This window comes from Crinia signifera, chromosome 2 (assembly GCF_055691185.1).
Source record: "Crinia signifera chromosome 2, ASM5569118v1, whole genome shotgun sequence".
Taxonomy (NCBI): domain Eukaryota; kingdom Metazoa; phylum Chordata; class Amphibia; order Anura; family Myobatrachidae; genus Crinia; species Crinia signifera.
Genome location: NC_139218.1, coordinates 84,203,181 through 84,347,359, shown reverse-complemented (window position 1 = coordinate 84,347,359; position 144,179 = coordinate 84,203,181). Strand labels below are relative to the sequence as shown.

The 144,179-nt window shown below is 44.6% G+C and overlaps 1 protein-coding gene across 4 annotated transcripts; it reads left to right on the top strand.

The window, feature by feature from the left end:
* The first annotated feature begins 35,383 nt into the window (after nt 1-35,383).
* PCYT1B (phosphate cytidylyltransferase 1B, choline) lies at nt 35,384-140,704 on the top strand. Of its 4 annotated transcripts, none has more exons than XM_083172523.1 (8): nt 35,384-35,722; nt 101,998-102,097; nt 112,932-113,048; nt 116,384-116,535; nt 122,147-122,225; nt 131,668-131,810; nt 133,292-133,381; nt 140,353-140,704. In XM_083172523.1, the coding sequence occupies exons 1-8, from the start codon at nt 35,606-35,608 to the stop codon at nt 140,602-140,604; spliced, it is 1,050 nt and encodes a 349-aa protein (XP_083028649.1). In that variant the 5' UTR covers nt 35,384-35,605; the 3' UTR covers nt 140,605-140,704. The 4 variants fall into 4 exon arrangements, with proteins under 4 accessions (XP_083028649.1, XP_083028648.1, XP_083028647.1 ...); XM_083172522.1 differs by having other exon boundaries at nt 140,350-140,704; XM_083172521.1 differs by having other exon boundaries at nt 133,292-133,480.
* Nucleotides 140,705-144,179: the final 3,475 nt, after the last annotated feature.

Below are 144,179 nucleotides of genomic sequence, written 5' to 3'. Positions count from 1 at the left end.
ACCATAAAATTTGATTAAAGTAATTGCTGATCAAATAATTGAGACAGTAACTTAATCATATAGGCAGTGGCGGATTCAGGGGGGGGGCACCCGGGCACGTGCCTCCCTGTCATTTTATTTTGTAGCTGAGGACCAGGGCTTTCCAACGAGCCCAGCCCCGTGTCTCTAGCCCCCCGGGAACCGGAGATATCGCCTGGCAAAGCTGTAACTTTTTTTTCCATAGGATAATATGGGACCCGTCAATTCCGACCCCCACCCGGTTCCGACGGCTGCCAGTTCCCGCCCTGGCATCACAGAAGCTTGTGGTTGATCTCATTCAATTTCAAATCGCTGGGCCTTCAATATGATACCAGGCTGGTCCATATCGGTCAATCGGTTCCAGAGATATTGCGTGTAAATCGATTTTTTTATTTTTGAAATGTAATTTCATGGCTGTTCATGTTCTTTGAGGGCAGATTACTCTGGAACCAAACGTTCCAGTTTCACTGGACCAAAATCATTCAAAGCCCACTGAAAAGTTCTTCAATATGATACTTATGAAAATGGGTCAGTTGCTTTCAAAGATATAGCCAGTTAAATGAGATAACTGGTTAAAGGGGGGGGGGGGGGGGGGGGGTTGTTTCTCTCCCCCTCACACCAGAAAATGCAGGGACTAGGCTGGTGTAAAAGGGGCCAAACTGGGAATGCATTTTCTGGTGTGAAAGGGGTATCATTTCAAATAGCCGGTACCTGCAGTGCTCTGAATACAGCCAGGCTCTGCCACTGTCAGTGGCTATCACTTCTGCCTGTCGGCGGCTGTCCCCCATTTACCGCGAGCATGTATTCCCCCTTGGTAATGAACATGTAATCCCACATGGCAACGAGCATGGAACCTCTTGCAATGAGCATGGAACCCTTGGCAATGAGCATGTAGATAAGCAGCATTTATGTAGCATAATTTTTAATAGGCATTATCGTGTTTGGCATAATACATAATGGACATAATGGCGTGTAACTTAACGTGTAATGGACATTATGGTTTAAATGTTTAATGTGTGCCTTTGGTGGACAATGTCCCTGTTTTTGAAGCGTATTGTGAATTTTGGCTTAATCTGTGTGGCATTATGTGAATTCTGGCTCAATCCGTGTGGCATTATGTGAATTTTGGCTCAATATATGTGGCATTATGTGAATTTTGTCTCAATCCGTGTGGCATTATGTGAATTTTGTCTCAATCCGTGTGGCATTATGTGAATTTTGTCTCAATCCATGTGGCATTATGTGAATTTTGTCTCAATCCGTGTGGCATTATGTGAATTTTGGCTCAATCCATGTGGCATTATGTGAATTTTGGCTCAATCCATGTGGCATTATGTGAATTTTGGCTTAATTCGTGTGGCAGTATGTGAATTTTGGCTCAATCCATGTTGCATTATGTGAATTGTGGCTCAATCCATTTGGCATTATGTGAATTGTGGCTCAATCCATTTGGCATTATGTGAATTTTGTCTCAATCCGTGTGTTATTATGTAAATTTTGGCTCAATCCATGTGGCATTATGTGAATTTTGTCTCAATCTGTGTGGCATTATGTGAATTTTGGCTCAATCTGTGTGGCATTATGTGAATTTTGGCTCAATCCATGTGGCATAATGTGAATTTTGGCTCAATCCGTGTGGCATTATGTGAATTTTGGCTCAATCCATGTGGCATTATGTGAATTTTGACACAATCCATGTGGCATTATGTGAATTTTGGCTCAATCCATTTGGCATTAAATGAATTTTGGCTAAATCCGTGTGTTATTATGTAAATTTTGGCTCAATCCGTGTGGCATTATGTGAATTTTGACACAATCCATGTGGCATTATTAGAATTTTGGCTCAATCCATGTGGAATTATGTGAATTTAGTTTCATTCCATTTGGCATTATGTGTAAGGGGGAAGTATAAAGGGGTCTAGTATTTTGTTGCATAATGTGTAGAAGTTGTATATGGTGTTGTAGACTACACTCAAGGACACACCTCTGTTGAGTGGCCACACCCCTTTTCCGGCGCGCGCCTTCGGCGCGCGTACAACTACATCCTTCGCTTTTGTCGCCATGGTGGCAGTGGCGGAAGTCCCGGAGGCAATGGAGTCATTTGCCGCCGGGCGCCACATTTGAAGGGGACACCCGGCCTGACATCCATTGCCTCTGAACTCCAGCCCCTGCGCGCGGCGCCACTCAGAATGTTGTATGAGAGCAGCGCTGCAGTGATTAGCAGCGCTGCTCTAGGAGCTCAGTGAGAGGAAGAGACTTTACTTCCTGTTACACGCAGAGCCCCTGTCTCCTCCTGACAGCCCTGCTGCAGCCCGTCCAGCTCTCCACCCCCCACGATCTGCTGGCTCATGCTAAGGAAGGGATGCCTCATTTACAGGTGAGAGGGGGCAGTTGTAGTGTTTATTAAACTATTTATGTGTACTGTGTGTATATTTATATAGGGTTATGTTTACTGTATGTGCATTTGTTGCTATGTGTACATATATGGGCATGGGCTGTGCACATGTTGCTGTGTGTTTACATAGGTGTGTAGTGGTGTATGTGCATGTGTGGCTGTGTGTATACATGTGTGTGGCTGTGTGTATACATGTGTGTGTGTGACTGTGTGTATACATATGTGTGTGACTGTGTGTATACATATGTGTGTGACTGTGTGTATACATATGTGTGTGGCTGTGTGTATACGTGTGTGTGTGTGTGACTGTGTGTATACATGTGTGTGTGGCTGTGTGTATACATGTGTGTGTGTGGCTGTGTGTATACATATGTGTGTGTGTGTGTGTGTGTGTGTGTGTGTGTATATATATATATTTGTATGTTGCTGTGTGTATACATGTGAGTGTATGTGCATGTGTTGCTGTGTGTATACATGTGTGTGTGTGTGTGTGGCTGTGTGTATACATATGTGTGTGTGGCTGTTTGTATACATATGTGTGTGTGGTTGTGTGTATACATATGTGTGTGTGGTTGTGTGTATACATATGTGTATGTTGCTGTGTGTATACATGTTGGTATATGTTCATATGTAGCTGTGTGTATACATGTGTTTGTGTGTATGTGGAAGTGTATAATTGTGTGTGTGTGTATGTGTGCATATGCACTGTAGCTACTGTGTATACATGTGATGTATGTGGCAGTGTGTATACATGTGGCTCTCTGTATGTGGCTGTGTATACATGTGATGTATGTGGCAGTGTGTATACATGTGGCTCTCTGTATGTGGCTGTGTATACATGTGATGTATGTGGCAGTGTGTATACATGTGGCTCTATGTATGTGGCTGCTGTGTATATGTGTGTTCCTATGTGGCTGTGTGTATATGTGTTTGTGCATGTGCCTCTGTGGGTGTGTCTGCATTATAGGATGGCTAACCAATAGTGTTAAGAAAGCAAGGTTTTTTTTTTTTTTGGGGGGAGGGGGGGGGGGGGGGCGACATCACACTTTTGCCTCCGGGCATCTGTTATAAACTTACGCCACTGCATGGTGGGCATGCGTACTTTAAATGCCAGCGCCTATTTTTAATCCCATTCCCACCCTCTCTCTGCCGCTCTCTTAGCATGTACACTGGCACCACTAACACCGCCCCCTCCCCCACCTAAACCCTCTTTTATGATGGTGCCCCCCCTGTCATTTTATCCTGGATCCGCCCCTGCATATAGGTTATATAAATTTATATTCATAATGAAATGTAAATATTTCTAAAGGTTTCACAAACTTTCTAACACACATGTAGACTTTAATGTTGTGTACACATGGTGCGAGTACCGTGCAATGCGATCGCGATGCAATCTGATGGCATCGGGATCGCATTGCACGGCATGCATGTGATCTGCATACAACTTTGACTGCATAGTGCAGATCTGCACTATATAGTCAAGGCAGCCAAGACTTTCTGCTTGTGATACGCATTGGGATCGCATCAGGATTGCAAGGGTAAAAACCCCATGCAATCTGCATGTGATCCCGATGAGATTTGGACTATATAGTCAAAATCTCATGCCGATTGTACCGATGTGTACACACCATAAGTTATTAAAAATAAAAGCAGCATGACAAGGAATTTATTTATTTATTTACTGTTTCTTATATAGCGCAGCATATTCCATTGTGTTTTGCAATTGGAAATTACTTTTGTTTAAAGGTCTGGTTGGTAATTTTGTGATTTTTAATAAACACGCTAGGTTTATGTTTCTGGTTTTCTTAGCTTTTCCCAAGCTAGCTCAATCAATGCTAAACATCGATTGGCTGTTGTTAATGAATAACCCCTAGTTCCCACAACAGATTTTAAAAAGTATCCACTAAAAACAAAGATTTTTCTTTTTACCTGCAGTTCTTGTATTGCCACACTAGAGGGAGTTTTACACAATACAACTGCATAAAAACAATTGATGTGTCTGAAACTTTCAGTTTTATGCATTTTTTGTAAGCATGTTTAACAATAAGGGAAGCTTGTACGTTTTCATATTATTTGATATACTAGCCTCAGAAAATAATACCTCTTTTTCAGCCCTGTCTCGGAAGATGGGAATTAACTTTAAATATCCTGATCTGCTTGCTACAGTCAATTGTTCAGCTGTCTATCACTACCTCAGAATCATTATCATCAATCAGATTTTCATATTTTGTTGTCATTTTTACTATTCATGTAAAGCCATGCTTTTTTGTAATCTCTCTTGTCAATCGGAAACAATGTAAATTCATGCATCACAAATTATTTTGCCCCACATACTGTATATTTAAAATAATTTCATATTGTGTAATCCCTTTGCTGCTAGAGATAAAGGAGCAAATGTTAATTTCCAGTTTCAAATTTGAACTGTGTTTGTTTTGTAACACAAATCGCAAAATACAGTAAGCTGTGGCCAGAATATTATATTTATATATTGGCGGACATATTGCCATGGGAGTGCTCTCTATTAAATTGCCATTTTTGTATAAACCCTACACACACTTGCCAGTACCCCCCCCCCACACACACACACTCCCACAGAGATAGAGGGTGATGCCTGAGAGTGTCTAAAATTACAGAAATGGGGGAGATGACAGAGAGAGAAAAATTAAACAGACTGAAGTGGGGAACATGAGACTGGAGAAACACAGGAGGATATGAGACTGGAGAGACACAGGAGGATATGAGACTGGAAAGACACAGGAGGATATGAGACTGGAGAAACACAGGAGGATAGGAGACTGGAGAAACACAGGAGGATAGGAGACTAGAGAGATACAGGAGGATACGAGACCGGAGAGACACATTAGGATATGAAGGGAGAGACACAGGAGGAAATTACACTGAAGAGAAATAGGAAAGCATAAGACTGGAAAGACACACGAGGTGCTTATTTATAGAACATTGAGGGATGGGACTGAGAGACACAGAGGCAATGAGACTATTTGGTGGCCAGAATAGCTAGCGATCCAGCGAATAATAAGATAAACATGTATACAGTACAGTTAGTGTGACCAATCCTGGGTTCGGGATCGGCGGGATCCCGGGATTTGGCCCCCAAAACACTGGGATTTCAATCCTGGGATTGGAGTTTCCAATCCCAGGATTTCAGGATTAGACTGTGCATGTGCAGTCTAATGCTGGGCAGCATCTGAGCACTTGCAAAAAAATGATCAGTATGCACTGAGCGATTATCAGTCCATCGATTTTACCCATCTTCGCTGTGCATACATGCTCGGCAAAAATGCCCAGTGTGTACGTACCTTTAGAATCAGTAATAAACTCATTTTAGAAGATTTTGGTCAGGTCGTTTTCAGTCAGTCTTTAGGGAATCAGTCAGTCGTGAAAACTAGATCTCAAAGTGCGAAGCTCATTTCTGATACTAATTTTGACAAATGGTGTGTGGATGTTTTAGCTGTTATAGGGAATATCCCTAGATACTCTGTCATGGGTTAAATTCAGTCTAAGGGCCAGATGCACTCTAAGCTTCAAAAGTAAAAAAAATTGAGAGTGCTAAACAACCAACCAATCAGCTGCTGCCTGACATTTTTCAAACACAGTCTGTGACATTGCAGGTAGGAGCTTATTAGCTGACTTAATTTTATCACTTTTGAAGCTTAGTGCATCTGGCCCTAGATCTGTCTTGTACTGAGGTGCTCAGCTCAGCAACGTTTATATGTTTGTATGACATTCCCCCATCGGAAGCTAAACTGGACTCGATATATGATCTGCTAAGTAGCAATCTATGATTTTAGAACTGTATAGCATCTCATAATGTTCATCGAGTATTCTAAAGATCTACTTAATTGTTTACTGGTGTGAAAATGACTTACAATAAAAACTGTAAATATTCTACATTTTATTTACATAAGTTAGTTATGCATGCCATAAAAATTGTGATTATTTTGATTATTTAATATTATTATATTAATCAATTCAGATCTTTACTGTTGCAACACCTACTGCATATAAAATACATTTACCTATATATGCTTAAGATCTGTTACTTATCATCAATTCTCTATTGTGGCAAATACTTATTATTTGGGAGAATTGTTACATTGGGCCTTATTCTGCTTCACTTTTTCTGACAAAATCCTTCTTAGATGGACAAAACCATGGAGGTTATTCTGGTCAGTGCGTAAATGTCTGAATTCTTTCAGAGCAGTCCGCACGCCACGCTGTGCGGACATGGTATGAAGAAACGCCCACCGGTCCTCCGCATTCGGACAGACTCACACTTTAAGAAGAGGGCGTGTTTACGGACGACATCCAAACCTTGCGTGTGCGGTGAACACACACATATTCTGCACGGTCTTACAGCGTGTGCGCGGTCTTCCCGCATCAGAACGGACGGGAACCGATGCGGTGTATTTCCGCAAAACATACTACTATCATCGGAACTCATACATCACACACATGACACACTTATGCAGTTAGGCTACCTCATTAAAAAGGGATTGTTTTTAATGGTCATCTATTAATTCTCAAATTGATAATTAAACACTTTACTACCACTTTAGATTAACCCTTACATCATGCAAAGTTCAAAACATTATTTCTTGCCCCTTTACGCCCATGTGTTATGTATGCATATTACATCATAAATTATTCCATTATTAGACCACCCCCCCCTTCCTTCAACATCATCTGCTCCACCTGCCCCACCATCCCAACGTGGTCGTGGCCGAGGAGCTGCTGCACGTGGCAAGGGCCCTACCACGGCCAAAAAGTCCTGCAAATGAACTTGGCTCCGCATTAATCTCCACCCTTATGTCTTCCCAAATCTTTCATTTAGCTGTGTGTGTCAGCTTCCTGTGTGCAACCCAATCCCGTGCACAGGGTACCCACATTTGCCCTCGGTTCGAATGTTTTGTTTGTTCCCCTGTTGCCCTCTTTCGGCTACCATTACTGTCTGCTGTACTTGAAGTGTTGGTGCTATACTATTCTTGTGAAGCCACCTGATGTGTTCCTAATGATTCTGCTGTGGCTATGTATGCAAAGAATACATTTGTGAATTTTTTTTTTTTTTTGGTTTAAAATTCCTGTTATGGTAACTTTAATTTTTGGCATGTGCCAAAGAACATGCTTTTAAAATCTTATGTTTTAAATCTTACTGTAATAAATTTTTCTTTTGATCCCCAAATGTGTGCTGTTATTGGTGAATGTAAAAGTGACAGTATATTTATATTAGTGATAGCAAGTTCTGTCCATTGCTTGCAGTGTAAATGTGTGTAAAAAATGCAGCCGTGCTTTCAGCATAGATTTGTGTGTTTTGTAATGGTCCATTTAATCTGCAATGTTTCCAATTGAAGCAATGAAAAGAGTGTAATTAATGAGTAAGGAGTAAAGGAGTGGATTGTATTGTGTTCAGCTGACATTGGTTCAGGTGCGGGCGTACTGATTGTGCGTTCCGGATGCCTAGCGCATGACCGAGTGGTGTCCGCAAAGCAATACTTGCTTCTGGAGACCGCAAATTTTCTGCCTTTTGGTTCGTTTGCAGTCGGTGTTCTGTCCGAATGCATGCCTACCAGAATTAGTGCACTCCCTCGTGTACGCCAATGTTTACGCCCAGTTTAGCCCACTTTGAAACTACGCCCCTGTGTAGTTCCGAATGACGCCCATATTACGCCCATATTTTCCGAGTGAATGCGGTGCACATTTCTGTACGGAATTAGTAAGAACGAGTACGGAGACCGTGCGTGGCACATGCCCATAGCGTTGCCCACGCATGCGCAGACGGCTAAAAAACGCCATCCGAAAGAATTCTGAAAATTACGCATCGACCAGAATAAGGCCCCATGTGCACTGTAGGGAGGCAGATGTAACATGTGCAGAGAGAATTAGATTTGGGTGAGTTATTTTGTTTCTGTGCAGGGTAAATACAGACTGCTCTATTTTTACACTGCAACATAGGTCTCACTTTGAAGTAAAACCCCACCCAAATCTAATTCTTTCTGCACAAGTTACATCTGCCCCACCTGCAGTGCACATGGTTTTGTCCATCTAAGAACGAATTTGTCAGAAAGAGTGAACCAAAATAACCCCCATAGTAGGTAAGACTGAATAAAGACCTGCGTCCATCCAGTTCAACCTAGGTCTACAATAGTTTATCCCTTGTTGTATAGCATGTTCCGACATCTCAAAGACAGACCACGTTTCTCATTGGTACCCATGGATGTTTTTAAACAATAAATGTTTATCCAACCTTATTCCAAAGTTTGACAGCTCTGACCGTAAAAAATAGTTTTCTTCTAGATGAACAAAATCTTTTTTCTTCTAATTTAAACTCGTGCCCTCGCATCCTAGATTCCTTTCTAGCATAGTTTCTTATGTTGGCCCCTGATATATTTGTACATGTTGAGCATGTCCCCCCTTAAACGTCTCTTCTCTAGTGTAAATAGTCCTAAATTGCTTAATCTCTCTTCGTAGCTTAAATTCTCCATTCCCCTAATAAGCTTTGTTGCTCTTCTTTGGATTTTTTCTAATTCTATTATGACCTTTTTATAGTGTGGGGCCCAGAATAGTACTCCATATTCAAGGTGAGGTCTAACCAATGCTTTGTACAGTGGCATAATTACTTTTGATTCCCTAGTTTCCAAACCCCTTTTGATACATGCTAGAATTTTGTTGCCCTTTTTTGTTGCTATATTACATTGAGCACTACACCCCAGTTTGTTGTCTATTTGGACTCCTAGATCTTTTTGAAGTACTGAATTACCAAATTTCTCCCTGCTTAGGTTATAACTAGGACACTGGTTATGTCTCCCAAGGTGCATGACCTTGCATTTGTCCACAATGAACCTCATCTTCCACTTTTTTGCCCACTCATCTAGATTGTCAAGATCATTTTGAAGCGTGGTGACATCTTCTGATGATTTAATAACTCTGCTCAGTTTTGTGTCGTCTGCAAAGATGGATACATTGCTGAATAACCCCATCCCAATATCGTTAATAAAAATGTTAAATAAAATGGGCCCTAGTACCGAACCCTGTGGCACTCCACTTAGTACTGGTATCATATTTGATACAGCACTGTTCAAAATCTCTTTGTTCTCTATTACACAGCCATCTACAGATAGTTTCCTTAAATCCCAGGTCCTCCATTTTATTTATCAACCTCTTGTGTGGTACTCTATCAAAAGCTTTAGCAAAATCTAGGAAAATCACATCTACAGCATTTCCATTATCAAGGTTTTTGCTAACCTCCTCATAGAAACCTAGTAGATTAGTTTGGCATGAACGATTTTTCACAAAACCATGCTGGTTAATACTGAGTAAACTATAAAGGTCTAAATATTCCTGGATACCATCCCTTAAAAATCCTTCAAATAGGTTACCCACTATTGATGTTAACTTCACAGGTCTGCAATTAGCTCGATCCCCCCTTTTTCCTTTTTTTTTAATATTGGCACTTCCTCTGCTATTCTCCAATCTTTTGGTACCTTACCTGATAATAGTGAATTATCAAAGATGTAATGTAGAGGGGTTGCTAGTTCCTCCCTTAATTCCATTAGTACCCTAGGATGAATCCCATCTGGCCCTGGTGATTTATTTGTTTTGAGTTTGCTGAGCTACTAAATTATTTCCTCAGTCGTGAAATCAATATTGAGATCCGGGGTTGGTTTTGCTTTCAGTGTCTATGCGCTGTTCATAATCCCTTTTAGCTACTTTGATTACCCCTTTACAAGGTTTATATGATTCTTTGTTGAACGCCTCCTCATTTAAGTTAAGTTCTATTTTTATAGAATTTAAACGCTCTTGTTTTATTGTTGATTTCTGTCCTTACTTTTTTGTCTAACCATGGGGCTTTTTTTTTTTTTGAATTTACCCTTATTTACTTTAGGAATGTATTTAATAGTTAATGATTCAAGCACATTTTTTAGAGTATCCCACATTTCCTCTGCATTTTTCCCCTCAAAAACCGTTTCCCACACAATTCCTTTTAGGGCTTCCCTGAATAATTTGAAGTTAGCTTTTCTGAAGTTTAGTATTTTTGCCGATCCCTTATGATGTAATTTACTGAAGTTGATTTCCATTGAAACCATGTTGTGGTCACTGTTTCCTAGATGTTCAATTACTTTTGTGTTTGAGACTAAATCTATGTTATTTGTTAATACCAAATCCAATAGTGCCTTATTACGAGTTGGAGCTTCTACCGTTTGTGTGATAAACTGGTCTTTGAGTAAGCTTAGGAACACACTGCTTCTTTCAGTTTTACATGTTTCGTTTTTCCAATTTATGTCCAGTATATTAAAATCCTCCATAATTAGTATCTGCCCCTGATCTGATGATTGTTTGATTTGGGTGAAAAGAAGAGACTCTTCCCTTTCGTTTATGTTCGGTGGTCTATAGCATACCCCTATTAGAATTTTGTTATTAGTTTTTTTTTGTTTTTGTCGGTTCTCTGCCCACAAGGCCTCCATGTTATCTTCCTCTGTACTTATGCCCATTTCTTTCTCATACAATGTTAAGTTATTTTTTACATATAGGCACACCCCCCGCCCCATCTATTTTCCCTGTCTTTTCAGTAGAGTGTATATCCCTCCATGCTTAATGCCCAGTTGTGCGATTCGTTACTCCATGTTTCTGTAATACCAATAATGTCATAATCATTACCTGCTAAGCTTCTTGCATTAGCCAGTAATCATTTTAGTTTATGTTTATTTTTAGTTACATCCCTAACATTGTGTTTAATTTCTCCCCTAGACATATTTGTATTCCTTACTAACATCCTTGTACCCACCTCCCCCTCAAAAGACTCTCTACAGCCCTCCCCATACTCCACGCCTTCCCATACTCTAATATCATCTGTACCTAAGAGCTGTAATGAGGTAACATAACTGTTATTACATAACATTCCTGAGGCACCCTGGGAATTACCCTCGATATTACCCTTATTAGTACCCCGAACATTACCTGTAATACTGCCCCCCCTTCTCCTCCCCCAAATTGATTCTTAACCCCAAACCTACTATCCTCACTACAGGTCCCATAGTATCTAGCTACCCCCCCCATCGCTTAGTTTAAAATCTCCTCCAACCCTCTAACCATCCTTCCCCCCAGCACCGCAGCCCCCTCCTCATTCAGGTGCAATCCAGCACGGCAAAAAAGATGGCGCCTGACCGAGAAGTACGCCCAGTGTTCCAAGAACACAAATCCCTCCTTTCTACACCAGTTCTTAAGCCACACGTTGACCTCCCTGATCTCCCTCTGTCTCCCTGGGCTAGCACGTGGCACTGGTAATAATTCCTAGAATATTACCCTAGATGTCCTCGCCTTTAGTTCTTACCTTATTCCCTATACTCTTTCTTGAGGACATCCCACCTACCACTAACTTTGTCGTTGGTACCAAGACTGCCGGGTTGCGCCCAGCCCCTCCCAACAATCTGTCTAGTTGGTCCACGATGTGCCGTACCCGAGCATCCCAGGAGACAACAGACTGTACGACGATCACGGTCCCAATAGCAGATTGCCCTGTCTGTTCTCAGTCCCCTACCACCACTATCTGTCTTTGCACCTCACTATCTGTCCCATTTGTGCTAGAGGGACCGCTCCTCTGGTTGCTAGAGGGAGCAGTCTCCTCCAGCTCCATCATTTCGCCGCTATCCTCCGCCGAAATTTCGTCCAACCGGGCAAATTTATTCGGGTGTGATAGATCCGAGATGTCGTGCCTGTCCCTCCTGACCCTCTTTTTTCTTCTTCTGACCGTGACCCAACTGGCTACCTGTTTGACCTCATCTACCGGTGACCCCATCTGCAACTTCTCCACCGTTCTAAACTTTGCTCGAGATTGGAAATATCCCTCAGTCGCTGAACGGTCTGCTCTAGATCAGTGACCTGGGCTTTCATAAGATAAGATGAAGTCTTGGTCTTTATTTTGTAGCAGGCAAACAGCTTACCAGGTAATCATCATAAGCAGGGGCGGATTGGCCATTATAGCCACCGGGAACTTTCCCGGCTAGTGAGGCCGAAAGCTGCGCATGTGCACACAACACAAATATACAGCTCACCTCAGGTCACTTCCAGGCCTGCCCCTGCCTCCTCCGACTGTGACTTAATTCCCAGAGAGGCCCCGCCTCCTCCTGCCTGCTGTTCTCTCTGAGAGGCTCTCTCTGTGCAGCGCTGCTGACTGGTGTCCACTGCCCCGCCTCCTTGAGTCCTCTCCAGATGCCAATCCAACGGCCCCCACACCGCACCCAGTGCCCTGCTGCTAGATGTTGCGCCACCTCCTCCCGTCTGCTGTTCTCCAGGACATGGAGAACAGCGGGCGGGAAGAGACGGGGCCCGCTGTTCTCCAAGTCCTTGGGAAGGTGGTGTCAGTGTGACTGTGAATGTGGGGTGGGGGGGATTACTATATTCATATGCACCTGCACTAAGTTTGTAATGGGGGGAGTTTGTGTTTGTAATTGTGTATGGGGCTGCACTGGGGTTTTGTTGGGGGGGGGGGTAATGTATGTATAGAAGTGATGGTTCGAGTGACAGGGTGTATATATGTTTGAGAGCAGCAGGGTGTATGTATGAGAGCGGCAGGGTGTATGTATGTATGAGAGCGGCAGGGTGTATGTATGTATGAGAGCGGCAGGGTGTATGAATGTATGAGAGCGGCAGGGTGTATGAATGTATGAGAGCGGCAGGGTGTATGAATGTATGAGAGTGGCAGGATGTATGTATGTATGAGAGCGGCAGGGTGTATGTATGTATGTATGAGAGCGGCAGGGTGTATGTATGTATGAGAGCGGCAGGGTGTATGTATGTATGAGAGCGGCAGGGTGTATGTATGTATGTATGAGAGCGGCAGGTGTATGTATGTATGAGAGCGGCAGGGTGTATGAATGTATGAAAGCGGCAGGGTGTATGAATGTATGAGAGCGGCAGGATGTATGTATGTATGAGAGCGGCAGGGTGTATGTATGTATGAGAGCGGCAGGGTGTATGTATGTATGAGAGCGGCAGGGTGTATGTATGTATGAGAGCGGCAGGGTGTATGTATGTTCGTATGAGAGCGGCAGGTGTATGTATGTATGAGAGCGGCAGGGTGTAGGTATGTATAAGAGCGGCAGGGTGTATGAATGTATGAGAGTGGCAGAGTGTATGTATGTATGAGAGCGGCAGGGTGTATGTATGTATGAGAGCGGCAGGGTGTATGTATGTATGTATGTATGTATGTATGTATGAGAGCGGTAGGTGTATTTATGTATAAGAGCGGCAGGGTGTATGTATGTATGTATGTATGTATGTATGAGAGCGGTAGGTGTATTTATGTATGAGAGCGGCAGGGTGTATGTATGTATGTATGTATGTATAAGAGCGGCAGGTGTATGTATGTATGAGAGTGGCAGGGTGTATGTATGTATGAGAGCGGCAGGGTGCATGTATGTATGAGAGCCGCAGGGTGCATGTATGTATGAGAGCGGCAGCGTGCATGTATGTATGAGAGCGGCAGGGTTCTTGAATGTATGAGAGTGGCAGGGTGCATGTATGTATGAGAGCGGCAGGGTGCATGTATGTATGAGAGCGGCAGGGTGCATGAATGTATGAGAGCTGCAGGGTGTATGTATGTATGAGAGCGGCAGGGTGTATGTATGTATGAGAGCGGCAGGGTGTATGTATGTATGAGAGCGGCAGGGTGTATGAATGTATGAGAGCGGCAGGGTGTACGAATGTATGAGAGGGGCAGGGTGTACAAATGTATGAGAGCGGCAGGGTGTACGTATGTATGAGAGTGGCAGGGTGTATGTATGTATGAGAGCGGTAGGGTGTATGAATGTATGTATGTATGAGAGCGGCAGGGTGTATGTATGTATGTATGAGAGCGGCAGGGTGCATACCTCCCAACTTCTGCAGTTGGGAGGTCGGGACTCTCACGCGGCGAAGCCACACGGCCCCAGAAAAGGGTGCGCGGCCTCGCGGAAAGGGTGCGTGACCTCGCGGGATGACGCGTCCTCCGGCCGCGCCCCCGTTATCCGCCACTCGTCAGCGCTGAATAGATGCTGTGCGCATGCGCACAGCATCTATTCTTGGCAGGCTGGGAGGACTCCCAACTGTCCCCCCCACCGCGGGACAATGGCGGCCCCGGGGGGTACGAGGAAACGTTCCCGAATATCGGGACGTTCCCGCGGTATGCGGGACAGTGGGGAGGTATGCAGGTGTATGTATGTATGAGAGCGGCAGGTGTATGTATGTATGAGAGCAGCAGGGTGTATGTATGTATGAGAGCGGCAGGGTGCATGTATCTATGAGAGCGGCAGGGTGCATGTATGTATGAGAGTGGCAGGGTGCATGTATGTATGAGAGCAGCAGGGTGCATGAATGTATGAGAGCGGCAGGGTGCATGTATGTATGAGAACGGCAGGGTGCATGAATGTATGAGAGCGGCAGGGTGTATGTATGTATGAGAATGGCAGGGTGTATGTATGTATGAGAGTGGCAGGGTGTATGTATGAGAGCGGCAGGGTGTATGAATGTATGAGAGCGGCAGGGTGTATGTATGTATGAGAGCGGCAGGGTGTATGTATGTATGAGAGCATCAGGGTGTATGTATGTATGAGAGCGTCAGGGTGTAGGTATGTATGAGAGCGGCAGGGTGTACGAATGTATGAGAGCGGCAGGGTGTACGTATGTATGAGAGTGGCAGGGTATATGTATGTATGAGAGCGGCAGGGTGTATGTAGGTATGAGAGTGGCAGGGTGTATGTATGTATGTATGATAGCGGCAGGTGTATGTATGTATGAGAGCGGCAGGGTGTAGGTATGTATGAGAGCGGCAGGGTATACGAATGTATGAGAGCGGCAGGGTGTATGTATGTATGAGAGCGGCAGGGTGCATGTATGTATGAGAGCAGCAGGGTGCATGTATGTATGAGAGCGGCAGGCTGCATGTATGTATGAGAGCGTCAGGGTGTATGTACGTATAAGAGTGGCAGGTCGTATGTATGTATGAGAGGGGCAGGGTGTATGTATGTATGTATGAGAGTGGCAGGGTGTATGTATGTATGTATGTATGAGAGTGGCAGGGTGTATGTATGTATGTATGAGAGCGGCAGGGTGTAGGTATGTATGTATGTATGTATGTATGAGAGCATCAGGGTGTATGTATAAGAGCAGCAGGGTGTATGTATGTATGAGAGCGGCAGGGTGTATGTATGTATGTATGAGAGCGGCAGGGTGTATGTATGTATGTATGTATGAGAGCGGCAGGGTGTATGTATGTATGTATGAGAGCGGCAGGGTGTATGTATGTATGTATGAGAGCGGCAGGGACCTACGGTTACCACCCGTCCGGGATTACTCTGGACAGTCCGGTAATTCAGGCCAGAGTCCAGACGGGTGGCTGTCCCGGACTATACAATGTCCGGGATTTGGGCGCCCCTAGCAGCAGCAGCTGCAGCACTGTCCGGGTGATGGGAGGAGAGTCTGCGGCTAAGAGGCGGCACCGGGGGGTTAGCGTGGGCGGTGGGTGAGACAGGTACGGTCTGGGCTGGCTCGGTCACATCACCCCAGGGTCCGGCAGCCCAGCCAGGCAGAGGGTCCCTCCAGGGTATGGGAAGTCGCCGGCGGGGTCCCTCCAGCGCATGGGAAGTAACTGATGGGATGCCGCCGGTTACTTCCCATTCACTGGAGGGACCCCGCCGGCAACTTCCCATACCCTGGAGGGACCCCCTGTCTGCCTGGGCTGCCAGACCACGGGGTGATGTGACCGAACCAGCCCAGACCATACATGTCTCTCCCACCGCCCGCGCTAACCCCCCCAGTGCCGCCTCTTATCCACAGACTCTCCTCCCATCACCTGGACAGCCCTGCCCCCTGCCTTATTTTTTACCCACTATAACCCATTGACCACTATCTGTGCACTATCACCGGCAGAAATGCGGTAAAATACCCATTTTCAGGGATTTTACCCTATTTTTTAATTTACTAAAGCCCTACCACCAGTAGCCTAATGCAGTGGTAATGCCAGCTATACATGGCATTACCCTGTAGAGGCCCATCGGCTTCTAACCGCAACACTGGGAGCATTCGTAGAGAGACTCCTGGATCACAAACCCGGAAGTCCAGGCACCAGAGTGCATCACAGAGGGCATCTCTTTTTGAGAGCTGTCCTTTGCATTACAAATCGCATATGTTAGTGTATATGCAGAAAGTATTGGCACAATGGATGGTGGGATGTACCGCAAGTGGTTGGTACATCCTGCCCCCTGTCTCCCTCTGCCTTCTGTCACACTTTTACCTGTCCTTAGGTCTGCTCTATTGTATCACCTCACCAGTTTCCTTCTCCAGTGACTCCTGCTGCCTATATGCTGACAAGTGTGTGTCCAGACTGACGCTTGATGGGCGTTATGGGCGTGGAGAAAATTCAGTGAGGCACCTGTAACATTACCACCAGCTGTACAACACTCGGGGGCACTGGTCATCACAGGAGCAGGTGAGCAGAACATAGTGACTGGGGAATATGTCCCCCTCTTTCTCCCATATGTCTCCCTCACTCTGTGCCTCTGGTAAGAAAATGTATGAATGTTTCTGGATTCACCCACCTCATAGCAGTTACCCACTGGCTGCTTTGCCACGCTCTAATTCCTCTTTCCACCAATATCTCCCTGTTACCCACTAGTGACCTGGGAACATGCCCCCCTTTCTCTCCCCATGTCTGCCTCGCTCTCTGCACCTGGTCTCGACTCTCTCTATTTCTCTCTCTGGGCGGTATTCAATGTGAATACCTGCGAGGTGCAGCGAATCCTTTTTAGGATTCGCTGCACATTCGCCACGTTCCGGAGCCAGCGGGCTCCGGTATTCAACGTGTCAGGGGCTCGCTGCCCCTGACAGGCGAATATGAGCTCCTGCGGCGATTGCCGCAGGGAGCCTGAGGAGGGTGCCAGGCAGAGAGATGGAAGTCTCTCTGCCTGCCCCTGAACGTTTGTGGGGGGCAGGTGGGCTCCCCGGGTGCCAGGCAGCACAGGCTGCCCCCCGGGGGTGCCAGCAGGGGAGTGTATATTCACTATACCGGATCGTAACATCGGGTGCAGTGAATATATGAATATGTAATGAGCGGCTTGGCTCCGGCGCCCCCTGCTGGCTGCTGTGTAAAAAAAAAAAAAAAAAATTTTTTTTTTTAAATTAAATATATATTCATGTGCTTACAGCACATGAATAAAAGTAGCATGCCCCTCCTCAGAATAAAATTCCAGATTTTTAGACACCAAATGTAAAAAACAAAACACTTTATTTTAGAAGTTCACATTCCACTTCACCATAAAAAGATAGCGATTGCTACTCGGTGAATCATGGCGAAAAAAACCTTCAAATGTATTCGCCATGTGGTCATTGAATAGGGTGATTCACCATTTTTGTCAAAAATTCGCCAAACAGCACAAATTCGCCATAAAAACATGGCGAATCAGGCTCATTGAATACCGCCCTCTGTGTCCCTGGTCTCTCTCTCTCTCTCTGCCCCTGGTCTCTTTCTCTGCCCCTGGTCTCTGGCTCTCTGCCCCTGGTCTCTTTCTCTGCCCCTGGTTTCTTTCTCTGCCCCTGGTCTCTTTCACTGCCCCCGGTCTCTTTCTCTGCCCCTGGTCTCTCTCTCTGCCCCTGGTCTCTTTCTCTGCCCCTGGTCTCTCTATCTTTCTCCGCCTCTCTATTTCCCTGGTCTCTCTCTTTCTCTGCCTCTCTGCCCCTGGTCTCTCTCTCTCTTTCTCTGCCTCTCTGCCCCTGGTCTCTCTATCTTTCTCCGCCTCTCTATTTCCCTGGTCTCTCTCTCTCTCTTTCTCTGCCTCTCTGGCCCTGATCTCTCTTACCCTGTTAAATGCACATCAGGGTATGGCACTGGACGGGATAGGTGCTCTCCATGTTCTGCTGCTGTCCACTGTTGCGACCGATCAACAGTAAACTGAATTACAGGCAGCCAGGCTGGCAGTATAAAGTACGTTCCCAGCAGCAGGCCCAGAAGTGTCCCAAATTTATAGTTCGCAGGGAGGCTCCGAACACCCTAGCACCGGCCCTGCCCGGGGTGATGCTGCAGGGGGAGGTGATGATGATGTGCAGGGGGGGTGATATATATATATATATATATACTCACACACACACATACCTGCTATATATATATATATATATATATATATATATATATATATATACAGTGCTCGAAGTGGAAATTTAGAAGTGGGGGTATGCAAAAAATAAGGATGTAATTATTCGCGCGCCAAAGGCGTGCGCGCTCGGGGCAAGGGGGCGTGGCTACTTTTAAAAGGGGCGTGGTCATGGGTAAAGTGGGCGTGGTCATGTCCCCAGGCACCCTGACCCCGGCCCAGCACCCGATGCAGCTCATCTCACATGGTGGCTTGGTGGGCTGCTGGCATATAAATAAGTATATTTAATAAATAAATAAATGGTTGTCTCTTTGCTGCAGGGATAGGGAGACAGGGGTTGGCTGGGGTTCACAGATCTACGCCGGTGCTGTGTACCCTCCAGGGAACGCTAGTGTGGGACCCAGCTACACAGGATGGCCGGCAAGTACTGGGTCCCACGGCTGCTGGGCTCTGTAGTGCTGGACTTGGCAGTGCTCCACTCTGTAGCGCTGGACTCTGTAGTGCCCCACTCTGTAACACTGGGCTCTGTGAGGGGCTGTACCTACAGCCCCTCACAGAGCCCAGTGTTACAGAGTGGGGCACTACAGAGCCCAGCCCTACAGAGTCCTACAGCCCCTCACAGAGCCCAGTGTTACAGAGTGGGGCACTACAGAGCCCAGCCCTACAGAATCCAGCGCTACAGAGTGGAGCACTACAGAGCCCAGCACTGCCGAGTCCAGCACTACAGAGAGAGCCAGCCATGTGTGCAGGCGCTCTCTCTCTCTGCTTGACAGGCGCTGCTGCACTGCGCCTCCCCGCTCCCGACGCCCGCTGTGTGTAGAGGTCAGCGGGGGTCACAGCCTCCTGTGCACACGGCAGGTCGGGCGATGCTGCACTGCGCCTCCCGTCTGACTCACCCGGCTGGAGGTCGGCGGGGGTCACGGTGACGCGCGGCCTTCTTCCTCTTCGCTCCCGTGCCGTCACTCACCGCTCTCTCTTCTCCGGCTGGCTGCGGGGTTCCAATCAAGGTGGCTGGACCCATGCTTCTCCTCCTCACCTATCTGCCGCACGCTGCCCTCTTCCCCTCACGTGAGTCCTAAGCTTCCTCCTTCTTTTGCCTCCCCCAATCGTTGGCAGCTCTGGGCTGTCAATTAATGCTCGCCCCTGCCTCCGGCCCCATTAACCCGGTCAGGGCTGGGCCTGCTGTGCTATGCATATAGTAATAGCAGTGTGCAGACGCTAGTCTGCACACTACTATTACTTAAAAAAAAAAAAAAATGACTGACAGTGGAGAAGTGGCGGTATGGTATACCGTTGTATACCGCCCCACTTCGACCACTGTATATATATATATATATACACACACACACATACCTGCTATCTCCCTGTCACCCCAGCTTCCCCTGTCCCCCGCTATCTCCCTGTCACCATAGCCTCTCCAGTCACCCCAGCTTCCCCAGGCAGTCACCCGCTATCTTCGTCACCCCAGCTTCCCCAGTCACCCGCTTTCTAAGTCACCCCAGCTTCCCCACTGACCCACTATCTGCGTCTTCCCCAGTCACTTGCTATATCCTGGTCATTACTTCATTACTGCTCCCGGCATGTGGTATACTATGTAATGGGTGTGTGACGTGTAATCAGCATTACATTGAATTTTTTTTACGCGCGCACTGTCCTTGTTCATCCTGCTTTACAAAAAAATTGAGTCCTGGGCATAATGGTGTGTGGCATAATGTGTAATGGGCATCACGATGGGTGGCATAACGCGTAATGGTCACTGCGGTATATGGTGTAACATGTAATGGGCATCATGGTGTGTGGCTTAAAGTGTAATGGGCATTACAGTGTGTGATGTAACATGTAACTGGCATTACAGTGCAAAATCAAGAATGGAATTGAAGCAAAGGATAAAAAATGATAGGGTGGGTCAAGAGGAGGGGCTGTAGCAGGTCAAGGGAAGGGGCTTGAGAATGCCACTGTCCGGGAATCTCTCAACACAAAGGTGGTAACCCTACAGGGACCAGGTGTATGTATGTATGTATGAGAGCGGCCATTATTGATTTGTTGCTGCCCACATGAGGCCACTTCCAGAAATTTTCCAGGGACACTTTTAGTCCCCAATCCGCCCATGATCATAAGCAAGTATGGTTACAGCATTGCAGCTTACAGCATAGTACAAACTCCTCAGAAAACTCTGGTGGTCCCTATCATAGCCCACACCCCGGCCTATCACTTGGGCAGCTTATTCACCATCTAGAGCAATGACCCTCTGCCCTGGAAACCCTTATGTCAGGAAAGCACAGGTGCTGCTAATGAGCCCCCTCACCAAAGCGACGACTGCACTGACTTCTGCTGCTTCAACAAGCTGCTCTTGTGACTCCCGTCCAGTGACAGTTGCCCCTACCTCCTCTATTACAGTACGGAGGACATGGAATGGGGGCAGAGGAGGAGGTGCCCTCTCTAGCACTGGGAGCCTAGTGGCATATGCCTTCATTGTCTCCCACAGTTCCGCCCCTGGATATGAGAAACGAATGAAGGAATCAAAAGCAACCAGGCAGCAGCCTTGTGGGACTGAATATTTGACAATATGCTTTTAGGTGAGTTCATTGACAACTGTTCAGTACTGTTAATTTCCATGATGGTACACAATGTTGGTGAAATTAAATATGGAATGCGGGGAAGTACAGTTATGGTGGATGGCTAAAATGTAAGTGTATAGGGCATAGCCAGATTGGAAAAAAATAATCCAGGGACTGATGCAGTACATCTTCTGATGTATAACCCAATGCTTCCACACTAAGCTGGTAGATGGTGTAACTACAGGATGGTAATGAAAAGGGGGCTCACCTAGAAATCAGTCCCCCCAGGGATTAGCAGGTGTGTGTTTCACAGCCGCAACTGCACTCAGCTTCTCCTTTTTGTATAATTCAACCCCTCGTCTTCAGTGTAACTAACCAATGAGAGTCAGGGGGTGGACGTATACAGAACAGAGATTTGAAGCTGAGTGCTGCATCCCATGGCTAAAAATAACAGTGATGTCGATTCCAGGGGTCAGGCTACCCCCCCCCCCCCACACACACACACATCCCCATGATATGTGGGTCTGCTCTGCAACCTTGAGTAGCAACCACCACTTAAAATGACTAGCAGCTTCAGTAGGTAGGCAGAGCTGATACTCTAATTATACCGCCTCATTTACAGATCTCATCTGAACGGCTCCTCAACTCTGCACGAATGAGGTGCACGAGACGCTCATATTCCCCATTTGCAACAATGGACGCACAAGCGTGTGAGACACTTGCATTTTGTAGTCCCAACAAATGACGCATCGAGTCGGGTCGCCGCGGTGCGCCGGCTCACCCGTTGTACTTGGCTCTATCTGTATTTCTAATATTCATGGTACAAAAATAATTTGGCTATGATAAAACTTGTACATGTAAGGGTTTACAGAAAACAAATAGGACACCCTCCTTGAGCGTTTCCCAGGGGTCTCCAAGCCACAATGCGGTCATTAGTTCAACAGTGTCTAGATCAGCAGTCAGAAGGTCAACCACTATTGGTTGACAGAAGATAGACTTATTAAAAAGGTCAACCCCTATTAGGGCAACAAGGTCAAAAGGTCAACAAAGATTTTTGTAAACCGACTTGTTCATACTTTACCATCCCAGTGGGTATAGAGGGTGAATATAATAGGGTGCTAAGATTTTATAAAAAATGGGGCATGCACATAGGGCCTTATTCTAGTTCACTCTTTCTGACAAAATCCTTCTTAGATGGACAAAACCATGTGCACTGCAGGGGGGGGCAGATGAAAAATGTGCAGAGAGAATTAGATTTGGGTGAGGGGTTGTTTCTGTGCAGGGTCAATACTGGCTGCTTTATTTTTACACTGCAATATAGATCTCACTTTGAAGGAAAACCCCACCCAAATCTAATTCTCTCTGCACAAGTAACTCATCTGCCCCACCCGCAGTGCACATGGTTTTGTCCATCTAAGAAGGAATTTGTCAGACAGAGTGAACCAAAATAACCCCCACTGAGTCATTGGATTACACTACGAGATTGAAGATCCTTCAGGTATTCTAAACGACATCCTGATATTTATATAGGCAATTTGCCAACTCTACATGATGTGTCCCATATTGTTTGTTTGTCAGTCATACTTTGTCTACATGCTAAATTATTTCTCCCTTCCCATTCCTTTAACCCCCCTCTCAGTGGCAAGCGCAGGATTTTTAGAGGAGGGGGGGTCCAAATGTAATCCAAAATTTCCACTTTTTGCAGTTTTGGTTTTGGTCTTGATCTGTATCTGCCTCCGGTTTTGGATCTGTATTCGGTTTTGCCAAAACCGCCCTTTTTGGTTTTGGTTTTGGATCTGTATTTTTTTTTAAACTCATAAAAACAGCTAAAATCACAGAATTTTTTTGGCTCCTACGCTATTTTTAACCTCAATAACATTAATTTCCACTAATTTCCAGTCTATTCTGAACACCTCACAATATTGTGTTTAGGGCAAAAGGTTGCACCGGGGTAGGTGGATAACTATGCTAAGCCACACAAGTGTGCGGCACAAGCAAGCGGCTCATCTAGGAGTGGCACTGCAGCAGCAGACAGGATGGCAGTTTGAAAAACTAGGCCCCAATAAGACCCCTATCTGGCTTGATCACAGTACCGGATAAACAGATGGGGTACGGACAGCAGTCACAGTACCATATAAACAGATGGGGTACCAGCAGTCACACTACCGTATAAACAGATGGGGTACGGACAGCAGTCACAGTACCTTATGAACAGATGGAGTACCAGCAGTCACAGTATCATATAAAAATATGGGGTCCGGACAGCAGCCACAGTACCGTATAAAAAGATGGAGTATGAACAGCAGTCACAGTACCGTATAAACAGATGGGGTACGGACAGCAGTCACAGTACCATATAAACAGATGGGGTACCAGCAGTCACACTACCGTATAAACAGATGGGGTACGGACAGCAGCCACAGTACCATATAAAAAGATGGAGTATGGACAGCATTCACAGTACCGTATAAACAGATGGGGTAAGGACAGCAGCCACAGTACCGTATAAACAGATGGGGTACGGGCAGCAGTCACAGTACAGTATAAACAGATGGGGTACGGGCAGCAGTCACAGTACCGTATAAACAGATGGGGTACGGGCAGCAGTCACAGTACCATATAAACAGATGGGGTACCAGCAGTCACACTACCGTATAAACAGATGGGGTATGGACAGCAGTCACAGTACCTTATGAACAGATGGAGTACCAGCAGTCACAGTATCATATAAAAATATGGGGTACGGACAGCAGCCACAGTACCGTATAAAAAGATGGAGTACGGACAGCTGTCACAGTACCTTATAAACAGATGGGGTACAGACAGCACTCACAGTACCTTACAAACAGATGGTACGGAGCTACGGAGAGCAGTCACAGCACATGGGACAGAGACATTTTTTTTTCTTTTTTTAAACTTTTAATAATTTTATTCATTTAAAAAAAACTGTGGGGTACGGCCTGCGGTCACAGCAGTACATTATAAACTGGTACGGAGCTGTGGACAGCAGTCACAGTACCGTATAAACAGATGGGGTACGGACAGCTGTCACAGTACCTTATAAACAGATGGGGTACGGAGCTACGGAGAACAGTCACAGTACGTGGGACAGAGATATTTTTTTTCTTTTTTTTTACTTTTAATAATTTTATTAATTAAAAACAAACAGTGGGGTACGGCCTGCGGTCACAGCAGTACCTTATAAACTGATGCAGAGCTGCATACAGCAGTCATAGTACCCTATAAACAGATGGGGTACCAGCAGTCACAGGAACGTATAAACAGATGAGGTACAGAGCTGCGGATAGTAGTCACAGTACCGTATAAACAGATGGGGTACCAGCAGTCACAGTAACGTATAAACAGAGGTACTGAGCTATAGACGGCAGTCACAGTATCGGCATATACTACACACAGTGGATGTACAGTATGCAGTGCACTGCACACACTGGGTTATGTGGAGTTAGACACTTTAAAACAATACTGCTGGTGGTGCTACTAAACTTAAATAAAATTAAAACTTGTGGCCACTGCCTAAAGTGCCTATGAAACAAATCTGGTGCCCACTGTATATGAAGCAACAAAGCTGGTGCCCAGTGGTGTAGCTAGGTGCCATATACAGTATATATGAGAAGTGGTGTGAGAAGAAGTGAGCGATGTCACCGCACTGCACCATGTGTTCCTCGAATCTCCGCCAGCGCTGTTTCTGCCGGGCATCAGAGTCGGTCTTCCTGATGACGGCTCACGTGCTTCAGAAAGGTCCATAGGAGGAGCTGCACACAGGCACACACCGCGCAGCAGCCCTCCCATGGCCAAAACACAGGGAGAGGCTCAGAGGCGTAAGTAGGACTTTATGGGCCCCATAGCAAAAATTTTAAAGGCCCCCCCTATGGGGTGAGAGAAGGAAGGCAAGGGGGGTGCTCTGTTATTCTCTACCCATCAAGTACTAATAGTAGGGACTCCTGTGCCCTGACGCTGGCTCCTGTGGTGGTGGAGATGGTGCTAAAGGTGGGGCAAGAGAGGGGAGAGAGATGACACAGAGAGGGGGAGTGAGAGAGAGGCAGGTGGATAGAGAGCAAGAGAGGGGATGTGGGTGCAGAGGGGGTGAGAGGAGGAGTGAGAATGGGGAGGCAGGGCAAGGGAGAGAGAGCAGGTGTTAGAAATGGGTTGGCATTGAACTTGGTCAGTCTCCCTCCCTAGTACAAGCTGTGCTGTGACAGGTCTCCTGGACTCCAGTTGTTACCTGCATTGTTAATGTCTTCTTTGCGCCGGCTCCCGCTGCAGCTGGTCTCTGCCTCGGCTCCCATAGCAACTGGTGGTCCCTCAGCCCAGGCTCCCCCAGCAGCTGGGAAAAAAAAGGTATTCACTAGGAATAATCAGGCGCCTAGCAAAGAGTTGTATCTCTGGTAAGAGCGGCTGCTTGATTGTGGGGGTAGTCACTCCCCACTAGAAAGAAACCACAAAATAGCTCACACTAGGTGAGTGTAGCAGCGCTCAATTCAATGAAAGAAACCAATATTTGGAATATAACAATTTTTACTGTTGATTAAAATACAATATAAAAAACATATATTAAAAACATAAAAAAACAATAATGACAATAATGGTATAATGGAAAAAGGGGGGGCAATAAACGTAAATTGGAATGAATGTCAAAAATTGAAATTAATATGTGCCCCGCCTCAATGGACACGTTGGGGTGAGCTGTGTCGACACTAGTGTTGAAGAAACAGGTAAGTGCACTTTACCAATATTTGTCGAAGATCCTTTGGATATGAATAAAACTGGGGGTCCTCACGATGATGACGGCTTGTTGGGCAGCCGCTGGAGGGACAATGTACCGCTTGGAATGGAGCAGACCTTGTGTCGGTGCGGAGCCGATCTTGGGGGTTCAGACCACCGGATTGTCTGCAGCGATAGCCCAGATGGAAATGGATGCAATGCAGTGTAGAAGTGGCTTCCGTGCTCAATGACAGTCCACACTGGTATAGATGTTGTAAACCAGTGGATCAGATGCACGGTGTCCGCCAAATGAACGTCCAGTCAGATGAAATGAATGGATGTGGGTCCAAATGGAACTGGGGTGTCACAGCTAGGTCCAGAGGTGGGGGGTAATTACCTAACGCGTTTCACTGCGTCCTGCAGCTTTATCAAAGACACCTTTGATAAAGCTGCAGGACGCAGTGAAACGCGTTAGGTGATTACCCCCCACCTCTGGACCAAGCTGTGACACCCCAGTTCCATTTGGACCCACATCCATTCATTTCATCTGACTGGACGTTCATTTGGCGGACACCGTGCATCTGATCCACTGGTTTACAACATCTATACCAGTGTGGACTGTCATTGAGCACGGAAGCCACTTCTACACTGCATTGCATCCATTTCCATCTGGGCTATCGCTGCAGACAATCCGGTGGTCTGAACCCCCAAGATCGGCTCCGCACCGACACAAGGTCTGCTCCATTCCAAGCGGTACATTGTCCCTCCAGCGGCTGCCCAACAAGCCGTCATCATCGTGAGGACCCCCAGTTTTATTCATATCCAAAGGATCTTCGACAAATATTGGTAAAGTGCACTTACCTGTTTCTTCAACACTAGTGTCGACACAGCTCACCCCAACGTGTCCATTGAGGCGGGGCACATATTAATTTCAATTTTTGACATTCATTCCAATTTACGTTTATTCCCCCCCCTTTTTCCATTATACCATTATTGTCATTATTGTTTTTTTATGTTTTTAATATATGTTTTTTATATTGTATTTTAATCAACAGTAAAAATTGTTATATTCCAAATATTGGTTTCTTTCATTGAATTGAGCGCTGCTACACTCACCTAGTGTGAGCTATTTTGTGGTTTCCCCCAGCAGCTGGTCTCCTCTGTCCCAGCTCCCCAGTATTTTGGCCCTTATTCTGATTCGAGCGGTACGGCCCGCGTGCGGCCGTACCGCCGATGTTTTCCGTCTGCACATGCGCAGAGGTCAATCTGCGCATGTGCAGGCGAATTCGCCGCACATAACGTTACTACGCCGCAAAGGGGGCGTATAGGGGAGTGAGGGGCTTCATGCCCTCATTTCCCTATGTATACGCCCCGCGTTTCATGGGCGTTCCCATGCAAACGCGGGGCGTATGCATGGTAATGAGGGTATGACGCAACTCATGGGGGCGGAAAGCTGACGTCGCCGGATGTCAGCTCTCAGCCCCCATACAAGCTAGCACACGGACGATTGTCCGTGTGGTCTCAGCTTGCGGGAGCTGCTGGGGCGTGCGGACCTGCCTTCGATGGTCGACAACCATCGAATGCAGGGGGCAGCTCCCACCATGGTGGAGGCGTACGCCTCCACCATTTTTATGCGGATCGCCAGCCGTCCGTGTACGGACGGCCGTGGCGATCCGTCTCGTGGGCGGGGATTGGTTTGTGCGGCCAGAGCACCGTGTGCGGCTCTGGCCGCACCAACCAGAATAAGGGCCTTAGTCTCTTCTGCCCAGCGCTGATGGTCCTCAGCAGCTCCATCGCTCAGGGGTCTCCTCTGTGTCAGCTCCCACAGTGGCTAGTCCCCCAGCGGTGGCTACCCCAGCACGCAGCTTCCACAGCAGATGCTTTCTCCTGAGTCCTCAGCCCTGCCCCTGGCTGTAGCTGCGGTCTGCCTGTTCCCAGCTCCCCGCTGTGTCCGGGAGTCGGAGATGTGCTGCTGTTTAAAATTCACATCTCCCGCTGGACCGCAAGCCAATAGGCGCTTGCGGTCCAGCAGCCATCAGTTGATTGGCTGCTGGACCGCAAGCGCCCATTGGCTAGTGGTCCAGCGGGAGGCATGAATTTTACATAGCACATCTCTCCCGGACACAGCGGGGAGTGGGCAGGGGAGCTGGCGGGCGAGCTGGAGGGCGAGACGAGCTGGCAGTGCTGGCACAGCTCCAGCGCCATGCCATCTTCCTGCGCCCGGAGCGTGTGCTCCGCCGGCTCCGCCCTCGCTACGCCTCTGCTGGTGCCTCTGCCCACTGCCCATGAAACAATGCTGCCCACTGACTTTGAAACAAAGCTGGTGCCTCTGCCCACTGCCACTGCCTTTAAAACAAAGCTGGTGCCCACTGCCTATGAAACAACAAAGCTGGTGCCTCTGCCCACTGCCTATGAAACAAAGCTTCCCACTGACTTTGAAACAAAGTTGGTGCCTCTGCCCACTGCCAGTGCCTTTAAAACAAAGCTGGTGCCCACTGCCTATGAAACAACAAAGCTGGTGCCTCTGCCCACTGCCTATGAAAAAAAGCTGGTGCCTCTGCCCACTGCCAGTGCCTTTAAAACAAAACTGCCCACAGCCTATGAAACAACAAAGCTGCCCACTGCCTATGAAACAACAAAGCTGCCCACTGTAATGCTGCACTAAAGCTGCCCACTGCCCCAATGTAGTTTTACTTTTCTTTTTTAAGTAAACTTGTTTGACTTTGCACTGAGCACACCAGCGGAGCGTGCTGTTTCCCCGTCTCTGGATCCCAGATAATGGCGATAAACCGTGGGCTCTGCGCCTTATATGGAATCCTGGTCTGAATCCGACGGCAGGAAGGCGCCGTTCGGCCTCGCTTTGGGATCCGAGTCTGGCGGGAATTGCCGAGCCGCGGCTCGGTAATACTCGGAACCCCAAGTTCGTAGCGGTTCGTATTCTTCAGAATCCGGACCGCACATCTCTATTATATACCAGTGCTATTGTCATAATTTCAGGCACTTGCCAAGAGGAGGGTGGTTTCCAGGCAACCATAAACCCCCCCCTGTGTTTGCCTATGCCCCCTCCCACTTCATTTTATTCACTTTGTACCTATTTTGTTATACGTGAATTACAACCATATTCATATTTCTGCTTTATAACGTACTCATGCCATGCCTATTTCTTTTATATTTACAACTGTTTGTTGTAATTCTATGTGCAAAATGTATAACAATAAACACATTTTCAGAAAAACAAATAGTGTGCTGAGAGCAGCATAGCGAGCACAGCAACATAGACATAAAAAATTTTCTATGACACCCTTTTTCATGTCGACCTTTTACTTGTTTCGACCTTTTGACTTTTGACCTAGTTACTGTTGACCTAAAGATCACACCCCTCCTGGCCTCTGGTTATGCTTCTCCTTAGACTAGTGCATGGAGTAAGTGACAATGGGCCAGATGCACTAAGCTTCAAAAGTGATAACATGGAGAGTGGTAAACAGCCAGCCAATCAGCTCCTATCTGCCATGTCACAGGCTGTGTTTGAAAAATGTCAGGCAGCAGCTGATTGGCTGGCTGTTTATCACTCTCCATTTTATCACTTTTGAAGTTTAGTGCATCTGGTCCAATATCAGTTTAAAACAACCATAATTTCCATAGATCTCAGTTTATGGTAACCAGTGATCTGACAGGCCATCAATACAACAGCACATTGGCGTTTCAACCTTTCTGTCAAAGTGGAGGTTCTCCTCCTAACCTCTTTTGCTTCTCCTATCCTGCCAACCCTACCCCTCCATCCGTTCCTACTTATCCTATTGTTTTTCGTTCGTCCACCCACCTCCTTTTAGTCTGTTAACTCTTATGAGTAGGGCCCTCCTTCCTCACGTACTCTCCCTACCTCTTTACCTCACCAGTGCACCTGCCCGGTTCTTCCCTTCCTCTACTTCATCTTCAGTCTCCTCGACAATTCCCACACCTACTTCAGAACTGATGCTGATTTTAGTTCTACCAGCTATACTCCTATTTATGCTGTATTTTATCAACACACCCTTTACGTTACCTTGTAATTTGTTTTTTTGTTTGCTATGTACGGCGCTGCGGACACTTTTGTCGCCTTATAAATAAACGTACTACTACTACTTCTTTAAATGCAGTTCTTTATTTTCTACAGGTAACTTCTAATTAAACTAATGCTAAATAATTACTAGTTACACAGACATTCTACGTTAACACTTAATATTTGTGCATTTTTGCATGTGTTTATCATTCGGTAATAATGACTCAATAATTTAACAGATGTTGCAAAATGTATCCAAATTCAATTACAATCTTTTCCCTAATTATTCAAGTCACAATGACAAATGTGAGTTATCCCATTTATTACAATTTAATGTTCTTTTTTTCACCTGTCATATACTGTACTGCTAGGTTTTCTTAAATAAACTTGCTCCTGAAGAAGCCGGATGTACAAATCTTCCGGAGAAACGCGTTGAGATATCCATGATCCTGGCCGACTGACCCCATCCTTGACGATTTGGTGACCTGTCCGATCCACCCACAGATTCTACCTCTTATCAATACTGGACTTTTGCATTGGGAAAACAGCACGATCCCTAATTTCATCCAGCAAAATCAGAGGCAATCAGCAATAGTGGGAACCGTGAGTCCTTGAAATTATAAGACATCCAAGGACACAATCGATCACAAGTCTGGACCCATCAAACTACCAGACCACCCAGGATGGTAACATACCCGTCAGTCATTAAGTGCCTATATCTTTAAATATCCCGGTGATATTATTTTTAAAAGAAAAATTGGACACTTTAGTCCTATTGATTCACACCTTTTAACCCACCCTTTTATGCTTTATATTATTGTGTATTATTGTATTATTAAATTGTTATATTTTTTGAGAACCGTCTGCTCCATTCATTTGGTTTAGCCAGCGCTGACACTTTCCATTTTTATTCTCTTAATCTCTTGGGGTTTGACCACCCCGTGTCAGCTGCTGATTGGTTGCGCACCACGCACACACACTACCTTTTTCTTAAATAAACACCCTATCCTTGAACAAGTAGGACTGAACTACAATATATTTATTAGAGCTAAGGGAGGTATCCTATTAACTACGATCGATGAACATGGGTAATAGGCTAGCTCTTGGCTTTCCTAATTGCCCCGATAAACTGGTACGAGATGTGGATTATCGGGGATTTGTGTAGCATAATCCTCAAAAGCACGGGATTTTGGCTTTGTGAAAACACACCAGTTTCACTGAACCTGTGTGTTTTTGGCCAAAGTGGGTCTTTTTATTGGGCATTCAATAGGATAAGTCATCTGTTTACTGTGAAAATTGTAAATGGCACTGTGTTAGCTTGTACATACCTTTCAGCATATTACTGGCCTAATTCCCTGTGCACAGGGTTTGATTTGTTGTATTTTTCCATTAGATTTTGGTTATATAAGCAAAATCGAATCAAAATCGAACAGAAATCAAACGCATTCAATTTCGATTCGATCCCAATGCATGGCCCCGCGGCATTGAAATATATTAGAAAAATAGACTGTCCAAATCGAATGCCTTTGCCTTGTAGTTGCCATGCTATTCGATCCCGATCAAATCGGGAGCGAATAGCAGGGCAATTGCACCATGTGTACACCCCTTTAGATAAGCTACAGGGCAGATCTTGTAAATGTACAGTAAATAGATTCCCAGAGTCCCAGACCCACATTGATTTCATTAGAAGATAAATTTGTTGCTCAAAAGGTGTTTTACATCCTTTGGTCACACTGAATCGATATTGAAGCAATATATTTATTATGTAATATGTATGCATATACAGTATAATAGCATCCGAGTTCATATACAATCATTTGCAGGGCATGGTTTTGCCTTGCAAATGAATGCAACTTTAAAAAGACGTCCAGCTGCATTTCACACCTCCGGTGAACCCAGACATAGATGCCGATTCTGTGGGTGCTCAAGGGCCCGAGCCTTAGTCCTTGCTAATTTGCGGCTGCAGCACCCACATTGCCAGACCCGCTATCTGGGAAACAGTATGCCGGGAAGAGTGTATTCTGTACGTGGAGTACCTGCATTGTGGGCAAAATTTCTGTACCTGCACTGTGGGGGCATTTCTGTACCTGCACTGTGGGGACATTTCTGTACCTGCACTGTGGGCAAAATTTCTGTACCTGCACTGTGGGGGCATTTCTGTACCTGCATTGTGGGGGCATTTATGTATGTGGAACTCTGTTGCCGTAATTAGAATTTTGGAGACAATTGTGCTCCGTAATATAAATTGGTATTATTTTATGGCCACCCCCCTTCCCCATGAAGCCACTCCTCTATATGTTTGGCTTGAGCACCCACCAGCAAAAACATAAATCAGCACCTATGAACCCAGACACTTTAAATGTACCCCAATGATATATATATATATATATATATATATATATATATATATATATATATATATATGTTGCACAGGCTGGCACTCCACACCAATATTGAAGGATACTTGCCCGGGTGCGCTCCTGGGTACTATGGTGGACCACTTTGCATACAGGGTGGGGATGGCGACACTCCCAGGGTTCTGTTGCAGTTCAACGTTTCAGTCTTTCGACTTTTATCAAGAACTTATGCATACACAGGATTAAGTGACAGTGCACCACATATATACCAACATAGTAATAGCATCAGAGACTTACCCTTTACCCTCCTCCACGCTGGACGCCCGCCGGCTCGTTTACGCGCTCCCTGATGACGTTAGTCTGCATTCGTCACTCAGGTGAATGACAGTTGCGGATGTGTGCCGCTCACTAGGGCGCGTATCCTGCCTGTCATACAGGACAAGCTACTCTCCTCTGTTTGTCAACAGTGCGCCGGTCTCTTGCCTGCTGGGCTGTCAGCGGGATTGGGGGATATGTTGCTATGACATGATAAACGAGGTTATGTACAAAAATCTAACATTGGATTGGACTTGGACTTCATCAGTCCGGACCGGACCTGGACTTCACTGAACTTGACTGGGCCAGACTTTGATTTGATTTGACTAGGACTAGTCCTAGTTTCAGAAATATGGGGGACAAAAAATAGTGATCCCCATATTTTTATAACCAGCATTGGGCTACAACAGCCAGCTGTGTCATGCCACAGTAGGTTGAAACTTTGATACAAATTCCGGACAAAACATGACTACCGTGGCTGCGCAGCCCTGTCTAGGTCCCTGTCCAGTCCCTGTTGGAGTGGGGACCACTCAATAAATGTGTCCCTATCCTCCAGGGCACCCCGAGCCGGGCTAAAGCCTGGTGCTCCTGGGCAGTGGGCACCGGGCTGATGGCAGTGGAAGCGTTAAAATAAGGTATTGCGTTTTGTAGTAGAACTACAAGCCCCAGCAAGCCTCATCCGCTTGCTGGGACTTGGAGAACCACAAGTCCCAGCATACATAGCATAAATGGGCCTGCTGGGACTTGCAGTCCCAGTACAGAACCAGTACCCAAAGAACAGACCCACATACATAATAAATTATAATATTATTACACGCTTCATACAAATCCATAGGGTACATATCTAAAAAAAATTATAATCACCATCCGTTCAGCTTAGATCGCATCTTCTACGGTCCATGTAGGCATGCAAGGGTTAAAAACAACCCCCCAAAACCCGAACCAGCGGGCTGAGGAGCCACAAGTGTAGCTCTCCTCCTGTGAATGAGGGAATCCTCAGTGACGTCACTGGATGGGGGGGGGGGGGGGGGGGGGGCTTTATTGGGCGGTCCCCACTCCCCCAGGGACTCGGCCAGGGCAGAACAGCCACTGTAGTCATGTTTTGGCCGGGGGGGGCCCTATAATTTTTGTCGTCCATATTTTTGTGTTCAGGACCAGTCCGAGAGCCCGATGCTGGTTTCAGAAATACAGGGCATCCCAACAATTTTTTTCAGACTGGATCGCAAAGTAAATTTTTTCTCTAATGGAGAAAACCATCTTGCACTGCAGGTGGGGGAAATGTAACATGCAGAGAGATTTAAAGGAGGGATATTTTCTGTAGAGTAAATACAGGCCGCTTTATTTTTATACTGCAATTTAAAATTCAGGGGATTATTCAGACATGTTTGCTGTGTGCGTGTACATGTGGTAGGGAATATAGATTGTAAGCTCCACTGGGGCAGGGACTGATGTGAATGTTCAACTATACTCTGTAGAGCGCTGCCGAATATGTGTGCGCTATATAAGAAACTGTTAATAATAATAATAATAATTAGATATGTAACTATTTTGGTTTTTACCGCATTTCTGTTAGAGAATCGCACCCACAAGCTGCTAACTTTTGGCATTCTATGCCAGTAGCACCGAGGTCGGTACTTGTGTATTATCACGGCGCCCATCTTTTCCATCGTAGCGCATTGTACAACCAAAAAATCGCATGCGATGTCATCGCATGCGATGCGATGCGATTGGACCCGATTTTTAATTGCACAGGCACCCAGATGCCTGATTCCTATGTTAAATGCCCCTCCCCCCGACCCGATTTTTTATTGTATAACCACCCTGATGGGTAATGACTATGTTAAATGCCCCCCATTGTTAACGCCACCCCACTATCAACGCCAACCTGAAGCGTGTGCGAGTGCAGCAAGCCCGCGAGGGGCGGCGGTACACGTCCTCCAACATTTTCATACCCCCACTATCCACGTCGGCGCAGAGATGATTTTATATAGTGTGGCGAGCGCAGTGAGCCACCGAGATCTAAGCGTGGTGAGCGCAGCGTGCCCCGCGAGGGGATGCGGATGACTTCACATATATTCCGCGTCCCCTCACGGGGCTCGCTGTGCTCACCACGCTGCGCTCGCCACACTATATAAAATCAACTCCATGCCGACGTGGATAGTGGGGGTATGAAAAGGTCGGAGGACGCGTACCACCGCGTTGGCATTGATAGTGGGGTGGTGTTAACAATAGGGTGGTATTTAACATAGTCATTACCCATCAGGGTGGGTATACAATAAAAAATCAGGTCTGGGGGGGCATTTAACATTGGAATAAGCCCATGATCATGTCGCATCGCATCGCATGCCATTATAATGGCATGCGATGGGACACGATATTAAAATTGTATGCTCACACCCGGGAAAAGGCTCAAATCGGGTCCCATCGCATGCCATCACATTCCATCGCATACCTTAATTAGTGGCATGCGATGCAATGGGCGCCGTGATAATACACAAGTACCCAGAGGTCTATCTATGTAATATTGGTGGTGAGAGAAACAGCCTAATCGTCACATAATAATAATAATAATCATAATATTAATTATAATCATAATAATAATAATAATAAACAGACCACCTAAGTCCTACAACCAGTTAATCTGTACCTAAAAATGACTTGCTGGGGATTCTTACGCATCTGCTAATTGCTTTAAAGTTTAATATTATTTTAATAACATATGAAAATCCTGCTATCCTACACTATACTAAACAATCTCTATGTACAGGTTCTGTTCTCAAGATGCACAATCATTTAAAATTGTACTGAGATGACACTATCCAACCACAAGGCATCATGCAAATAAGGCCAGTGCATTCTGTGCTGTGTGCTTTCTGTGCTGGCTGGTTGTTATAGTGATAAACCAAGGCCCAGAGCATCACCGCTTCTACTTATAAGATTTAAACAACGACCTTTCATTTCTCAAGGGAAAAGAAAGGGAGGTAGCGAGGAGAAATATCCACTATACAGAATCCCCGAGAGAAGTTCCATATTGTGGGGAGAGCTGCGGGAAGCCTCGCCTGGCCATGCCAGTTCTCAGCCTGGATGCTGAGTCAGAAACAGGTATCCCAATTTCCCTTTGTGGTAATCTTCCCTTAGAAAACATGGAAGAATTGGAGCATACTTGTCCTCAGCCACGCTTGGTAAGTAAAGATAAATGCTACATGTGATGTGGTTGTCATTAATAAGGATTTAGAAGCAAATGCTTTGTGTAAACAACTTAGCTCCATGCTAATCTATCTGTGCTGTGCTGTGTGTGTCAGTACTGTATCTGCAGTATGGGAAGTTGCATTACAAGGCAGCTTCATTGTGGCAGTGCTGATTCTTCATATTGCATTGTGCCTCTCTTCTTCTTCTGTGTGGTACAGTAGTTGGCTACTGCATGCCAGCAGTGACAGCAAACTACTGTAGTTCTTCACAGATGATGTCCAAACTCCATAGGGTTCTTCTACTTTGCTCCATTCTTCAAAATGCATTAATAGAAAGCGTTTTCTATTATCTCAGAGATTGAGGAAATCGGCATGTTTGCGTTAATGTATGGATTGTTACTACAGGGTGCTGACCATCTACTAAGTTTATAGATGGGGGTGATAGTTGTTTGGACTTATTTTAATTGGAGAGAAATCTTTTTTAGAAAGAAACAATGGCAATATTTTAGTACTGCATCGTTTAATCCTATTTACTAATCTGCCATGTCTTTTGGCAAAACAGGAGTTAAATAATTTTGTCATTAATTATATATGTAAATGACTAATTATAGGCCACTTAAAATTTCGGTGACAGTAATTTGCGTTGCCTTAGGCTGTGCTCTAAAATATTCCAAGTGACTTGTGAAAATGTATGAAGGTAATTTGAGTTTTGTTCTTGTCTAGCCATGAAATCGATGCAGAGCTAAGCATTAGCTTTTTAACAATTAGCATTTTTGAAGAAAGAAAACAGTCACCACAGTGTTTTTAGGGAGTGCCGTTCTACTCGGAGGCATGGAAAGTTTGCATTTTGAAACGCCGTGGTCAGACGAGAATGGAGCAAGTCATTTTCATTTCAATATGTGCAAACCAATTCATTTAAAATTGGCAAATTTATCGAATTAATTTCAGAATATTACAATTTTTGGAAAGTACTTTGCTTTATGTTTTTTGTTCTGTTGTCTATTTTTTTGGGCCTCAGGCAACTGAGGAGCTTTGTGTCTTATCTGTGGCCTTGGTCAATTGATAACTTTTGTGGGGAAATTTACTAAAATTGAATGGGTATGAATGCACCCATTCGTACCTATTCAATCTTAAATATGGCCGGGATTAGCCATTCGTCTGATTTACTATCAGCTGAATTCTTCTGATTTACTATCAGCCGAATTTGTTTGATTTTCTATCAGCCGAATTCGTCTGATTTGTTGTTTTTAGGAACAGCAACTTCAATTGAATTCTGGTGTACACAGGGCTATTTTTGTGCAGGCTCCAGCAGCAACTGTGGCCCTTATTCTAGTTCACTCTTTCTGACAAAATATTTCTTAGATGGACAAAACCATTTGCACTGCAGGTGAGGCAGGTGTAAAACCCCACCCAAATCTAATTATCTCTGGACAAGTAACACCTGCCTCACCTGCAGTGCACATGGTTTTGTCCATCTAAGAAATATTTTGTCAGAAAGAGTGAACTAGAATAAGGGCCTCAGTTCCTGCTGGAGCCTGCACAAAAATAGCCCTGGGTGTACAAATGAGTACACCATAGAAAGCGGCCGAATATGGCCATGAGTTCTATGGTGGTCGGCTCATTTACTAATATTCATACTGCTGAATTCGGCTACGAATTCAGTAGAAAATCGAAATGCAAAATGTGACTCATTTTTCATCCGTATTTGGCTAAAACCTTCATAGATCTCTGTGAAAAAAAAAATAGAATAAATAAATAATTTTAAAGGATGACGTGGGCCCCACCACCCCCCACCCCTCATATTCAAGAAACCAGCACCGGGCTCTGGGGACGGTCCTGGTTACAAAACTACGGGGAATAAAGAAATACGGGTTCTGTGTATTTTTATAACCAGCACCATGGTCCAACAGCAAGTGGTGTCATGCCAAAGCCAGGGGAATCTTTTTATACAAGTTCCCCTGGCTAAAACATGACATCCTGGCTGATCAGCTCTGTCTGGGTCCCTGAGGGAGTAATCTCCCCCCCCCCCCCCCCCTCCAGGGCAACCATGGCCCAGGCTGAAGCACGGGGCTGTCCCCGGTGCCCCTGGGTGGTGGGTGTAGGGCTGATTTTTTTTTTGGGGGGGGGGGAGTGTAAAAAATAAGAATAAAAAACTTTGCATTTAACAGTAGAACTACAAGGCCCAGCAAGCCTCCCCCGCATGCTGGGACTTGGAGAACCACAAGTCCCGGCATATGTAGCATTAATGGGCCTGCTAGAAACTAATGTTAAAATAAAGACACACAAACACCCAGAAATGTACAACTTTATAAACATACATTCACTCACTCACACACTTACATACATACATACATACATACATACATACATACATACACACACACATACATACATACATACTGTACCATTTACACTCTCCCCCAATGGATGGCAGTGCTCAGGGGAAACAAATAAAAAACGCATTGCCCAACCCAATGGACCTGAGGAATCACAGGAGCGGTTCCTCATCCGGAAAAGGTGGAAATCCCAGTGACGTTCATCATGGGAATCCCAGTGACTTCCGTAAGGGGAACCCCATTAACATCCATTACGGCTTTCGTCCATATTTGGTTGCAGGAAACTCAGCAGCCAAATACGAATCACTTCAACATCGGAAAATAAGTATCCTAAGAATTTGTCAGCTTAGTTGTTGTGATGGCGTTTGTCTAGAACACTTAGACAGGTCATACCTTCCAACGTCCCTCAATTTAGGACAAACCAGGACTAGGGAGGGCTGAAAAATTATTAAATGATAACTAATTTGGATTCACCTCTGCCAAAATCACCAGGTACAAACAAACATTTTAGAAAGTCCTCAGGCATCCACAAGATTTACTCTGCATGCTCCGTTTCATATGTGTCTCCTCCCACTGCTTCAGCTGAGTTTGTACTCTGAAGCACTTAATGGTGGTCACTATGTCAAACTAAAGCAAGCCTAGGAACTTTGGCCATGCATACTATTCCCCCATGCTGACACTTTTAGGAAAGTGAGACTACATTTGTATACATCATCAGTAGTCAGTTGTCCGGTGAATTTTATTACAACAGGCTTGCCAACATTTCAGAGCTGCTGCTTTTTGACATGTCTGGCTGTGTGTACCGGTGACCCACCAACGGACTATACACTGGCTGCAGTGATTGAAATTACAGACTGTTCACTTGTGATGTCTACAAAGACATAATGAGCAGCTGATTGGTAATGCTTACGTAATTGCCTGATCTTTTGGGGCAATGGTCAGTTGACAGATATGTTTGTATAGTGTGTACCAAGCATAAGACTACTTTAACTTCTGTCAGAGCTGTAACTAGATATTTTGGTGCCCTTTGCCAAAAAAACCATTCTGCCCACCCACTATACAGAATAGGGGAAGTATGCATCCCAAAAGAGGGGCATCATCTAACAGGAAGTGGGACTGGTACCCCCAATTAAAATTGTACTACACACAGTAGTTCAACCTTATTCACATTACACTACACAGCAGTGCCCTTTATTCACATTATGCCACACAGTAGTACATCTAATACCCCATTCTCACTGCAGGCAAATTCTCAGGTCTAGCATGTCGACCTGGGAATTTGCCTTTTAACACAGGTTTTTCTGCAGTGTGAACGGGTCGCATACCCGGATCTCACACACGGGTAAAACCCTTCTTTTTACCCGTGTTTGAGATTCGGGTATGCAGACACGGGTTGACCCATTCATAATGCAGAAAAACCTGTGTTAAAGGGCAAATTACCAGGTAGAACTTCTTCACCCGGGAATTTGCCTTGCAGTGAGAATGGGGGTCCGTCCCGGCAGTGAATTTCTCACTGACAGTGAGAACACGGTATTATACACATTATGTACCACAGCAGTACCACTTATACACAGTTTGCCATAGTAGTAACCCTTGTACTCATTGCACCACACATTAGTACCCCTTATACATGTTACATTACACAGTAATACATTTTATACATGTTACACCACACCCCTTATACACAGTAGGCCAAACAGTAGTGCCTCTTATTGAAATTTAAAAAAGACTAGTCCTGCTATCAGACTTAGGTTGAGAGGGAAAAGTGAAGGGAAGAGTTACATTAGAAATTAACTAATACATTAACAATAAGTTATTATTCTTTAACAGTTGAATTCTAAAATTGCCACATTCACTCTCTGACTAAACCTGATCTAGCAGTACTGGTGTTTTTTTATTGTCAATAAGGACCACTACTGTGTGGCACACTGTATATTAGTGGTATACTGTGTATAAGGTGTACAACTGTGTGGTGTAATATGTAGGAAAGGTATTGCTGTGTGATATAACATACCTAAACCCAGATACAGCAACATAAATCTTGGGGCCCTGTACACTGATATTTCTGGGGCTCTGCCACCTAATCTAATCCCAAACCCACACAACCCTCTTCTGTATGAGCTTCACCTAAACTTTCGCAGCTACAGATCCTGCTTTACGGCTTCTCTCATTCTCCATCCTGCTGGCCTGGCTCCTGGTTGCTGCTTCCTGCTGGCTCCTGGCTGCTGCTACCTGCCTGCCTTGACTTGTCACTTACACAAAAGAACACAGAGCACTTAAAGCAGGCATGGCAGGCCGTTCGCAGAGCATGGAATAGACGACCCATGCATGCGCATTAAAAGTACAGGAGCCGGAGACTGAGGTCACAGCACCAGCGGGGGGTATGGCCTGCGTGCAGTACAGTATCAGGTTGCCGAGCAGACACAGCCCCGGACTCTGGACACACACAGAGTAGACGGCTCAGATTGCCGACCGGCCGCAGGCAGCAGGGCGCACACACAGTAGATAGCCGGGCGCGGGGGTCACTGACAGGCAAGCGAGTACAGGCAACGGCCATGCTGGGCACAGAAGTTTTGGGGCCCTTTACATTGCCGGGGCCCATCAAACTTGTCCCCCTTGACCCCCCTTTTGCCGGCCCTGCCTAAATTGGATTTAGAAGCACTGCAGTAATTTTTTTGTCTGTAATTTAAACTCTCAGTTTATCTCAGTATCTCCCCAACACCTCCCCTTCTTATATAGCGTGAGTCACTCGGCTGCTGCCTTGACTGACACTTTGCCATTACTCCCAATGCTTCTCAGCACTCTGCAGGAGCTGTAAGGCAGCTGACAAGTAGCCAGGCACACCAATGTTAAAACAATTCAGCAGACGCTGGGGAAATGGGCATTACATGCAAAACATTACAGCAGACGCCGGGGAAATGGGCATTACATGCAAAACATCACAGCAGACGCCGGGACATTGCGGTGGTGGGCACTTGTACTCTGTGCAGGGGCACTGGCTGCACCATCCTAGTTATGGCCATGCCTTTTGTTTGTTAACAGGGCAGTAGTCCATTCTGTGTACATTTCTTTTTTGTGAGAGACCCAATTTTGTTAAGATTAGAACTTGATTAAGCAGTCATTATATGTTAAAATATAGATTGTACAGTCATGTAGATGTTTAAAGGAAAGGAATGGATAACAATATGAGTAAAGGAAAGGAGGAAAAGATGGATGTAAATAATTTAATAAGGGATACATTTACTTTTGAAATCCATAGTCATTCTATTCTTGGTTTTGATAGCATAAAAGTCTTTATTATTACCTACACCCCTCACTTGTCTGCCTGTAACTATTGGGTACATGCTGTACCCTGCGTATTTTCCTAATCCTTTTTTTTTTGCTTAGCTGATCTGGCTTCTACTCTTTCTTTTCTTTCTTGTTATACATACAATGGAACCCTAACATACTGCTTTGTTTGAGGAATACATACATCTTCTTAGTTATTCTTAGATGTCATTAGGAGCAATTGCTGCCGCAATGCCAGCCCCCCCTACACTACCGCCACTATTGGTCCCCTCCACCACCGCACAGTAGTCCCCAGTGCTGGTCCCCTCCACGGGACCAGCGCATGCGCAGTAGCTTCTTTGGTGCTGCCCGTGCGCTGGCCTCTGACCTCTATAGGCTGCTTAGGGAGCAGTCCACAGACGCAACCGGAATGAGGGCCATAGTAATAGTTAGATGGGAAGGCCTGCTTTTTCATGGTTTTGTTCTTTTACCTCCTAAACAAGGTATTGGTTAGATACTCACAAAGGGCCTAATTCAACATGGATCGCCAATTAGAGAAAAAGTAGTTGCATGCGATCAAAAAGTTGCCATCAAGAAAGAAAGAATAAATGTTCATTGCAAACAGCGATGCATCCGCAGACCCATTTTTAAATCCAAACCATCAAAGAGTTTTTTTTTCATCTTTAAATCTAAATCTAAGGCTTCCATTAATCTGCAAAAAAAAAACGAGGCTGGATGGAGTAACTAGAAGCAGGATGTGTTTTCCAGTTCTCCCACCTTGAACCTACTTAAATATTATTTTATTTTTAGCAGTGGTATCCATTTCGGGTTGGGCAGAGTGGTGGGCATTCCCTCCTTTAGCCCCTGGTCTACTGTGGCAAAATCTTTCCTGGCGTGAGCTTACTTACAGCCCCGCGATCTTTGTGGCCAAGTCCATTGGTGTATTGTCATTGGCTATCCTGGCTGCCTCTGGGAGCTTTGCCTCGTGAATGCTTCATCCTGTTTCCCATTTAGGGCTCCTTTGGTCCTCTTCCTAGTGTCTGGCAGTGATCTCTGGGGCTGAGGGTCAGTTTCCCCCTGGCTGTTGACTGTAAGTGTGGCTGTATTTTTCATGTGGTCTGGGTTGGGTCATGACCATTTGAGGGCCTCTGGCTCTGCATTTCAGCCCAGTGTGAACAGCAACTCTGTGATTATACTGTAGAAAATTGCAGCCGCTTATGTTGCAGCTGCCAGCCTCCTCTGCACGTTTGGTGGTGTGCTAGCCACTGACATCTTTTCTCAGGGCTCCTATGTGTATATTCTAAATATAAATGTGGAAGCTTCTTTACAACAAATCCTGCAGGCTATATATGCCTTTGCTAACATGCTTGTTTGCTGTTTGCTGTTGTGCAGGGGAGGTCCTCCTTACCTCCTAAGTCCCTGAAAAGTGTAGGAGATGAGGAAAATATGCCTCAGTGCCATGATCCTGCAGCCCCTACAGCTTCTGTGTTTCATCACACCCTTGTTGGTTGGTGGTTTATCAGTACAGCTATGCCCTTAGTATCTCTATAACTCTATACTTTCAGGGCATAATGCCCCTTCTGACTTTAATGTGGTCTGCATTGTGATTCTCCCTAAACCTGGGAAGGACCAGTGCCTGCCAGATGTGTCCCTATATACAAACTCAATGATGCTATACTCTATGTATGAGATATTGAGATTTTTTTTTTGTATTTCTGGCATTATAGTTAAGTAGCAGACAGGAGATCCTGCTGCTTTGGGGTTCAGATCTGTACAGTATGTGTATGTATATAATCTTTTATCGTTTATCAACTTGACAAAGGGGTGTGTGGACCCCAAAACGTTGGCTTCTATGCACTTTGTTTAATTCATGAATTTGATGAGAAAGACTCTGAGTGCCACTAATAACACACCATGGGGGGTGTTTATTTAGATGGGAGTTTTATTTCACATGGGATGTAACAATGGATAACCAATCAGAATCTACTTCTTATTTATTTAGGATTCCCTTCTTTATGATTTTTCTATTGAGATACTTCACTTCTTATAAGCTGTGTTAGATAATTTTCTTTTTTTAATACCCAAGAATTAGTCACTTGGGATGTGATGCCAAGTCTATTAATGTATTTCCAATTATGGGTTTTTGAAATGCATCTGCTGTGAAATCACCTTATGGAACAACCGGTTTTGTATATGTATGTTTCTTCTGCTTTCTCAATAAAAAATTGTTTATAAAAAAAAAAAAAAAATCCTGGGAAGGGCCCTAGAGCTATATCTGTCGCCTCTTATCGCCCCATATCCCTACTTAAACAAAATGAAACAAATAATTTCTTAACCAATATTCGAACGGCTGCAGTTGGTGTTCAATAGATTGATTCAACCCTCTCAGACTTTCATAAAAGGGCGGCATTCTGTTTCAATAATGCAGACTCATTGCAGCCATAACTCATACTCTTCAGACTAAAGCCAAGCAGAATATTGTTGTTAGTTGTGACGCCGATAAGGCGCTTGATAGAGTTAGTTGGTCCCACATTGCTATGTATTTTCCATTATCAGAAATTTGACCCAGACAAATACCCTACTCCATGTCTTACTATTAAATCACTAAACTTCAGGGGCCAGATGCACTACGCTTCAAAAGTTATAAAATGGAGAGTGATAAACAACCAAATAATCAGCTTCTGCCTGCCATGTCACAGACTGGATTTGAAAAATGTCAGGCAGGAGCTGATTGGTTGTTTGTTTGTCACTCTCCATTTTATCACTTTTGAAGCTTAGTGCATCTGGCCCAAAATGTTTTACTCTTTAACGTGGAACTAGACAAGCCTGTCCACTGTCCCCCATTTGCTTTAACCCCGTGATTGATCTCTTGTCATTACTAAATCAGGAAATTAAATAAGTAAAGTATCTGCTTTCACTGATTACCTTATTTTATATTTCACAACCCTAAACAAGCCACTTTTTTATGGGCAAACTGGATGGCTTTGACTATATAGCTGGCTTTCAGGTTAATACTATAAAAACAGGCATAGGCGTTATACACTGAAGCTAAGCTAGACTGGAGATACTCCCTCCCATTCAAATTGTCATCTTCCACTTTAAAATATCTTGAGACAATCATACCCTCTCACCCCTCCCAGTTATATACCGCTAACTACCCTAAGCTCCTTGCTCAAACATTTGCCGAGTTTTGGAAATGGCAAACTCTACCTCTTTGTTATTTAGGCAGATGTCATGTAGTTACAATGATCAGTTTCCCAATTACATTATGTTGCGCATTAAGGTATTAGTTCTCCATTTTTGTAAAAATGATTTGCAAATGGGAATGAAGGAAATATATCACTTTATCTGGGCCAACAAGCATCCTCGGGCATCCCTCCTCAGGTTGTAGAACACTGAATTAGGGGGGTGGAATTTACCTTGTATTCGGAAGTACTCTCTTTCAGCCAATTAGTGACTCACCATGGATTGGATAGGTGAGGCTAATATTTATGCTCATTTCTTCATAGAACAGACTTTTAGTCCTCATGTCCATTTAACCACATTGCTTCATACCGCCTTAATTCGTTCCCTCAGGAGATTACAAACAATATACTGTATATCTGCCTATTATGTACACTGCTTGGACAAAGACCCTCTCAATTGTGAAAAGGTCCCCCTAGTTCTCACTGGTCCCTCCTCTAGTGGACAATCTTGCATTTGCAAATGGCCGACCTTAGCTTCACATTAAGAAATGGTCTCTCAAGGGGTTCAAATATTAAACCAATTTGTGAATTTACTCTGTCAACCCACAATCATAGTTTCTGTTGCAGATATCTAGTTATCATGGCTGCCCAATAGTACTGTTCATTTAAAGACTAGTCATTTGTGGTAATTTAAAGACTAGTCATTTCCTGTGATGTTAGTAATCACATGTTAGTAATCACCCAGGGGAGCTCTACAGGGTGCTGAGTAGTGAGGTATTATGAAATATACAGGTATGACAGTATAAAATATATAGTTTGAGCATACCTCTCAACAATGATATTTGCAACCGAGAGACTCCTGCGCGGCCCCATGTTCTTATGAAGGGGGCACGTGGACTTGAGAAAAGAGTACGTGGCCTTGCATGAATGTCTGTGATAATGAGGTCACGCCTCCATTTTGCTGCTGTGGGGGATGGCCAGCACTGTGAGATTTGCTGGCCTTGCCCCCAGCACCTCTCTTACAGTGAATAGATGCTGTGCGCATACAGGGGGGACTCCCAACTGCTCTTTTGCTGTGCTACACTGCCAGCCCCAAGTGGGACGAGGGAGAGTCCCCCAAAAAACTGGGTTGTCCTGCGGAAATCAGGACAATTGGGACTGGGTATGGTTTGAGTCTTGTGAATAAACACACACATGGGAACAATCACACCAGCAAGAAGGACAGGGAAACCAAAGGCCTAATAAGTACATTTAATTGCTGTGGAGAATGGGACACCACAAATACAGTGTTACTTATACAAGTAAATTACACTTTATTAGGTACTTGTGAATTATCCGGGCGCCCGATGTTGAAATTGTATTACAGTTCATTAAGAATAATATGCGACGCGATGCGATGCGACACGATTTCCCTTGAAATTTCCTTGAAGACAAAATCGCGTCGCATTGTATGCTATTGTATGGTATACAATGCAACGCGACGCGACGCAATTTTAACCCATTTTGCCCAATTGTAATCCCGCCCAGGCCACTATCAACGCGAACCCGAAGCATGGCGAGCGCAGCGAGCCCGCAAGGGGCGGCGGTACGCGTCCTCCGACCTTTTCATACCCCCACTATCCACGTCGGCGTGGAGATGAGAATATAAAGTGTGGCGAGCGCAGCGAGCCACCGAGCCCGAAGCGTGGCGAGGGGACACGGACACCTGTGAAGCCCGCGAGGGGATGCGGATAGCTGTGAAGGTATCGGCGTGCGCTCGCCACGCTTCGGGCTCGGTGGCTCGCCACACTTTATATTCTCAACTCCACGCCGACGTGGATAGTGGGGGTATGAGGACGCGTACCGCCGCCCCTCGAGGGCTCGCCACACTTCGGGTTGGCGTCATTAGTGGGGTGGCGTTAACAATGGGGGTGGTATTTCACTTTTTTGGGGGTTTTGGGCATTTTTACATTGAAATAAATGTAAAATCGGGTCTCAGGGACCATTTTACATTGATTCCAATGTTAAAATCGGTTCCACTGCTAAAACCGGGTCCTTCTCTCGTCGCGTCGCGACGCGATTTTGCAGACCCGATCAAAATATCGGGAGCCCGGATAATTCACAAGCACCCTTTATTATTTTAAGAGAGGTTTAAAATAAGCAAACCTATTTAAATATGAATAAAAATAACAAAATGTAGCTTGTTTTAATAATGATAGGGAAAACAGGATGTGTGTGCTGGACAAAAAATCCTGCTCTGAAAGTGGGGCAGAGAGTGAAGGGCTGAAAAGTTCAATGATGGGATTACTGCCCTTCTCCAGGGCGACTGAAAAAAGATATATTAATAGACGACTGCCATCTGCCATGTACATGCATTGTCATGTACTTGGGTTAACATGAGGACTGTAGAATATTCAGAATGTTATTTATATAGTAAAAAAGGAAGCCATGCCCATTTCTCACTTCATGAACCTGGTTTGAATGAGACTTTCAGGTAAATGTATATTGCTGGTGAACTATAAGTCCCAGCAAGCCTCCCAGCGCCGCGTGATGTCACAACCCTTCCGCCCGCCTCTTCTGCTGCACAAGTCTGTCTCTTGGTGTCTGGGGCAGGAGCTTCGTAATGGCATCCGCCCCGACTGACTTTTATCAACATGGATTGGCAGCCTAGAGCAGTGTCAGACATAGCGTACATCCAAGGTTCCCCACACTGCGCACATATTGCCCCAGCCTGCACACTCTACCACTACCTGGCAAGCAGCAGCAGGGCAAAGCAGTGCTGTGACTCGCGGGTGGGAAGAGGGCGGGGCCTAAAATATGCACCATCACTAGATTTTAGGTAAAATATGCAATAACCAGTGAGAATGGGCAAAATATGCAAATGCATATGCAAATATGCAAATAATCCTGTCTCTAGTAATAATGTTTTATGAGCTGCCAGAGAAAATACTTGTATCCAGTCATAAGTTGTTTACGCAACCCACCATACCCCCTTGCCTTCTATAATGGAAATGACTGAGGAAGAGAGGGTTCTCGGTGTCACTATTTCAGGGGACTTAAAGGCAGGTCAGCAATGTAACAGTGCAATGAAGAAGGCAAGTCAGATACTTGGTTGCATAGGGAGAGGTATCAGCAGTAGAAAGAAAGAAGTAATAATGCCACTGTATAGGTCATTGGTACGGCCTCATGTACTGTGTTCAGTTCTGGAGGCCATATCTCCAGAAGGCTATCAATACATTAGAGACGTACAAAGAAGGGCAACTAAAATGGTGCAAAGCCTACATCACAAAACATACCACGAAAGACTAAAAGACTAAAAGATCTAAGTATGTATAGTTTAGAGCAGAGAGGGGAAAGGGGGGACATGATAGAAACTTTTAAATATTTCAAGGGTTTTAACAAGGTACAGGTGGGAGACATTCTTCACAGGAAGAGGAGCAGCAGAACGCGAGGACATGCACTGAAACTAGAGGGAGGAAGATTCAGGGGAAATGTGAGGAAGAATTACTTCACAGAAAGAGTAGTAGATAAGTGGAATAGCCTCCCATCAGAGGTGGTAGAGGCAAATACAGTAGAACAATTTAAACATGCTTGGGATAGGGATATTGATAAAATATAATCAAATATGGTTTGAGGTAACATGTTTAAAAAAGGGGCAGACTAGATGGGCCAAGTGGTTCTTATTCTATGTTTCTATGGGTACTTGTGTGTTATCACGGCACCCGCGAAATCAGCCACAAATCGGCCGAAAATCGCATGCACACCCCCACTATCCAAGTCAGCCCAAAGCGTGGCGAGCGGACGTGGTACGTGTCCTCCCGACCTGTTCATACCCCCACTATCCACGTCGGCATGAAGTTGATTTATAAAGCGTGGCGAGTGCAGCGAGCCACCGAGCACGAAGCGTGGCGAGCGCACGAGCCCTGCGAGGGTACACGTAAAATGATCCCGAAGCATGGCGAGGGGACACAGATTACTTGACGGTGTATTCTGCGTCCCCTCGCGGTGCTCGTTGCGCTCCCCACGCTTTGGGATCGTTTTCCGTGTCCTCTCGCGGTCTTCTCCGAAGCGTGGCGAGCGCAGCGAGCCCTGCGAGGGTACACGTAAAACGATCCCGAAGTGTGGGGAGCGCAGCGAGCCCCGTGAGGGGACACAGATTACTTGACGTGTATTCTGCGTCCCCTCGCGGTGCTCGTTACGCTCGCCACGCTTCGGGATCGTTTTCCGCATCCTCTCGCGGGGCACGCTGCATTGGCCATGCTTCGGGCTTTACGCTTTATAAAATCAACTCCACGCCGACGTGGATAGTGGGGGTATGAACAGGTCGGGAGGACGCGTACCGCGTCCACTCGCCACGCTTCGGGCTGACTTGGATAGTGGGGGTGTGCAAGGATGGAATAGCATGCAAATCGGCAGGAAATCGCTGCAAGTCGGCCACTAAATCGCATCGCGGATCGAATCAGCCGCAAATCGGCTGCTAAACCGTATATGATATCGTATGCGATATTGTATGCGACTTAGATGAAATCGGGCGCCATGATAATGCACAAGTACCTTTCTATGTCTTGTGTTATCTTACTTTCCCCTCAAACCTTCCCCCCTTTCTTTTCCAAACACCTTATTGTTTAAGGAAATGTTTCTGTAAGTCTTGTGTTTTGTGACCCCGTCCCTTCTTCCGAAGGTTAATATGCTGACTATTCCCTAGCACGTTGTAATTATCACCCTATTAACAGATGTATTTCATGGTTTTCAATTTATAGCTATAAAAAATAAGTTCCCAAAAAGCGATAAAAGAGAGTTGAATAGAAAATATCAGTTGTCTGTAATGAGTGTTAATACGCAGCGCGTATGCTTTACATAACTTCAGAACGACTAGAAAATATATTACTAGGGATGTGCACCTGACACTTTTCGGCCAGTATTCAATGCTCCCGATTTGTTTGGCGAATCGGGCTGTTTTCACTCCTTGCGGTGAATTTTTTTCACTGAAAATGTGATTCACCCTATTCAATGTTCACTGTTCGCCGAAAGCGAACAGTGAATGCCGGCCAGTTCTCTGATTCATTCTCGCTGCAATTCGCTGGTGTATTTCAATGGGGTTTTTACTGGGATTCGCCGAGAATGTATTCAGTGCTAGGATGACGAATTGCTTTCTCCCTGATTTTTGCCATGATTCACCATTTTGCATTCGACATCTTTTTAAGGTGAACTGGAAAGTGATCTTTTAAAATGTTTTTTTTTTTTTTTGGTGTCAGAAAATCTGATTTTTTTTTCTGTGAAGGGGCATGCTATTTTTATTCATGTGCTTGAAGCACATTAATATATATTTAATATATATCCTATAGATTGTAAGCTTGCAGCAGGGCCCTCCTACCTCCAAGTCTGTCTGTTGTTACCCAGGTTGTCTTATCACTGTCTACTATTGTAAAGCGCAACAGAATCTGCTGCGCTATATAAGAAGCTGTAAATAAATAAATAATAAATATATTTTTTTTACATATTTTTTTTTTTACACTTTCACCAGCAGGGGGCCGGAAGCCGCTCATTAGATATTCATATATTCACTTTACTCTGGTCCCGGCTTGTTACGTGTGGGACCTAAACAGGATTAGCTGCACATGGAGAAAAAAATCATTGAATACTCCCCTTCGTGTATTGTGTTTGGATCTCTGGACCTGTTTTGGATCTGGATCTGTTTTGAAACAGCACCCTTTCGTGTTTTGGATCTGGATTTTTTGGGAAAAAAGCCATAAAAAAAAAGCTAAAATCGCAGAACTCTGCAAATTAGCTCCTCCGCCTTAGGTAGGTAGCTGGATGACTATGATAAGCAACAAAAGTTGGAGGCAAAAACAACTGGCCACATCTAGTAGTGGCACTGCAATGGCAGACTGGAGCACATTATAGGTGCAAGATGGAATTGTCCTTGGGTCCTCCCACTTTATGTATTTTGGCCACTGTACTTAATCCCAGGTATTGTAAACCTGTATCTTTGTTTCTTTGAATCTGCAGAGGCGCAAAGAGCAGTTGGTGGAAAGTGACATGGCAACATCTCCTTTCATTTCTCCGGCAACCGCCGGAGAAAACTACATTTTCAGAACACACCCGCTACAATCAAGGACATGTCTACTGTCACTAAATATGACGCTGTCTCCATTAAAAGAATGGTGGAGGATTATTTATTTCATTCAGTGACAGTATCCAAGGCGGCATGTCAGACAGTCCATTTATTATTATTTACAGTTTCTTATATAGCACAGCATATTCCGTTGCTCATTACAATTGGAACAACAGTTATAAAACAAACTGGGTAGTACTGGTAACAGACCGATAGATATAGGAGGGCAGTGCTTGCAAGCTTATAATCATGTAATATATTGGCAGTAAAAAAAATGCAATGCTTCAGTTGGGTCTTGCACAAATGACCTTTGTTTTACTTCTGTGTATCTACACTTCATTGCAATTTTATATCTGATACAGCACCCCAGTACAGCAGCACCCCTCTCCAACAGTTACCGTATACAGCACCCCTCTCTTACTGGACTGGACTTGTGCAGCAGTTTAACTGGACTGGACTTATGCAGCAATATTACTGGACTGGACTTATGCAGCTGTATCACTGGACTGGACTAATGCAACAGTATCACTGGACTGGACTTATACAGCTGTATCACTGGACTGCACATATACAGCAGCACCGATGGACTTATGGCAGCTCTATGCAGCACAGGACACCAGCACTAGGCAGCACAGCACCCCAGGATTGGATTTATGGCAGCACAGGACACCAGCACTAGGCAGTGCATCATCACAGGACTGGACTTATGGCAGCACAGGACACCAGCACTAGTCAGCACAGCATCAGAGGACACCAGCACTACACAGCAAAGGACCACAGGACTGGACTTATGACAGCACAGACAGGACACCAGCACTAGGCAGCACAGAACCACAGGACACCAGCACATAACAGCATCAGGTCACCCCAGATCGCCACCCCACATGCTCAACACCAGACCACTAGTACCAGTGACCCTTACTCCTAGTTCCCTTTCCAATGCTGGAGTGAAGATGGCGGCAAACCGCCCGGACTTATAAACGATGTCCAGATCTTGTGAGATCAGACGTGGGATGATGATGTTTTGCCTCATTCTGAGCTCCGAGTCTGGGCGAGAATACCTGAGCAGTGCTCAAGTCCGGGCTTGGATCGGGGGGTGCTTTGTGGCGTTCGGATTCCCCAAATCCAAACTGGCTCATCCCTATATATTACCAATGCTAACATTTACACTTTTAATTTGCTGAGCACTCCACGAAACTAGATATCATACATTTGTGTAACTGCACATCTGTCACAAAAAAGGACATTATATTATAACAACATTTTTGGAAGATGTAAAAATGAAGAAAACATATTTCCAAATGAAGTTGAATGTTGCTTGTTTTCTATGGGTTTAACATGGTTATTAGTCGAAGCTTTAAACCGCAGCATTCTGAATATGAACAAATTGTATTAAATATTTTATACTGCAAATATAAGACATGTCTATTGTAAGACATGCGGTCAAAGGTAATCGTTTCCGAGTTCAGCAGCTGTGTGGGATGACGGACAAGCTCTGAGATTTTCTTAAGTCATTTACAAGGCAACATCATGCCTTGTAAATGATTGCCTCTTTAAGAAAACCTCAGGCACTATTACATTTGGCCGATGATATTTGTTTTATATTTCATTCAGCCCCTGAAGAGTGGAAATAAGATGTTAGTGTAATTACATTACAGAATCTTATCTGAACATATAAATAAAACACTTTAATATATCACCATCTGGGGACAATGGCTCAATACTTTTTAAGGTGTAATTTCAGTAATGGAACTTCACTTTAGTGATTTATTTGAGGAAAAGGGTACAATTAATGCAGGATTACAGCATTACGAAACCTTCGACATTTCTGAAAGCCTAATATATCTATACGTCATTGTTGGAAGGACTCATGGGGCTTTATTTAGAGTTAAAACCTAAGCAAACAATAATAAGCAAACTCTCTCCAGGACAATGGCCCTTATTCAGACCTGATTGCAGTATAATTTTTTCTCAAAATGGCCAAAATGTGCACTGCAGGTGGGGCAGATGTAACGGGTGTAGAGAGAGTTAGATTTGTGTGAGTTATTTTGTTTCTGTGCAGAGAAAATACTGGCTGCATTATTTTTACACTGCAATTTGGATTTCAGTTTCAACACACCCCACCCAAATCTAACTCTCTCTCTGGACATGTTGATTCTGCCCCACCTGCAGTGCACATGGTTTTGCCCATTTTGAGAAAAATTTGTACTGCTATCAGATGTGAATAAGGGCCCATGTCTGCGAAACCTGTTATTTGTTGTTATGCTTTTAAACTGTCCCACATATTATTTAAAGTATGTATGCTGCTGGATGATTGTTGTGCTTATATAAATAGATCTATATATAAATGGATTCGGTATGAAATCCCGAAGGTTAAAATCCTGACAGGGTCAAAATCCCGAATGGGTCATAATACCGATAAGGACAAAATCCCGACAAGGACAAAATCCCGACATTTAAAATCCCGACAAGGACAAAATCCCGACATTTAAAGTCCCGACAGGGTCAAAATACCGACATATAGAATGTACAGGTGAAACAGTCAACATGACTTTCCGTCGACAGGTCGCAACGTCGACATGGGTTTTTTCACAGTTTTTTTTTTACTCAAATGTCGACACAGTCGACATGGACACAGTTGGAGGTGAACCGCAGCCCCTCGCTTCGCTCGCTTCGCTCGCAATGCTTCGGGCAGGGTGCCTCGCTGTGCTCGGCACACTATTTTATTCTCCCACCACACCCTAGGGGATGGTAGGGCATGAAATACCGCCTGTCGGCACATGTCGGGTCAAAAAACAGTAAAAAAAATGCGACCTGTCGACGGAAAGTCATGTTGACTGTTTTACCTGTACATTCTATATGTCAGTATTTTGACCCTGTCGGGATTTTAAATGTCGGGATTTTGTCCTTGTCGGGATTTTTTATGTCAGGATTTTGTCCTTGTCGGGATTTTGTCCTTGTCAGAATTATGACCCATTCGGGATTTCGACCCTGTCGGGATTTTGACTGCATCCCATATAAATAGATCTGAAAGTAGTCACTGTGACCATTTCTGGGACAGGAAATGAGGTGTGCCAGAAGTGAGTTTATTGCATAGGATCATCAGGGCAGCCGAGAGGCATGCCGGGCCCTGGTAAAATTTCTGGGGTGTGGCTTAATCACGGGAGGCGTGGCCACCTCCCACAATTAGGCCACACCCTCAACTGTTTAGAGGTGGTGAAAAAAAATCATTCCAAAGTTGATGGGGGGGGGGGGGGGGGTTGTGTTATTGTCCCCCCCCCTCAGCAGCAGCACACACCTACAGCATGTGTTGTGCTGACAGTAGGCTCAGCATGAACTCTCACGCTGTCAGTGAGATGTTCATGCTGAGCCTGCTGTCAGCACAGCAGATGCTGTAGAAGTATGTGCTGCTGCTGCCTGGGAGGGATGGAGGGGGAAGGGACGGTCGGACCAGGGCCCCTGCTGGGCCCCTTCAGCAAGCCCGGACCTGGGTAATTAGTACCTGCTCCCCCCCTCTCGGCGGCCCTGATGATCATGTGAGGAGTTAAACTCCTCCTCTGCTAAGGATCAGCAGTGATTAACAACTCCCACTGTTCTCAACCAATGTATAAGCAGCAACCTTCCCAGTCTTCAAGGCACCACAGGGGGTATCTTGGGGAAGAACATTTAAAATTATGGCTGGTATGATGTGAACCCCTGTCAACAACACCAAACAATCATGGCTCAAGGCTGCACTATGGGCCTGCCTTGTCAATATAGGGTATGGTAAATAGGTGTTTTTGGAACTATACTGTAATGAGTGTTCCTTTTGGTAGTAAGAGCTCTGTCAGGTCCCGGGAGTTCAATTGTTGGTTTGCTTGTTTTGAGACTGTCAAACAGACCATACTTTAGGATGGTCTATCATTCTGCTAAATACTCAGTTATGCCAGCATTAAAATGAAGCCATCAAAGCCGACTTTCTTTGGAAGCAATGGAGAGGGTGTCACACGTAGCCGCGACGGAGCGCGGCGGGTACAGTACTCACCCGTCCGCGCCCGCCGCCGGCTAGCGTGTGCAGGCTCCGGTCTGCGGTGTGCGGGTAGCGGCAGCTCTGGGTAGGGATGGCAGCAGTAGTGGTGCCGGGAGGCCGGCGTCGCCATCTTGGTTGAGGGCAGGAGACAGATTGGCCCAGAGTGGAGGTTCCCTCCTCATCCTGTGCTGACAGCCAATGGCAGCCATCCCCTGGGGATATAGGGGATCTGCCTAGGCTGTTCAGTGTCAGTGCAATGAGTCTTTGGAGTCATTCACAACTCCTAGCTGATTCCCGGATCCTGGCTCTTTCTCTCCTGACTCTGGTGCCTTGCTCCCTGCATCTTGCTACAAGGAAGTTTTCTCCTGACACCAATGCTGCAAGTCCTACCTAGTGCTTGTTCCTGCTTGTGTCCCAGAATTACCCTGCACAGCTTCCCGCTGTCCTCCTTCATACAACTCATTCATTCCATCATCTTTCAGTCATCCGGATCCATTTCTTCTGTCATCAAATCAACCTCCTTCCGGATCCTCATCTATGTACTCTGGCTCACCAAGTATACGTTTCCAGATTTCCCTGCCCGTTATTAGTATTGTGCTGGACTCTATTTAATTTATTCCAACTGTCACTTAAAGAAGTATTTGAGTGAAGTTTATCATTTATGAAATCCGTTATTAAACCTGCACGTTTCAATCCTACTCCTCCTGGTCCGTCTCCGGTTCCTGTGCACCACACGACTCCATCCAGCCCTTTAGCCGTGACAGTTTGCACTGACCCGATGGAATCGGGTGAAGCGCAGGCCTCCATGACGGATGTTCTTCAAGGCATCATGGCTCGATTGGAACAAGTAGAGACTACCCAGCGTCAAGTGGCTCAATTTCTCCAGACCTTGTCATCACCTCAGGCGGCTCCCTCAGTTTCAGCAGCACCAACCTCCGGAGCTTCGGCCCCTGCTGCTCCCCCTGGGCCAGCTGCTCCTCACCAGCTACACCTGTCAACCCCCAGTAAATATGACGGGTCCCCGAGGGGGTGTCGAGGATTCCTGAATCAATGTGACGTCCATTTTACCCTCCAGCCTTCCAATTTCCCCTCTCCCAAGACTCGGGTGGCTTACATTGTATCCCTACTGGCGGGTCCAGCCCTGGAGTGGGTGTCCCCCCTTTGGGAGCGTGCGGATCCCATCCTCAATAACTATGAAGAATTTGTGGCCTCCTTCCGTCGCATCTTCGACGAGCCTGGCAGAGTGTCCTCCGCAGCCACGGAGATCCTAAGGATTCGTCAGGGCAGTCGCCCAGTGGGACAATATGTCGTACAATTTCAAACCCTGGCTTCCGAACTCAGATGGAACGAAGAGGCTCTCGTTTCTGCCTTCTGGAACGGCCTAGCCGGGCGCATCAAGGACGAGTTAGCAACTCGCGATTCTCCTTCCACCCTGGCTGAACTCATTTCATTATGTAACAAGGTCGATCTGCGACTCCAAGAACGCCAACTTGAGAGGAATCGCTCTGATCGCCTTCGCCCTCGATTTCCTTCCAATGTCGCCCCAGCCTCCAAACCAACCCCGCCTCCTGCGGTGTCAACAGATGAGCCCATGCAAATCAACCACTCCCGTCTCTCTCTCGAAGAGAAGTCCCGAAGACGGCGAGAGAATCTATGCATGTACTGTGGCTCCTCAGCTCACTTATTGGCTTCCTGCCCGCTGCGGCCGGGAAACGACCGCTCCTAATCTCCCCGAGGGAGGTCCGATTAGGAGTCTTGCTTCCATCTCCCTCTTCTTCTGATTCCACCATTCAGGTTACCCTTGTGTGTCCCCAAGGGAGAAAAAGAGTTCAGGCCCTATTGGACTCTGGAGCAGCGGGAAACTTCCTTTCTTCTTCTTTTGTTACCCAACATGCCCTGCCTGTGCAACCCCTGGATCACTCGCTGGTCCTCACTGCAGTGGATGGGAGTCGAATTCGTAGTGGACAAATCACCCATCAGACCACCCCGGTGACACTGCTCATAGGAGCTCTACATCAAGAGACCCTCGAATTCTTCATTCTTCCACAGTCCTCACACCAAATGGTCCTGGGCCTTCCCTGGCTCTCCAAACATAACCCACACATCGATTGGACCAATATGGAGGTCAAGGCCTGGGGAACAGATTGCCAGTCTACTTGCATTCCTCAGATCCTTCCGGTCTACCAGACCCATCCACAACGTGAGGGTAACTGTCCTTCATCCTCTTCAGCTCCACCCTTGTCGATACCCGCACCATATCGTTCATTTACAGATGTATTCAGTAAAGGTGGTGCCGACACCCTGCCTCCTCACCGTCCTTGGGACTGCCCGATAGAGCTGGTGGCCGGGAAATTCCCTCCTCGTGGCCGCATCTATCCCCTGTCGCTACCTGAGACTGAGGCCATGTCCTCGTACATTCAAGAGAACTTAAACAAAGGTTTCATTCGACCATCTACTTCTCCGGCCGGGGCCGGGTTTTTCTTTGTGAAAAAGAAAGATGGCGGTCTTCGGCCATGTATCGACTATAGGGGCCTGAACGACATCACCATTAAAAACCGCTATCCCTTACCCCTTATCGCAGAACTATTCGACAAGATCAGAGGGGCAGCAATCTTTACTAAATTGGACCTGCGAGGGGCCTACAATTTGATCCGGATCCGTCCAGGTGACGAGTGGAAGACGGCTTTTAACACGCGCGACGGCCACTATGAATACCTGGTGATGCCCTTCGGCCTTTGTAACGCCCCCGCTGTCTTCCAACAGTTTGTAAATGATATCTTTCGGGACTTGCTGTACCACTCCATCGTAGTCTATCTAGACGATATACTCATCTTCTCTCCCAATCTCCAACTTCACAGACAGACAGTGTCCGAAGTCCTACGACGTCTTCGCCAAAATCAACTGTTCTGCAAGTTGGAAAAGTGCGTTTTTGAGGTCACGTCCATTCCATTCTTGGGTCACATTCTCTCCGCCACTGGGATAGAAATGGACCCAGAGAAGGTGAGAGCCATCCAAGACTGGGCAGCCCCCACAACACTCAAAGGAATTCAGAGATTCCTAGGGTTCTCAAACTATTACCGGCGATTTATCCGGAACTTCTCTACTATCGCTGCTCCCCTCACTGCTCTCACTTGCAAGGGAGCTGATCCAAGCCGATGGTCGCCAGAAGCATCCTCTGCCTTCCAGCAGTTAAAGAGAGCATTCATGACGGCACCAATCCTTCTCCAACCAGACCTCGACAGGCCCTTCATTCTCGAGGTGGACGCATCCTCGGAAGGGATCGGGGCCATCTTGTCACAAAAAGGTGAGGATCAAGAATTACACCCTTGTGCCTTCCTCTCCAAAAAATTCCTCCCAGCAGAGAAGAATTACCCCATCGGGGAACAGGAGTTGCTTGCAGTCAAAACTGCGTTAGAGGAGTGGCGATACCTTCTGGAGGGGGCACGACATAAGATCACCGTGTATTCAGACCACAAAAATCTGTCCTTTCTTAAACAGGCTCAGTGCCTTACTGCCCGCCAAGCCCGTTGGGCCATGTTTTTTGAACGCTTTGATTTCCAAATTAAATTCCGACCTGGAACCACGAATACTAAGGCAGACGCTCTATCCCGCTCCTTTGAGATGACCTCTGACCTAGAGACACCTCCTCGTCCAATCCTCGATCCGCTGGTCTTCGCCCAAGTAACCGTACAGCCATCTCCTCCTCCAGGTAAAACGTTCGTTCCCCCCGAACTTCGCAAGAAAATATTGTCATGGGCACATTCTTCCCGCTTCGCAGGGCACGCAGGAGCACAAAAGACCTTGATGTTCCTGTCACGTTCTTATTGGTGGCCAACCATCCGCCACGACGTAACCAACTTCGTTGCCTCTTGTGTAAGATGTGCTCAGCATAAAGTGCCCAGAACAACTCCCGCTGGTCCTCTCTGCCCTCTAACCATTCCCACAGAACCATGGACCCATCTGTCAATGGACTTCATTTGCGAACTACCTCCCTCAAAAGGTCATACCGCAATCTGGGTAGTGGTCGACCGATTCTCGAAAATGGTCCATTTTTTCCCACTAAAAGGTCTCCCCTCTGCTCCAGTACTGGCTCAGCTATTTATCTCAACCATTTTTAAACTTCACGGACTGCCCAAAGAGATTGTATCCGACCGCGGAGTACAGTTCGTTGCAAAGTTCTGGAGAGCTCTCTGTGCCGCGGTACAGGTCAAACTCAAGTTTTCCACTGCCTTTCATCCCCAGACCAACGGCCAGACAGAACGGGTGAATCAAGACTTGGAGGCCTTTATCCGACTGTTTGTCTCGTCTTCCCAAGATGACTGGGTGGATCTTCTCCCGTGGGCAGAATATATGCATAACAACTCCTATCACTCTTCCTCCGGAACCACCCCCTTCTTTACAGTATTCGGCAAACATCCACGATCTCCGGATTTCTCAGAATTATCCTCTTCCGAAGTTCCTGCAGCAACCACTTCACTACAACGCTTTGCTAAAATCTGGTCGGATGTCCACACCGCTCTTCTTAAATCTTCCGCCCGATACAAGAGGATGGCAGACAGGAAAAGAAGGGCAGCGCCCAGATTGAAAGTCGGCGACCGGGTATGGCTGTCTACCCGCCATATACGCCTCCGTCTGCCCTCTATGAAGCTGGCTCCCCGGTTCATTGGGCCATACCCTATCATCCAAGTCATTAATCCTGTCGCTTATAGACTTCAACTTCCTCCTTCCCTAAGGATTTCGAATTCCTTCCATGTGTCCCTCCTCAAGCCTTTAAGGTTGAACTCTTATCAAAAGAAGATTCCCAAACCGCCCAAGATTAACTCCGAAAGTGGGGCTGAATTCGAGGTAAGACGCATTATAGACTCTCGTTGCCGCAATTCTCGTACCCAGTATCTGGTGGAATGGGTTGGGTTTGGTCCCGAAGAGAACTCTTGGGTGGATTCCATTGATTTGCACGCCCCAAAACTGGTAAAGCAATTTCTCCAGAGAAATCCGCACAAGGCCCATAGGCGCCCTGGGGTCACCCTGAAAAGGGGGGGTACTGTCACACGTAGCCGCGACGGAGCGCGGCGGGTACAGTACTCACCCGTCCGCGCCCGCCGCCGGCTAGCGTGTGCAGGCTCCGGTCTGCGGTGTGCGGGTAGCGGCAGCTCTGGGTAGGGATGGCAGCAGTAGTGGTGCCGGGAGGCCGGCGTCGCCATCTTGGTTGAGGGCAGGAGACAGATTGGCCCAGAGTGGAGGTTCCCTCCTCATCCTGTGCTGACAGCCAATGGCAGCCATCCCCTGGGGATATAGGGGATCTGCCTAGGCTGTTCAGTGTCAGTGCAATGAGTCTTTGGAGTCATTCACAACTCCTAGCTGATTCCCGGATCCTGGCTCTTTCTCTCCTGACTCTGGTGCCTTGCTCCCTGCATCTTGCTACAAGGAAGTTTTCTCCTGACACCAATGCTGCAAGTCCTACCTAGTGCTTGTTCCTGCTTGTGTCCCAGAATTACCCTGCACAGCTTCCCGCTGTCCTCCTTCATACAACTCATTCATTCCATCATCTTTCAGTCATCCGGATCCATTTCTTCTGTCATCAAATCAACCTCCTTCCGGATCCTCATCTATGTACTCTGGCTCACCAAGTATACGTTTCCAGATTTCCCTGCCCGTTATTAGTATTGTGCTGGACTCTATTTAATTTATTCCAACTGTCACTTAAAGAAGTATTTGAGTGAAGTTTATCATTTATGAAATCCGTTATTAAACCTGCACGTTTCAATCCTACTCCTCCTGGTCCGTCTCCGGTTCCTGTGCACCACACGACTCCATCCAGCCCTTTAGCCGTGACAGAGGGTGATCGATAACAGGAGGACTGCAGCTGATAACTGCAATAGTTGCAGTAGAACACTCAGTATATAAATGCAAACATTTTGACAGAGTATCATGGGCATATCTAAACCAAATTTTTCAGGTACAAAATTTTGGTACACCTTTCGCTCAAGTATTTTTCACCCTCTATAGCAATCCAACTGCCTTTTTAACTATCAATTTGTATAATACACAGAGTTTCAAACTAGGCAGAGGAACAAGACAGGGCTGTCCCCTTTCCCCTCTATTATTCAACCTTGCCATAGACCCACTCCTTAGACCCTTTATTAGAGAAAATCATTGGAAGGGGATAAGGGTAGGGGAGGTTGAGATTAAGTTTTCGGCATTTGCCGATGATATTCTCCTCTATTTCTCTAACCCTAAAGTAGCGATCCCAAAGGTCCTCAGCATATTGACTAAATTTGAGAGAATTTCTGGTTTCAAAATTAACTATCTTAAAACAGAGGCATTAGCCTTCTTTCCAGAAGGACAACGAGGGTGGAAAAATTCCTTCCTATTTCGATGGGCACAAAATAACTGTGTAAAATACTTAGGAATACAGATACCAAGGCACCCGTCTCTATTGCATGATTGTAACTATCATCCACTTCTCCGGAAAACCATTTCGGATTTTTCAAAATGAGCTAATCTCCCCTTAACATACATTGGATGCTGCCACCTTTATAAGATGATTCGTTTCCCAAAATTCCTCTATATAGTTCAAACCTTGCCGATCTACCCTTCAAAACGTCTGCTAATAACCTTGAACAAGCCCTTTCTAAATTCATCTGGGTAAACAAACACCCTAGAATATCCCTACTTAAACTCCAACAAAAACCTGAATTAGAGAGCCTCAACCTGCCTTGTTTGCGAACATACGCATTAGCTGCCAATTACAGAATAGCCACTGATTGGGTTAGTGGCACTCAAACTTACTCAAACAGTGAATTAGATCAAGCTTTTGCACCTGGATGGAACTTGGTCTCCATGTTACACACCTCACCACAGACTCTTCCACCCTCATTCAAAAACAACTTCTTACTTAACTCCACGTGCATTGCGTGGCGTATTTTGCGCCCTAGACTACATTTATTACAATACAAATCTATATTTCTAACTTTATGGGGAAACCCCAAGTTCCACCCTCATTTCCTTTCTCCGATTTTTAGGGGATGGCATAGACAAGGTCTTTGTTACATATTTCAATTCTTAAAACCAGAATCGTTCACCCTTCTAACACAGTCCCACCTTCAAAGAAAATTCCCAACTTTACAGATACAAATATTTCCTTTCCTACAAGCATGTAGCTAAAGTATATTAATGCGATAGTGTCAATATTGGGCAATAGGGGTATGTCAACTGATCTTGATAGTATCATTTGACGTAGCCCAGGTTCACCTCTAACCATCTCAAGTATCCATAGCCAAGCCAGTGTGACATTAAATTTAGAGGGAGATAGAAAGGGTCTGACTATGTGGCAGCGAGATTTCCCTGTCATTCCTATGAAATCCCTCCTTCAAGCATATCAAATCATGAATAAGCAACTAGTATCTATGTCATATGTAGAGATGAACCAAAAAATTCTGCACAGGGTATATTTTACACCAAAACTTAAATTTGTGATGGGCAAAGCAGACACATCAGCTTGTTTCAAATGTGGAGCCCTGGAAGCAGACATTATACACTGTTTGTGGTTTTGTAATATGGTGGGTTCCTTATGGTCAGCTGTTGAAAAATATATAAATCAAGATTTACATCTGTCTTTTACTATTAATAGTGTGTGGGCCTTCTGGGGTATAATCCCTGCCGAATCAAGACAAGGTCTATCCATGGGAAACTTGAGACTACTTAATAAAATTACTGCAGTGGCCAAAAAGACAATAATATCTCAATGGATAGTATCGATTACCTTATTATTTCCTAGGCTATCTTATTTATGCACTATGGACTGGTGTGAGGTTATTCTGCAAAAAGAAAAGCGTACCAAAAAATTATTTGACACCTGGTTAAATTATATTAAAACCCTAGAAACTAAAGCACTACTGTGACAAAATTTTCAACTAACAACATGGTTTAAAACAACCATATTAGTTACGGTCCAACCCTTTTAAATAAGTTCTGGGTACATCTACATCTATATTTTCAAGTCATAAGTTAGTTTGTTACTGTATATCAAATTGTACTAAAATTTGCTAAAATTTGTTAAAAATATATACATTTTGATCAATTTTAGAATGTATATATGTCAGCAAAATAATGTAGTGTATAAGTTAAATTAATATGTGAAACTACTTTTTTTTCTGTCAATAAAAACTATTTATATATATATATAAAAAAAAATGCAAACATTTCTAAAGTGGTCCTGGAGACATGGTGGAACTCATTGCCCTCTGCCACCTAATACCCCTCTCCCCATTAGGGAGAGCCAGGGCCGTTGGAAGGGTTGGGGGGCAAGTCCAGAGCACCGGCCCATAAGAAGCAGCGTATCGTTAAATGGAGGTTTTTCATATATGTATTAATAAAAAAAAAAACACAATAATAGGTCACCACAGGCTGCTCCCCTGTATAATATCAGGAGCCCCACAGGATGCTCCCCCTGGCTAGTTATGCCAGAACCAGTGGCATTACTAGCCACTTTGGTACCCTGTGCCAGAAAGGAAATTGGTGCTTGCCCCACCACCACACTAAAAATAGGAGAGTGCGCGCCGAAGGCGCACGGCAAAATGTAGGAGCGATACTTCATGGGGAAGAGGCGTGGCCCTATAAAAGTACTAATAACATCGTAAGGCCCATAACACATTATACCACAAACAGTAATGCCCATTATGTATTATGCCACACAGCGTAATGCCCCTTACACAATATGCCACACACCATAATGCCCATATGATATTACGACACACATTATGCTCCACGCAATGCCCCAAGTACACCTGCATATGACTACATAATGGCCTAGGGTTACCGACAGTATTAGCGCTGTATATATATATATATATATATCGCACACAGTTACCGACAGTAGCAGCGCAACTTATATTGTACATAACGTCCACATAAGTTGCTGACAGTAGTAGTATCACAACTTATACATAATGCCCACACCAGTTGCTGACAGTAGTAGCACTGCTTATAGGTAACACCCACACCAGTTGCTGACAATAGTAGCGTTGCCTATACATAATAACCGCACCAGTTTCTGACAGTAGTAGTGCTGCTTATACGTAACACCCACACTGACACCAGATGCAGCAGCAGTAGTGCTGCCTATACATATGCCCCCACCAGTTGCCGACACTAGTAACGCTGCCTGTACATATGTCCACACCAGTTGCCGACATTAGTAACGCTGCCTGTACATATGTCCACACCAGTTGCCGACACTAGTAGCACTGATTATACATATGCCCACACCAGTTGCCGACACTAGTAAAGCTGCCTGTACATATGCCCACACCAGTTGACGACACTAGTAACGCTGATTATACATATGCCCACACCAGTTGCCGACGCTAGTAGCGCTGCCTGTACATATGCCTACACCAGTTGACAACGCTAGTAGCGCTGCTTGTACATATGTCCACACCAGTTGCCGACACTAGTAGCGCTGATTATACCTATGTCCACACCAATTGCCGACACTAGTAGCGCTGCCTGTACATATGCCCACACCAGTTGCCGACACTAGTAGCGCTGATTATACATATGCCCACACCAGTTGTCGACACTAGTAGCGCTGCATGTACACATGCCCACACCAGTTGCCGACACTAGTAGTGCTGATTATACATATGCCCACAGCAGTTGCTGACACTAGTAGCGCTGCTTGTACACATGCCCACACCAGTTGCCGACACTAGTAGCGCTGATTATACATATGTCCACACCAGTTGCCGACACTAGTAGCGCTGATTATACATATGCTCACACCAGTTGCCGACACTAGTAACGCGCCTGTACATATGTCCACACCAGTTGCCGACACTAGTATCGCTGCTTGTACATATGCCCACACCAGTTGCCGACACTAGTAGCACTGCTTGTACACATGCCCACACCAGTTGCCGACACTAGTATCGCTGCTTGTACATATGCCACACCACTTGCCGACACTAGTAGCGCTGCTTGTACACATGCCCACACCAGTTAAAGTACACTCACATTTTACTTAACTGGTTCAGGGCACTTCAGGCTCATCATCTCCTTCACAGTCGTGTAGCTCCGCCCCCTCCGGACGTTAGCCCCGCCCCTTTTTCGATCCTTACAGGGACGCTGACCAGGAGCAGGGAGGGATCCTCTGTGCTGTCCACGCTGCTGCCTGTAATGCAGTGTGATACAGGCGCAGCAGCTGCTGGCAGCCACAGAGGTCTGAGCTCCTCAGAGAGTCCACAGCCACTCTCTGTAGCGGCCTCCTGCACTAGACGTCCTCAGTGCAGGAGGCCGGCGGCCATGTTTCCGAAGACCAGTCGGAAACTGGTTAGCCGTGGCTGCAGCAGCAGCCTCAGTCAGAACCAAACAGGCGGCCCGCACACAATAGATTGAGCGGCCCGGGGGGCACATGGCACCCTGCCCCCCGGCCCAGCCCGCCCCTGGTGCTGTGTGAATTCTGCAATGACATCTTCCAGATGTTTCTGTCATAGGGGTTATACCCAAAATGTAAAGCACCACTAATATTATGTACAAAGGCCCTTATTTAGATCTGATCGCAGTACAAATGTGTTCTCAAAATGGTCAAAATGTGCACTGCAGGTGGGGCAGATTTAACGTGTGCAGAGAGAGTTAGATTTATTTATTATTTTATTTATTATTTATTAGAGTTATTTTTTTCCTTTGCAGGGTAAATACTGGCTGTATTATTTTTACACTGAAGTTAAGATTTCAGTTTCAACACACCTCACCCAAATCTAACTCTCTCTGCACATGTTACATCTGCCCCACCTGCAGTGCACATGGTTTTGCCCATTTTGAAAACAAATTTGTACTGCGATCAGATCTGAATAAGGGCCAAAATCCATTGTGCTTTATGGTTATTATTAGTGTTCCTCATGGCCGGCTCTATCATTAGGCAGCTTTAGGCAGCTGCCTAGGGCGCCGGGATCTGGGGGGGCGCCACCAAGTCTGCACATCAAAAAATCAAGGATGTCTGTGAGGATCCTTTTTGCACTTAATGCAGGTGGCTGCTGCAGAACTTCTAAGACCTCACCTCCATACTTCACCTTGAGGCGTACTTCCCTACATTGCTGCCCCCTCCTTCTTGTACTCTGTTGTAGGTGGCAAAGGAGAGGTTGCAGAGGACCTCCAGGGAAAGCAGGGGGGGGGGGGGGGGGGGGGGGCTTGGAGGACCACATGATTTTGTTTTTTGGGGAGGGGGGGGGAATAAATTGAAGTTTTGCCTAGGGCACGGAGAAGCCTTACACCGGCCCTGGTGTTGCTTCAAATTTAGAGGACAAACCAACCAAGCTACTGGTCAACACCACAGCTTTGTAAATATAAACCTTAAAAGCCTAAAAAAATGCCTATGTTTTTATTCCATAATTAAAGCTCTTCTTTGTGACATTATGATTTATTGACTTATTACCTTACCTATTCTGTCTATGGCACAGCTGAAAAACAAAGGTGCAGTCTCTCAGACTGATCTCCAATGTCTGACCTCACTGCTTGCGTAGGTCAATCGATGCCTTTTTCTCATGTTGCTTGTATGCAGCAGCCATTTCTTTGCAGTTGCCAAATAAAAAGAATACAGTCCTACTCTTCTGGAAGCCGCAGGAGGCTGCTGGTATTCCTATGTCCTGCCTGCTTCCTAGTGGAGAAAATTGTTAATCCGTTTTGAGGGCACGGGGGTAAATTATACAAAACTACATCATTAGCACTGCCTCTCCAAATATCAGCGATTCATGCAATTTGTTGGTGTTGATTGAGGCCTAGTGATGTCATAGCCTGGTCCCTCTTCTCCAAGAGAGAACCCTTATGATAAAAAGCCTGCACATATGTCTATTAACCATTTATAAGGATTGAGACTCGTTCAAATAACCATTGTTAACCAATTGTGTTAGGAATAATTTGTAAGACTCCACCTTTTGCTGCTCTAGAAAACATTGGGAAACTAAATGGAGTTGTACATAGCGTGCTGGCCTGGAGGGACAGCGGCGTAAGTTCGTTCCAGTGGCCCGGAGGCAAGTTAAATGTCGGTGCCCCACACACACATACATGTTATGTATATTATGTTTAACCCCTTCCCGACATTTGACGTACATTTACGTCATGGCCGGGATGTACTTCCCGACACATGGCATAAATGTACGTCATGACTTTAAACTGTCACTGCGTCTAGAGACGCAGTGACAGAGGGACGATGTCTGCTGTCCCTGACGATGCCGCCCCCCCGTCGGCGATCGCTGTGATTGGCTGTTCAGTGTGAACAGCCATTCACAGCGTTTTCCTGTGTTACCAGCGAATCAGACGCTCGGTAACACAGGTGTCAATCACCACCGGGCGTCAGGGGGCATGAGGGGGTCATCGGTGACGATGACACCTCACCCCACCCTCACCCCACCTGCCCCCAAGGCTGTGATTGGTCCGTCGGACCGACAGCCAATCACAGCCAAGGCGCGACATTTAAACTAACGGTGACTGCGCTGCAGACGCCATTCCGGTCTGGAATAGCGTGCAGAGCGGTCACCGTGCCTATCTGCCGTGATACTGACCTGATCCTTGCTAATACTTACCTGATCCTTGCAAATACCTTACCTGATCACCTGATCACTGCTTGTAGCGTGCTGGACGCTTCCTGGATCTGACTTCTTGGGACTTCCTGCTGCTGCTGCAGTGTGATAGAGAGATAGAGAGAGAGATAGAGAGAGATAGTGACAGAGAGAGCTATATTTTGTGTCTGCTACCCCCCCCCCCCCTTTTTGGGGGTGCAGTTTTTTTTATATATAAATAACTGTCAGTGCTGCTGCTGCAGTGTCATAGAGTGATAGATAGTGATAGATAGTGATAGATAGTGATAGATAGTGATAGATAGTGATAGATAGTGAGAGATAGAGAGATAGAGAGATTTGTGTCTGCTACCCCCCCTTTTTGGGGGTGCAGGTTTTTTTTAAATATATATAACTGTCAGTGCTGCTGCTGCAGTGTCATAGAGTGATAGATAGTGATAGATAGTGAGAGATAGAGAGAGAAAGTGACAGAGAGTGATAGAGAGTGTATATTTTGTGTCTGCTACCCCCCCTTTTTGGGGTGCAGGTTTTTTTTTATACATATAACTGTCAGTGCTGCTGCTGCAGTGTCCTAGAGTGATAGATAGTGATAGATAGTGATAGATAGTGATAGATAGTGATAGATAGTGATAGATAGTGAGAGATAGAGAGAGATAGTGACAGAGAGTGATAGAGAGTGTATATTTTGTGTCTGCTACCCCCCCTTTTGTGCTGATCAGTATATCTGTGCTGATCAGCAACTTTTTGGGGGCGCAGGTTTTTTTTTTTTTATATATACCTGTCAGTTGCTGCCAGTTGCACTGTCAGTTGCACCAAAGGTTGTGCACCTGCTGCCCCTCACTGGTAATCAGTGTCGCATCACTGATCACCTTTTTTTTTTTTGAGAGTGCTGTGGGGTCTTTTTTTAATTTTTTTTTTACACACACTGTGATTTTGTGGGTGTCCTGTGGCCACTGTGCGCTGATCAGTGACGTATATCACTGATCAGCTTTTTCGGCACAGGGTTGATCTATTTTTTTTTTTTTTTATCAAATTCCTGTTGCCTTTGAGCGCTGTTCAGTGACGGACGTTACTGACCAACATCTGTGCTCAATTTTTGGCGCAGGACCTTTTTTTTTTTTTTTAACCCCTTCAATTTTTTTTTTTTTTTTATTGGGATCAAATTCCTGTATAAAGTATTTTTTTTTTTCTGCACTACATACACACTACACACTACATACCCCCCGGGTTGAAATAAAGTTTGTACCCCCCCCTACACTATACACGTGTTGAAACATTTCACTACCAGTAACACAAAAATAAAAATGGCATCCCAAATGTCATCCCAAATGTCATCCCAAATGTCATCCCAGTCATCCAGAAGAATGTATTCAGTAGAGGAGGCATATGCCATGCTTGCCTCTGACTCTGACACAGCCAGTGATGCAAGCGGGGAATTTGAAGGATTCGTTTTAAGCTCCTCTTCCTCCTCTGGTGATGAGGGACCCCCTCAAAGACGCCCCCGTAGAGCAGCTGAGACCCCCCCCCCAATAATTGATCTCGTATGGACCCCACCACCAGACAATTTTGAGCCCCAGGTTCCTGAGTTTTTGGTCATGCCAGGAATCCAATTTGATTCCACAGGTCTCAGAGAAATTGACTTTCAAATTATTTTTCTCTGATGATTTTATAAATTTAATGGTGGACCAAACAAATTTGTATGCCCAGCAGTTTATTGCTCAAAACCCCACGTCATCATTTGCTAGGTGGACCCCTGTAGATGCAGTAGAGATGATGACGTTTTGGGGTCTGGTGTTTCATATGGGCATAGTAAAAAAGCCAGAAATTAGGCAATATTGGAGTACAGATGTTCTGTACAGCACCCCATTTTACCGTATGGCCATGCCCCGGGCTCGATTTGAGACGATCCTTAAATTTTTGCATTACAACGATAATGCACAGTGCCCACCCAGAGATGATCCCACCTTTGACCGGCTATTCAAAGTCAGGCCGGTCATTGATCATTTCAGTGCCAAATTTGAAGAGATGTACATCCCTGAAAAATTTATTTGTATTGACGAGTCCCTTATACATTTTAAAGGAAGGGTTAAATTCCGCCAGTACCTTCCCAGTAAGAGGGCAAGGTATGGCATAAAAATGTATAAGCTGTGTGAAAGCACCTCAGGGTACACTCACAGGTTTAGGGTATATGAAGGGAAGGATTCAAGAATTGAACCGCCAGAATGCCCCCCCTCCCTCGTAGGTGTTAGTGGAAAAATTGTCTGGGATTTAGTGCACCCCTTCCTGGATAAAGGTTATCACCTCTATGTGGATAACTTTTACACTAGCATCCCCCTGTTTAAGGCCCTTGGTTCAAGAGGTACAGCAGCTTGCGGTACTGTGCGCAAGAACCAAAGAGGCCTCCCAAAAACGCACATTGCCCAAGTAATGAGAAGGGGTGAAAGCAGGGGAATATGCACCGAAAATATGTTGTTGGTCAAATATAAGGACAAGAGGGATGTCCTTATACTGACAACAATTCACGGAGACAGTACCACCTCCGTCCCTGTACGAGGTACCAGTACCCACACCTCCAAACCTAATTGTATCCTGGATTACAATAAGTACATGGGCGGAGTGGATCTTTCAGATCAGGTACTGAAGCCGTACAGTGCCCTGCGGAAAACAAAAATCTGGTACAAGAAGCTGGCCGTGTATATCATCCAGATGGCACTGTATAACGCTTACGTGCTATTCCGTTCTACCGGCCAGAGGGGGACATTTATGCACTTTCAAGAGGAAGTCATAAAGGGCCTAATATTTGGGAACCAGCAGGCAGAGGGCCCCAGTACTTCTAGTACTGGCCCCCGTATTGTACCAGGGCAGCATTTTCCTGATGAAATCCCCTCCACTGGAAAAAAGGGCAGGACACAAAAAAGGTGCAAAGTTTGCTATAAAAAGGGAATAAGAAAGCAAACTATTTTCCAGTGTGACACTTGCCCCGACAAACCCGGCCTATGTATAAAGGAGTGTTTTAAAATATACCACACATCTATGGATTATTAGGTTCATAATTTCACCGTGCTTCGGGGGTCTTGCTAATGCCACATAGCACCCACCATTCATTCCACCAGAATCTGAGCCGCAAAATCCAAAAATCACTCCTTCCCTTCTGAGTCCTGCCATGCACCCAACTGGTATTTTTCGGTCACATGGGAGGCATTGCCGTACTCGGGAGAAATTGGGGCACAGATTTTGGGGTGCTTTTTCTCCTTCATACCTTCTGAAAATGAAAAATTTTGAGCCAGAACTGCATTTTTGTGTAAAAAAATGTAATTTTTCATTTTCACTGCCCAGTTGTATCAAAATTGGTGAAACCCCTGGGGGTTTGAAATGTACACTATACCCCTAGATGAATTCCCTGAGGGGTGTATTTTGCAAAATGGGGTCACTTGTGGGGGGGTTCCACTGTATTGGTGCTTTGGGGGTCTTGCTAATGCGACATAGCACCCACCAACATTCCACCAGAATTTGTGCTGCAAAATCCAAATATCACTCCTTCCCTTCTGAGTCCTGCCACTTTTTGGTCACACATGAGGCATTGCCGTACTCGGGAGAAATTGGGGCACAGATTTTGGGGTGCTTTTTCTCCTTCATACCTTCTGAAAATGAAAAATTTTTAGCCAGAACTGCATTTTTGTGTAAAAAAATGTAATTTTTCATTTTCACTGCCCAGTTGTATCAAAATTGGTGAAACCCCTGGGGGTTTGAAATGTACACTATACCCCTAGATGAATTCCCTGAGGGGTGTAGTTTGCAAAATGGGGTCACTTGTGGGGGGGTTCCACTGTATTGGTGCTTTGGGGGTCTTGCTAATGCGACATAGCACCCACCAACATTCCACCACCAAAAATCACTCCTTCCCTTCTGAGTCCTGCCATGCACCCAACTGGTATTTTTTGGTCACATATGAGGCATTGCCGTACTCGGGAGAAATTGGGGCACAGATTTTGGGGTGCTTTTTCTCCTTCATACCTTCTGAAAATGAAAAATTTTGAGCCAGAACTGCATTTTTGTGTAAAAAAATGTAATTTTTCATTTTCACTGCCCAGTTGTATCAAAATTGGTGAAACCCCTGGGGGTTTGAAATGTACACTATACCCCTAGATGAATTCCCTGAGGGGTGTATTTTGCAAAATGGGGTCACTTGTGGGGGGGTTCCACTGTATTGGTGCTTTGGGGGTCTTGCTAATGCGACATAGCACCCACCAACATTCCACCAGAATTTGTGCTGCAAAATCCAAATATCACTCCTTCCCTTCTGAGTCCTGCCACTTTTTGGTCACACATGAGGCATTGCCGTACTCGGGAGAAATTGGGGCACAGATTTTGGGGTGCTTTTTCTCCTTCATACCTTCTGAAAATGAAAAATTTTTAGCCAGAACTGCATTTTTGTGTAAAAAAATGTAATTTTTCATTTTCACTGCCCAGTTGTATCAAAATTGGTGAAACCCCTGGGGGTTTGAAATGTACACTATACCCCTAGATGAATTCCCTGAGGGGTGTAGTTTGCAAAATGGGGTCACTTGTGGGGGGGTTCCACTGTATTGGTGCTTTGGGGGTCTTGCTAATGCGACATAGCACCCACCAACATTCCACCACCAAAAATCACTCCTTCCCTTCTGAGTCCTGCCATGCACCCAACTGGTATTTTTTGGTCACATATGAGGCATTGCCATACTCGGGAGAAATTGGGGCACAGATTTTGGGGTGCTTTTTCTCCTTCATACCTTCTGAAAATGAAAAATTTTGAGCCAGAACTGCATTTTTGTGTAAAAAAATGTAATTTTTCATTTTTACTGCCCAGTTGTATCAAAATTGGTGAAACCCCTGGGGGTTTGAAATGTACACTATACCCCTAGATGAATTCCCTGAGGGGTGTAGTTTGCAAAATGGGGTCACTTGTGGGGGGGTTCCACTGTATTGGTGCTTGGGGGGTCTTGCTAATGCGACATAGCACCCACCAAAATTCCACCAGAATCTGAGCTGCAAAATCCAAAAATCACTCCTTCCCTTCTGAGTCCTGCCATGCACCCAAATGGTATTTTTTGGTCACATGTGAGGCATTGTTGTACTCGGGAGAAATTGGGGCACAGATTTTGGGGTGCTTTTTCTCCTTCATACCTTATGAAAATGAAAAATTTTGAGCCAGAACTGCATTTTTTTGTGAAAAATTTAATTTTGCATTTGCACAGCCCAGATGTATCAAAATTGGTGAAACCCCTGGGGGTTTGAAATGTACACTATACCCCTAGATGAATTCCCTGAGGGGTGTAGTTTGCAAAATGGGGTCACTTGTGGGGGGGTTCCACTGTATTGGTGCTTGGAGGGTCTTGCTAATGCGACATAGCACCCACCAAAATTCCACCAGAATCTGAGCTGCAAAATCCAAAAATCACTCCTTCCCTTCTGAGTCCTGCCATGCACCCAAATGGTATTTTTTGGTCACATGTGAGGCATTGCCGTACTCGGGAGAAATTGGGGCACAGATTTTGGGGTGCTTTTTCTCCTTCATACCTTATGAAAATGAAAAATTTTGAGCCAGAACTGCATTTTTGTGTAAAAAAATGTAATTTTTCATTTTCACTGCCCAGTTGTATCAAAATTGGTGAAACCCCTGGGGGTTTGAAATGTACACTATACCCCTAGAAGAATTCCCTGAGGGGTGTAGTTTGCAAAATGGGGTCACTTGTGGGGGGGTTCCACTGTATTGGTGCTTGGGGGGTCTTGCTAATGCAACATAGCACCCACCAACATTCCACCACCAAAAATCACTCCTTCCCTTCTGAGTCCTGCCATGCACCCAACTGGTATTTTTTGGTCACATATGAGGCATTGCCATACTCGGGAGAAATTAGGGCACAGATTTTGGGGTGCTTTTTCGGTACTTGTGAGTTATCCGGGCGTCCGATTTTAAAATCGGGTCGGATCGGGACATCGCATCGCATCGCATGCGACCATCGGATGCGATGCGATGCGATGCGATGACCCGATTTTTCCATAGGAATCAATGTTAAAATGGACTGAGTCCATTTTAACATGGAATTCAATGGGAAAAAGGGGTCCTTTTCATACCCCTACTATCCAAGTGGGCATGGAGTTGGATATAAACCTGTGGCGAGCGTAGCGAGCCACCGAGCCCGAAGCGTGGCGAGCGTAGCGAGCCCCGCGAGGGGACACGGAATACCGTCCCCTCGCGGGGCTCGCTTCGCTCGCCACGCTTCGGGCTCGGTGGCTCGCTACGCTCGCCACAGGTTTATATACAACTCCATGCCCACTTGGATAGTAGGGGTATGAAAAGGACCCCTTTTTCCATAGGAATCATTTTAACATTGATTCCTATGGAAAAATCGGGTCATCGCATCCGATGGTCGGATGCGATGCGATGCGATGCGATATCGCATCGCATCGGATTGTATGCCTTAACTTAAGGCATACAATCAAAAAATCGGGAGCCCGGATAACTCACAAGTACCGCTTTTTCTCCTTCATACCTTCTGAAAATGAAAAATTTTGAGCCAGAACTGCATTTTTTTGTAAAAAAATGTAATTTTTCATTTTCACTGCCCAGTTGTATCAAAATTGGTGAAACCCCTGGGGGTTTGAAATGTACACTATACCCCTAGATGAATTCCCTGAGGGGTGTAGTTTGCAAAATGGGGTCACTTGTGGGGGTTCCACTGTATTGGTGCTTGGGGGGTCTTGCTAATGCAACATAGCACCCACCAACATTCCACCAGAATCTGAGCTGCAAAATCCAAAAATCACTCCTTCCTTTCTGAGTCCTGCCATGCACCCAAATGGTATTTTTTGGTCACATGTGAGGCATTGCCGTACTCGGGAGAAATTGGGGCACAGATTTTGGGGTGCTTTGTCTCCTTCATTCCTTGTGAAAATGAAAAATTTTGAGCCAGAACTGCATTTTTGTGTAAAAAATGTAATTTTGCATTTGCACAGCCCAGTTGTATCAAAATTGGTGAAACCCCTGGGGGTTTGAAATGTACACTATACCCCTAGATGAATTCCCTGAGGGGTGTAGTTTGCAAAATGGGGTCACTTGTGGGGGAGTTCCACTGTATTGGTGCTTGGGGGGTCTTGCTAATGCGACATAGCACCCACCAAAATTCCACCAGAATCTGAGCTGCAAAATCCAAAAATCACTCCTTCCCTTCTGAGTCCTGCCATGCACCCAAATGGTATTTTTTGGTCACATGTGAGGCATTGCCGTACTCGGGAGAAATTGGGGCACAGATTTTGGGGTGCTTTTTCTCCTTCATACCTTCTGAAAATGAAAAATTTTGAGCCAGAACTGCATTTTTGTGTAAAAAAATGTAATTTTTCATTTTCACTGCCCAGTTGTATCAAAATTGGTGAAACCCCTGGGGGTTTGAAATGTACACTATACCCCTAGATGAATTCCCTGAGGGGTGTAGTTTGCAAAATGGGGTCACTTGTGGGGGGTTCCACTGTATTGGTGCTTTGGGGGTCTTGCTAATGCGACATAGCACCCACCAACATTCCACCACCAAAAATCACTCCTTCCCTTCTGAGTCCTGCCATGCACCCAACTGGTATTTTTTGGTCACATATGAGGCATTGCCATACTCGGGAGAAATTGGGGCACAGATTTTGGGGTGCTTTTTCTCCTTCATACCTTATGAAAATGAAAAATTTTGAGCCAGAACTGCATTTTTGTGTAAAAAAATGTAATTTTTCATTTTCACTGCCCAGTTGTATCAAAATTGGTGAAACCCCTGGGGGTTTGAAATGTACACTATACCCCTAGATGAATTCCCTGAGGGGTGTAGTTTGCAAAATGGGGTCACTTGTGGGGGGGTTCCACTGTATTGGTGCTTGGGGGGTCTTGCTAATGCAACATAGCACCCACCAACATTCCACCAGAATCTGAGCTGCAAAATCCAAAAATCACTCCTTCCTTTCTGAGTCCTGCCATGCACCCAAATGGTATTTTTTGGTCACACGTGAGGCATTGCCGTACTCGGGAGAAATTGCGGCACAGATTTTGGGGTGCTTTTTCTCCTTCATACCTTCTGAAAATGAAAAATTTTGAGCCAGAACTGCATTTTTGTGTAAAAAATGTAATTTTTCATTTTCACTGCCCAGTTGTACCACAATTGGTGAAACCCCTGGGGGTTTGAAATGTACACTATACCCCTAGATGAATTCCCTGAGGGGTGTAGTTTGTAAAATGGGGTCACTTGTGGGGGGGTTCCTAAATTTTAGCATCTTATGGTGCCTAGAAACCTACATGGTGCCTAAAAAATAATCTCATAAAAAGGAGGCTCCAAAATCAAGTAGGTGCTCCTTCTATTATGAAGCCTGTGGTTTGGTCAACGTGCACACTAGGGCCACATATAGGATATTTATGAAAACAAAAGAATTGGGGGAATCAATTTTTAGTCACATTTCTCTAGTAAAATGTACTGTGTTCCTTAGAAAAATGTATTAAAATTGCAAATCTGCAAAAAAAATGAAATTTTGAAATTTCACCTACACTTTGTTTTAATTCCTGTGAAACACCTAAAGGGTTAACAAACTTCCAAAATGCTGTTTTGAATACTGTGAGGGGTGCAGTTTTTGAAATGGTATCATTTATGGGGGTGTCTCACATACAAGTCCCTCAAAGTCACATCAGAACTGAACTGGTCCCTAAAAAAATCAGTGTTTGAAATTTTCTTGAAAATTTGAGAATTTGCTATTCATATTGTAAGCCTCCTAGTGTCCAAAAAAATTAAAAGGAAGTTGAAATAATGATGGAAACATAAAGTAGACATATGGTCTATGTTAGTTATTAACTATTTTGAGTGGTATGATTATTTGTCTCACAAGCAGAAAATTTAACATTTTGCAAATTGCTAAATTTTCCATTTTTTTACGACATTTTGGTATTTTTCACAAAAAAACACAGACTGTATCGACCCAAATTTACCACTAATTTGAAGTACAATGTGTCACGAAAAAACAATCTCAAAATCACTGGGATAAGTAAAAGCAAAAAAAAGTTATCCCCACTTAAGTGATACATGTCAGATTTGAAAAAAAGGGCTCTGTCAGGAACGCAAAAACTGGCTCTGTTAGGAAGGGGTTAAAATTAAGAGTGTGACATTTATGGGCCTGCTTGGAGGGGGAGTCAGCCATTTATCCTTTATAGACGACTTTCAATTAACTGATTCAAATGTGCAGGGGAAAAGAGGTGCCCCCTTGGGAGCAGGAGCCCGGCGGCAGATGACTCCATTGCCTCCCAGAGTTCTGCCTCTGTGGAGGGACATGCAGTATAAAGGGGCTGTAATACTCTACAGCAGGGGTGGCCAAACCTGTCCTCAAGATCTACCAACGGTGCATGTTTTCCAGGCAACCTGTGGATCTATAGTAGGAATGAATGCAGCAGGTTTTAAAATGTTTCAGTCAGTAATGACTGCAGCTGTGCACCAGCTAGGTAACCTGGAAAACATGGACCGTTGGTAGATCTCGAGGACCGGTTTGGCCACCCCTGCTCTACAGCATCCTGGTTGCTTACCCGGGACCGTGATGCATTGCAGGTGCCCGTTGCCAAGCAACCACTGGAACCAGAATCTCTTGGAACGGCATGATTCGACATCCTTGTATCAGCTAGCGACAGCGGCTCATAACAATTTACAACATGCATTAAGTTGACCACAGAAGGTCAACAGGCCTTAGGCCAACAGGGTCAAAAGGTCGACACAATCATTCAGTCGACATTGGGATTGTCGACAGTCAAAAGGGCAACGTGGGTTTTTCATGTTTTTTTGTCCCGAATGTTTACACAGTCAGCATGGTCACTGTATCGGTGCACCGCATCCTCTCACATGGCTCACTGCGCTCACCAGGCTTCGGGCATTATTCTATTTTCCCTCCACGTCCTAGTGGATGGTGGGGCATGAAATACCGCCTGTCGGCACATGTCGGCTCATAAAAACTGTGAACCCATGTCAACCTTTTGACTGTCGACCTTTCCAATGTCAACCTAATGTTTTTGTCAGCCTAATGGTTGTGTCAACCAATGCATGTTGACCTTTTCATGTGTCAACCTAAGGCTTGTCGACCTTCAGTGGTTGATCTAATGCTTGTCGACCTTTTAAATGTCGACTAGTTACCGTACCATATCACGTACAGTTCACTGTTATTGCTCAAAAACATGGCAACCAGAGCAGACACTTGCTTTTAGCGCCTACAGTAATTGCTAATTGATTGCTATAGATTTAGGGCCTAATTCCATTTTCTAAGGCATTGTACAGCCTCAGGGAGGTGGCTGTGCAATTCTATATAATTAAAATGCAAATGCTGCAGTAGGCATCTGTATAAACCCATCTGGATACACCCATCCTGCATTCATTTGCAAGAACTGATTGATGAGTCTGAGGATGTAACCATGGATCACCATCGTGCCCATCAGTTGTGATTCGCAATGTTTTTACACACCAGACAACTTACTCATTCTGTCAGATTGCTCTGGACAACCTGGTCCAGTAAGTCTGAGGGATAGATTCTCTAAGCTTCAAAAGTGATAAAATGGAGAGTGATAAACAGCCAGCCAATCAGCTCCTGTCTCACATTTTTCAAACACAGTCTGTGACATGGCAGGTAGGAGCTGATTGGCTGGCTGTTTATCACTCTCCATTTTATCACTTTTGACGCTTAGAGAATCTGGCCCTGAGTCTGACAAAACAGACATTGGACCCGTCACACCTACAAAGCGGGAGCGTCACAGCCCCGTTCAGCAGATGCTGACATGTACCATCCCCACTCTGCACCCCCAAACAATGCGAATATCAGTCATTCTACAGCTGAAAGGGGGCTACAAGTGATATCCCGAGACCCATTCTGCACATGCGCAGCCCCACACCATCGGATTTCTAAGTAAACCATCGGGTTTACAAACAGACCTGAATTACTGTAGGTCCTCAGCCCAGAATTGTATTATTTAACTATGTTAGTAAACATCTTTTCTTACATTTTATTTAAGCGGATACTTTACTAAATATATACTCTGTGTTACATCAAGGAGAACTTTGCATTTACTAGTAATTTGTTTGTTGCAACAAGGTTTTGTTTAGTGTGCTGAACAAATTTGGGTGCATGCTCTGATATCAATGGAAGGATAAAGCATTGATGCTCTAAATGGATCTCCAGCTACTTGTGTTTAGACATGAATGTTTCTGAAGTGTTTGGTCCCACCTAGCAAATAGCACTGGGTGGACTCTCACTTGCCAAATTATTTCTATTTAGCCCTACAGATAAATCTCCTTTTGGAATAGAAAAATGGTCTAAAATAATACTACGGTGATTTGCTCTGTTTGAAAACAAATGCCAGATCCCAGGCCTATTTTCTTTCAATAATCCCCCAGTGTGCATCCTTCTCCTGCCTACAAACTTATTACCAGCTGCAGGTCCCAAAACCATACTTATTATTAGTTTAAGTTTCCAACCTTCCCCTTTATCCCAGCATGAACTGCATAGTGCAACTTGACCTTGCTTGCAGATAAACACACGGTTTGAGGCCCCATTCACAATAAGAATGAAGCAAAGTACAGTCATTATGTAATAAAACAATTGTAACTGCAAAATCAGATGTTTCAGGAAACGGCATAGATAATGGACCACTATAAGAATGTATTTCATATTGTATGTCCTTTTTGTTTTAACTGGTTACTTCTACATCATATACGCCACAAGATTATTTCAATATGTTAAAATACATTTTTGTATTTTATTTTCAAAAGTAACTAGAATCCTTTATGCTGGCCTGTTACAGAATTATGCTTCTGCTACTATAAACATTCCATTTGGGGATCTTATATATATGTCTAGGGTCTGTGCATACCGAAACACTGCCATCTGTTGGCAGCGAGTGAAACTATGGGCGAAATGTAATAGGGTGCGATTTTTTAGACATGTGCGATTTTTGGTCAAAAACGGCCGAAATCGCACATTTTCCGAAAATCGCACATTTAATAGGTTAAAAATCGCGGTAAAAAGCGCACTTTTTACCGCGAAATCGCACATTTTAAAGATGCGATTTTCAGTCACACTGAAAATCGCATCCAGATGTTTTCCCATTGTAAACTATAGAACTCGCATATGTAATAGGATGCGAGTTCTAAAGTCGCATATGGGACCTTACCAAAAAACGCAAAAAAAATAGACCAGCTTCTTGCTGGCGATTTTTACAGAACCATGCACAAATCTGTGTGATCTGTGCATGGTTCTGTCCAAAAAAAGGCTAAAAGTTAAAGTAAAAATCTTACTCACCACATACGTCTTCAGCGCTTCTCCGGGTGCCCAGCAGCATTCTTCCCACGATCACCGTCCTCCGGTGTTCTGTTGACATCTGGGGCTCCGCCCCCCGACCGGGACTTAGGCCCGCCCATCAGCCAATCATGGTCCTGGAAAACCGGCATGCCGGTTTTCCAGGACCACGATTGGCTGATGGGCGGGCCTAAGTCCCGGTCGGGGGGCGGAGCCTCAGATGTCAACAGAACACCGGACCGTGGGAAGAATGCTGCTGGGCACCCGGAGAAGCGCTGAAGACGTCTGTGGTGAGTATGATTTCTCTCCACAGCCTCCCCTCTGGATTCTACTGGACAAGGGGACCGAAGCTTCGTGTCAACATAGGTGAGTATGGATGAATGGGCTTGGTGTGTATTAAACTTGTACTGTCAGTGTGTTTGTGTACTTTTTTAACTATTTGTAGTACTGTGGGACTACTAGTCCCAGCGGGCCCTTTATTGCCCCACATGCTGGGACTTGTGGTTCTCCAAGTCCCTGCATGTGGTGCAGGCTTGCTGGGACTCATAGTTCCACAGCAATACACAATAGGATTTTCTCTATTTTTTTACACAATTAATCAGCTCGATGCCCACAGCCCAGGGGCATCGAGGACAGCCCCGGGCTTCAGCATGGGCTGGTAAGTTCTGGAGGGGGGGGACCCCTTCTTTGGGGGGGTCCCCACTCCCCCAGGACCCCTGCCCATGCTGACCGGTCAGAGGGCTGAATGCTTTGGCCGGGGGGACTTGTATAAAAAGTCTCCCCCCGGCTGTGGCATTACCCTGCTGGCTGGTTGGGCCCGGTGCTGGTTCTTGAAATACGGGGGACCCCTAGTCATTTTGTCCCCCGTATTTTGGGAACCAGGACCGGCCCTTGAGCCTGGTGCTGGTTTTATAAAATGCACGGAACCCCAACTTGTTTGTTCCTGTGATTTTATGAAACCAGGACCGGCTCTTTCAGCCCGGGGCTGGTTATGCTCTGGAGGGGGGACCCCACGCCGTTTTTTTTTTTAATTTTATTTTTTTACCCCAAATCGCATATATGAAAATGCGCACATTTTCATGACTGAAAATGCGCACATTTTCATGACTGAAAATGCGCACATTTTCATGACTGAAAATCGCCCGAAATCGCGGCAAATCGCATTTTTTGCTGCTAATTCGCATCTCATTACATATGCGAATTTGCGGCAAAAAACACGATTTTTAAAGGTGCGATTTCTGGCGAGTTTGGAACTCGTCCAAAAATCGCAACCTATTACATTTCGCCCTATATCTCTTTCTCTTTCACACATACAGAAACACAGAGGCAATCATAAGGTAGCAGACTAGCTTTCTAAGCTTTTGCTTCTAGCAGCAAAATCTTCGAAAGCTAGTCTATGATATCTTAATTATTAATTTATAGAAAATATTCTGCTATTACTGCTTTTTACCAGTAGTTGGCTGCACTATACAATGAGTGCCTCAACCCTAAATAGTAGCATGGTTGGCGTACTGGTTAGCATTACTGTCTAACAGCCATGAGCTATGAAGTCATGAGTTTGTTACTTACTTATACAAGTTGAGTATCCCTTATCCAGATATCCATTATCCAAATTATTCTGAAATGTATTGTACATTTTTTTCCCCCTTTTTGTTCAAAGCACTACTGGGGAAATCTGTAACAGCACTACTGGGGACATGATATGTAACTGGCACTACTGGGGAAATCTGTAACAGCACTACTGAGGACATGATATGTAACTGGCACTACTAGGGACATATGTAACAGCACTATTGGGGACATGATATATAACTGTCACTTCTGGGGACATCTATAACAGCACTACTGGGAACATGATATGTAAGTGGCACTACTGGGACATCTGTAAAAACACTACTTGGGACATGATATGTAACTGGCACTACTGGGGACATGATAAGTAACTCATTACTGGGGAAATGATATGTAACTGGCACTACTGGGGACATGATATGTAACTGGCACTACTGGGGACATGATATGTAAGTGGCGCTACTGGGACATCTGTAAAAACACTACTGGGGACATGATATGTAACTGGCACTACTGGGGACATGATAAGTAACTCATTACTGGGGAAATGATATGTAACTGGCACTACTGGGGATGTGATATGTAACTGGCCCTTAATATGTGATACAGTATGCTTTTTAGAAAATATACCTTTACTCTCACTTTAATAGCTTCTGACAAAAAATGTTCCCTAGTGTGTATGTGCATTTGATGTGAATGTATATAACATATGTAATGTCAGTGTACAGTATGTGTGTGTTAAAACCAAGGGGCATATTTACGGATTCGGTATGAAATCCCGACGGTCAAAATACCGACAGCCATTGACCGACGGTCAAAATCGCGACATGGTCAAAATACCGACATTTAAAATCCGACAAGGTCAAAATACAGACAAGGTCAAAATACCAACATTTAAAATCCCGACAAGGTCAAAATACCGACATATAGAATGTAGACAGGTGAAAAAGTCAACACGACTTTCGGTGGACAAGTCGTGCGTTCGACATGGTTTTTTTTCACCGTTTTTTGACCCGAATGCCGCACAGTCGACATGGACACAGTTGGAAGTCAACCGCAGCCCCTCGCCTCCCCTGCCCTTTGCTTGGCACACTATTTTATTCTCACACCACGCCCTAGTAGCAGGTAGGGCATGAAATACCGGCTGTCGGCACATGTTGGGTCAAAAAATATGTGAAAAAACACATGTCGACCTCGTGACCTGTCGACCGAAAGTCATGTTGACTTTTTCACCTGTACATTCTGTATGTCGGTATTTTGACCTTGACGGGATTTTAAATGTCGGATTTTGAGCTTGTCGGTATTTTGACCATGTCTGGATTTTAAATGTCAGTATTTTGAACTTGTCGGGATTTGACCGTCGGTCAATGGAATGTCGAGATCTTGACCGTTGGGAATTTGTCCGTCGGGATTTTGACTGCATCCCACATTTACTGAAATGGGAGATCTATTGAAGATGGAATGATGCCTATAGAAACCAATCAGATTCTACTTCTTATTTATTTAGTACCTTCTTGAAAATAATAGATAGAGGGGTGCATTCAACCCCAGATGCTATTTCCACCAGTAGAAATAGCGGCCCTCGTTTACTCAATGCTGCTAGTACTGACAGCATTGAAGGCAGTTTTCCGACAAAAGAGATCCGACTTTAAAACAAGTCAGATCTGTTTTGTTGGAAACTTTTGCGGATTGTCCAATTCCCGGCTGTTTTTCGCCAATCCGTGGCCGTTTTTACTGATCCATAGAGTTTCCGACACTCAACGGCCGGAACATTGAATTCTGGCTGTCAAGTTACAGGTGAAATGAACCGATTCCAAATGTCGGGACGTTCTGACATTCTGAATCCCCACAGACCCCCAGAATCTAATCAGTTACTGTGTGCAACATTCCATTTTCAATAGAACTCCTATCTTAGCAAATTTACCCCTAACTGACAATAAGTAAATAGTAGCTCTTCAATAACTAGGGCACTTCCAACAATATGTTCAGATATTGATTAATTACATAGATCAACCTTTAAATAGGAAATTTTTACAACTGCAATACACAGTAGCTCTTTTGCCGGAGTGACATATTATAACAAGTATATGGTTTTAATTTATAAGTCTTTTATCTTTACATATTTTTCCCAATATATAATTAGAATTGAAACCTTGTAAATACTGTAACCATAACACATTTCAATTACTTTAATATCTTTACTTTTTGCTGTGGAACAGAGTAGTAATTTCCTCTTCAATCTTCTTGCAGCAATGTATTTAGCTATTGCTACTGATGCCCCAAACAGGATACCTTATTGCATATTTTTTTCCTTTATGGTATAAATGGTTGACAGTTTCAAGGTTGATTCAAAATGATAGGTTTGAATCAAGCCAATAGGTTGATTCAAAATGATAGACATGGACAAGGTCAGCATAGACAAAATGTTGACAAAAGCAAAATGTTGACATGGAAATGATGAAAAGGTTGACTTGTTTTTTTTTAGGGTGTTAATTAGTGTATTGCGTCCTCTTCCATGGCCCGCTTTGCTCACCAAGGACAAGGTTGTTATTCCCCAAGAATAGAAAATTTAGTTGACTATATATTTGCGCGCACACGTGCTGCTATAAGGATATAGTGAATAAGAGGTCACCCCAAACCTTTTGACACAATACTCAAATATATCACTATTACCAAACAGCGCTCGTGAATTATATCAAGTCCATGTATTTTCTATAGGAAAATTTCTCCCTCCTTCTTTCTTTCTCTCTCCGCGTGATGATCAGAAGTTCATATTAAAAAAAAGGTAAAGAAGGAGAAAAAATATTATAGGGTGTACTGTGTAGTAATGATTGTACTGTACTCACACATAAGTGGAGCAAATTTTACATATAAAGGTATCTTTTAGCAGGTAGGATACTTGAGATGCGTACCGTACTCACATTTCTAAACAGTGGATTCCTCATATAAAGGTATATTTTCTATATATACGATATTCCTTCCTTTCTACTATGATACAGATGTTATTCAGTCTAGATTCGAAGGATAAAAAAGTGGGCATACCCAACGTACACTTCCATAGGCGATTTCACTCCTATAGCGTTTTCTTTGTGGATCTCCTGACGCTGGGTACCCTACCGAACCCTGTCATGTATGGAAATCCAAAAAAATGGGTACCGGTATATAGCACAATAAAGGAATAAAAATAGCTTTTATTATGTAAAAATAATTATAAAAGAATCAATGATGGAAAACCTGGGTGCAGGAACAGATATAAAAAGCAGTACTAATTACAAATGTGGGGGTCCACCTCCGGAATAGTGGTTCCCCACAAGTGTTATCAAGTTCCTAGACACAGGCCTATAATCATTGGGTTCCCAGATCTCTCAACCAACGCGTTTCAACCATATATAGTCATCCTCAGGGACTTCTGATCATCACGCGGAGAAAGAAGTAAGGATAAATTTTCCTATAGAAATTACATGGACTTGATATAATTCACGAGCGTTGTTTGGTAAAAGTGACATATTTGTGGTGGAAGGTTGCCATTCCCAGTTGGCATCCACGAGAATGTTAATGTATGAAAAACAATAAAAAAAATTACTCACAAAACTCATGTTGACCTTTTCTTTTGTTGGGCATTATCATGTTGACCTTTTGACCTTGTCCATGTCGACCATATAGTGTCGACCTATTTCACTGTTTGAATTTTATTATTTGCAGAGCACCCTAGGTCAGCATACAATACTAAGGATTCAGTACATTACACTGAATATTGTATATAATATTTTTTTAATTATGTTAATATAGGTTTTATATTTAATTGTTAAAATGCCAATTGGCATATGTTTATGCTGAGTATGTGTTAGAAGTCCACTGTCTGCAAGTTTATGCAGTGGCATACAAACTCCTTTCCTTGTGTAAATCCACATAGCTGTATGTGCAAGGACTGAGATCAGGGCTTCTGGAGGCATACAGTGGGCTATGTCTGTGTCCCTGCACCAGCACCAGCACACAAGCATCATTCTAGAGTGGAGGGCGAGGTGGGATTGCCAGCTTGTGCTGTTTAGGGGAGAACTGAGGAGCAATGTGCTTAGTTAAGTGTTTGGGACAATTGGTGTACACAAGGCAAGTGCTAGGGTGTTCAGTGCCCTGCAAAATATAAAGACCCATACACACTAATTGTATTTGGGCTGAAAGCAGCTCACTTTTTGCCATTTGAGCTGCTTTCAGTTCAATACCGTCTAGTGTGTATGGCCGGGTGGGGAGCGCTGATGCGTGCTCCTGCATCATCGCCAGATGCCACCGTCCTTCGTCCTGTTTGACAGCACGAGTTAACAGCTTTCCAGTCACCCCCGTGAAAATCATTGGGACATTTGAAAATTTTCCGCCCAGGGATTTTACCATAATCGCTCCTACACTCTGAGGAAAAATGCCCAGTGTGTATGAGGATTACATTTGCACCCTCCCACACTTTACTAAGGGACAGCGCACACTGAAAGAAAGACGTGTGGTCTCACAAGGAAGGGGCATGGGCACACAATGGTAGCCCATTTGGAATGACACCACACAGTAGCACAATCTTATAAACATTACAAAGCACTACTGCCGTAACTCAACATTTTGGTGCCCTATGCCACAAAGGGAATTGGTTCCCCTCCCCCATAGTCAAAGCAGGGACAGGGCCCACCAAAGGAACAGGGCCAAAAAGTAGGGGAGTGGTTGCATTGGCTGTAATGTCCATTACACATTATGCCACACACAGTAATTCTCATTACACATTATGCTACACATCATAATGCTCCTTACACAATATGCCGTACACCATAATGCCCATTACACATTATGCCACACATTGTAATGCCCCTTACATAATATGATACACACCATAATGCCATATGACATTATGCCACACATTATGCTACATGTAATGCCCTGAATTCTCCTGCTTATACACATAATACCACCTGTAGTGCCTCTTACACAATGCCCATCACAGTTTGCCCTCAGTACTGCTCACTGTGTAATTCAGTCTAGACTAGCCCTGTGCAGTGCATCTGGCATCCCACCACCATTGCTTCTGCTACTGAAGACAGGAGGATAGCAGATCCTGCAGAGGTGCTGAGTTGATTTTCAAATCTGGCACCAGCTCGTGAGCCAATCGGACCTCACAATCTGGCAGCCAATCACTAACTGCAGCTGCCAGACCACGAGCTCTGGTAGGTTGGCAACTGGAACCACATTTGGTTTAGGTAAGGCTGCTTGGTGGGGTTTGAATAAAGCTGCAGTAGGAGACAGGGTAAGGATGTGGGGAGGGTTATTGATAGGGTTAGTATTAAAATACTTACTAGGATCTGTCATCATTGTGAGCATCTGGATTCTGAGCATCTGGCTTCTGTCTGCATACTGACATAATCCCTTTTTCATCCTTGAGATTATGTGTAGAGTGCAGTTTGGGAAGCCATAAGAGGCAGAAAAACAGGATCCAGAGGATATGGCCTTTCTTGTTGTACCATTAGTACAGACAGTTCCTCAACAAAATAGAGATATTCTTCTGTATGACCTAATGACTCAATAGTGGATTTGTGAGAGTCCCTGATGTTGTGGAGTGAGACAGTAATGGAGTTGTGGTGGACCTGGAAAGAAAAACATAGGTCTATGTATCACAGTAATTGATAATATCTGTGTTACCTGAAGGTCTATTATTGGGGCTTGTTCCTTTCTGCCTTGGACTGGAAATAACAAGAGCATTATTGAAAAGTTGTTATGTCTTTTCTGGGGTGACTCAACTGCTACTGCATCATTTCTTCCTGAGCATCTGCGGTGATGACAGCGGGTCCTGGATGTATGCATTTGACAATTTTGAGTTCATGAATTGTACAGTAGAGTTGTTTGTTATAAGGTTAAAATATATTTTGTAATGACATAGTAATATACTTACAGTACATGTATCAGGTTGGGATGCAAGAAAGTACTTGTGTCAAGTCTCCCCCATAAGTAGTATGTCCTGTGTGAGAAGATGGCGCACCTCCTATGCCAGCCTCTTGCTTCCTGAGACATTTTCTATCATCTGCCTTCTTATATCAGAATATTTACTCGCATTTCTCCAGGCACGTTTTCCAAAGTATGAATTGCCTTGAGAGCACCCCACTGCCTTCTGTAGTTCCATTCACAGCAGGTCATAATGCTAGATAGCAGAGAAACATTCTCTGCATAGGTGAATCTAAAATTGCAGCCAGATGTTGTCTTGTCAGATGGGGTAGTGACCTGGCTTAATAATTTCTCTCCCCCTCCTCTGCCGTCTTTTGCTCATGGAGCTTATCTACCACCTTCTCACTATGGGCCTGATTCTGGTTCACTTGAAAGTCTCTCTCCAATGGACAAAACCATGTGCACTGCCGGTGGGGCAGAAGTAACATGTGCAGAGAGAGTTACATTTGGGTGAGTTATTTTGTTTCTGTGCAGAGTAAATACTGGCTGCTTTATTTTTACACTGCAATATATTGTACAAACCCCATCTAAATCTAACTCTCTCTGCGCATGTTGCATTTGTCCCACCTGCAATGGTTTTGTCCATTAAAAAGAGAATTTGGGTTTGCAAGTGAACCAGAATCAGGCCTTATATTTGATAACCTCTCCTCCCATTGGCCGGCCTGACAAATAGAAATGAATAAAACAGAAAATAAAAAAACCTAGACAAATTGAGTTCCAAATGCTACATAGTAACTTAGGTGCTTTGTAAGCTATAATTGGTGGCAATGTGCAAGGATTTTAAAACAAGTGAGATGAAAAAAGGGCCTGATTCAGGTTAATTCATAAAGGACATTTGCTTTGCTAACGGACAAAACATAGGGATTATTGTGGTTGATACGCTCGCATGCGAATTCGTATGTGAGCGTGATGTTTTGCGCAAGCGCATGTGCTGGGCGGGGGGCACCGGGCTGGCCAATTACCATATGGGATTTCCTAGCGTTTCATGGGCATTCACATGAGAACCCTAGGCATTTTCATGGTAATGAGCAGATGATGCAGGAGGGGGGCGGAGCAGCTGACATCACTGTATATCAGCTGCCCGCCCCCTTCCTTCTGAAGGTGCACACATATGTAAGGTTGCTCAGAGCATACCACCATTCGCAAGGCGGGGTTTGGTGAATCAACTAGAATAACCCCCATGTGCACTGCAGGTGGGGCAGATGTACCAGAATCACCTCCAAAGTTTGATACACTTGGGGCGGGATGTTATAACATCCGCGGCCCCCCTTCGCCGGACATCGCATTTTTAATAACGGCATATGCTATAACATATGCCGTTATTCATGCAAGGGACAGCTCTTGCGGTAAGAGCTGTCCCTTGCGATGCGGTGCCGGCGCTGGACTTCCGGGTCTGTGACCCGGGAGTCCATCTGCGCATGCGCAGACCCCGGCGCCGGCCGCAGGGCACGCTGGGAGGGATCCGTGACGGATCCCTCAAACAGCGCTGCGGTAAGAAGCCCATAGGCTTCTGCAGGGATTCGCCAGCTTTAGCTGGCGATTCCCTCCGCAGCGCTGACACTGCGGAGGCGCCATATAGCATATAGAAATGCGGTAGAAACCCCGAAAACGGGGTTTTTACCGCATTTCTGCTATATAGCATCCCGCCCTTGGTATGTAGTAATGATAGTAAATTGAAATATTTGTTTATGCATTTGAATGTTGGACCATTGCGAGTGTTTCCGTATAAAGAACAAATTCACATTTTACTTATGATTCGTTCCATTTTTCACTTTGTTCCATTTTTATAGTCCTTCTAAATGAAGGAAATGGAAAAACCTTGCGAGTTATATCTGTAGTAAGTCTCTTTTATCCTTTTTTCTTCTCCTGATTACTAGTATGACCTTCAGGAGACAATAATTCCCTGCTGTGCCCGTCTTCCAGGAACTCCTGTTACTCCCTGGATTTTTTTTTTTGTAGAGTTCTGTTTTCAGTAATCGATTTTTCCATGGCCTCTGATTGAGCTGTAGTGTGTCTGGTTCCAAGTTAAATGCCCTGAGTCACTGTATAAAACACATATGAGCAATTTCTTTAGGTCATCGAAAGAATATAACAAAGCTGCCTATTGCAACAATCAGGAGTGGTATGTAGTAAAAATGTCTAAAAAAGAAATTCAACTGGCTACAGCTGTTTTTTCTATGGTTGCTATGAAAGTTTGTGGTTTATTTGCTAAGTGGCATGTTTTGCTATAAAATGTATTGCCTTTTTAAAGTTTAGGCTTAAACACACTGGGAAGCCTTCACTAGCTGCCCCTTAGTAAATAGGAAATAAATCCATTTGTTTTGGAGATACTAGATACTGTATCCTAGTGAAATTACTGTCTTGGTGTTTATTATTTTCCCTTTGTCAGTTACTTCAGGCAACCATTAATGATTTCTATTTCTGCCCTTTAATTTTACTACTGTGGCAATTATTGTCCCTCATGATGCATTAATCACTCAACTGGCTAATATTTTTTTTCAAAAATGTCTCTAAAGTTGCAGTTTTTTATTATCAGATTATGTAAATAATAGCTATTTAAACCCGATTTAGTATTTACTTTAATAAGAAATACACACACATACATTCACACACAACCACACACACATATACATACATAAATACATACATACATACCATAGGCGAATCTGAGGGGTGGTCCGGGGGTGCACCGTCTGTCTGACCTCTGCAGCTGAAGGTCGGCGATGCGCACTGCGAGGATTGAAAGCCTGGCTTGTGGCACACCAAAACTGTAAGTGTGACATTTGCAGGCAGCCTGTCCCCCCTGCCCTGCCTGTACTCTGAAAAAAAAAAAAAAAAAAAACATACACAGTATAAGTCACTTGCAGGCAGTCTGTGTCCCCCTGACCCTGGGTATATATATATATATATATATATATATATATAGTAACTATATATACATATATACGTGTATATATGTGTGTATATACATGGATACCTGGCCTAGGTGATTCCTTCTAGGAAGAGCTGAAAACTCCACATGTATGTACTGCGAGAAAAAAGTGGAACTCCAGGAATTGTAAAGTAAAAAACTTCTTTATGCGGTCTACTCAGTTTCAGGTCCTTGACCCGTCTTCAAGGACCCGAAACAGTGTAGACCGCATAAAGACATTACCGATCATCTTAGCCATGCTGTATAGATGCATCCAGGGAAAGAAATCTAGGGCTAAAAGTCAATTTTTAACTTTGATTTTTAAACAATTCGAAATTAAGAAATTAATCAGAAACTGAGAATCTTAATCTTTGCATCTGAACCTGATTTATCGATTTTGGTTAAGTATCAAGGAAGAAAAGGGGATTGTCACCAAAAATCACATTCTAGAAATAATATATAAGATTTTAATGAAATGCGATAGTTGCTTAAGCTGTAGTTTAGGTTCGTCTGTGTGGCTGTCCCCTTGTGCTGGGCATACTATATGGTGCATTACTGACAATAATATGCTTTCTAATGTGTCTATCTGGTCTAATGTGTGGTCATGCCACTACCCAGTGAGACCACACCCCTTTTTTTCCAGTACGCACCAATGGCACGCAGTCTCTCTACCTGACGTGTGGAATAGGGCATCAATGCTTTTGGTACTTGTGTATTATAGCGGTGCCCATCGCATCGTATACCATAAGGCATATGATGGTATGCGATGCGATATCGCGCGATGTTGTACAATGGCATACAATTTTAAAATTGTATGACATTGTATATGGCATAGAATGCCATACAATGCGATGGGATGCGATTATAAATTGTATAAGCACCCTAATGGGTGATTACAATGTTAAATGCACCCTAATGGGTGCTTACAATGTTAAATGCACCCCCACGCCACCCCCCACTATAAACGTGAACCCGAAGCGTGCCAAGCGTAGCGAGCCCGCGACTATCCACGTCGGCGTGGAGTTGATTTTATATAGTGCGGCGAGCGCAGCGAGCCACCGAGCCCAAAGCATGGCGAGCCCCGCGAGGGGACGCGCATAACTTCACTATTTAAAATCAACTCCACGCCGACGTGGATAATGGGGTTATGAAAAGGCCGTAGGACGCGTACCGTTGCCCATCGCGGGCTCGCTGCGCTCGCCATGCTTCGGGTTCATGTTTATAGTGGGGGGTGGCGTGGGGGTGCATTTTACATTGTAAGCAGAGTCGGCCTTAGCAAATATGATGCCCTAGGCAAGATTTTGGCTGGTGCCCCCTAGCACTGCCACTAGTTCCACCTCTGACCCTGCACCCCTTTCCCAGCACCATCATCACTCATCACAACAGTCATCATTTTGGTGCTCCTACCCTCTATATTTTTAAATAGAAATGATGCGCACATTTGGCGCGCATCCCAAAAAGGGGTGTGTTCTCACTGGGAAGGGGCATGGCCACAAAATAGCACCCCCAATTCAAATTATGCCACACAGTAGTGCAACTTTATGCACATTATATCATGCGATAGTGTCCCTTATTCACATTACATCACTTAGTAGTACCACTTAACCTTATATACTTTACTTCTCACGGTCGTGCCCATTATTTACATTACATCACAATGAATTGCTCTTTTTTCACATTAGACCACACAGTAGTGCCCATTCTATGTTACACCATACAGTAGAGCACCTTATACACATAATGCCACACATTAGTAATGCCTTTATACACATAATACCACACAGTAATATCCCTTACACATGACATACTGTACATTATTAATGTCCTTATAAATATAATGCGCATTACACATTATGCCAACCTTTATTAATGCCCATATACACATATAGCGACGTAGACATATGCCGTACATTATTAATGCTCTTATAAACATAATGCACCTTACACATTACGCCAACATTTATTAATGCCCTTATACACATAATGACACACGTAATGTCCCTTACACATACGTCGCACATTACTAATGCATTCATACACGGCACACATATGCCCCATACACATATGCCGAACACTATTGCACAACCAAACCACCCGCAGACAGCACTTACACAGCCGCTAACACTGTGACCTCTGCCTCTGCTTGAATACAGATGTTTCCTCATACATCTTGCCTCAATAGGCCATGCAGCTCCTGGCCAGTTCTGTTAACATCGGGCACCTTTTTTGCTGAAAATTCATCTTATTTGCATTGTTATGTGACCAGGACACACAAGCAGCTTCCAATAATTAAAATGATATGCAGCATGCCTATATTCTGTGTGTGACTATGGCTGTACCTGCATACAGAATGCTATGTTACAGTGATTTCCATGAATACATTATTTCATATGCAGATACAGCCTCACTCACACACAGAATATAGACATGCTGCATATCATTTTAATTAGCAGAAGCTGCTGGTGCCCCTAGACATTCCAAATGCCCTAGGCAGTTGCCTAGTTTGCCTATGCCTAGGGCCGGCTCTGATTGTAACCACCCATTTTTTTTTGTGTGTGTGTGTCCTTCACCAAAAAAGTGCCAGAACCAACCAAATGCCAGTCTGACTATGATCCCGTGCGAGATGAGCTTTGTTATTTTTAATTTAATATAGGTAATGATGTACAGTACAGTTGTATGTTGTTCTAATATTATTATATTTGTAAGAGCGTAGACTAGGTAGTAAGAGGAGTTATGAATAGTAAGGGGAGGAGTCTATGCCATTAGACTGATACTGACAGCAAGGTGGGCCTATATTTAGTCCCAGTCCAACCCTGCAGATGCAGATGTGCGCATGCACTGCGTATATCTACTGGCACTCTGCTGCAAGTGAGACACGTTTGCGGTAAATAGACTGTAAGCTGAAGAGGGATAAACCAGTATCTGTAATTTTCTACATATTTAAAATAGTTCATGCAGCCCATTGTACAATTTGCATTTTGGGCCTTATTCTGATTGCTTCACAACCAGAATTCGTTCGCACGGGGACTGATGGTGGCACTGTGAGCATTTCTGTGCATGTGCAAACGCAGAGTGCATGCATACACGGTGAACACATTTTTCTCCGGGTGCACGCACTCAAGACAGCGGACGGGGTGCGGAGAGAGCCAGCTGGGCATTCTCATGCTAATGAGGCCATGTCGCGGGTGCGGGCAGCTGACTTCTTACTTATTTAGCACCTTCTAGAAGATAATAGAATCTGATTGGTTGCCCATATCAACATTCCATCTTCAACAGAACTTCCATCTCAGTTAATATACCCCTATGTGTATATATCTAGCTCCTGCATTTGCTCATGCATTTCTGATTGTCTTTCCACTAATATTCCTCTACAGCTTTTAGTATCTTTTAAAAAATGAAAGTCAATTTTGCACATACTTTTCCCCCAAAAAATATAACCATATTCAGACAAATGAAGTCAAAGAATCAATTAAAACAACAATGGGCCTTCCTGGTGGTTTACTTAGAAAAAAAAAAAACTTTGTTAAGAAATAAAAGGTAGGCAGTGGTGTCAGAAGGAGGGTGTGGGGGTGTGGTCCACACCCAGATGGCATCCTCAAAATGAGTGAATCCAAAATGCTGGCTCCTTGGCATTGACAGCTGCCATGTGCTGCAGCGTGATATTCTCCCTCAGCCTCCGGATCCTGGGCCTTATTTTGGTTCATTCTTTCTGACAAAATCCTTCTTAGATGGACAAAACCATGTGCACTGCAGGGGGGGGGGGGGGGGCAGATGTAACATGTGCAGAGAGAATTAGATTTGGGTGAGTAATTTTGTTTCTGTGCAGGGTAAATACTGACTGCGGTACTCTTTACCTAGAAGGGCGCCCATCGCGGTGATCGCGGGCATCGCGGGTAGTACATTAACGGCACCCGCGATCACCGCGATTTCCCATAGGGTTCAATGTTAAATTTAGTGCTGACCGCGATTTTCCATTCAATGCTTCAATGGCCGCGATTTGGCCATAGGAATCAATGTTAAATGGGCTACAGAGCCCAAATAGGCACAATTAACCCTTAAATGTCCCCCCAAATTTTTCACGCCACCCCACGATCCACGCCAACCCGAAGCGTGGCGAGCGCAGCGAGCCCGCGAGGGGCGGCGGTACGCGTCCTCCGACCTTTTCATGCCCTACTATCCACGTCGGCGTGGAGTTGAGAATAGAATAGTGTGGCGAGCGCAGCGAGCCACCGAGGCCCGAAGCGTGGCGAGCGCAGCGAGCCCCGCGAGGGGACGCGGATACCTTCACAGTTATACGCGTCCCCTCGCGGGCTTCACAGGTGTCCGTGGCGACGCGGACACCTGTGAAGTCCGCGAAGGGACGCGTTTACCTGTGAAGGTATCCGCGTCCCCTCGCCACGCTTCGGGCCTCGGTGGCTCGCTGCGCTCGCCACACTATTCTATTCTCAACTCCACGCCGACGTGGATAGTGGGGGTATGAAAAGGTCGGAGGACGCGTACCGCCGCCCCTCGCTGCGCTCGCCACGCTTCGGGTTGGCGTGGATCGTGGGGTGGCGTTAAAAATTTGGGGGGACATTTAAGGGTTAATTGTGCCTATTTGCCCATTTAACATTGATTCCTATGTCCAAATCGCGGGCATTGAGGCATTTTACATTAAAATCGCGGCCAATCAGCCTTTTTAACATTGTTCCCTATGGGAAAATCGCGGTCATCGCGGGCACCCGATTTTTATGTACCCGCGATTTATCCGCGATGCCCGCGATGACCGCGATTTTTTACCCCCGACGCCCGCGATTCCAATCGCGGGCGCCGTTCTAGGTAAAGAGTACCCTGACTGCTTTATTTTTATACTGCAATATAGATCTCACTTTGAAGAAAAACCCCACCCAAATCTAGTTCTCTCTGCACATGTTACATCTGCCCCACCTGCAGTGCACATGGTTTTTTCCATCTAAGAAGGATTTTGTCAGAAAGAGTGAACTAGAATAAAGCTCCCTGTCATAGAATAGGAGCCAACGGTGCAAGTTCTAGTCTCCAGCAGCAGCCCACCCTCTGAGCTGCCCCTGGGGTGATGTTATCGGGGTTCTAAGGCCACCTCCTTTAGCCTGTGCCACCTCCCCTTTTTAGAGACATGTGAGGGGGATACAGAGTGTGAATTGGGTGTCATGAGAACGGATGACACCTCTAAAAATAGGAATACAATAAAACAATTATAACTTTTATTTAATTTTACTATTACATTTTCACTTTACTTTTGAGTGTAACAGAATTCCACCTATAATTTTCGTTTTACTTAGACTTCTCTTTTATTATTCATAAAATATACCACATATAAGAACCGGCTGTCAAACGCTCATAGATTATAATTCAACAGTAAAGCATAGTTGCCTGCTCTCCTGCATTCTGCAGGAGACTCCCTGAAATAGCAGCAATCTCCCTCTCTCCCTCATTAGTCTAGCAATCTCCCTAATTTCACCTAGCCCACATTTGGTAAAAAAGAATGAGAGATAAATACATTTACATTGAATCATCAGCACCATTTCCCAGCACTTTAATGAGTATAGTATCTCTAACTAACTGCTTTGGGGCACATCTACATTTGGATATAAGTCATTTAAAAAGATTCCTCTCAGATGTAGCAGTACACACCCACGCTTCTAGGTGCCACGTTCACAATCTCTTTTCACAATCTCTCCATATATGGAACTAGACACGACCTCTGGGTGGAGCATGACATGCCCCCTCAATGGGGCGCTGTGCAAAAATTCTATTACCAACTAAAATCTCCCTGAAACTAGTTTTCAAAAGTAGGCAAGTATATAGTAAAGCAAAAACTGAATGTACTGTAGCTACTTTGCTCATGTCTAAAATCAGGTCACTGCTATTAATAGAAAGCCATGGACAAAGTTTAATCATTTAACCCCTTCCCGACATTTGACGTACATTTACGTCATGGTCGGGATGTACTTCCTGACGCATGGCATAAATGTACGTCATGACTTTAAAGTGTCACCGCGTCTATTAACGCGGTGACAGAGGGACGATGGCTGCTGTCCCTGACAGCAGACATCTTCCCTTGTGGCCCAGGGGGGGCAGCGATGCCCCCCCCCATCGGCGATCGCTGTGATTGGCTGTTAAAATGTGAACAGCCAATTGCAGCGTTTTCTGTGTACCGGCGAATAACGGCGCTCGGTAATACAGGGATCGGTGGTGATTGGTGCTGTTAAGTACAGCACCAATCACCACCAGGTGTAAAGGGGTCACTGGTGGTCACCCCACCTCACCCCACCTGCCCCCAAGGCTGTGATTGGTCCGTCGGACCGACGGACCAATCACAGCCATTACACCTCACAGAAAATAACGGAGACAGCCCTGCAGCCGCCATTCCGGTCAGGAACAGCATGCAGAGCGGTCTCCGTGCCCATCTGTCCACTTATACTGACCTGATCAGCGTTGGTGGCATCCGTGCTGCCAGCTGCTGGTGCTTCCTGGTTGTTGGTGCTTCCTGCTTGGTGTGCTGCTGCTGCTGCTGCAGCGTCATTGTGTCATATAATATAATATTGTGTAATACAATTTTGTCTCTGCTGCCCCCTTTTTGTGCTGATCAGTATAAATTAACTGCTCAGCAACTTTTTTGGGGTGCAGGTTTTTTTTTATATATATACCCCGTCAGGTTGCCCCAAAAGTTGTGTGCCTGCTGCCCCTCACTGCTAATCAGTGTTGCATCACTGATCAGCAGTTTTTTTGTTTTTTTTTTAGGGTGCTGTGGGGTCTTTTTTAAAAAAATTTTTACACCCACGGTGATTTTGTGGGTGTCCTGTGGCCGCTGAGCGCTGATCAGTGACGTACATCACTTATCAGCATTTTTGGCACAGGGTTGATCTAATTAATTTTTTTGGATCAAATTCCTGTTGCCTTTGACTGATCAGCAGTTTTTTAAAAACATTTTTTTTGGAGGGTGTTGTGGGGTCTTTTTTTAAAAAATTTTTTACACCCACGGTGATTTTGTGGGTGTCCTGTGGCCGCTGAGCGCTGATCAGTGACGTACATCACTGATCAGCATTTTTGGCACAGGGTTGATCTAAATTTTTTTTTTGGATCAAATTCCTGTTGCCTTTGACTGATCAGCAGTTTTTAAAAAAAAAAATTTTTGGGAGGGTGTTGTGGGGTCTTTTTTTTATTATTTTTTTTACACCCACGGTGATTTTGTGGGTGTCCTGTGGCCGCTGAGCGCTGATCAGTGACGGACGTTACTGACCAACATCTGTGCTCAATTTTTGGCGCAGGAGCTTTTTTTTTTTCTTTGCACTTACACGTGTTAAAGCACTACATACACACTACATACCCCCCGTGTTGAAATAAAGTTTGTACCCCCCCTACACTATACACGTGTTGAAACACTACACTTACACAAACACAAAAATAATAAAAATGTCCCAATCATCCCAAAGACTGTTTTCAGCGGAGGAGGCATATGCCCTTATTGCCTCTGACACTGACACAGCCAGTGAAGTAAGCGATGAATTTGCATTCGTCTTAAGCTCCTCTTCCTCCTCTAGTGATGAGGGACCCCCTCAAAGACGCCCCCGTAGAGCAGCTGAGACCCCCCCAATGATTGATCCCGTATGGATCCCACCACCAGACAATTTTGAGCCCCAGGTTCCTGAGTTTTTGGCCAACCCAGGAATCCAATTTGATACTACAGGCCTCAAAGAAATTGACTTTTTCAAAGTCTTTTTCTCTGATGATTTTATAAATTTAATGGTGGACCAAAGTAATTTATATGCCCAGCAGTTTATTGCCCAAAACCCCACATCATCATTTGCTAGGTGGACCCCTGTAGATGAAGTAGAGATGATGACGTTTTGGGGTCTGGTGTTACATATGGGCATAGTTAAAAAGCCAGAAATTAGGCAATATTGGAGTACAGATGTTCTGTACAGCACCCCACTTCATCGTATGGCCATGACCCGGACTCGTTTTGAGACGATCCTTAAATTTTTGCATTACAACGATAATGCACAGTGCCCACCCAGAGATGATCCCACCTTTGACCGGCTATTCAAAGTCAGGCCGGTCATTGATCATTTCAGCGCCAAATTTGCTGAGATGTACATCCCCGAAAAATTCATTTGTGTAGACGAGTCACTTATACATTTTAAAGGAAGGGTTAAATTCCGCCAGTACCTTCCCAATAAGAGGGCAAGGTATGGCATAAAAATGTATAAGCTGTGCGAAAGTACCTCAGGGTACACCCACAGGATTAGGGTATATGAAGGGAAGGACACAAGAATTGAACCGCCAGAATGCCCCCCCTCCCTCGTAGGTGTTAGTGGAAAGATTGTCTGGGATTTAGTGCACCCCTTCCTGGATAAGGGTTATCACCTCTATGTGGATAACTTTTACACCAGCATCCCCCTGTTTAAGGCCCTTGGTTCAAGAGGTACAGCAGCTTGCGGTACTGTGCGCAAGAACCAAAGAGGCCTCCCAAAAACGCACGTTGCCCAATTACTGAGAAAGGGTGAAAGCAGGGCACAATCCACCGAAAATATGTTGTTGGTCAAATATAAGGACAAGAGGGATGTCCTTATACTGACAACAATTCACGGAGACAGTACCACCTCCGTCCCTGTACGAGGTACCAGTACCCACACCTCAAAACCTATTTGTATCCTAGATTACAATAAGTACATGGGCGGAGTGGATCTTTCAGATCAGGTACTGAAGCCGTACAGTGCCCTGCGGAAAACAAAAATATGGTATAAGAAGCTGGCCGTGTATATCATCCAGATGGCACTGTATAACGCTTACGTACTATTCTGTTCTACCAGCCAGACGGGGACATTTATGCACTTTCAAGAGGAAGTCATAAAGGGCCTAATATTTGGGAACCAGCAGGCAGAGGGCCCCAGTACTTCTAGTACTGGCCCCAGTACTTCTAGTACTGGCCCCCGTATTGTATCAGGGCAGCATTTTCCTAACGAAATCCTCTCCAATGGAAAAAAGGGCAGGACACAAATAAGGTGCAAAGTTTGCTATAAAAAGGGAATAAGAAAGCAAACTATTTTCCACTGTGAAACTTGCCCCGACAAACCCGGCCTATGTATGAAGGAGTGTTTTAAAATATACCACACATCTATGGATTATTAGGTTCATCATTTCACTGTGCTTCGGGGGTCTTGCTAATGCGACATATCACCCACCATTCATTCCACCAGAATCTGTGCTGCAAAATCCAAATATCACTCCTTCCCTTCGGAGTCTTGCCATGCACCCAAATGGTATTTTTTGGTCACATATGAGGCATTGCCGTACTCGGGAGAAATTGCGGCACAGATTTTGGGGTGCTTTGTCTCCTTCATTCCTTGTGAAAATGAAACATTTTGAGCCAGAACTGCATTTTTGTGTAAAAAAATGTAATTTTTCATTTTCACAGCCCAGTTGTACCAAAATTGGTGCAACCCCTGAAGTTTGAAATGTACACTATACCCCTAGATGAATTCCCTGAGGGGTGTAGTTTGCAAAATGGGGTCACTTGTGGGGGGGTTCCACTGTATTGGTGCTTCGGGGGTGTTGCTAATGCGACATAGCACCCACCATTCATTCCACCAGAATCTGTGCTGCAAAATCCAAATATCACTCCTTCCCTTCGGAGTCCTGCCATGCACCCAAATGGTATTTTTTGGTCACATATGAGGCATTGCCGTACTCGGGAGAAATTGCGGCACAGATTTTGGGGTGCTTTGTCTCCTTCATTCCTTGTGAAAATGAAAAATTTTGAGCCAGAACTGCATTTTTGTGTAAAAAAATGTAATTTTTCATTTTCACAGCCCAGTTCTACCAAAATTGGTGAAACCCCTGGGGGTTTGAAATGTACACTATACCCATAGATGAATTCCCTGAGGGGTGTAGTTTGCAAAATGGGGTCACTTGTGGGGGGGTTCCACTGTATTGGTGCTTCAGGGGTCTTGCTAATGCGACATAGCACCCACCATTCATTCCACCAGAATCTGTGCTGCAAAATCCAAATATCACTCCTTCCCTTCGGAGTCCTGCCATGCACCCAAATGGTATTTTTTGGTCACATATGAGGCATTGCCGTACTCGGGAGAAATTGCGGCACAGATTTTGGGGTGCTTTGTCTCCTTCATTCCTTGTGAAAATGAAAAATTTTGAGCCAGAACTGCATTTTTGTGTAAAAAAAATGTAATTTTTCATTTTCACAGCCCAGTTGTACCAAAATTGGTGAAACCCCTGGGGGTTTGAAATGTACACTATACCCCTAGATGATTTCCCTGAGGGGTGTAGTTTGCAAAATGGGGTCACTTGTGGGGGGGTTCCACTGTATTGGTGCTTCGGGGGTCTTGCTAATGCGACATAGCACCCACCATTCATTCCACCAGAATCTGTGCTGCAAAATCCAAATATCACTCCTTCCCTTCGGAGTCCTGCCATGCACCCAAATGGTATTTTTTGGTCACATATGAGGCATTGCCGTACTCGGGAGAAATTGCGGCACAGATTTTGGGGTGCTTTGTCTCCTTCATTCCTTGTGAAAATGAAAAATTTTGAGCCAGAACTGCATTTTTGTGTAAAAAAATGTAATTTTTCATTTTCACAGCCCAGTTGTACCAAAATTGGTGAAACCCCTGGGGGTTTGAAATGTACACTATACCCCTAGATGAATTCCCTGAGAGGTGTAGTTTGCAAAATGGGGTCACTTGTGGGGGAGGTTCCTAACTTTTAGCATCTTATGGTGCCTAGAATCCTACATGGTGCCTAAAAAATAATCTCATAAAAAGGAGGCTCCAAAATCAAGTAGGTGCTCCTTCTATTATGAAGCCTATGATTTGGTCAACGTGCACACTAGGGCCACATATAGGATATTTATGAAAACAAAAGAATTGGGGGAATCAATTTTTAGTCACATTTCTCTAGTAAAATCTACTGTGTTCATTAGAAAAATGTATTAAAATTAAAAATCTGCTAAAAAAATGAAATTTTGAAATTTCACCTACACTTTGTTTTAATTCCTGTGAAACACCTAAAGGGTTAACAAACTTCCAAAATGCTGTTTTGAATACTGTGAGGGTGCAGTTTTTGAAATGGCATCATTTATGGGGGTGTCTCACATACAAGTCCCTCAAAGTCACATCAGAACTGAACTGGTCCCTAAAAAAATCAGTGTTTGAAATTTTCTTGAAAATTTGAGAATTTGCTATTCATATTTTAAGCCTCCTAGTGTCCAAAAAAATTAAAAGGAGGTTGAAATAATAATGGCAACATAAAGTAGACATTTTGGGGGAAATTAACTAAAGGAAATGTGTAAAAAATAGGTGTAAAAATAGGTGTATTTGTACCCAGAAATACACTTATTTTTGACATTTTCTATCCCGAAAATATGGCAATTCGTATTGATAGCACATCAATACGAATTGCTGTATTTTCGGGATAGAAAATGTCAAAAATAGGTGTATTTCTGGGTACAAATACACCTATTTTTACACCTATTTTTTACACATTTCCTTTAGTAAATTTCCCCCATGGTCTTTGTTAGTTATTAACTATTTTGAGTGGTATGATTATTTGTCTCACAAGCAGAAAATTTAACATTTTGCAAATTGCAAAATTTTCAATTTTTTTACGACATTTTGGTATTTTTCACAAAAAAAAAAACAGACTGTATCGACCAAAATTTACCACTAACTTAAAGTACAATGTGTCACGAGAAAACAATCTCAAAATCACTGGGATAAGTAAAAGCAATAAAAAGTTATCCCCACATAAAGTGATACATGTCAGATTTGAAAAAAAGGGCTCTGTCAGGAAGGCAAAAACAGGCTGCGGCGGTAAGGGGTTAAACCCCAGCTATACTACAGTTTTATGGTATCAAGCTTGTTTTGAAACAATGATGTTGTTGTAATATTTATTGCTATATGCACAAGAAATAATTATAAGCACCTTGAGTACTATTGAGGAAAGAGCGCTATATAAATACAATTATTATTTACTCTGTTGTGTTTTAGACTCTTGCCGCACCTGCTCCGTTTGCTGAAGAAACAAGCTGCAAATGTGACGCTCCACATGAGAAACTAACCATTGCTCAGGCCCATTTAGGAACTCCGGGTGAGTCACACGGTTGTTGAGTATTAAAATGGAGTCATTTTGGAGAAGTAATATGCAATATCCTTATACATTTGGTGCATCTGATTTATTACTACAATGGTTTATCTATGAAATTGTAGGATTTCTCCTGGACTATAGGAGTATAGCATCCCTTCCTTAAACCTAACCCAAAAATCATGTGTCAACACTTAATTGTCAACATGTACAATGACAATATCCATGTTGACATTCTGAATGTATACTGATAAATAGACTGCTTATTCCTTGAATATATAGCATGTGAAGGAACAAGGCTGGTTGGATAATAGCCTGGCAGCTACATTTTGTACCATCTGCAAGTGGTGCAATAATTTTGCTGGGAGACCAAGGTAGGGGGCATTACAGTAGTTTAGGCACGATGATACAAATGCATGTATGACTGTAGGCAGATCTTCTGATTAATTAAAATGCTTGATTCTGACTATGTTACTCTGTCCATTCATTATAAATGTGCCTTAACCACCTACATTTGGTGGCCACATCATAAGCAAACACCATAGGCAAATCTAGCAAGTTAGTAGCAAATTTCAGAGTTTTAAAATAAATAAAAGGTCAGCGTCCGGGAATGACAGGCGGTGCAGCGTCCGGCAAGGGTGGATGGCCTGGAAGTTGGCTACAATGCAGCATGACGTCATCGCGCCATGTACTTGTGCGTACTTTAATTACCTGTGTGTCTAGGTGGGAACAAGAAATGTAATGCAACCTCCCGGTGGATCTGCAGATGCAGAATGACCGGGAACCATTGTCGGAGGGTAATAAAAATAATAAACTATGTATTGTGCGAATGAGTGATCCGATGCACCCCCGGTGCAAAAAAAAGGGGGGGTCCATGTGCTTCTGTTGTTAGAACACTGCTTACTCGCTGATGTCAAATGGCATTGTAGAAAAGGGACCATGTAATGTGCCCGTGAGGGGGGCAGGAGTCCTTCCATCCTATCTGGCACTTGATGTGCCATTTTTACAAGCGATTTATCGCAAGTACAAATAGCACGGAAGGACTTCCGGGGAGCTGCTGCGGGAATTCAAGGGAAATTGAATCCGACTTATCGCAGCTGCTGAAAAGCTGCCTCGATGTGGTCCAACATCGGCAATTATGATTTATCTGATATGCAGAGGGATCAATCTCAGGATCCGTTGTTCTTGGGGCCACGCATCGGATGAGATGTCAGACAAATGCAATTTGCCCACTTTTCACCCGATTTCTCGGCCCGATCCATTTATAATTAGGAGAAATCAGCCTAACTCGCATAAATGTATGGGCGCCTTTACTGCAAAGCCATATGGATAGTAGTGGCGATATTCCCTGAAGGCTGTTTCTGCTGCAGGGAGGAAGAGGACGCAGTTGGAGGAATTGAGATGCTGTAGGAGAGCAGTAGCCACGCTCTCATCCATTCAGTCACTACTGGTCAATACCAGACTATTTCCTCCTACCCAGACCTATTTCAGATACACCTACACATTTTCAAAATGTATCAGTCATATTCCTAATACAGCTAAATGTCAGATAACACTCTCCTGGAAAGCTAAGGATGCATCCACCTACACCTCTACTGTGAATAGCACCTGGTTCACATATCGCATGGAAAGCATTCCTTCTTTCTACTTAAAGTGTCCAACTGCTTCAGACAAACCTGGTCACCTTAGACTGCCCACTTTGAGGCCAATCCCCCCCACCTCTAAATACATTCTAATCTAATCGTTCTTGTTTTCTCTTAGCACTGATTCCTCTCTCTGCTCTTGCCCCTTTCCCACTTCTTTTGTACTTTTGTATTCTGCCCATCCTTGCTTTCCTCAGCTAGCTAGCTTTGAATGCTTTTTTCTTCTTCATTGTCCCTTCTTTAATAAAATCAGTTTTGATTTCTGTATTATTTTTCTGCATACCCCATCCCCTTTATTTTTCCAGTCCGCTCTCCTTCTGAAACGGATACAATTTATCTTTCTCTCTTGAAACCATAATAAACTATGATTAAAAATATAAATAAAGACATTGTGTGGGCTGTACGGATGGTGTAATGGTAAGCATATCTACCTCACAGCACTGAGGTCATGGGTTCGCTTCCCACCATGGCCCTAACTGTGCGGAGTTTGTATATTCTCCCCGCTTGCGTGGGTTTCCTCCCACAATCCAAAAATATACTGGTAGGTTAATTGGCTCCAAAAAAAATTAACCCTAGAATGTCTGTGATGTCTGTGTGTGCTTGTACATGCGGTAGGGAATATAGATTGTAAGCTCCACTGGGGCAGGGACTGATGTGAATGGTCAAATATTCTCTGTAAAGCGCTGCGGAATATGTATGCGCTATATAAGAAACTGTTAATAAATAATAAATAAAATGACCTAAAATTAAACAGTGTACATGATCTGGCAAGTGTCTTTTATCATAGTCACTGCACCTGATGAAAGACCCAATTACCCTAAAATGTACATCCCCAGTAATTGTGACACAGTGCCATATCCCATCCAATAGATATCTATCAGTGACTATTACAATCAGATGAATCTATCTACCAGTACCAAGAGAATACCAAATCTCCTGATCTCATTAGATGGGATTGTCACTGTTCAGCTATTCATGTATTCAGTTTAAAGGGCACATTATTAATTGTGTGATTGAATTGTGTTTCTCCCCGTGTGTAAATTCCTGTAGTGATTTTGTCTGATTATAGCACTTTTGCTTTGCATTGCATTATTATACCATATGGTGATGGAGGGAACATTCTAGTGCTCCGAAAGAGATTTGTGTGCAGTATAAAATTCAGCCATCGCTTACGGATATCTTGGGGCTGGAAACACAGATGGCAGAAGAGCCAAGAATAGAAGCCTTACCCGTTGCACAAGTTCTCATTTGGAATGGAATTTCTTTGTTAGGTGACAAACAAATTACAGGCATATAAAAGAAAAATAGCCTAGCCTTTGTGATAATACAAATTGTATTGTACCATGAAAATGTCTTTTCTTTAGTGCGGCACAGTTGATCCTGCAATTTTCTTCTCAGTGATTATACTTAAATAGACCACTGCATTATATAAAAATCAAAACAGTGTACATAGACTGTTCATCCTTTATACTAAGGCCTGGCTATAGAAATAGGCTGTGGTGTCCCACCTCCTTGTCCTCTTCCATTTCTGCAATATTTCCTCCAGGAAATGTCCAGTAAATGAAAATAATGAAAACTGTCTGATTGGCGTAAGCTTATTGACTAGGCCTTGCCAGCAATATATAATGGATAGCGTGTGTAATACCATAGCGACACTATGTGTAGATCAGAAGTCTGCGCCAGTATGCAGAGAGCCAGCGACTGGAACATACTGTACCTGCTCATTTTTAAGTCACATAGGGAAAGCCCTTAAGTCAGAATTGTCTTGCCGCAATCAGGGAGGTTTGCAAACTTAGCGGAGCTTTGCAATTTATGGCTGGGTGTCATGGGTAATTATTGGCTTGGGTACTGTAATATAAAGGTGTAAAATTGTTAAATCAGAATAAGATCGTTCTGCTAAACCTTAAACAGAGATAATGATGAGGCATATTTACAGCCTGGTAGCAATTAAAACTACAGGTTGAGTATCCCGTATCCAAAATGCTCGGGGCCAGGAGAATTTTGGATAACGGATTATTCCGTATTTCGGAATATTTTAATATTTCAATGATGTATTTTGAAGTATCTTGCATTTATGCTGTATAAACACATAATATACACACAAATATATTTTATTACCACATAAAATACACACAAACATATTTTAATTGTTCAAAAAACAAGGTTTCAAAACGTGAAACAAAATGTGTGTACTATCTCAGCACTGAATTTGAATGCCAAGCAATCATTGTCTTGCACATATATAGTGCCAGTTACATATCATGTCCCCAGTGATGCTGTTACATATGTCCCCAGTGAGTTTTTAGCAAAAAAATTTTTTTTTTCACTTTCTGGAATGTCCGTATTTCGGAATAATTCGGATAACGGATATTCGGATACGGGATACTCGACCTGTACTAACATTTGAGATTGGATAATTAATCAAACTAGAAATGTGTTACTGAATGCTTTTGTACTTGGAGAAAGGTACTTCACACTTTTATCTCTCCTTTTCCTCCTTACAGGCCTATGCAACTGCTCATCTTACACGATTTCTCTCAGTCCATGCCATCTCTCTCCAACCACATCATTCCCTGACTCCAACAACACTATTTGTCCCCCTTCACCAACACGCAGGGCCGGTGAAAGGCATCGAAGCGCCCCAGGTAAGGGGGGGGGGTGCCCCGGTGTCCACCGGATAGGGGGGAGGCTGAGGGGTACCTGCTGCCCTGTCTGGCAGGAGCGGGAAAGGGTGTCTGTGCCGCGGGGTACCTGCGGCGCTGTGCATTAAGCTGTCGGCGGGGTCCCTGCAGTGATTAGCAAGTAACGCGCTATCCGGCGACCAGGCGGTGGCGTGGGAAGTGCTTCTGATTTTGAAAACACTTGCCGCACGCTGATTGGCTGAATCTCAGCCGATCAGCGTGCGGCAAGTGTTTTCAAACCCCGCCGCCCGGCTGCTGGATAGCGCTAGTTATTTGCTAATCACTGCAGGGACCCTGCCGCCGCCGACAGCTTAATACACAGTGCCGCAGGTATCCCCACGGCATGGACACCCCTGCCCGCTCCTGGCAGACAGTGGCACGGACACAGCGCCGCAGGTAGTGGTACCCCGCGGCACGGACACCCCTGCCCGCTCCTGCCAGCACCTCCGCTCACCTCCATACGGGGGGCGAGGGGCGAACTGCTGCCCTCCAGTGGACGGCGCCCTAGGCAAATGCCTAGAGCTGCCTAGTGGTGGCACCGGCCCTGCCAACACCATCCTGCAACGCCAAACAACACCATCTGTCTTCCTTCAACTTTCTCTCTCTGCTTCCAGTACAGTAACACTGTCTCCCAAAAAGAGCAATTTTTGACTGATGCTCAAAATCGGGTCATTGAATTATAGCAGGTTTTGAAAGTGCAATAAATGTTGTTGGTTTTTTTTTTCGGGCCATCCTTGATAATTTCCTGGACCCGTGTTTTATCTTGCAAAAACAGGTCTCCTAGGGCTGGTTATCAGGGATTAGCATAATTCCTGCTAATCGGACAGCCCTGGGTGATCTATAGTATTAGCCCTGGTAATTCACCACAGCTACTTAGATACCCTCCATAATTTCCCTGCATACACCAATACCATATGCTTCCCTCTACCAACACTATCCAACTATTTCCACCTACAATATCTCTCTCTCCCTCTTTCACTGTCTCTCTTTCTTTCTACACAATCTACATACAAAAAGTATTGATTGCTCCTTTTTTACTACACCTCTCATATTCCCTTATTCACCTATAACATTTTTATGTTTTTCTGCATAGCATACATAAAGGGGGCATAGATAAATGTACTGTACATTTCTCTAGGCCTCCCCTCATGTACAAGTGAAAGCATTATCAGAGGGTAACAGAACAATTAACCGAAAAGCTGTTCTATGGAGTTACACCAGAAAAGAGAAGGGGTGTAGTCATAGTGGTTACAGGGGATGCACTTGCTATACGCCTTGTATAGTTACATACCAATTTTCCTTGCTAAGCAACTGGTTTTGACCCATTAGCCAGCTTGAATGGGGTGATATTCCGTTTTCAATGAGAAGTGTGTGTAGTGGTTGGTTTACTGATAAGGGGCACTATAATGTGAATTTATCTGAATTGACATGATCTGACCTGCTCATTGTAATATGGTATAAAATGAACTGGAGAGCACTATAAGGTTGCATAATATAAACTGAGAGACTGTAAAGTAGTCATACTGTGAATTGCCCGCCCCCTTTGTCAGAGGTGACAGCAAGACTCTGATGCTGCTTTCAGACCGCAAAACTGGCTTTGACCCTGTATTTGAAAACGTTTCCAAAAACGGGTCTGCCAGGTAAAACCCCTTTCACACCGCATCTCTTAAATGGTATATTACCGCTTAAGTGTGTTTTTTTGTTTTTGGAAACTTTCCAAATACATGGTCAAAGCCAGTATTCAGCGTCGTCGTCCCCCCGCGGGTTAACACACACAACAACCCCCCCCCCCGTTAACCCCCCCCCTCCGCGGGTTAACACCCCCCCCAGAGCACCTCCCCCCCCAATGTGTTTAAGAACACCCCCCCCCCCCCCCGTGCAGCCGGTACCTCCTGAGGATCCCGGCAGTATGGACGGCTGGCTGCGCTTATGAAAAAAACAGGGACTTTCGGAAAATGGCTGCCCCATAGGAAAACCAGTTTAAAAAAACTGTCTTTCGTATGGGGGCAGCCATTTTCCGAAAGTCACTTTTCTTATAAGAAAACACAATGCGGGGGGGTTTCTTAAACACAATGTGGGCGGGGGGGGGGGGGGGGGTGTATTGGCTGTGTCCTAAATACCGTTTCAGACCCGATTTTGATGCCAAAATACCGGGTCTGAAACAGGTAGGACCCTCCATTTTAACCGTTTTACAAAAACGGCTTTTGTAAAACGGTAAAGTGGTCCTGCACCTTTAAGACCGCACAGATTACCATTTTAAAACGGTAAGAAATCGACAAAATACCGGTTTTTAAGTGTGGTCTGAAAGGGGCATGAGCTACAGTACCAAATTTCTGGATTACCTTTTATTTGTAAGCATTGTTTCTATGCTGACTTGTAAAACATATCCAAAGAGAGTGTCATACGCAAGGAATGTATCTGCATTAAGTTCAATTTACCTATTGTAAAAATAGAATAACACTGTGAAAAAAGACATGACTTTTCTAACAACATAGACTTACATCTGAAGGGGTGAGTAACACTGCTAGTGTTACTAATTGTGGGGGCAGCTGCATGCAGGGCTGACGGAGGATGACACTGGAGATACACGGAAGTGTTATCATCAACAACATAGTTGGTACACATAAGACAATGTGCCCCATCCATATGTCCTCCAATCCGCTGTATCGGACTACATATAGTTTAGCGTGTACCCAGCTTTAGCTTTCATGTTTAGATTCCCTTCATCTTTATCTCCTACTGAAAAATATACTGTGTTTATAGATAATTAGTATGACTTGTTATTCTGACTGTCCGGCTTGTGACAGTTAAATTATAAAGGCAAGAGCTCCTGTGATTTTGAATTTACACACACACCAGAGAGAGATGAAGAAATAGATTTACATTCAATTTCCTGAAATGGTATAATCCATCCGTCCTGTTGCTGCAGATTAACTGATATATTAAACTCAAGTGTTAAGTAGCTGCAGAAACAAGGGCTCCTCCGTTTGTCATTATAATTTGATGGCAAAGAATAATCATTTTTAAAGCTATTATAAAGCACTCAGTAAACAATCGTATGAAATGATGTATTAGCAATGTCACATTATTAGTGTCAAAGATACATGTACTAATAGAGTTGTTCCTAAAATAGTAGAAGCAACTACTGTAAGTGAAACGGTTACAAAAAAAACAGTGCTTGCCCCCTCCTGTCTTTGCTGTGGAAGATTCATATAGAAAAGAGGTTTGTGTTGTTTACAGAAAACAAGTTTGTGCTGTATCTACAAAGCAGGTTTGAGTGTTTTGCTGAGAGGGATTACAACAGCTGGTAGCTGTAACTCAGTAGGCAATGGTGAGTCCAGTTGAGATTATGTTGCAGAGGATACTGTAATATACAGCAGTATCACAGTGAAGTCCAGTTTAATAACTGGAACAGTGATTATGGCCCTTATTCAGATCTGATCGCAGTACAAATTTGTTCTCAAAATGGGCAAACTATGTGCACTGCAGCAGTGCCAGATTAAGGTCTAAATGGGCCTGGAGCTGGAAATTATCAAGGGCCAATTATGCGCAATAATAGGGGTTGTGGCCAGCACCTAGTAATGTGGGGGCGTAACCAGTGTTCTGGTTGGGTGGTCTGATCATGGGTGTGTCTCTATTTGTGTAAATACTTTCAACTAATTATATACAGATATATATATATATATATATATATATATATATATATATATATATTACAAATTCCGACACTCCCAGGATGCAGGGAGATATATTGCCTGGTGCCCTCCAAAGGTGCACCCGCAGGACGCTGATGTCCTAAGATACTTGCGGGGTAAGGCGGCACTTCAGTCATAAAAAAAATACTGAAAGCCAAAACTTGGTAGACAACATTTCAGCACCTTTTATGTGGTCACCTAAGTTTACCACACCATATACTCCTAACACAAATCAGGCAACACAATAGTAACACCCTTATACTGTACTTGCCTTTTACACATTATGCCACATGGAATGAGCCAAAATTCACACTGACTGAGTCAAAATTCACATTATGCCACACAGACTAAGGCAAAATTCACATTTTGCTACATGGATTGAGCCAAAATACACACTATACCAAATAGATTGAGCCAAAATTCACAATGTGCTTCTCAAAGAGGACATTAAGCGCCAGAGGCGCACATTAAAAACACACACCATAATTTCCATGATGTATTATGCCAAACACCATAATGCCAATTAAAAATTATGCTACATTATGCTATATGCTCATTGCCAGGGGTCCCATGCTCATTGCCAGGGGTTCCATGCTCGTTGCCATGTGGGATTACATGCTCATTGCCAAGGGGGATTACATGCTCGAGGTAACTGGGGGACAGCCTCCGCCAGGCAGAAGTTACAGCCATTGACAGCCCGGCAGAGAGCGGGGGCTGTCCAGCTGTATTCTGAGCACTGCAGGTCCTGGCTACTTCAAATAATACCCCTTTCACACCAGAAAATGCAGGGATTTACCCAGGAATATGGTGGGTGATAGCGACGCAGGGCTAGGCTCGTTGGAAAGCCCCTGTCCTCATCTACAAAATGGGCCTATTTGGAGAGCTGAAGCTCCATCAGGCCCATTGTTAATCCGGCCCTGCACTGCAGGTGGGGCAGAGGTAAGATGTTTATACCCCTTTTACAACAAAAATACCAGATCCGACTTGGCATTTGGAACACGGATCCAAGCCAGGTCGGATCCGGGATTTTCACCATTTACACTGCGGTGCCTACCCACAGTGTAGACGGAGGCGGCGCTTGGAGATGACATCATCTCCAAGCACCGGGAATGCGACACCCCCCCCCCCGGGACTGCCGATCACCCCGGCAAGCTGCTGGGCTTCCCCCAGCCCCCCATGTAGCCCCCAGCCCCCCGTGTAGCCCCGTCCGCAAGGTGAATGGATGCCGCACGCAGGCATCCACTCACCTCCTCCCTGCTGCCACTGCTGTCTGCAGAGTACAGCAGACAGCAGTAGAGGCTGCGTGTGCCCCCCGTCCAATCTGCAGACGCTGCAGTCCGGAGGTTGGACTTCCCCATTGATGTAAACGGGAGCCGGGTCGCATGACCCGGCATACCAGTTTACACTGACCTTTACCCAGGTCCTAGCCATGTTCAACCCAGGTCAGGACCTGGGTAGAAGTCCCATGTAAAGGGACACAGGGTGTCCCATTTACACCGCTGTTGACCCGAGTCTGTGTGAGTTATTTTTGTTTCTGTGCAGGGTAAATACTGGCTGCATTATTTTTACACTGCAATTTAGATTTAAGTTTCAACACACCCCATCCATATTTAACTCTCTCTGCATGTTACATCTGCCCCACCTGCAGTGCACATGATTTTGCCCATTTTGAGAACAAATTTGTACTGCGATCAGATAAATAAATATACAGCAGCAAATGGCGCACACTGGAATCTATGTAAAGTGACCAATGGTGACTAGTGCTGAGAGTAGTCAGAACAGCAATTGGGGGATATATTGCTAAGTGTGCTGTTTTCATAAGCGACCAGAGATGGTCGCTGATAAAAATGAGATTCTCTGCCAGGGCTGGTCACGAGAGTGCGCTCCCGGCGACAGTTGCCCCGCACACATGGGGATGGGGCACTGTGCAAAATTCTACTACCAACTATAATCTCCCTGAAACTAGTTTATAAAAGTAGGCAAGTATGGGATATGGTTGCTTAGCGACCATATTCCCTGCGATTACGGCTGACATCGCCCCATGTATACAGGGCTTTATAGTTAAAGATATCTTATAAAAACAAGATAAATAGAGAATCCAATGGGGCCAAGCAGACTGCAGCTCTGTGTCGGTTCTGGGTTACTACCCCCACATCAAATACATCAAAACAACAATGAATCAACCCAATAGCACTGTGCACAGTCTGTTTGGTGCGGTTGGATTCTCTATTTGTCTTGTTTTTATATTGTTACAGACAGCCATTTTGGGTTGATTTTTATTTTTTATTTTTTTTATTTATTAACAGTTTCTTATATAGCGCACACATATTCCGCAGTGCTTTACAGAGAATATTTGAACATTCACATCAGTCCCTGCCCCAGTGGAGCTTACAATCTATATTCCCTACCACATGTACAGGCACACAGACATTCTAGGGTTAATTTGTTGGGAGCCAATTAGCCTACCAGTATATTTTTGGATTGTTGTTTTGATGGAGTTAAAGACATTTTATTGTATTTCCACTGTATTTAAGTGATACATATTCAATTTTATTTATTACAATATTTTATTAGTTATTACTTGATATAATACAATGCATTTATTATTGTGTAATATTTTGTGAACAATGATATAATTGATGAAAAAAACTATTACATTGCATTTATATAAAATAAGTACATATCTATAATGTGGAAAAAAACGCATTGTGATCCTTGTATTTATCTTTGACAATAAAGTGCATATAGTCTGAATAAACAAAAGTGGAAACGAAATTCTCAGTGTTCCTAAGAGACAGGATCTCTTCTTTGTGTTTTCCAGCTGACCGACCTGTCAGGGTGTATGCAGACGGAATATTTGATCTCTTCCACTCAGGTCATGCAAGAGCCCTTATGCAAGCCAAAAACCTGTTCCCAAACAGTTACCTGCTAGTCGGAGGTAATCTATGGACTGACAAAACACAATAATGATAATAAATTAGGTTGAATTGGGCAAGTCAGAAGAAGTGCAATCATGTTGTTTCTTTTTTTTTTTTTTTGCTTTTATAGAAAAGTACAGCAATTGTAGGTGCAATGAACCCTTTAAATTATATTGATGTTAAACCTGCAGATGGAGCGCCTCTCATTCTTGCCGCCAGCGCGCCATCGCAGAGGTTTTGGCGACCCTTTTTTCTTCTTAGGCTCCCGTCCACCAAGGGGAGTGGATGCTCAGCATGCAATACAAATAGCCACCCCTGGGTGGCTAATGCTCCACCAATCTAGCGGCGGATTGATATACTGTACCGATGGAACCCTGACATTCGACCAAGCGGAGCGAGCTTACACATCTCATCCCTGTGAACATTGCTGCGGCTCCAACTGTACTGTACAACTGTATAATGGGAAGAGATAAAAGCTCCTCCTTAAGTTCCTGGATGCCAAAACACTGTGTTTACCCTCTTTATACAGTATTTCCTATTTGCAGTAGGGGGGGCCCTAACTGGAGGGGAACCTAACTACGGTTGCTTGCCGCTTCCCTTACTGATGTCATATAAACTACTACTGCCCTGAAAGCCAAGAGTCTCCTCTTTCATATGGTACCAGACTAAAGTCTCTAGGACACATATAACCGGAGAGCGGCGCAGTTATCCACTAGCCTACACCACTTGGTGATGTGTATGTAGAGAGGGCTCCCATTCAGAGGCAGCTGTAGCACCATTCCAGAAACTTGAGTCGCTACAGCGTCTAAGACACTCCCATTCTAGTCAATAGGGAAAAATGTGTCTACTTTGCACCCTGATATAGCCGGTTCTATGTGTCCAAGAGACTTGAGACTGGTACCATATGAAAGAGGAGACTTGGCAGACTAAGTAGTTTATATGACATCATTAAGGGAAATGGCAAGCAACCGTAGGTAGGGTCCCCTCCAATTGTCCACCTAGCACATTACTACTGAGTACTGCAAATAGGAAATACTGTATAATGAAGGTAAACACAGTGTTTTGACTTCTAGGAGCTTAGGGAGGATTTTTTATCTCTCCCCATAATACTTATAAAGATATCACTTATAGCTGTAACTGTTACAGCAGAGTACAATAAAAGCTGTCTGTGCAACTTACTACACAAAGGGGGTTATTTTGGTTCACTCTTTCTGACAAATTCCTTCTTAGATGGATAAAACGGGATGCAGTTAATATCCCGGCGGTCGGGATCCCGGCGTTCAGAATCCCGACCGCCGAAATACCGACATATTCTCCCTCCGTGGGTGTCCACGACACCCCTGGAGGGAGAATAAATTAGTGTGCCGAGCGTAGCGAGGCACCGGGCCCGCTGCGTGGCGAGCGCAGCGAGCCCGCAAGGGGGGGCGATCCACGTCCCCCCCTTGTCAGCATTTCGGCTGTCGGGATTCCGGCGTCGGGATTCTGAACGCCGGGATCCCGACCACCGGGATTCAGTACTGAATCCGATAAAACCATGTGCACTGCAGGTGGGGCAGATGTAACTTGTGCAGAGAGAATTAGATTTGGGTGGGGTTTTACTTCAAAGTGAGATCTATATTGTAGTGTAAAAATAAAGCAGTCAGTATTTACCCTGCACAGAAACAAAATAACTCACCCAAATCTAATTCTCTCTGCACATGTTACATCTGCCCCACCTGCAGTGCACATGGTTTTGTCCATCTAAGAAGGATTTTGTCAGAAAGAGTGAAGTAGAATAAGGCCCAAAGTGCTACTGTAGACTTTACTAGCAAAAATATGTAAAGTACCGTATCGTATAATAAAATATTAATACCCCAACTTATGCATTTGTAACAGTACCTTTTAGTGAATTAAGTTGGGCTCAATTAGGGACATTGCATATACAGTGCATATACAGTGCATAAATTCACATTATCCAAAACAAAAATTGATGTATGTTTATCTCTATACTTGTTACAAGCCCATCAAAACGACGGCTTCTGTAATGTACTTTCACTTTCAGCTATGACAGTTTTAAGCCCACAAACTCTCCACCCCACCCACAGTCCCTATCTGCTCCTACATCCAATCTCTGTCTTCACAGCTCTCTTTCTCCATATACAGAAAGTTTGAAACTTCATTATAACACAAAGAAGTAATTTGGTCTGTCAATATTCCGATATTCCTACCTGGTCTCACAAATTGGGTGATGCTCAGAGATAAAAACTTAAATTAGCAGTGGCTAATCAAGAAAGTTTTGGGGACATTTACTAAGATGGGAGTTCTATTTCACATGGGATGTTGCTATAGGCAACCAAACATATACAGATGGAGCGGGAGACATCTTTGGCCGGCGCTCGCCAGATCCCTTGCACTGGCGAGCGCCGGCGATAGAGACTGGGACGCGCGTGCGTCTCACATGCATGTGCGTCCCAGTTTCCCTTCGGCAGGGGGACGGGAACCCTGTCCATCTCCGCTTCAGGGAGACGGACAGGGTTAGGAGGGGTGCGGCGAGGAGGTGGGGCCCCGGGTCGACCGTTACCGAGGTGGCGGGGACCCGGGGGTAGCACCGTTGTAAAGGGAAGCGCGCATCTCGTGCGCGCGTCCCCTTACAGCGGCTGGCGGGGGATGGCGGATGGCGACTCTTCCGCCATCCCCTGCAAAGATGTCTCCCGTTCCATCTGTACTATCTATTATCTTCTAGAACTTTGATGGCTAACCTTGACACTCCTGATGTTGAACTACACATCCCAGCATGCTCTGCATCAGATTTAGCATGGCCAAATAGCAAAACTGAAGCAGAGCATGCTGGGATGTGTAGTTCAACAACAGCTGGAGTGTCAAGTTTAGCCATCATGGTTCTAGAAGGTTCTAAATAAATAAGTAGATTTAGCCTACATATAGTAAAATTAAAAAGTTGAACATTCTCTGGTTCTTATCTTGGCTAATGGAGTGATAAAAGTTAGGCTCAAATGAGACTTCATGCTACATGATATCCATGGTAAAAACATCTGCACTATGGGTAAGAATCACTTGATAAAGAAACAAAAAATTATAAATTTGAGAAACAAGCACCTTTAAACATTTTCAAACATATTCCCCAGTGATTCACCGTGATGCGATGGATGCCTTTCACAGATATCTGTATGCTTGCCAAACATGATCAAGGAAGACATTATTTGACCACTAAAACCTGTATATTAAACGTGAAATTGAATATTCTAGTTCTCTAGGGGAATCGCCATGATTTGTGTTGTAATATTGCAATTTCTTTTGCTACATGCTAATAAAACATGAACAATGAGTACAGGTTTAGTGTTGTAATGCTGTCTGTCAGTTTGCAGTGATGAGCTAACTCACAAGTACAAAGGTTTCACAGTAATGGATGAGACTGAGCGGTATGAGGCACTGCGCCATTGTCGCTATGTGGATGAAGTAATCACCGATGCCCCATGGACACTCACACCAGAGTTTTTAGAGAAGCATAAGGTAATGTTTATTTCTAAAAAGCCTGACTTGTACATTGACAACTAATCATAGAGTGTTAACTGTAACATACCAATCTCCATCACTACATCATCCAATTGTATTCATGATCAAATCCTAAGAGTTAAAATATTCTTTAGCTTACATGCTCTAGAAATATTAGCTTACATAGGTACATACTGTAAATTGCTGTATCTCAGACTGGTGTTACTTTAATAAATGGAAATTATCTAATAGAATGTGATATTTATTCTACAATATTTTTCAATAATGAACTTTCTGTGAAGCACTTTCCTCCAAAAAATTATCACTTCCTATTCTAAGTATGTGCATAGTTATATGTATTGTCAAGTGCCTACAATGTTGACAAATGTAAAATTTTTGGTTATGTTGCACAATGACAGTATTGTATTTATAATTCTGGTCGTGTTTTCTTAGTAATGTTAGGAAACTTTATATCAGACTCCTAGCGCACTAGTTAGGGTCTCCTGCCTACAACAGCTGCCCATTATTTCCCTTAGTGTTTTATATACATACCGGTACTTAGGATGCCACCAGGTCTTAAACCTTGAGCAGTAGGGGCTGATATAGTAGACAGGAGATTGCTTGATATTGCTGGAGTAGTAGTATTCAGGTGACAGCAACATGACAAGGGCATAGTTAACTGGAGTACTAATGTTAAGGACTAGGAGAGTTCAGGACACAGGAACTGGTGGCTGCAGGGATTTCTCAATAAGGCAAAATGCAGACAGTGGGTGTAGACTTTAATCATTAGAGTATTACAAATCTAGAAAAGTGGCAAAATACCAGAGATTAGAATGCAGTACAATGGTATAACACAATGGTTACTAATACACTTGGTACTAGCAGTATAATAAGTTATGAGACAAGAAATTAAAGTTGTAGTCTAAGACTGAGAGATTTGTGAGTTTGCCTAAAAATCCAATCTGAAATGGCAGTGATTAGCAAGGGATTCCAGCTAAATTCATATGGAATTCACAGCAGCTATGACTTCACAGAAGACACAGAATGCTAAGAAGCAACTTAAACAAGGTTCAATAATCTCAGCTGAGAGGATAACTTTAGAAACACATTTCGTAATTCAGCGACTGTTACCGAAACAGGGACTGAATGACTAGGCACAAACTAAAAACTATCCAGGACCAATCATGTGGCATGGAAAGACCAAGCATCCAGCAGTAATCAGCAGCCACAGCTGATCAGCTGCAAGTCATTGCATAGTGTCAATGGTACTAGGCAACAGCTGGAACCAGGAAGCATTACGACCTCCTGGAGTTCTAGTTGCCAGGTAACCAGCTGCACCATTGGCCAATGCAGCAATACTGACAAAATCCTGGCAGCAACCTGGGCCCACCCACATCCACAACAAAAGGTAATGGCAAATTAAGACTTGATAATTGTACTTTATCTCTACTATATGCGCCAATTAGTAATTCTACACCACCTGAACGTAAAGTATCAAAACTAACATCCATGGACAGTGTTTTTTCGAAAGGAGGCCGTCCCTGAATTGTGTGCATATCGGTGTCACTTCACTCCTCTATCGGGACCCAGAGTTCTATTGACCATGCATATGTGTGCTGACCATAACCAGGGAGAGTTCATAAAGAACCGTCTAGTGGTAATGCAAAATGTAGTCCATTGTGTTAGCTGCTGGGGCCAAGCTGACAGCTTCACATTCCCCAACCAAACCTCTGGGGACAGCAGCTGCTGTCGAAACTGGAGGGACCATGGCATATATGGTGATATCTGCACCTCTCCTTCCATTGTACAGTTGAATGATACTGAATATTTGTAGGTATCCCCCCAAAAATGCACATATTGAAGGATAAATAGCCCCCATCGGGGCAGTTTGGCTGTGAGATCTCAAAAATGTATATTATCTCTGCAAGCATGATATTTGTTAGTTTCTGCATTATTATTATTATTATTATTATTATTATTATTATTATTATTATTATTATTATTTAAAAGCCCATTAAAATGACAGCCTCTGCAATGTACTTTTACTTTAAGCAGTGCCAGTTTTTAATGTCATTTTGAGCTGTGACCGTTTTTAGCCCACACACTCTCCAACTCCCTACCTCCAGTCTCTGGCTTCACGGCTCCCTCTCTCCATATCCAGCAAGTTTGAAACGGATCAGTGTCCCTGCAAAAAAATGCTTTCACTCTCTGTTAGTGCATGTTTGTGGAGTGGCCTCTAGTGGTCAGTGGGCTACTTCACCTCATAGAGGGGAGGAGTAGTTAGCGTTTTATATATATATATCATTGGCGTAACTATAAATTGTGCTCCCCCCTGCCAAAAAAATTGTTTCCCCCCCCCCCGCTTGCCATGTTCCCACACTCAGCACTGTTCGCAGCTCCATCTCCCCCCTTCCCCCGCTTACCCTTTTCCTTCACTTTGCTCCCACTCCTAGTAGTTCTGTTTGTCCCCCACTGCTTGCTGTATTTTGCACTCCGCTCCCAGCATGCTCCGCTCCGTCTGTCCGTCTCCCCTCACGAGTGCTACGTTACCCGCCGTCCAGGCAATTATCTCTCCGTCCACTCCACCCCCTGCTGCCCTGCTTCTTGTGTCCCGCAGTCCGCACCACCTCCCGGCAGCTCCATCCCGTTTTACCACGTCCCCGCACTCTGCTCCGTCTCTGCCTGCCAGTCACTACTGTAAAAAAAAGAACCATATTAAACCCGCCACTGCAGGACACCTCATCCCCTTTCTCTGCTGGCCCGCTGGAGTACAGGACAACGCCACTATTTTGGTCAGTGTGCGTCCTCACTGAGGCGAACAGTCGTCCGCCCATCAAGTAAGGGCAATGTGATATGGCAGTGAGACTCAACTGTGCGGCAGCGGCAGGCGGCAAGCCAGCAGCCACGCACAGCATATGTATGGGTACTTGTATACTATCACGGCTCCCACGATGGGCATCGTACAGGGAAAAATCGCATCGCATGCGATCGCATGTGATCGCATGCGATCGCATGTGATGCGATTCCATTTTCCTAAAAAATCAGGGACAAGTGTTAAAATCATGTTAAATGCACCCCAAATGTCATTTTTCACACTGTAGCATCCCCACTATCAATGTTAACCCGAAGCGTGGCGAGCGCAGCGAGCCCGCGAGGGGCGGTGGTACGCGTCCTACGACCTTTTCATACCCCCACTATCCACGTCAGCGTGGAGTTGAGAATAGTAAGTGTGTTAGCTGCAATAGCACAAAATTGGAAAACTCCATCCCCCCCATCTCTCATTAAAATCATTAGGAAGATCCAGCACGCTTTCCAGATGGAAACCATAGGACTCCCATACTCTCTTAAGGCCAACTCTCCCCTAATCAAATGGTCTAGCTCAGTGGTTCCCAAACTGTGTGCCGTGGCTCCCTGGGGTGCCTTGGGACACTTGCAGGGGTGCCCCAGGTTGGTGGTCCAGGACCAATTCAATTTATTTATGGTTAATTATTTATGGGCAAAGCCAGTGCTGGAGGCTGCCAATCATAAAATGTGTACAAACAGAAGCCAATCCTGCCCATTAGCACATAACTGACCCTAAGAATCGCATATAAACCCAATCTAATTCATTGTTTTTGGGCCTAGGGGTGCCGCGAAAAAATTCTGATACGCTAGGGTGCCGTGATTCAAAAAAGTTTGGGAACCTCTGGTCTAGCTGGTATGACTACTCCACCTCTGCTCTTAATTTCTTTTCTTGTTATTTAAGAATGTTATCTCGATGTATAATTACCACTATGACCCCATGTACCTGGACTTTCCCCTCCCCTTGTTCCCTCACCCCTCCCCATTTATTTCTGTTTTCTGTACCCCATCCCCTTCCGTGGTTAACGGAACAAAATTCTCAATAAAAAACTATTGAAAGGAGAATAGAAAGTGTGGCGAGCGCAGCGAGCCACCGAGCCCGAAGCGTGTCGAGCGCAGTGAGCCCCGCGAGGGGACGCGGATACCTGTGAAGCCCGCGAGGGGACACGGATTCCTGTGAAGGTATCCGCGTCCCCTCGCGGGGCTCGCTACGCTCCGGGCTCGGTGGCTCGCTGCGCTTGCCAACTTTCTATTCTCAACTCCACACCGACGTGGATAGTGGGGGTATGAAAAGGTCGTAGGACACGTACCGCTGCCCCTCGCGGGCTCGCTTCACTTACCACGCTTCGGGTTGGCATTGATAGTGGGGGTGGTACAGTGTGAAAAATGACATTTGGGGTGCATTTAACATGTTTACTACTAATTTAAAGGCATTTGGATGCATTTGTGAAGAAAATCGCATGCCATCGCATCGCATGTGATAGTATACAAGTACCTATGTATGTATTGTCATTTGTTTGTGCTTGACTTGTCAGAGAATCTTCGCCGGGCAGGACCCGGCGCCCACGCGTCCCCCGCTCCCCCAAGCAGCAGCGGGGGCTGCCTTACACTAGCTACGCCACTGATATATATATATATATTATAGATAGCTAGATAGATAGATAAAGAAGTACCAACACACTCACCAGTCCTACGAATGGGGTACAAACAGCACCCTCTTCCCAGGTTGGGGTGCAATGGCCTGTGACCACACACTCTAGTAAATACAAACACAGGGGGCCCAGCACTCACTACAACAAACTGACTCACCTTAGCATTCAAATAATCAATTAAATAAATAATGGGGTTTTAGTTCATGAATTGATCAATGCATTTAAGCTTGCAGCCCATCGCCAAGGGACCCCATTTCACTGCAAGTCCTTCACTAACAACTGGTTTTCATGGGAACCTGGCACCTGCTTACACATCATAGCTAAAATGAACATGTGTTTTTTTCTTGGGATAAAGCTCAACTGCCAAGTACCTTATGGCTTTTAAAGGTGAGACAATCCCAAACACAGCACCTGAATTAGTATTAAAGGGGCAGCTGTCACAGTACTGAAAACAACAAGAGCGGCTCCATCTGTATAGTCAAAATCAAATGTGTTTGTCTTGCTTGCTCGAATGGCGAGCAAAATCGCACCGTATAAGTCTGAACTGAGCTCCAGAGCTGTTTCATTTTCAATTAGGATTTGGAGGTTCTTGTTATCAGATGGCGGCATAAGGGACTCATACTTTTTTTTTATTATATTGTATAGTATGATACAGCATTCATGTTACATTACATAATCAATGTAATAATAATAGACTACAAAATTATGCATTATTAATTAGATTTTGCACTAATTACTCAGAAAAGTTTCCAGAAAGAGGTTTCCTTTGATCTATTTAATTAAATTATGTAGTATTTCATAGTGAAGAGATCTATTTTTTTTTCCCTCTCATCAGACATTAGTAGATTCTTAACTCATTATGTTTTATATATATACTGTGGTACCTCCCACATAAATATTAATTATTCTGGTGAGCTCACGTCCGCACATTTCAAAGGATTATATTTCTCAGGTTATATTTCATGTCTTAAAGCTTATTTGGCAACGGAATGCGGAATTATAAAGCACAGGAGCACGGTGTAGTTAATGTGAGCTCTGCAGTGAGTGTTAATCGTTAGCTGTTTTACTTTGTTCCTGACAATTATTATTTTTGTGTGGGAGCATTCCTGTAATGTTTCCCTCCCATTTTCTTGCAGATTGACTTTGTGGCTCATGATGACATCCCATATTCATCAGCAGGCTCTGATGATGTCTATAAACATATAAAGGAGGCAGGTAAACATCTTCATCTTCATTTTAAACGTTCTTTCATTTAATTATTGGTAGAACGCCTTTTAATTTAATTATTTTTAGAATGTCCGATTGGACATTGAAACCTGAATGGGGCTTGTGATAAATTTTATTACGTTAATAATGAAACTATATTATAGGATAAAATGGTTATGCTGCATTTTTAAATAGAAAAATGTACGGATTTTATATTTTGACAAAAGAAAAAAAAGAAGCAAATTAAGTTTAACATCTTCCATAGGAGCAGGACATTCAATAAGATAGCTGATGTCTTAAGAGTGCAGGTGGAAGATGGACACTCCATACTGTACCTTTGACTCACCAAGGAGACTGCTGTTTATTATCTTGATGGAGGCAATGGAGGATATCCAATTAGCTCTGAAGAGAAAAAAAATTGCAATTTTTTCTAATGTTTTTGTTCGGGCTATCCAATTTGATAGCTAAAAAAAAAAAGCATTTACTGAAAACACACAGAATCAGTGAAACCTGTGGTTTTTTCAACCAACCACCGCAGCTACATATTTGAAATCATGGCTGCTTTCTGGGATTTGGTCTTACTTGCACCGCCTTATCAGGGCTAATCGGATAGCTACTATGAATACCATTACTGCAGGTAATTGGATATCCCCCCCCACCAATGTCTTCATAGTAGCCGTGCAGTCACATAGTGTGACGATGTTGTGACATACATTTTTGGGTTAAATTGGAATATAATTATATTAGAAATGTCTTAGCAAATCTCAGTTTGTACCAATGAATATCCAATGTTAATTCCCGGCTTTTCTTACTAGTTATCACTAAATAATATATTTCTCGCAATTCTTTTTTTTTTATAGACGAGCTTTCTGGTATATGTATTGCAAATTTATTTTTTTAGGGGGCATTAATGGTGGTGGGGGGATGCTGTTAGGGATATCAATGTTCCATTAGTACTGATGGGGATAAATTGGGCTGGTCAGGGTTAATTTTATATGGGGGTGGTTGTTTATATTAATGTAATGTGAGGGCTTCTAATACAGTATAATGTGGGATTGGATGGCTATTTATATTTTGTAGGGGCTGTTAATGTACATGGAGTTTGTATTAAATGTGGAGGGTAATAAATAATGCTGAGGAGCATATAGGCTTATTTGTTCAATATAAATGTAATTAAATCATGTTGAGTTGGTAGTGGAGAAAGTATGTCTATTTCCTAATGTGAATGCTAGTAAGCTAATGTTGTGAGAAAGCACATTTATTACATGTAATCATTATCTAAATATATAAAAGGCTAAATACTACTCACCTCTGAGGTAACGTACCGGCAGTGACCACTAGAGGCCACTGGACGGACCAAATCACTCCTAACAGAAAGTGAAAGAAAAATGATCTGTTTCAAACTTGCTGGATATGGAGAGATGGATCTGTGAAGACAGATATTGGAGGTATAGTAGGAGCTGTTATTTTGACAGGCTATTAACTAGTTTATTCAATATTTGCTAATTGTATTAAAGAGCTTTAGACATTAAGGGGTATATTCAATAGAGGTCGACATGAATACATTGGAAGGGGTTCCGATCTATTCAATCATAGCTTTTTTTTTCCCGGCATGTCAAAGTGTTTCGACATGCTGAAAACCAGGTGGATTGACGGAAGAGCCGCTAATTCACCTGCTTTTGACGGAAACACAGCCAAAACAGAAAGGCTTTGGCCGTGTTTCCGTCATTCTCAATCCGGCATAACAAGATGCCGGATTGAGGCAGGGAGGACTGCGCTGTGTGAGCAGCAGGTTACACAGCGCTGTCCTCCTGTATGCTGCTACCGGCACCCTCACACCGCTGCCCGCACCCTCAAACACCCTCCCACTGACTCCCGTACATACCCGCCGCCTAGCCGGATGAGAGCAGCTCACTCGGCTCCATCCAGGCTCCGCCTCGGGTCCCCGCTGCCTCGCGCTATCTCCCGCTGCCTTACGCCATCTTCCGCTGCCGCGCTCACCCGGTCCGAGCGCCGGCTGGGTGAGTGTCAGTCATCGGCCAAATCCGACATCCAGATTTGGCCGCTGAATTAAATAATGGATGCCGGGTCCATTCCGGCAAAAGAATGTCAGAATGGATCTGGCATCAATTGAATATACTCCATAATGTTAGTGCTGGAGGGAGAACTAAAGTAAGTCAGCTTATGGCACCAGATGCAGTGGGCAGTACAAGCTTTAAAAACAGGTAGAAGTGAGCAGAATAGACTGTTGGGAAAGTCACAATTTGTCTTGGTGTCCCACAATTTCAGCACTTTGGCTTCTGTTTGGCATTGATGGCTCCTGCATTTACCATGAGTTGGAAGGTCGGGGGTGGGGGATCCGCTAAGAACATGATTAGCAAGGTCATTTCCTGCTGACACAAAGATGGACCACATGAAAAATCGATGGGGTCTGGGGAGAAAGCTAAATGACATTCTCAAGGGTTTAAACAAATAAAGTAACACACAATATAAATATGATTTGATGCAAAAACAATATACATTCTATCATTCTATAAAGAGGCTGACCTCATACACATGTACAGTAGGAAGGAAAATGCTATTGTGAGATTTGGCTTACATACAGTACAACATAAATACAAATATATGATGTAGTTTAGGGACCAAAGGCTATAACTAATCCAATTTGTGTGATGCATTATCAGCAGCTTGCTCAGTTCTGGATTAGTGTCAAAGATTCTTGCTTGTCGACCTTCTTGTTTGTCGACCTAATTTTGTCGACTTCCCCCCCCCCAGGTAAAATCTGCCACTGTCTGCCTAAGTGAAGCCAGATGCAGTCTGTGAGACTGGTCTGGATTCCATGTGACTGGCAGTGACTTCTGTTTTAGATGTAATAAATGAGGACAGACACTGCATGCTAGTTTCAAGTAGCCATGTTAAACAAGAACAGCAGTAACAGGGAACCGCACCCCCAACTCCCATGGCAACACTAGGTGTGGCCAAATACATAAGTTTGACATTACACAAACATCTCCCTTTTTTAAATATACTAAGGTATAACATAACTGACAATGCTAATAATGTCTAACAATGTCATTCATTAGTTGTTTCTTTAACTACAAATCAAGTATGTGAGCTGGACATGACTGACGTCCACTGCGAGCATAGACAGGTTGAGCCGGAGTTGAATTCTTAGAACTCTAGCAGGTGATAATGATGGACTGCCATCTGGTATGCTTGCGTATTCCATGTTCTCATTTTCCCCATCATCTGGTAGAATGACCTGTGGCCTTTCAAATTCTTGGTTTGCCATTGGCACAGCTGGCTCCATAATTAGACCAGGAACGGAATGCCCTACAGTCTCCTGTAGAATTGGCTGCTCAGCTACTGGCAAATCCACACAATTGCGTCTGTACAAATTACCTTCCACAGCCACAAGATATGAGCGCGGTGCAACTTTGCGCACACAGGTACCACGTCTCCAACGGCCTGTGCGATCTCCAGGAAGTGGCTTTATACGAATTGGCTCACCAATAGCAAGTTCAGGCAACTGCTCAGTAAATCTATCATACCCCAACTTGGAAATCTGTTTCCTCTGCTGTAGCATTTTTGGTACACCTTGTACTACACTTGGATAGAGTAAAGTACTTGCTACTGGCAAAAATGTCTTAAGCCTCCTTGACATTAGACGCTGTGCAGGACTGGTCCCCATGCCCTCGGTTGGTGTATTCCTCCAATGTAATATGGCTTTCCATGCATCTGTATTATCACTGCTAGCCTTTTTGCACAGATTCTTCACTAACTTAACTGCTGACTCAGCTTTACCGTTCGACTTTGGATAACGTGGGGAAGAGGAAACATGCTCAAACTTCCATTCAGAAGCAAATTGTCTAAACTGCTCACAAGCAAACTGCGGACCGTTGTCCGAAATCACTCTTTCAGGCTGGCCATACCGTGCAAATTGTGCCTTGCACCGCTTTATTGTAGTCTCTGAGGATAAATCTGGGAGAAGCTCAATTTCCCAAAAATCAGAATAATGGTCCACTATTAACAGAAAGTCCTTGCCTGCTTGAGTGAATAAATCCATGCTGACAATCTGCCATGGACGGATTGGTATCTCATGTGACATCATAGGCTCTTTCTGTTGTGCATGTGCATATTCATTACATGCTGGGTAGTTACCAACATAGTTCTTAATGTCACTTTGCATGTTAGGCCAGTACAATGTATCCCTTGCTTGTCTGTAACATGCATCACCTCCAAGATGGCTTGAATGAATGCGTGCCAGCATTTCGGATCGCATTGATTTGGGAATGATGACACTTGGTCCCTTGTACAAAATGCTATTCTGTATTCTGATCTCATCTCTAAATGACCAATAGTCTCTCACGATGAGTGGTGTCTCGTCTTTCAAATCTGGCCATCCAGTCAGTACAATAGACTTCAAAGTCTGCAGGCTCTCATCAGTCATGGTATACTGCTGAACCTGATGCAGTCGCTGGTCAGTGACATTAAGATAATCTGCCTGGTTGTCCTTCTTGCATCAGGCAACATCCGAGTCCAGTTTTACTTGAATCACTCTGTACAGTGACTGGCTTGGTGACATCATAATATTTCAGCACAGGTGTAACTGTGACCAAATGCTTTATTTCCTCCACTGCCTTGTCATGCTTCGGAAGCCAGTGCCATATTGTATCTTTGCCCAGAAGTCTGCGCAGGGCTTCACATACCTCTGAGAGGCGAGGCATAAATTTGGCTAAATATGTCACAAACCCAATCAAGCGTTGCACGGACTTTACATCGGTGGGCTTTGGCATTTCTAAGACCGCTGTAACTTTTTCAGGATCAACTTTCAAACCTTCAGAGGACAGAATATGACCATGAAAATTAACCTCTTTCAACTTAAATTGTAGCTTCTTCACACTAAGTCTTAATTTCACTTGTCGGCAAAGATCCAAAAGTGCAAGCAATTTGCGTTTATGATCAGCCTCTGCTTCCTTTTCAGTCTCACCACAGCCAACTATATCATCTGCTATCGGCTCAATGCCGCTCAGTCCAATCAGCAATTCATGTTCTTTTCGTTGGTAAACTTCAGGTGCTACAGAAACTCCAAATGGGAGTTTAAGCCATCTTTACCTGCCCCATGGGGTCCAAAAGGTGGTCATACAGCTTCTTTTTTCATCCAGCTTGCATTCCAGAAATGCATCACGTGCATCCACCAGTGTGAAGATCTTTGCTTTGGGCAGCTTATATAACACATCCTCCAATGTCGGGATAATGTAATGAGACCTCCGCAGTGCTTGATTTAAAAAGTTAGGATCAATACAGATTCGTAGCTTGTCAGGCTTTGCCACAATGACCATATTGCTAATCCAGTCAGTTGGATCAGTCTCAGGGGCAATATGTCCATCTACTTCATACTGATCTAGTAAAGCTTTTACTCTTGTTTTAAGGGCTATATGCACATTGCGTGGAGCACATTGGAATGTACTTCCCCAGGAACAGATTTCACTGGTCCCTTGAACACATCATCATAGGCATCTACTAATTGCTCTTTCCTCAATGGTCCAGACAAGTCATGTTCCATCTTATGTAGCTCAGCAGGAATAGTAAACTGTATCAACCCCAAGCGTTCACATGTGGAACCTGATAATAAAGGTTTCTGATTGACCTCCACAATTTCAAAAGTAAGCATGTGGGTACGCCCACTAACAACACATTCTGTTCTGAACCATCCCAATGATCTCATCAGCTCTCCAGAATACAGTTTCAGTTTAGTATCACTTATCAGTAAGGGAACTCTAGGAGCCAATTTAATCAGTTTATGTCCAATACTAATTTGTCTCGAGATGCGCGCGCGTCGCCTTACAACGGGGTTTCCCCTCCGGGTCCCTGCTGCCTCGCCGAGGTTCGCCCGGGGTCCCCGCCGCCTTGCCGCCCTCCCCCCAAACCTGTCCGTCTCCCAGAAACGGAGACGGACAGGGTTTCCGTCCCCCTGCCGTAGGGAAACTGAGACGCGCGTGCGTCTCAGTCAGATGGGGCGCCTCTCCGCCAGATTCTGGCGCTGGCACAGCGCCAGCAATAATGAGAGGCGCCCCATCTGTACACATGGAAACTTAGAATTTGATGGCAGATAAGATACATTTGGCCCATCTAGTTTGCCCCTTTTTAACGATATTGTTGCCTTAAACCCTATCCTTATTTATTTGTAAGAGTATCTTTATGTCTATCCCATGCATGTTTTGTCTTAGCCTCTACCACCTCTGATGGGAGGCTATTCCACTTGTCTACTACTCTTTCTGTGAAGTAATTTTTCCTCTGATTTGTCCTGAATCTCCCTCCCTCCAGTGTCAGTGCATGTTCTTGTGTTCTAATACTTCCCTTCATTTTGAACAATGTTTCCGTCCTGGACCTTGTCAAAACCCTTGATATATTTGAAAGTTTCTATCATGCTCCCCCTTCCCTTCTCTGCTTCAAACTATACATATTGGGGTGTTTTAGTCTTTCTGGGTAAGTTTTGTGATGGAGGCCATGTACCATTTTAGTTGCCCTTCTTTGTGCCGTCTCTAGTGTATTTATATCCTTTTGGGGAAAAAATTGGCATTAAACTGTAATTGCAATGCTCTTGACCATTCCTCTAGTCTAGTATATAGGGGGAATTTGGTGAGCAAGTCAAAACCTTGAGCTCTTTGTCATGTTACTGAACAATTGTAGTCTGGTGGGGTGTATTATCCTGCATTGCATAGCCATGAAGAGTTGTACTTGGTTTGTTAAATTATTCAGGTGGGTGTCGGATGACTGCCCGACAGGGGGGATCCCGACGGTCTGTATCCCGATGTCGGAATCCCGACTGCCAATGCTCCAAATCCTGACTCACAGGGGCTATTCAATTAAGAAAAGACCATTTTTTTAGACAGTAATCCCTGGGAGGGTGCTGGACAGTCATTTACCTGACGTCGGGATCCCGACTGTCAAGACGCCGGCAGCCGGGTGCCCGATGGCCACCAGCTATTTTCCCTCGGGGGGTCCACGACCCCCATAGAGGGAGAATAGAACAGGTGGTCGCGTAGCAAGCCACCGTGCCCGCAACGTGGCTAGCGCAGCGAGCCCACAAGGGGCTTTTTTGCGCTCGCCATGCTGTCTGAGTACGGGCAGTCGGGATCCCGACGTCGGCCTAATGACTGTCGGGATCGCGACTGTCTGAGCCCCTACCACACCCCCCCTGGGATTCATGTAATTATAATTCTGGTGTGATCAGTGTATATGTATAATATAAATTTGCTCATAAACAAAACATGGCTACCTGATTGGATGCCCTTACTTACTGTAGAAGAAATTCTGCCGCTGGGAGATCCTTGTCTTTGAGTAGTCTGCAGAGTATATTTTAAACATTGTAAACAGGAACAGTGCAGAATGAACTTGGAGACCTGGAGCTAAGTACTATTCTCAGATAGAGACCTGAAGTCAAGGACTAGCCTGATCTGCTTCAAAGTGATCATATCCCCTTAACACTGGAAGAATCAGTGGGTCACCTAGCAGAATCCAATACAGCCACATCCATGTATGCCAGCAAGATGTTACACTTGCTGCTGCAGTGAACAGATGATGCATGGTGATATGGCACCGACGGAGACAGTAAATGGGGCTGAGACCCTGATGTGCGATAGGTACAATAGATTGATATAACAGTTAATTATATATGCACACTTATACCATCCATCCAGGCAAACAATAGACCAATACTCGCATTAAGCATGAAGAGAATAATCAGAATATCACATATGCCCAACAACCAATTTGACTGCTCTTTGGCAGTGTTCCTCTGGAGACTATGACGTCATTGCTAGTAAGCTAATATACATAGTCTCATAGGATGCCAAACAGTTCATCAGTGAAGCAATAAATCATCATTACATTTCTCATTGTTGTGTTTTGTTACAAATCAGTCACCGCTGTGTGTGACTCATGTAGTTGCCTATCATACCATGTTTTTTATGGCAGGCATGCAGGGTAGCCGAGAGGAATGCCGGTCCCCTGTAATATTTTGGGGACGTGGCCTAATCGCGAGAGGGATAAGTGAAAAATCACTTTAAAGTCGAAGGGGAGTGTCATTGTCACACTCCCACCCCCCCTCAGCAGTAGCAGAAACAGCAAACACCTACAGCATATGCTGTGCTGACAGAAGGCTCAGCATGAGCTCTCTAGCTGTCAGTGAGACGCTCATGCTGAGCCTGCTCTCAGCACAGCACATGCTGTAGGGTGTGCTGCCCAGAAGTGACGGAGGGGGAAGGATGGGGGATCAGACCAGGGCCCCTGCTGGGCCCCTCCAGCAAGCCTGGGCCCGGGTAATTAGTACCCGCTCCCCCGCCTCTCGGTGGCAGGCATGTGAGCATTGCCCATACAGTTCTCTGACACCGCCATGTGTCCTTTATGATTATTACATTCTTGCATGGGCCTGATTTATGGGTGCAAAAAAGCACCGAAATGGGCAAAACCATGTTACACTGCAGGTTGGGCAGTGGTAACATGTGCTGAAAGATTTAGCTTTGGGTAGGTTATATTTTTTTATGTGCAGGTTAACTATTGGGTTAGGGCTTAATTTGGTCCATGAGAGGAGGTCGAACTAACTTTCCCTGCCATCACCCGCTCCACTTAGGTGGAACCTGGGCCAGTGCCAGCGCTTTTGGCATCCCCTGCGAACTATAATTTTGTGGGCTACCTCCCTTTATTTATAAAGGGACAGTGGTCTCACAAAGAGGCAGTGTAGTCACACAATAGTACCCCCAATTCAAATTACGCTATACAGTAGCACAATCATATTCACATTACACTGTATTTAGTGCCTTGGTTTCATATTACACCACATACTGTAGTAGTGCCCCTTATTCACGGTACGAAACACAGTAGTGCCCCTTATTCAAGTGACATTACACAGCAGTTGTCAGGAGCTGTGGTGATCGCGCTGCAAGCATGCACCTTTTACCGGCACGCTGGTGTATACTCCGCCACAGATTGTCTGCCAGCGCTGTCTGGCATGAAGTCCCTGTGTCACTTCTGTATGTGGCTGCTTGTCACCCAGCATTCTCCGCAGTCAGCTTACTCCTGCACACTTATTCAGCAACTCCTGGGGTTAGCAGCAGGGGATGCTGGACATTCCCTTGCTCCCTCTCCTGCATTCCCCTGGCCCTCCCTTCCCGCCGCAAACGGCTCGGCAAGTGTGTAACTGGCCAAAGCTGTTTGTTGCACAAACTCCGACCATCAGGGCTAGGGCCGAATTCAGATTGCAACGAGCGATCCTGAATCAGCCACTGTATTTCTACATTGTTTACATTATTTGTTAGAAAGTCATGAAAAAATATCAAATTCTGCGATTTTTGGCAAAAATAAACAAGTGGTGGATTTTCTTATTTTAGGAAACATATATGCTGCCAAATGAAATTTTATGATACAGTATCTTTCCTCTCTGTGACAGGCATGTTTGTACCAACACAGAGGACAGACGGTATCTCAACGTCCGACATAATCACTACAATCGTCCGTGATTATGATGTTTATGCCAGGCGCAACCTTCAGAGAGGATACACTGCAAAAGAGCTAAATGTTAGTTTCATAAACGTAAGTATAAAACCTGTAGGCAATGTGGGTTACATTAGTAGGTTCATATTTTTCACTGTTAAACACAGTGTTTAAGAAGGTTCTCCATTTCATTTGCTATAGCTATACAGTCAAAATTGGGGATACAATGCTGGATATAACTTCCTGTTGGCATTTCAGATGTACTTTGATGGATTCTCGAGAGATTAGATCCGTAATCCCCTCCTAAACCTAAATGAATTTTATACATAATGTCAGAATTAATTTCTTATTATCTATAGTAATGTTTTAGTGTTAAAAATCTCTGTAAGAGCACTGGAGAAAAATGGCATCACATTAACACAGCGGCCGACTGATGAGATGCGGAAGGTAAGCAATGACACAAGGGTCTCTGTTATTGAAATTAAAGATTATACCAAACATCCAATGTTTTTATCAATTTCAATCCAAATACATTTTTGAAAATATTATTTTGTCAGATTTTTTTTTTTACACATATCATTATCTAAATATGATGAATGGGATATTTTGAGGATACACAGTTTTATGTATTATGATCATCAATTTGTTCACACATATCAGTGCCATTGTTTTGACTCACTAGTGGCGCAACAACCAGTATGGCCCCATTATTTGGTAATCATTTTTCTGGCAATTTGTATGAACAATTGAGGCTATGAGGGTATTTAATTTTCCCAAATCTTTTTTTCTGCTGAAAATAGGCTGATTTTAGACCGATGGTCATTATCAGGTTATCCAATTAAAGCCCGTATTTTTCTGGAGCAAAATATCCCATTTTCATGTGATAACATATTAGGGGCCAGATGCACTAAGCTTCAAAAGTGATAAAATGAAGAGTGATAAACAACCAACCAATCAGCTCCCGTCTGACATTTTTCAAACCCAGCCTGTAACATGACAATTTGAAGCTGATTGGCTGGCTGTTTATCACTCTCCATTTTATCCCTTTTTGAAGCTTAGTGCATCTGGCCCTAGATCCGGGATAAGTTTTCGGATCTGGCTCTGAGGGCTGCTTTTCAGGGATTATTCTTCATCTCCCTGAGGCACAAAAAACATAATCCCTGATAAATTCCAGTTATCGGAGCTAATTGAATAGCCCCCTGGGAATCCATTAGTTGAGTTAATATACTGTAGCTAATTGGATAGCCCTATATGACCCGGTGTGCTCTATTAACTGGTAAATTAAATATTCATATTTAGGCCGGTATCCAATTGTCAGTGTTAATTTACTGCATGTTAAAAACTGGATAAAGTAGCCCAATAGTATATTGGACTATCCATTTTTATGTGCAGTAAATGACCTGTTTCTGGGCGATAACACATTGGATCTGGCATAAGTTCCTAGACCCAGTCATTATCGCACAAAACAGGTCCCTGGGGTCTGTTTATCATGGATTACGCTTTGAGTGTATGAGGGGTGATATTGGGAAATATCTTTAACATTTATAATAACATTTTGATTTTACATTTTGTATCGTCAGGAGAAAAAATACAAATTTCAAAACCAGGTGGACAAAATGAAAGAAAAAGTGAAAAATGTGGAAGAAAAATCTAAAGAGTTTGTGTACAAGGTAGAGGAAAAAAGTCACGATCTGATTCAGAAGTGGGAAGAAAAGTCAAGGGAGTTTATTGGAAATTTCCTAGAGTTATTTGGCCCTGATGGTGCCTGGGTATGTTCACGGATTGCTTTGCCCTATTGCCATAGAGATCTTTTAACCTACTCATAAGTTTATTTATGGATTTTCTTCAGTATTTGCTTCATATATTGTTTTTATTGTTTTAGCTTCCTTTTCTGCTTTTCAGCTATGACTTTATATTAGTAAAGTATAGAAGAAAATCAAAAAGTAAATACTGAAGGAAATAGCAGTCTGTAGAGGACAAAAGGAGATGTTGTCCCAAAAAATACAACAGTAAAGCGGAAAAAGAAAAAGGTAATGCTAATGGGGCCTACACACAATGCGATTTAAGGACATTTCTAAGCGATCTGTCTTAATTTGTCTAGATTGCTTAGAAAATGCCGACGTGGTATTTTGTGACCTACCATCCACTAGGGCATGAAGGGAGAATAGGATAGTGTGCTGAGCATAGCGAGGCACCGTGCCTGAAGCATGGCGAACGCAGAGAGCCATGCGAGGGGACGTGGTACACTTTGACCATGTTGACATATGGGACAAAAAAGCGAAAAAATTCATGTCGACCTTTTGGCTGTAGACCTAGCCATTGTCGAACTACTTCTTGTGTCGACCTTCCATCCGTGTCGACAGTAGGCATGTCAACCTAATATTGGTCGACCCAATGACCCATACCCCAGCACACATTGCTGTGCACCGTCAGGAGGGAGATAATACCTTTTCTGGGCTGCTCTACCTCCTCTCTCCCATAGCCCATCTGACTCCAGGGCCCTCTGTCCTTCTGCACCCAGTTCCAGCCAGTACAGTGCATGGCTTTGTAGCTGGCCCCTCCTCTGGGACTATCACTGCACCATTCCTACCTCCCACTTCATATGTTCCTCGCCTCTACCCCATCCACCTTTGTCTAGATCTAGCCCCCACAACACAAATACATACAGTACAATAAATTTTTTGCATCAACCAATTATTATATGCCTAAAGAGAAGGTCACTGCCAGTCATAGTGAAGCCAGTGCAGTCTCATGGACTGCATCTGGCGTCATTGACACTGAGCTGAATATTGTTTTAAAGTCAGGAGGAGGGGAGCTAGACTGCACACCCTAATTCAACCAGAATTAGAGGTGCTACCGTACTTGTAGTTGCACACAGAAAGAAGAAAATTCCACGTGCACACTGTAGGCGCCAAGCTCGGCTATTATTAATAATAATGATAATGATAATTGTGAACTCTGCAATTTAGCAAAACTGAGGTGCTTTGGCCAAAGATAAATGGGCCCATACACTGCATCCAGGTGACCTCATCATCAGGTAGGTCCCTAACACCGAGGGGTAAATTTACTATACTGTAGCTCTATAAATGATAAGAGGTGGTGTTGCCCATAGCAACCAATCAGATTTTTTGATAATTTCTCTATTGCATCCTAAAAAAATGATGAAAAAATGAATGGTTGCTATGGGCAAGATCGCCTCTTTTAAATGTTAGAAGATTTAGTAAATATACCCCTAAGCTACAAGTCCAGGGCATGAGACCAACCAAGTCAGCGCAGGCCAAAAGCTCCGAGGCATCACACAAGTGAGAGGTAAAAGTGTTAGTACGTAGTTGAAAGGTCATATTAATAGGTGTTACATTGGTGAGACAAAACTTAGCTAAAAAGGTGCTAAATGAAATGTGTCCCAAGGCAACCAGGCCATACCAACCCAGGGGAGCCCCACACCCCAAACTCATCCCCAAAACTGACAAATTGTATAAATGTATTCACATCTTACCATAATAGGTCCTTACCCAATCTGCAGTGTACAAATACTAAGGAGGGGCGCTAGTCCAGCTGAAGGAGTCTCTGCCTTCATGTGTGTGTATGTATGTACACAATATAATTGGTACTTGTTTCCTAGCACGGCCACACCGATTTACATCGGGGTGGTCGTGTCGGAAAAATCGGGTCGATCGCATCGCATGCGATTTGGTCGCATGCGATGCGATCGACGCGACCGACCGATTTTCGACCCGATTTTTTTATTGAATGAAATGTAAATCGGGTCCCTGGGACCCGATTTTACATTGGATTCAATGTAAAATATCCCCAACCCCCCCAAATTTCACGGCGTACACCCCACCCCACGATAGACGCCATCCCGAAGCGTGGCGAGCGCAGCGAGCCCGCGAGGGTCGGCGGTGCGCGTCCTCCGACCTTTTCATTCCCCTACTATCCACGTCGGCGTGGAGTTGAGAATAGAATAGTGTGGCGAGCGCAGCGAGCCACCGAGCCCGAAGCGTGGCGAGCGCAGCGAGCCCCGCGAGGGGACGCGTATACCTGTAAAGTTATACGCGTCCCCTCGCGGGAAAAGGTCGGAGGACGCGCACCGCCGCCGCTCGCCACGCTTCGGGTTGGCGTCTATCGTGGGGTGACGACGGGGACATCTATAATGTGAAATGGGTCATATTGGCCCATTTCACATTTTTCAAATTTTTTCATTGAAGCCTATGGAAAAATCGGGGGCATCGCGTCGGGACCTATGTTAATGGTCCCGACCGACGCAATGCCCCCGATATTTTACCTTTCCCGACACGATTTCAATGTTAAAATATTTTTTAACATTGAAGCCTATGGAAATATCGGGGGCATCGCGTCGGTCGCGTCGGGACCAATGTTAATGGTCCCGACCGACGCGATGCCCCCGATATTGTGTCCTAGCCGGCAAAATGGACCTGATTTCAAAGGAAATCGGGTCCATCGTATGGATCGTGTACCTTAACTTAAAGGTACACGATCCATAAGATTGTGGCCGTGCTAGGAAACAAGTACCATATAATTTTTAGGGGACGGGAGGGCTAGACTGCACACCCTAATTCCAAACATAGGTCTTTATTCTGGTTGACTCGCAAGGCTGCGAATTTCCCAGCCTTGTGAGTCCCCCAGACACTGCCTGTACACCTGTACCGGCCCCCAGACACCGCCTAAAATCCTGGGTCTGCGAGTGGTGTAAAAGGTCGTGAGACCTGGAATTTCAACCTGGCAAGCACTCATGGTTGAATACATGCCTCACATAACCTGACATAACCCACCCGGCATTATGCTGGGTCGGGAAGCCGGTCTGAAAGGGGTCGCAAGCCAGGGCTTGGAGCCGAGTCCAAAATCCTGGGTGCCACCCAGGCTTGCAGTTGTAAAAGTGGTATTAATCAGTTCTAGGGATGTTTGAGGCACGCATTGGGGCATCACATTGTGGGCGAGATGTATCAAACTGAAAATGCGGTAAAACACCGGTTTTACCGCATTTTCCAATGTATCAAAACTGATACCGCATTGAAGGGTATCACCACCTTTGGGTGGCGATACCCTATAGAAGCCTATGGGCTTCTTTTCGCCGCCCGCCGCCTCCAACGCAAACCCGCCACCTCGCCGACCCCCCTCTGGCTTACCTTCCTGAAGGGTCCTCCTGGACCCCAGAAGGTAAACCCCTCCTCCCTCTAGTGAGGCAGCCGGACATCCTTCGGGCTGCAGGGGGGAGGAGGAGGCGCTGGGGACAGCCTGCTTAGCTGTCCCCGGCGTGAGGGGAGAGCCAGGCGGCAGGGAGGTGACGGAGACCCCCCCACACCAGAGTACAGGTATCCCGGGGGGGGCTCCGTCACCGCATCGCGATGCCAGCCGCATATGATAGTACATATGCGCTGGGATCGCGGCGGACAGCCGGAGAAGGGCGGTGAAGTATTTTAATACATCCCGCCCTGTATATTTAATCTATCACCTTTTCAGCATCTTATTTCCTTAGATTTTTTCTATTACCAATGTAGCACCCCACATAACATCTTAATACATACCTTTTGCTTCTTATTAACACATACTAACACTAACCTCTCTCTAGTGTGATGTCTCTGGCATTTGGCCTGGGGATCCTGCGCGCTGGATTTGTACCTTAGTGTTATGACCCACCTAATGATGAGGTCACCTAGGTGGGCACATATAATATGCCAAGCACCTAATTTTTGCTCATTGTTAAATTGCAGCGTTTATTATTATTATTGCTATTAACGCTTGGTGCCTATGTGCAATTTAACTTCTTTTGTGTGGAACTACAGTCAGGAGAGCAGCTGCTGCAGGTAAGCAGCAGTGCCTTGGTTATCTCCAACCAGGAACCTCTTGTTGTGGCCTGGTTAATTATGCTAACAGTTATCATATTAAATGTACTTTGCCTGTAAACAGAGCAGGTGTATAGACATCCTGTGGTTTTTTCAATAAGCTTATTGAACAAATAAATGACATCTGCAATCTCCGCGACAAAAGGAATAATAGCAATCTTTGTAGTTGCCACATGCACTGGCTGGTGGCCACCACACAGCCAATGTATCCGTAGGAGACCTGTAATGCTCAGCTAGACACCGCCAATACCAAGTAGTCATTGTGTACTTGCCAAATTGAACATTGAGTCAGAGGGGATTGACGCTGAGTAGTAAAACTGTTAGAATAGTTCTGGAAGGCTGCAGAGGATAATTGCTGAACTATCCGGCATAATTACAACTGTGAGCAAACTGGGAGTGTGCCTGTGTGCCGGCGCTGTGCTGTATATACTGCTCTGACTGATGTTAGACTGGCAGCTCAAAATAACAAACACAGCAGGAACACAAGATGATGGGGCCAGGGCATCACAAGTATCCAAACTCAGGGAAGTGCAGGTAATCTGATATATGGCAGGAAAGCTGTACATGGTACAAGGAGCAATATCTGCTCTTAATGCTTGTCTGCTCGACAGTAAATAAACAGAATTCTCTCTTAGTTAACCCTTCAATATCTGCAATGGATACCAACAGCTCAGGCCCCCAATAGTGGGCACATTGCCTCTATTCTGGGGCCTTGGCATTAGAATATACAGCCTAACGTTGCATAAAATTGGCAGTCTAATCATTTTTAAAGGCAGGATCAATTCATATTAGAATTAAGCAACAGTCTTTTAAACCCCCCGACCCATTCTTTTCATAGAGACCAAGGCTATGTTTTTCATCCACTGTGCCAATGCCTTGAGCTGTTCTCAAGTGTGCCCCCAGATCTAGAGATGCCCAAACCAATTTACAGCCACCACCAGTTCAACTGTTATTTACTGGTCTCTTCTTTTTATGTAAAGGGCCAATGTATTTTATTTTTGTTACCTGTGGGGACCAGTGTGATTGTTTTTTATATGGGGGCCAATGGGTTTGTTTTTTTCCTGTGGGGGCCAATGTGTTTTGCTCTGTGGGGATGTCATTGTTATTCAGGGTTGCCGACTTTAAGATTCTCCTATCCGGGAGAAGCCCGGAGAGGAGAGTTTCAGCAGCCGCTCAGGGGGCGGGGCTTATGAGTGACATCACTAAGCCCCGCCCCATGCTGGTAAAGCAGGGAATTCACGGATCTACGTGGAGGGGGCGGGGCTAAAATGATGCGATTTTGCCGTTTTAGCTCCGCCCCCTCCTCTGAGACCCGAGGATTGCGGCATTTTAATGCCGCGATCCGGGGGACAGCGGGGGTCCCCCCTGAATCCGGGAGGGTTGCCCACCCTTCCGGGGGGCCGGGAGGGGGTCCCGATTTTCGGGAGACTCCCAGAAATTCCGGGAGGGTCGGCAACCCTGTTGTTATTTAGTGTGCCGCAAGGTAAAAAGGTTGAAAATCACTGCTTTAGGAGATACAGTCGCTAGGTTGACACTATTAAGGTCGACACACATTAGGGCAACCACAAAAGGTCGTCATGGCTTAGGTCAACACATGAAATAGGTCAACAGGGCTCAATTCGACGCAAGCATTAGGTCGACAGTCAAAAGGTCGACACAAGTTTTTCACGTTTTTTACAAAACATGTGGTATTTCCTACCCTACCATCCACACTAGGGCGTGGAGGGAGAATATAGTTGTGTGCCAAGGGCAGCGAGGTACGTGACCGAAGCATGGGGAGCCATGCGAGAGGATGCAGTACACTGATACGGTGTCAATGTCGACTCGAAATTCGAGACCAAAATTTTTTTTTAAACTCCTTTTGAGTATTAACCTTCCCATTGTCGACCTAATGCTTGTGCTGACATTCTGACCCTGTCGACCTTAGCCATGTCGAGCTATTTCATGTGTCCACCTAAGCCCTGTCGGCCTTTAGTGGTTAACCTAATGTATGTCGAGCTTTATAATGTCGACGGGTACTTATGTAGTATCTGGGCTGCCGATTTTTTGATTGTATGCCTTAAGTTAAGGCATACAATCAGATGCGATGCGATGCGATATCGCATCGCATCGCATCGCATCGCATCGCATGCGACCATCGGATGCGATGACCCCATTTTTCCATAGGAATCAATGTTAAAATGGACTGAGTCCATTTTAACATGGAATTCAATGGGAAAAAGGGGTCCTTTTCATACCCCTACTATCCAAGTGGGCATGGAGTTGGATATAAACCTGTGGCGAGCGTAGCGAGCCACCGAGCCCGAAGCGTGGCGAGCGAAGCGAGCCCCGCGAGGGGCCGGTATTCTGTGTCCCCTCGCGGGGCTCGCTACGCTCGCCACGCTTCGGGCTCGGTGGCTCGCTACGCTCGCCACAGGTTTATATCCAACTCCATGCCCACTTGGATAGTAGGGGTATGAAAAGGACCCCTTTTTCCCATTGAATTCCATGTTAAAATGGACTCAGTCCATTTTAACATTGATTCCTATGGAAAAATCGGGTCATCGCATCGCATCGCATCGCATCGCATCGATGGTCGCATGCGATGCGATGCGATGTGCCCGATTCGACCCGATTTAGAAATCGGCAGCCCAGATACTACATAAGTACCTGTCGACGCAATGATCCATACCCTGCTAGAGGGAATCATTTGCAATTAGAAATGATAATGTGGACATGAGTCAGATACCATATTATACCAATCTGCATTGCTGATAGTGTTTATTTGCTTCCAGAAGCAGATGTTCCAGGAGCGGAGCGGGAGGATGCTCCAAGCACTGTCCCCAAGGCAGAGTCCTTCCAACAGTCCTACTCGGGAACGTTCTCCATCTCGCTCCCCGTCACCCACCTTACCATGGATGCTCAGTAAGCCCTCTCCTCCCTTATCGCCAAAGGGTGCCGCATCCGCCTCCATCAGCAGCATGAGCGAAGGAGATGAAGATGAAAAGTATCACGTACAAGAAATGTTTTCCAACAATGACAGCAGTTAAGCTTTCCTTTCCATATAGGACATTGCTTAGTTGGCTTCTCGCAGTTGAAGGTTAAAGTACAAACAGATTTTCTATAGAATAAAGCTTATTTCTGAGGATTCAGACCAAGAGTGGTGCCTGGGAATTCACACATAGACAATTCTCGGGTACCTAAGATGCTGAGAATAATGTTTATGAAGGTAACTTTAGACTTTATCCAATGTTAGTCATAAATTCCCATGCCAAAACTGTTTGCTAATAAACCTGCAATATCAAAGTCTAAATGACAAAGACCAAAATGTAATATATAGACAGCAGATATTATTCCGGGTATTATGGGCATGTCGTTTATGATTGAATCTCGGGCATTGGAGCAAACTATGCACATGAAATACATTGGTAACAATCAGTCTATGACATAAACCGTATGGGGACAATTCAATGCGATGCCAGACTGTGAGGTCAATTTACTAAAGCTTCTACAAATAAAAAGAGGTGATGTTGTCCATAGCAACCAATCAGATCGTAAGGATGCAAGAATCTGATTAGTTGCTATGGGCAACATCATCTCCAATAAATGGGATGGCTCAAAGTCAGTGTCTAGTTAGACAGTCAACAGGTCAACTGTGACAAAACTTCGACAGTCAATAGGTCGACTTTGACAAAAGGTTGACACAAGCAGAAGGTCGCCATGGAAAAGATGGATACGGGAAAAGGTTCATGTATATTTACACATTGTTATTAAATGAAGCATCAGTTCTAGAAGAGTATAGAATTCATGGGGGTTTTGGGCATCTATTTTTCCCCGTCATAACAGGATGTTTGGTACTTGTTTCCTAGCACGGCGCCCCCCCCCCCCCCATGTCCTTCGTAGGGCATCTGATCGCATCGCATGCCATATAGCAGCATACGATGCATGCCATGCGATGGGTTTTTTAATTGTACAAGTACCCTGATGGGTGCTTACAATGTTAAATGCACCCCCACTATCAACGCAAAGCCAAAGCGCAAACCCGAAGCATGGCGAGAACAGCGATCCCGCGAGGGGCGGCGGTACGCGCCCTCCGACCTTTTCATACCCTCACTATCCACGTCGGCGTGGAGTTGATTTAAGATAGTGTGGCGAGCGCAGCGAGTCCCCGAGCCCGAAGCGTGGCGAGCGGACACGTATTACTTTACATGTATTCGGCGTGCGCTCGCCACGCTTCGGGCTCAGTGGCTCGCTGCGCTCACCACACTATCTAATATCAACTCCACGCTGACGTGGATAGTGGGGGTATGAAAAGGTCGGAAGGCGCGTTCCGCCGACCCTCGTGGGCTCGCTGCACTTGTCACACTTCAGGTTGGCGTTGATCCTGGGGGTGGCGTCGACAATTGGGGGCCATTTAACATTGTAAGGACCCATCAGGGTGCTTGTACAATCAAAAATCGTATACCATCACATCGTATGCCATTGTATGGCATACAATGCGATGCGATATTTTATTGTACAATATCTCATCGCATACCTTATTTAGTCTAATGGTATACGATGCGATGGGTGCCGTGCTAGGAAACAAGTACAGGATGTTTAGATGCCGAACAACAGGCAGTATATAATTGTTTTTGAGAGCCTATGTATATCACGCAGGTCGCCCCAGAGTTTAGCCATGTAAAATGACTAAACCCTTCTTATGTCCAGCTATGGGCATCCAAACTTCCGTTTGAATGCCAAGAATGTCACAGGAGACTGCACGAAGAAAAGTCACCCCTGTGGCTGATTAGCATCTACAAAGAGCAACAATTAAATTGCTCTGTTTGCAACCACTAGTGTTTGCCTCAGGGGAGGGGAACAATTGAATTCCTCCCCTCATGTATTAGAGAAAAACTACATTGTTACAACGTGTTGCATGTACAAAATAACATTTGGTGAAACCAGATACAGAAAAAAAAGCCACGCCAGTTACAAGTATGGTTTGAAAGATAGACAGTATCTAGGCCGAAAGTCATTAGGTCAATCACTATTGGTCGACTGTGAAAAGGTTGACACATAAAAAGTTCAACATGCACTAAGTCAACATTGACAAAAGATCTACACAACAGGTTGACATGGAAATGGTTGACACAAGAAATGGATGTCACAAGTTTTTTTTACAATTTTTGTGTCAATATTAACATCTGCCAACATGGACCCCTAATTTGTGTAAGGCGTACCAATTTTTGTGTCAATATTAACATCTGCCAACATGGACCCCTAATTTGTGTAAGGCGTACCATTGCGTTGCTCGCTTCGTTCACTAGGAGTCGACATGGACCATTAAATATGAACAAGTCGGTAAAAGAAAATTGTGAAAAACTGGCATGTTGGCCTTTTGTCAGTGTTGTCCTAGTGCTTGAAAACCTTTTTCATGTGTCAGCATAATGGCTGTTGACCAATAGTGGTCGACCTATTGACTGCGGCCCTAAACACTGTTGATCTAAACTGATAGAGACAATACAATAAAATTAGGTGACAAAAAGGAACAAAAGAGTTAATCATGAAAATCCATTTGTTTTGGTTCCGGAATTTTTTTTTAGACAGGCATCCATTAATATTCACAAAATAGCTTCATCATCAGAATAATATCGGATTAGAATGATCAAGAAAAGTGAGCCTCAATGAAAGCACTTATGAATTTGGGATTTTATACAAGGAAACACTATATCAATAAAACTTTCCCATGTTTCAAAAAATTGTTGCAGACATTTTTCTGTTTTGAGTGAAGCCTCTCCCCACTCCATATGAAGGATGTAAAACAGATTAGTTCTACAGAAAGATAGGTAAATTTACTAAGATCGAATGGTCGTATTCATACCCATTCGCCTGACAAATTTGCGACCGTACAAATGCGTAAGATTCATATTTTTGTCTTCGATAGAATACTGCCGTTAAAGCCTATTCTTTTCAATGCTACCGACAAATTTACTAATGATTCGTACTGGTGAATACAAATTCGAATCACTAGTGAATATGATTGGCAAATAAAACCATCTTTTCCATTAGTGTGTTCCATGCAGGCTTCTTATGGTGTGTACACACGGGGGTGATTGCCGTGCTATGCGAGTCCCGATGCGATCAGATCGGGACTCGCATCGCACGGCATGCATGGATGGGCACAATTTAGACTATATAGTGCAGATCTGCACTATATAGTCTTGGCTGCCCTCTCTATCTGGCTGCCGATTTGCGCTCACATGGGAGCGTGCATTGGTAGCGCATCGGGCTCGCAAGCCCTAAAAAAAGCATGCGATTTGCATGCGATATGGCTTCCGATGTTGACTATATTGTCAACATCGTAAGCCATATCGGCCCGTGTGTTCACACCATTAGTGTAAAAAAAGAATAAATAAATAATGGGAAAAACATTCTCGGCTTGTCTATGTTAATGGGTACGTGTGTCGGTAGGACCCCTACTCATTTTGTCCCCAATATTTTGGGAACAAGGACCAGCCCCTGAGCCTGGGTCTAGTTTTAAAAACAGTGGAGAACCACAAACTTTTTGGCCCCTGAATTTCTAAAACCAGGACCGGCTGTTTGAGCCCGGGGCTGGTAATAGCCATGGGAGGGGACGCCATGC

Bases quoted from the DNA above. Each gene is read 5' to 3' on its own strand.
- PCYT1B (XM_083172520.1), top strand. From the start codon at position 35,606: ATGCCAGTTCTCAGCCTGGATGCTGAGTCAGAAACAGGTATCCCAATT. The intron at 102,098-112,931 runs GTGAGTCACACG...TGTGTTTTCCAG, and splicing joins GGCCCATTTAGGAACTCCGG to CTGACCGACCTGTCAGGGTG. The intron at 131,811-133,291 runs GTAAGTATAAAA...TTGTATCGTCAG, and splicing joins TAAATGTTAGTTTCATAAAC to GAGAAAAAATACAAATTTCA.